Source organism: Martes martes (assembly GCF_963455335.1).
Source record: "Martes martes genome assembly, chromosome: 6".
Classification (NCBI taxonomy): Eukaryota; Metazoa; Chordata; class Mammalia; order Carnivora; family Mustelidae; genus Martes; species Martes martes.
This window is the reverse complement of record NC_137893.1, coordinates 17,187,575-17,331,753: the sequence shown is the minus strand read 5'-3', so window position 1 is coordinate 17,331,753 and position 144,179 is coordinate 17,187,575. Positions and strand designations below refer to the sequence as shown.

Below are 144,179 nucleotides of genomic sequence, written 5' to 3'. Positions count from 1 at the left end.
AAATTTTGAGTAAAATTATTATAATAAAAAAGTTAAAAAGCGTTGTAACTTGAGCTAAGTGCTTTAGAATACTGTTTAATATAGCTAGTCATATTTGTAGCTAATAAAATAATGCTGGTCACATTTCATGAGAACATGAGGAAAAATGGAAAATCTCCATTCCCTTAAAATGCTGACTTCAAGTGCATAGGTTTTTCATACTGACTCTTGCTTTTGAGTCACAATTCTCTAGATCAGAAAGAAAATTTTAAAAATTGAAATTACAGTTTTTTTTAAAAAGACTTTATTTATTTGACAGACAGAGATCACAAGTAGGCAGAGAGGCAGGCAGAGAGAGAGAGGGAGAGGAGGAAGCAGGCTCCCTGCTGAGCAGAGAGCCCCATGTGGAGCTCGATCCCAGAACTCTGGGATCATGACCCAAGCCAAAGGCAGAGGCTTTAACCCACTGAGCCACCCAGGCGCACCGAAATTACAGTTATTAACCACACTTCTAATTTCAGGCATTTGTTTCAATTTCCTCATTAGCAGAAGTTTTTACAGAAGCTGTACTACGGGAAAAGATTGATAAATTTTATATTCTGCCTTCTTTTATTTTCCCTGGAGCCAGTAACTAACAAGAAGCTTCGAGGATGTCAAGGGTATGAGAATCTCAAACTCTAGATAATCAAGCGTAGTAAAAATCCAAGCAAAACTGAGTAATTGGAATGGGGGGGGGGTGTCCAGTCAGAGAGCTGAGTGCAAATCCCTGCTCATTCTTCCATTAACTACACAACCTCAGGCAAGTGATTCAATTCATGTTAATCCCTACACATGGGGAGATTGCGGTGAGATTAAAGAGCCAGCAAATACAAAGCAGTGGATACAAGTTAAGTGCTTGGTTGGTGCTGTCTACCAATTTTCAAGTGTTAATTATTTCTAGCCTGTTTGTACTTGCCTCAGTTAATGAGAATCTTCATGTCTATCAGTCTAGACCTTTAAAAATATTGCCCATAAAGCAAATATGGCCGATGTTGCAATTTTACTTCCAAAAAGCACTTACTTCGATCTAACCAGCATAGTTTAAGAAATGAAGTTTATTGCAAAAAAATGAAAATATTATATTCACTTTGTGCAAAAATGGGGAACAAAGTGATAAAACATGACATGCCCAGGATACTAGGAATCACAGAATCAGTCCTTGAACTCCATGTAACAAAAGGAACAAGACTTTCGTAGAAGAAGGTGCTGCCCAACAAGGATGTCCTCTCAGATTGGTTCCCTTCTTGCTTGGGTTAAAACCAAGGGCACAGATGCATCATCTGTGTTCTCACAACTTGACCTTCTCCTCCTTCAGACCTCTTCCGGCCACAATCTTAAGCAACTCAACGCAGCTAACTCCACCTTCAACTAACACTTTGGTCTCAACGCAGCAAGAATTTCTTCTCTGGAATGACAAGTAATGCTCGCAAAGTTTATTCCACCAAACGGCCCCAATTCTAACCCAACTCAGCATCTTGCTTAAGGGATCACTCTTCCTGAAAGTCATACATTTTTCATCTCTGGGATGTTCCCACCCCATGCTCTGTACCTGTCCCTACGGCGAAGGAGACAGATTCCATTACGAAAAGTGGAGGCGATATAATAACACCGTGCAAAACTAGAATGCCAAAGCGGAATACATACCCATCCGGAGTAAACCTCCCCCTCAAACAAGCAAAATAGAAAATCACATTGCTTGCTCCTTTCAAGCTTTGGTTACAACCCTCCTCCACCGAGGTTTTCTAGACACTCTCCTGCAGGCTTCTTTCCCAGACGTGTCCCCCCCACCCCGCACCGACACCTCCCCACCCCCACCCCACACCCCCCACCCCCACCCCACACCCCCCACCCCCCAGCCTCCCACCCCCCTGCCACAGCAGCCTCTCGCTCCTGCAATACTTAGCACTTACTCCGGCTACATCTGTGGTTGGTGGACTGTGTGTTTGCATATGACAAGCTCTCGCAGGTGCTTTTTGGGACTGGCTTTTGGAGACTGTGTTTTCAATAGTATTCTTACAGACCTTTCTGGACGATCCCCCATAATACAGGGCAAAAAATATTTTAAATTATAGAGCTATAGATACCTCCTTTGCCTGTATCTAATACATAATAATTGCAGACTCCTAGAAAACCTGCACCTCTTATACTGGTTGTTAATGTGCCCGGATAAATGCTGGTTGCCTGCCCTAAACTGATCATCGAAGGTGGTCAGATATATTATAAACAATAGGTAGCTGTCAACGAAGTCATTACATTTCAGTCATAAGTAGCATGTTCCCTTGATCTGAAATAAATCTCTAGAAAGCAACCTCCAAGGGACAGAACAAAGGAACATAATATTTCCCCATCTCGTAGTTTTGAAAGCTGTGCGCCGTCTTTCCTTTGGAATTGCCACCCCATCGTATTTGAGAAGAGTTGGCTGTTTGGCGCTTAGCTCCATTCATTTCCCTGACATCCTTTGATTCTGGGCTGGTTCCCCAGCCACCATCCTTCCTTGTCACGGAGGTCCTGCCAGTGCAGCTCATTCAGTAGCCATCATCACAGTGAACTATGTCCCAGCAGCTCCAGATGGAAGATGGGGGTAAACAGCTCCCCTAAGAGTGTTCTCCGATGCGGTGCCATCAATCAGCTCACAGCTGGGACCAAACCGCTCGGTGACTGAGCCAGCGACTTCCTGCCAAACGCATAGCACATTTCTTAGTGCCCAGCTTCCTTCAAGAGGGAGATGTCACAACTATGTGTTTTAGCACTCGAGAAGGCCTCCGTACCTAGTATTTATGCCCCGTTGTATTTTTCTCTGAGTGCAGCCATTAATATTCTTCATCTAGGTTTAATTTTCTAAAAAGTTATAACAAGCTACTCAAATTGGTAACCGTATCCCTTCTGCTTCCCTCTGGGAAGGCAAAGCCTCTTGCTTGCCTGCCTTTAGTAAATTACAACATAGAAAATTAAACAATACGTTATTTTCCATTAGTTGAAACGTGAAATTACTTTTATGGCTCATGCCCAGTTAAAGACAGTAGTAATATCTGTGGGCTGGTGACCTGTAGCCCTGGTAAGCAGTTCTCTGTTTTCTGCAAGTGGCAGACGGGGGGGTGGTCCTTTCTTAAGCCAAGATCAAAATTGAGAGAGAACAGTTGGAACACTGCAGCACAAGAGATTTGGCGTCCACATCCTGCAAGATAAACATCCCTGCGATGACTGCCAGGGCCGCTTCCCTCTCCACCGAAACGTGAGCGGGAGGGTGGTGCAGTGAGACACCAGCGCAGACTACGTGGATGAACATTAACCATCAGTGAGATATAAGAAACTCCGCTCATAATCACATATTTCCTTATTTAAAATGTTAAACACAAGTCATGGCGCTTACATCTACTTAGTAACATTATTTAGGTTGAGCTAATCAAAGTCATTTCCTTGGAGTGAAGAATAATACTTGCATCACTTACTTCTCAGAAGGACATCCTCCCCCTGCCCCCCAGCTCCAAACTGTATATAGTTTCCCTATTCTCTGTCTATCTCTCCAAGATACTGACTGTGGGTCTCCCAGGTCTCAATTTCCTCATTTGCAGATGCTAAGGGAGTTCTCCAGAGCTCCGCAAATCACCCTTCGCTGGTTCAATAAACCCATTTCCTTTTCTTCAGTTAGATAGGAAAACTCTATCCAGTTGCACATAATGTCTGTTTTTACAAACATCTTTCTTTCCATTTCTGTACACGTACACATGCACGTGCGTGTGCGCGTGCGCACACACACACATACACACACTCCTGCTTCTGCCTAATTTCTACTTCAAAGGTGCAAGGAAATTCTAAGGAAATGAGATGTAATAGAACGAGAATGGCATAGTTTCCCTATGATGGTGTGTGGAGTAGTGCACGTGAGAGAGTCGAGGTAGGAGTGATGGCATACGAATCAGGGAGCTGGCATTGAGCTGAGTGATGAGAAAGACAGAGAGATCCACTTTCGGTACCTTGGGAACTGTCCGTGTCAGCCTCTTCACTTTACAGGTAGGAAATGGACACCTGTGGAAGTGAAATCCCTCCCCTCATGAATTCACGCTGAACAGGCTCAAGAGTTTAGATTGCTTTAAGTCATGCCATCATAGCTGCTGAAAGGAAAATATTATGAAAATCTTTTAGGAAAAAAAAATCATCCCCTCAAGACAGTACGCAGTACAGGTCCTTGTACATCTATCTATGGAGCAACTCCTATTCAAGCAGTTATGTGGCTTATGAAAACATGATTGAGTCTCTTGCATCAATGAAGAGATAAGCCTAGAACGAACCGTAACATAAGGCAGACTATAAACGCGAGATGTATGTAAGTTAAACCTCAGTACTTACCATCCCCACATCAAGGCAATAACCCATTAAGTAAGGGAGATAATAACCTGATAAGAAATAACGCTGGGAAATCTCTCAGACTCTGTTGTGTACAACCCGTTGAGGTTCGGGTCAATTAAACACGCCACAAGATTCGAGTTTTCGTGTTCAAGTTTATAGACTTGTTTCCATTATAGATACTTAGTGCCGTATATAAAAATAACCTATATGCAAAGCAAAACTCCAAGGATACATCTTCAAAGTGGAGACTATGCCCGTCTTAGTGGAGGCTAGATTTGTGTTTTATAAACTCTAAGGCTTCAGATTCTGCACAGAAGGGAACCTCCCTGGAAACTGGTCCCTAAAGAAAAGCATATGCTCCTGTTTTAAAAATCTTTCCCGAAGAGCTGTACGTTTAAGACTCTTCAAAAAGATGATGTGCCTTTTAATATCTCCGAGTGAGAGTTTAGAAAAAGGCGGCCAGGCTTTGGTGTCGGGCATTCTTTCACGGGAAGGAAAGCAGCAGAAGCGGTTTCTCTTACAGAATCCCCTTCACGCTCTCTGACAAAAAGTTGCAACAAACTGTGTTCGCCCTTGTTTGGGAGGTATTTTAACACTTCCGGAAGCCTGAAGTTGTGTTGCTTCCAACAGGCCCTGCCACTTGGACTTCTGCTCGCTCAGAGCACAAAGGCCCAGAAAGGTGGTCGATAGAGGCCCCGGATGTGTGATTCAAGAGTCATTTATGAACTTGAGAGGATCTTCTGTTTATGAAACATTTACATACAGCATCTCGTTTTATCTTCACAGCTCCTGGAAGATGTCAGGCAAGTATTAGAGTTCTTGCCTCCCAGACGAGGAAACAGAGATCCTTGACTCTGATTCCAAAAAAGGTCGGGGACGCAGCTAGAACTCGAGTTGGAGCCCCCGACCGCCAAGTTTTTCCTTCTACCGCATTATATTTAAACCAAAGGAAAATTTTGTTTGATAATTTTTTTTTGTTAATTTATTTTTTATTATGTTCAATTAGTGATGACTTTTTTTTTAAGATTTTATTTATTTACTTGAGAAAGAGAGAGAGAGCACGTGCACCCACACAAACGGGGGGGGCGGGGGTGGAGGGGGAGGCAGAGGGAGAAGGAGCAGCAGACTCGCCACTGAGAGGGAGCGGGACATGGGGCTCAATCCCGTGAACCTGAGCTCTACACCTGAGCCGAAGGCAGATGCTTAACCCACAAGCCACCCAGGTGCCCCTCGTGGTAATATTTTTAAATCTTAAAAAATACATGAGGCTTTGATGTGTCAGATTTTATATGAAACTATCAAACTGGCACAGAAGTATGCATTCTCTCTGGGCCAAGACATTTTCATCAACGCAAGAAACCAAGATATTTATGAATGGAATCCTTAATGGACAAGTTAATATAAAATATGTTGCTTATTATGAAGCACAGTGAATAAATCCAATAGGTGAACACAAGTGCGAAAGTTGAACCACAGAATCCACTTGAAGCATCGCCCCCAGTATGCAGACAGATTGATGGTTCCCACCAGCACTGGAAAACAGAAAAGGCTTGACTTTTTCATTTAAGAGGGGAAAAGTAGGATTAGAAGTGGACAAAGCTCTAGAGACAGATACACGGCCTAGAAGCCCTATTGCTGTCTGGTTTTTCACCGTGGAATCTTTACGGACACCGGGAAAAGTAGAGCAGAAAAGCAATGTAAATTATTGACATGGTCCTGCCATTTTCTGAAGCAGCCGGGGTCGTCTGTCCATAAAACATTAACACGACACTTCTGAGCTTTGGCAGATCGTTTGGAAGAGAAAGGATAAAGAATACACAATTCCTTTGGTGAGAATGGAGACATTTGTTCAGACAAAAAAACACACTGGCGCTGTGGCTGGTCTGCGGGCCAGCATCCGTGGAAAAACAGGAGGCAAACATGACAATGTAAAGTCCAACACTGACATGGATTAAACTTGATTGGTTCACTGTAATATGAACAGGCAGGATTAGGAGCATCTAAGGCTTTTCTTTCCCCCCTTTACTTTTTTCAAGAAAGAAAGATGCCCTGCCGCCTGAACTATGCTCAAGATTTAATTTATGCCTCTAGTAAATAATTGAACTGCTTGTCCTTTGTACACAGTGAATTAATGCGTTTATCCATCGTGACCAGAGGGAGATAAAGGATAAAAAGTATTCGTTTCCTCAGCTGGCAAAAGGATCATTCTTTTTCTAGTACTGATTTTTCCACGGTACTGGCTTACAAGTAGGGCTAACCTTACTCGCAGGAAGGCTATGGGGAGAGATATTGGCAGGACCACCTACCAGAGAAACGTCTGTCCTCAAACCAAATAATCATCCCTAGAAACCAGAATGTGGGCACCCAGGTGCCAAAAAATCCCCATTTTTTTTTTTTAGATTTTATTTATTGATTTGACAGAGAGAGATCATAAGTAGGCAGAGAGGCAGGCAGAGAGTGAAGGGGAGACAGGCCTCCCGCTGAGCAGAGAGCCCAATGTGGGGCTCGATCCCAGGACCCTGGAATCATGACCCGAGCAGAAGGCAGAGGCTTTAACCCACTGAGCCACCTAGGTGCCCCCCAAAAAATTCCCATTTTTAATGATAACGTATTTATTGTTGAAAACGTACCAGTGCTCTGAGTATGAATTCATTGGTCCCTAGGCCTGTATACATAATGTATGCACATACATACAAACCAGTCATGTTATGTTTTCTCAAAGGAATGTTTTATTGATGCCAAAATATCTTCCTTTAGAGTATGGCCTGTAAGAAATGCCAAGTCAGGGCATTTATAGAAACAAACTTGAGGACATGCGGTGAAATAATTTTGCAGATAAAAGTTTTGCCACATTGGCCTTAAAATGGGCACTAGGGCAATGTGATTCTTCCCATTCTTCTTATACAAATTTAAAAAGTAAGCCAAAGGAGAAGTCAAATCACAAACAAGTGCGTTAGTAGTGGCTCTGATACTAAATAACACTCTATAGGGAAAAGTTTTTGTTTTGTCTTTTTGTGGGGTTTTTTTTTTTACAAGCTCACTTAAAGACACAAATTGATAAACTCAATTAGATTCTTGGTTTCTCCACGTGGGTATACTTTTCCAAGGGGGACACCAAAATAGGTTCATGAGAGATGTGATTAATCCATAGAGCTCGGCTCCAAAAACGTCACCGATACATTCCAGATCGTCCCCGCTCCCTTAAATTACTTATTAGGAATCCCAAATGATTCAACTTATTTAGATTTTACGAGGAGTTATTTGTATTTCAAGTTTTCTCTTCTCTTTGAAATGGTAAAGAACCAGAAGTGTTCATGAATTAGAGACACAGAGGTAGGCCATGCCTTTCACTGAAGCTTGTTTTCTGCCATTTCATGCATTCTGTTCCCTGATCCAATGGCACTTCAAGAACTCGACTTGGGGCCATCCACAGCACACCTAGATGCTCAGCCTTGCTCAAGCCCTGGGAATAGTTAAAGCCCAAAGCAGGGATGATGACATGGTCCGTGCTCTAACCCGCCCTGTTCTTGGAGAGCACATCCCAGGGGCAGTAGGTACTGGCCTCGTACCTCAGTTCCAGGGTCGGCTCTCCCTGCATCCCTGCCCAGTCCTGTCCTGGTGCTGGAGCCTTGTTTCTGATCTCCAGTTCTTTGCATGCTCTCTGTCTCTCCTCTGTTGGTGGCCCCATGGAGTTGTGTTGAGCTCACCCAGCTACAGTGTCAGCCAGTACAACCTGTTGGACTTTACCTTCACCTCTGTCCTAGCCGAGAGGAACCCTCTGTGTCCAAGCTCCAACCTTCTTTCCAGATTCAGTGCTGACATACATATGCTCATCAGGGCAACAAGTTCTACATGGTCAGCACTGATATCTTTACATTGTATCCTAACATTTCTCTCTATTACCTTAAAATGGACAACCCCTGATACTTGGGATTAGAATCTGAAGAATGATTCTTCTTCATGCCCTTTAGGGTTGGCTGGTCAAACTAAACCACCCTAATTCTTTCTAAGCCGACCCCTTACACCCAGCCCTCTTTAGCCACCATTTTGTAGTCCTTATCCCGTCCTCTTAGGCTTCCTTGAGTTTTAATAACCAACATTGTCCATAAAATCCAAGGACAGGTAGCCCACGTATACATGCAAGATTATGTTCTCTATTGCTTGCAATTTATTAATAGGTGTTGCCAAGCACTTCACTGGCCTTTTTGTAGGTAACAACACATCCATTCATTCAATGAATATTTCCTAAGTAACTACTATGTGTCAGACCTTGTTCTAAGCACTCAGGATACCTCAGTGAGACAGGGATCGCTGCCCTAGCAGAGCTGATATTTTAGCAAAGAGAGACAGACAATAAACATAATAGAAAAGAAATTATAGAGCAAAGAAGGGTTAAGTGTACAGAAAACAACGAAAAGATAGAGTAGTATAATATGACTGAGAATGCAGAAGGACGGGGAAGAACTATTGACGGAATCAACTGGATTGGTTACATATAAATGATGTATGGGATACACATTTTGTATACACACACAGATGTATACGTGGGATGATGTTTCTGTTTCTGCTGTCACAGCAGATCAGGGCATCGGTATAGGGTTGGTGTGGAAGTTCGAGTGTGGAATCAATACGCGAGGCTCTCCTCTCTTTCTGCTCGCCATGTTCATGACCCCAAGTCTCAAAACGACCTCTGGGTCACAGATAGTCACTGTTCTTCATTTATCATGTCTACATTCCAAGTCAAAGTCAAAAGAAAGAAGCACAAGAAAGGCACCTACAGCTGAGTAAGCCCCTTGGGTAAAGACTTGGGTTTATATCTCACTAACACCTATATCTAAAGGGAGACTGGGGAATATTTTTTAGCTGGGTTGATAGTTACTCACTGATAGTGAGGTTCTTCTAGTGAAAAAAACAAAGGACAAGTGGATATTGGGCAGGCAACTAATAATTTCTGCCACAATAGTTTTAACACAAAGTTGTAATTCATCTTAGCTTTCCCTAAGAGAATCTTAAACTTATAGTATAAATTTTAGTGTTAAGTACTTGGGGGATTTTTCCCCCTTCTAATTATTGCCTTAAACATACACTCAAAGAACCTAAATAGTCATTTTCTCACTCACATGGCCCATTGACTTCTTGTTGAAGTTTATTCTACTCATCTGGCATTTTGTTCCTGGTGTTTCATACTTGCTTAACTATCACAAAATTTTTATATTTTCCTTTAGTAAAACACATGGGAGGACCTGTCATATTACTACCTATTGAATTTATAACAGATACTTAACCACAAATATCACTATGTATTGTGAACATTTTCCATAAATTTTGACATAAAGTTTATTAAAATGGGGGCAATGTCCCAAGTTTAGTGACTACCAGATATCCAGATTTTTATAATTAAGGATCTCCTCAGATGAATTTTGTCTAATGGCAGTCAGACATCTTTCAGCCTCCCCAGCCCAGATGTTATACTTTCTGATTTTCTTATTAAATATTAAGTTTTTTATGTCAACCTATTATTTATAAGTGCCACTACATGACTCTCGTTATACAGGTCCTTGGGAAAAATAAGAAAAAAAAATTGTTGTTTAGATATTTAAAACCAAAAGAGAACTCATAGTTTTCTTTTTTCCATTTTTGGAGGAAGGAGAGAGAAAGCGTAAACAAATGGGCAGGAGAAGGAGAGAGAGAGAGAGATGGGATACACAGATACATAGATGGAGACAGAGAAATAAAAGGAGGCTGAAGGAGACGCAGGTGCGAGCGGGCACCAGGACGGAGATAAAGAGAGAACTCTGCCTGCCTGCCCTCACTCTCGAAACAAGCTGTTGGTAAAAGGAGGAGGTACTACTACTTGTGATCACTTGACGGGGACAAGCACGCAGAACATCTCGACCACTAATCTCTTGACTTCTGAAGTGTTTGTTAAACAAAGCCCAGGATCCTTTGTTCCACCTGAGGCCAAGCACATCCTCTCTCCCAGCGGGCCTCGCACCTCGGGGACATTGACAAGAAAACAGAAAGGGCAGGAAATTCACAGACCCGGTGTAGGGAGAGAGGCGGACACTGAGGAAAAGGCAAAAGACAACGAGGAGTGGGGAAGAGAGCGCGTGGAAGGGAAGATGGGAGGAGAGATGGGAGGAGAGACCCAGGGGGTTCTGGGGGATTCCACTCCATTTAGGGGGTGGTTGCTTGATCTTTCAGCTTCTCCCGATCCTTATCATGTCTTCTAGAGCAACCAAAAAAGCCAACTCTCAGAGAAATGGTGCTTCCAACCTGCACAACAGTGAGCAGAAAATATTCCTGGGAGGTAGAAGAAGTCGGTCCAGGCCCACCCCCTCCAGACACGCCTCTGCGCCCCTCCTCCTCTGGATGCTTCATTCCTCTTCTCCCCCTTGTTTTAAAGAGCGGCACAAGAGGCAGCTGGAAATAGGGAGGAAAAGGGCCGGTGCCAGTGTTCCTAGTAACTGAGATAAATGTCTCCCCTCAGAAAAGGGAGATAGCGCCGTGAGTGAAGCTCCAGACAAAAAAAAAAAAAAAAAAATCAGAGGCCAGTTTCCATCTACCACCTGCCAACCTGCAAGGCACTCAGCTTCCTGAGCAAAGACAATAGCCATAAAATGAGACTAATTATTTTAACGAACAAATAACTTCTGTGTCAAAGCTCTTTTAAAAGTATATAATGTTATAGTCCTTTGATGATTTAAAAAGAATGAAACATTGAGTCAAATAGTGGTTTCCAAATGGGTGACATTTAATCCCTTAGCAGTTGTGACAAGGTCTTTAAGGACAGCAACACGAGAAGAGATAAAACTGAATGTTATCATAATTACAATCTCAGAAAAACTAAAATAAGATTTCTTGGAAAGTCATATCTTTTAGACTTTATTTGTAGAAGTAAGATATAGTGCAGCAACTTACAGTTATGTGGAGTGAAACCAACTTTGTGGGTTTTATGTTTGCTTTTTCTACTTATTTGTTTGAGTTCAAGAAATTCAAGAAGTTCCAGAAATGACGGCTACAGTGTGACGTCGCTGCAGAATTTGCAAGCACCATCACTCAGGTGAGTGGAGAGGACAGAACATACATCAGAGGAAAACACCAAAATTGCTTAAATTATATTCTTGGACCTTCATAAATACAGCCCCACGCGTGCAGGGTATCGCCGATTCTCTTAGGAGGTAAAAAAGCATTCACCTCAAGTGTTCGATTATAATGACACACATTCAAAAATGCTAGCAATTAGTATAATCACGTTTGCCAAAGAATGAAACACATGCGAGATCGTTTCTAGTGTATTTGTGACTCTTCACATCAAAGGAAGTGCTGGGTGAGTCCGCTCAGCGGTGTGAGAGACAGCTACCCGCTGGGAGGCGACAGGAGTTTGGATCCTGCCTTTTCAAGGATAGCTGTGCCCCAGTTGGTATCAGAAGGGTTCCTCATTGTTAGTGCTTGTCCCTGCCTCCAGGACAGCTCCTTCCACAGCCCCCCACTGTGGGGCCCTCCATCCTGCAATGAGCCATCTGGAGAGGAAAAGCTGGCCCCAGCTCCCTCTGGAAGTTGTTAGCTCTGTCCCACAGTTGGCGCCCAGGGGCTCCAGGGAGTTGACCTCTTCCCAGGCTTTCTTCTCATGTCAGGAAGCTGATTGTCCCCTTTTCACTACACTGTCAGCTTCTACCGGTCCTCCAAATTGCAGGACAAATCTCTAAAGCAGACATGGGCTTCCCATGGGAAATGTTCGTGCTACCCTGAGCGTCCTTCTTAACAAGCATGAGGACCTTGAGGTTTAATTTGAAGGGAAAGTATCCCACCTTGTTTCCTTTGTGTAGCTTTTGAAAATAATTAAAATCTGAAAGAAAAAAAAAAACATAGAAAGGGAATGAATCACAGAGCAAGCCAAATAAACCTCTCATTACTGTAGTCTATGACCATGAGCTTGGGAGTTAGAAAGGCTTGTGTGTTTCGTCCCTGACTGAGACCAGCTGTGTGATCTCAGCCAAGTTACCTCATCTCACAGCATCTCAGCTTTTGCTTCGACAAAAGGTGCGTGTGTGTTAAAAGATTCATAGAACTGTGAGACATTAGTATAAACACAGAAGACATTGATCCTTGTCTACCACATGTATTTATTAAAAGAACTTTTTTAATGTCTCTGCTAGGTTGCAAGTTCCTATGCTAAGTTCTGCGGAGCAAAGGCAAAGAAAAACCTTCCTTCCTCTCCAAGAGATTCTTTCTGTAGGAGGGATACGAGGCTGTATCGTCCTAAGGCAGACTTTAACAGCAATCCTTCACGTGACTGAACTCAGGACTATAAAGGATCATAAATGACCATCTGGCCCAACCCCTTAGAGCATACTTAGATTGTCTCTTTTCTATCCTTACTGAACAACAAAAATCAGCCCCTCTGTAATAAGACAGAACTATATGACAGTCCTTAGGGAAAATTCGAGCTTCCACAAAATAATAGCTGTTTAATGCTTTGCTGGCTACAAAGCCCTTTTCAAATGTGTGTTATTACCACCCTTTGCAAACAGCCATTTTCAGGTTCACTCGCTTCAAGCCCCACCTTCTCCCCACTGCTTGGTATCCTGGGGACACCTCTCTATCCCCTGGGTGTCATGGCGCCTCTCTTCCCCGGCTAACCAGCAGGCAATGGGGGAGGTGATCTGAAGTCTCACTTGTAGAAAAGAAAATCTCCTATTTTGCTGTGTCAGGGAATTCAGGTGTAATGGTCCCACCCTCCTTTTTTCCTGCAATCCAGTTCTTTTAAAGTCAAGGTTCTGTTTTAAATTTTGAGCCCCCGCTCTTTCACTTTCTATAGCACTAATAAGTAGTCCTGTCACCTGCCTGGGCTCGAACGTGCAAACCTTCATCAAGGCGCATTCCCTCTTGGGCTGAGGCACCTGTTAGATGCATCTTTCTTCTACTGAACTCAGGGTTGGTGGCATACCTTTCTCGTCACATATCCTGCCATTGCTGCCTGACGTCCGTGCTCCTACCAGGATGAGGAACATCCTGGTAGGAGGATGTTGATGTTCCTCACAACACATTCCACTCTTCCCTGCTCTGGCCATTCCTCTCCCTTCTCGTTATCCCTCCTTTCTTCCCTTCCCTTCCCCCCTTCATCTTAAGATTGAGCTCAGGCCTGCCCTTCTCCAGGAAGCTAACTCTGGCTTCCCTGAACCTACACATACACCGCCAGGTGGGTTCAGCACTCTCCAAACTTCCCATCTGTCCCCAGCATTGTGACCATTTGCTTATCACTGTCATGATCTTTGTACCTAACACCCTGATTCTCAACGGTGAACCTCATGAAAACTTAAGCCATTTCTTATTCCATTTGATAATCCCAGTTCCTGCTACAGAACGGCCTCTCCAAAATGCTTCTTCAAAGAACAAACTGGTCTTTCTGCCTTCCTGTGACATCATTCATTCTTTCTACTTTGATCATGTAGAACTGAAAACAGAGCTGATTCCTCTTTGACACAAGAGTCACTCATACATTTGAGGAAAGATGGGGTCTCGTGTCATATTATTCACATAGTCATTCATTTCTTTGTTTGACCAGTAAATATTTGATAGCCTTCCACATGGCAAGTATTACTGAAGATACTTGTGGAAAAGAACAGAGAGAGTAAATGTAAACCTTATTGTTAGGAAGAAGATGATTTTGGATAGTGTCCCTGAACTTCTCCATTGTAAATTTCAACCATCCTTCCATGTCATTTTTAAAAATAATTTTTAAATTGGCAATTTGTTCATATGGTCCAAATAAAATGAAATGTAAAAGGTTACATGGAGCAACCTTTTTGCTCTCCTGTCCCTGCCTACTCCATTCCCACTCTGCCTACCAGGGGTAACCACGTTCTTTAATTTCTTTTTTATTATTTTGGAATTTTGTTTTGCAACCAAAAACAAACATGATTATATATTCTTATTTCCTCTATTTCATACATAAAGGATAGTATGCAATATATACTATTATACACCTTTTTTTTTTTTTTTTGCTTAACAATACATCCTAACAGTCTTTCCCAATTAACACACAGATAGCTTCTTTATTCTTTTTCATAACTGCAAAGTATTCCATTATGAGACTGGATCATCATTTATTTAATTAGTGCCCTAGTTATGGGCTGTTCTCTCTGTCTCGGTTTAACACATTGCACATACCAAATTACTGATTCTCCTGAGCTGGACCCTATCCTCTTCCAAGTCATTAAACTAGGTTTGTATTAGCATTAAGGCAATCATGTTACCCTCCTGGCATCATTAGTATGTAAGCTTTTCATCAAGTAAAATGCTAATCCTTTCCACATGAAGTGGTATTAAGTCTTTCTCCTCCCTTCTGTACTTTAAATGATTTACTTTAGTATAAAGGGAAAATTTTGCATTTATCACCACTAAACTTCATTTTGTTTGTTTCAATTCATCACTCCCACATTCCAATATGACTTCTTGAATCTTAACTCTATTATCAATCATGTTAGTGACTCCTCGCAGATTAGTAGCATGCACGAATTTGATAAGTTTGTTTTCTATTTTTATCCAAATTATTTGTCTTCTCACTCTACCACAATAAATCTCTTCCCCAAAGGATGAGATCTTCTTCCTTATTCCCACAATTTTCTCTTCTTCCTGGGCCCTTGGCTTCATTCTTTCCAAGTTCCCTGGTTCCATTTTCCTTAGTTAGTCCTGCTCTCTACATCTTCACTGTTTCCTTTCTCCTCACACTATTCATACTCTACCCTCGAAATCCTTCCTCTCCCCCTTAAATCCACCTTAAAGAAAATCCACTGGACCTTGCAAACATCCTAATTTATTTTCTTCCTTTCCCAGGTAAATTTCTCAAATGCACAATCTGCACTCGGGGTCTTTCATTCCTCCCCTGTTGTTCCGGCCACCACATGACTGAAACTTGACCATCAATGGTACGAGTCACCTCCAAGCCACAGGACTCCCTTGCTTTCTCCACAAATTTTGAAATAGTAGTGATTTGACAGCATGGGGAGCAGAAGTGTCCCTGACAACATCTGGCTGTTGCTGAGTAGCAGCTGTCCGTTCTTGACAGGCTTGTCCTTAAACTCACCGCACTTCCTGTTTTCTACTTCCCAACCCACGTGAATGGATGAGTTAATGACCCCTGCTTTGTGGAAACAAGACTGACTTCTGAACAGATACATCAAAACCACTCCCCGGGACCCCTTCAGAGCAACCAGCTTGGCATACCACCCATTTATTCCAGTGATGTAGCTATTGCTTGAACTATTTTAGCAACCTGTCAATGGTGCATTCTTCTATGTATTATTAGTGCTAAGACATCTTTTTTTTTTTCCGCCCTTGGAGGGTATATTTGTTGGGGCAAAGGTAATTCACCTTTTAACCAAAATTTATTTGAAAAGGCAAATATTTTAATTTGGCTAATCATGCTTTTGGTCAAAAACAAAAAGCAAGTAATTAACGTTGCAGAAAATTTTCTTGTGAAATTGTTTTAGAAGGCAATTCTGAAAGAGGAAGGAAAAACTGTTATTTGAAACATGGAGGGGTGCCTGGGTGGCTCAGTCTGTTAAGTGTCTGCCTTCGGCTCAGGTCATGATCCCAGGGTTCTGGGATGGAGCCCAAATTGGGCTCCCTGCTTCAGCGGGGAGCCTGCTTCTCCCTCTCCCAATCCCCCTGCTTGTGTTCCCTCTCTCACTGTGTCTGTCTCTGTCAAATAAATAAATAAAATCTCTTAAAAATAAATAAATAAGTAAAATTTTAAAAACTGAAAGAAAAGAAAAGTAAAACAGCATCATCCTTATTAAAATACACGTAGTTTTATAAGGAGACTAGCTTGAAGATCAACCACTTTTTTAATGTATGTGGTTTGGTTTGTTTAAAATAAAATCTCTTTACTTACCTAACTGGAATAATGAAACTACCATCCCCAGCTTCTCTAACACCATATCTAATGGGGACTTTCGGATTTAACACAACATACGAAATGATGGCACTGGGCTTCAGGCACTGTCAAAAAGGACCTCACGCCATTGCTTTGTTTTATTTTGTTTTAAAACAGAACTGAGAGGGGAGGTGAGACAGAGACAGAGAGACAAAAGAGAGCTTGAGAGGGAGGAAGAGGAATTGGCTTCTCCTACAATTGTGGAGACAAGCTGGAGACCCAGAGGAACCAAGGGTGTAGTCTCAGTTCAAGTTTAAAGGCCTGAGAACCAGGAGAGCTGATGGCATAAGTTCCAGTCTGAAAGCCAGCAGGCCTGAGACCCAAGAAGAGCTCATTTCTTAGCTTGAATTCTAAAGGCTTGGAAAGATCAATGTCCCGGCTCCATCAGGCGGGAAGAATTCCCTCTAACTCTGTATTTTTGTTCTGTTCATATTAGGGAGGGAAACCTGCCTTACTCAGTCTACTGATTCAAGTGTTCATCTCGTCCCTCATAGACTCACCCAGAAAAATGTTTGACCAGAGATCTGGGCAGCCCTTGGCCCAGTCAGGTTGACACACAGTTAACCATCACAATACCTAAGATTCATTTACTTTCATTTTAAAAATATGGATTTCTGGCTCCTCAGACATAATTCCAGTGGTCTGACAACAGTGGAGACTCATTCCCAGGTAGTAACAAAAATTGTGATATTTAGAGGTCGTCACAGTCCTTATCTCTCCCTGTGACACTGTGCCCCCACACTCACTTGATTTTTCTGGCTGGCCTCAGGAATTTGAGACCCCCTACCCTCACTTAAACTGTATTATCTATGAGAACTGAGGCTGGTATTTGGGAGGGGTTGTGTGTTTTCCTATGGCTATTATTTTAGACAATGAGAAAAACCTAAGACGCATATACACAACTCACATTAATGGAGAGACGTCTGCAAAAGAGAACAAAATTGGGGTGCCTATGTCCATACCCATGACTTCTAAAAGATTTGAAATTCGAAGATCCCTTCTTCCCCTGACTATCCCGAGATGCAGACACTGACAAAAGAAAACGCAGACTGTCTTACCAGAATTCCTGGGGCATTATTCTAGACTGAATTATGCAGACACAAGAATATGTCCTGTTGGGGCAAAGAGACTCTATCTTGAGGCAGGACTATCCATCCTAGAACTTTTGCATTGACTGAAATAGGAGTGATACTCAACGTGAGTGAATGCCCAGGAAACTGGCTACTAGGCACTTTTTAGAAACATTGATTTCTCAATCCTTAATTTCAGACAAATATTGGCTGTTTCTTAATGCTAAGAGGCATAAGTGAAGATTAAGCACTGAGCCAGAGAGCAGCTCTGGACTAACAAGAAAGAAACTTAAACTCCATTACAAAGTGGTGAGTCTGAGTAAGTGAATCAATGAATGAGTGGTTTCTACCTTACCCAGGTGCCTGGCTGGGTTCCTCTAACACCTCCTTCCACTCTTCCCCAGGAATCCTCCCGCTAACCTGGGATAAACTTAATTTTGAACGCTGGTGGGGTCTAAGTTCCTTTAGGGGGAAAAGCTTATCACATTTTTATATTACCTGTGACTCTGAAAACAGGATCTTCATACAATAGTGGCTCAATAAATATATATTAAATGAATGGAATGAATGTCCTTAAATATATTCTTCATAGTTGAATATAACAATTCAACTGAGTGAAAGAGCTGCTGTAAAGAAAATGAAATTGTGACAGATAATCACACATATGCACTTGCACACGCACACACATGCACATGCACGAGACCAGTTAAAATACTCTACCTCATTATTTAATCAGCATGGTGGATGTGAGAAGAGGAAGTCAGTTCTCACATTTATAAACATGTTTCAGTCATGTATGCACAATCCCTTTATAAGATACAGTAATTGAATCTTCTAAATAGAGATTCCTGAATTAACACATTTTACCCCATAACTCACATGTTCACCTAATGGAGACTTGAGGGCCGTGGTACACATGGAATTTCTGACTCCATGATGTGCAGAAAATAGTAGAGAAATCAGAAAATCAGTTATAGAATACCCACATGGAAAAAAAAAAAAAAAACAAAACAAAACAGGAGATTAGGGATAAATAGTACAGAGCTAGACTGTAAAGCACTCTAATGATTTGTCCCTTTGGTCAGAATTATAAGGACTGCAGTGGTATTTTAAAAGGGGGAAAACACAGAGAATTGGTTTTTTAGGAAGAAGTAATCTAGCAGCTTCTTCAGACTCTCCCCTTCTAAGGCAGGGGGCAGTGGGAGGGTCCTGCGGCAAGGTACCGATCCAGGCAGGAGGAAAGGGCTTGCAAGAGAACATCGCTGAGAATGGAAAGACAGTGACACATAGAAGAGATGTATTGAAGGGATAATTGACATGGATTCCTGCCTGATAAAGGGAATGAGAGACACTGGCGGGGGGCGGGGGGGGGGGGGAATCAGTGCAAAATCAAAGTTTCTACCCCATGGGACTGACATAATGAGAATTCCACTGATATAAATAAGACTGATAGAATTCAATGTCATGGAATTGGTTCCAAATCTGCCAAGTCTGAGATGACCGTAGGACGTATCTTTTCTGTGCCACAGCTCCCTCCTCTATAAAGTGGAGAAACTGCCATCTGTTTTTAAGATCTTCATGAACATTAAATGAGATCATATAAAGCACTTACAACAGTGCCTGGTATGGGACTACGATCCCAGTCTTAGTTCAATACATGAAAATATGTATCTGTAAACAGTTTCAGATGTAAGAGGAGAATTTAAATAGGAGGCCTTCTACTTAGATGGAGATTTAAGTATCACCAACATCTTTGCCAGCCTCAGGCCCTTTGTATGTGCTGACTGTTTTCTCCTGTCCTTCAACTGGCTATTTTATTTGTCCCTCATTGGCTACCTCCACAGAAACAGATTTTCATACCTAAATTAGCACAGTCTCCAAAGCCCCACACCTGTCTGTCCTTGGAGCCACCCTCTTGCTATCATAAATTTTACCACAAACAGTAATTTTCTTTTTACTAGTTAACCAGCTTACTGGCTAGGCCCACACGCTAGGATGTAAGCTCGGCAAAGACAAAAACATTACCTGTTTTGTTCGCCACTGCATCTCTAACACTTTCCATGATTCCTGGTACCCAGTGAGAAGCTGTCTCTGTCGGGGTTCCAAGTGTGCGCAAGATGAAGGGACTCAAAAGACCAAGTGCGTCACACAAACCGGCAAGAGAAGGAAGCTGCATTAATTCCAGATACGAAGGAGCAAGAGGAGGAAGGGATGGGCTACCTGAGCCCAGTGGGAACTGCCAGGGCAGAGAAGGAGCCCACCAGCAAGCGCGGAAGCCACAGTCACCATTCAGCCGTGAGAAGGGAAGAGAAGCAATTACCCAAATTCACTTCCCTCCAAGCCTCCCATTGTCTAATTCCAACCAGAGGCCAGAGCAAGGAGTCAGGACGATGCGGTCCGTGGCCACTGGCCTCCCGTGGCACAAAGCAGGGCAGAGAAAAGCCGCCGGGCAAGCGGAGACTAACCTGCCCCGGGCCGAGCGATCAGGCACAGCTGTTCACTCTGCACAGACATGATACTTAAAGCCAAAGGACTGGACCCAGTACTCTAGCAGAAGTGCCTTTAGAGATGAGCAGAAAATCTAGGAGCATTTAGGGAGTGAGCAAAGAAAGGGAAGGGAAGTTTAAAAGAAGGAATGTGACATTTGCTGAGGCCACCCTATTCTTTCACTGCTCTTTTGAATGTGCTGATTCTATAATGTTACTAATGAATATTTTCAATAGCCAACTCTCCTCTCCCACATTTCAGTTGAGACAAATTTCTCACCCATTTTGAAGCTTATGGTGTTCACTTGACTGTATTAGAATGTAGAGTAGCTCCTGGGTGGCTCAGTGGGTCATTAAGCATCTGACTCTTGGTTTTGGCTCAGGTCATGATCTCATGGGTTGTGGGATCGACCCCTACATCGGGCTCCATGCTTAGCGGGGAGTCTGCTTGAGATTCTCTCTCTGCCTCCCCCTGCTTATGCATATGCACACATACTCTCTCTCTCTCTAAAATAAATAAATAAAATTTTTAAAATAACGTAGAGAGTTCTGCTTTTGAGACCACTGGTAAGAAAATAAATAATAGGGAAAAAAGAGGGGAAAAGTCCACTGGCTGCAATCACCATCACACTAAGCAAATCACTGTAATACTAGAGGCAAACTTGGAAAGGTGAAGTAAGTGGATATCAACATATTCTGCTTTACTGAAGAAGTCAGAAAAGCAAGGGAGTGAAAAATCATGAAAGACATAATGGACAAAATATGGATACCAATTTTAAGTCTGAAAATTTCATGGTGTTATCTTAAAAAGAAAACTGTCAGTTATTTTACCAGGAAAAATGGGTGTATTCAGGAATAGCAGAGACTTGTAATCAGTCCAGGGACCAAAAGAGAGGACCACTCTTTTATGGAGGAAAGGAGGGAGTTAAGAGGGGCTATTGGAAACTCAAAGTCTAGTTATCAAATTATCTCTCTGATATGAGGCATTTGAGAGGCAGGGTGGGGGTTGTGGCGGGTAGGGAAAGGAAAAATGAAACAAGATGGGACCGGGAGGGAGACAAACCAGAAGAGACTCTTATTCTCACAAAACAAACTGAGGGTTGCTGGGCGGAGGAGGGTCGGGAGAGGGTGGTTGGGTTATGGACACTGAGAAGGGTACATGCTACGGTGAGTGCTGTGAAGTGTGTAAGCCTGATGATTCACAGACCTGTACCCCTGGAGCAAATAATACATTATATGTTAATAAAAATAATTTTTAAAAAAAGAAGAAAAAAGAAAAGAAACTAAAAGTCCAATGGAGTAAACTAGGGATGAAATAGAGTGGCTTTTCATTGGCTGAATGTGACTGTCTCTCACGGGCTGGGCTGTGGCCCAGCCAACTTCCTTCCTCCTACTGAGATAAAAAAGTTAGTTTCTTTCATATAAAAATTTCTGATAGAATTAAATGAAATGTATCCTAAGCTGACAGAAGGATTCCCTTCATGATGGGACAATTAGGAAGAGAGAGAGAGACAGAGAGAAAGAGAAGTGTGTGTGTGTGTGTGTGTGTGTGTGTGTGTGTGTGATCTTTCGAATTTTGCCCTTTTTTCCCTCACTGTGGGCATCCTTGGTCTATAACAGTTGTAATCAGAAATGATATATGGCCATAAGAATGATTGTATTACCCAATATGAAGTAGACTTTGCACTTCTCAAAAAAAAAAAGAAGAAGAAGAAGAAGAAGAAGAAGAAGAAGAAGAAGAAGAAGAAGAAGAAGAAGAAGAAGAAGAAAAGAAAGAAAGAAAAAGTTAGTTTCCAGAGCAAGGTCCCTCTCTTCCCATTGGCGCTGCAATTGACGGGAGGTAGGGGATGAGAGCTCCCCCTACTGGCCTCCCGACTCCATTCTAAATGAGGTTTCTTTTTCTTAATTTTCTCAAAGGAGATGCTTCTCAACTTGGAGATGGAGTAAGCTATACACGGAGTCATTCTAAGGGAATCATACCTATGCAGTACAATTGCTATCTAGAGTACAATACTTACACAGAGTTAATTAGAATGTTTGCAAAGGTTTGAAGATCCACAACCCAAGGTAGGTTTGAAGTTTCTTGGCAACAAGGAGTCTCATAAGGCTCTTCGAAGCTTTGGTCTACTGATCAGATGTTTAAAAGAACACAGGGATTTTGTGGCTGTTGTCATTGTTGTTATAGCTACAGAAACGCTGCAACTGACAAAACTCAGATGGCTCTTCACAGCAGAACTGAGGGAAATGTTTGTCCAGACATCAACAGGATTTGTATTTTCAATTTATCTTTAAAAATATCTACCATTGCCAACAGTATCCTGTTGTCATTCCACTAATGTAAACTAAAATAACCTAAGCTTGAAACATTCCATGTTTTTGCAAAAATATTTAAACGTAAGCACCTAGATCATTTCATATAAATTCTACCTTAAAAGTTTTCTAGAATTTAAAAAAAAAAAAAAACCTAGGAATTATTTAACTAAGAGATGGGACTGTTAATTCTGTTTTCTAGACATGGGACAGTTGAGATTGGTTTCAAAGAATCATCAAGCCTTTGGAATTTAGTTTGAAAAAAAGCTCAACCATATGTAAGTGGACAATTGCAGTCTTCTGGAACTTTGGAGATTAACTACGTAATTAGAAATATTTTAGCTCCACTTCATCCTTATATACCCATAATATTGCCCTTCTGGTTATGGAAACTGCAGGATTCAGGCAGGAATTCTGGGTCAGAATAAGGTTAAGGGTGAAATCATACTTAGACTATGGGACAGAGACCTGTTCTGTTTTGTTTGCTCCATTATCCCCAGAGCCTAGAAAATACCTGCTACATAAGTACTCAATAAATAGTTGCTGGATGAAAATGAGTAAGTGAACGGTCACCTTAACCTGATCTAAAACATCTGTCTCCAGAATGGAGAAAAGAACTCATAGTAAATCATTCGGGACCTTAAATGAGGACTTAGCCTGAGGGTAGCTCAATTAGACTATAATATTAGAATCTGTGTGACCTGAAAATTTCCTTTATGGTTCAGGAAGCTCTTCTTCTAGAACCAGCCCTTAGTGTGGAAAATTCTTAGTTCAAGATTTGCCAAAGCATTTTCTATGCTGACATTCAAGTTTCCTCAAATTATTAAGTCACAAGCCCGACAAACTGATATCAACCACAGCAGGCTTCCCCATGGACTTAATTTTTGTCTTAGCACAGATAAAATTGAGACAATAAAAATTCGTCTTTTATCTGGTTTATATGAGATGATCCATCTTCATACTAAATTTGGTCTCTACTGATCCCAACCACAGGTGACTTCTTTGATTCTACACTGAGAGTAAGAGAATGGAGATAAAGCATTCCTAAAAATTCAGTCCTGAAGGAAAATGAATGTAATCCATTTGGTTTTGCTTATTCTGGAAGCAGGTATCCTAGTTAATCAATCAGGAACCCTATCCTGTGCTTCTCAGAAAGCTTTCATGGAAAGTTTCAGCACCATGTGAGTTTTTGTAGAAACAGAATTGTGAGGAGATGACTAGTGGAGAGTATCTTTGGACTTGGTTTCAGGCTCCTTCTTCCCACTTACTGTACGGCTCTCGCTACATGATGGAGCCAGGCGGTTGGACGTCTGCATGCCTGCCTCCTAACCTGCCCCCTTGACCACTGGGCACCAGCCGATCTGGGTATAAGCAAAACAGGCAATCTTCAGTGTGCTCTTAGGGGAATGTTTAACTTACCACCTGCTGAGAAGCCAGAAGCTGTGATTTTAGTTGTGGAGGTTCTGGGGATAACCCAGAACCCATTCGTTTATCTATTCGTGCACATGAAATATTTTAATTGCCAACTATGTACCAGCGCTATGCTAACATTAAGTATTTGTGATGTAGAAGCCCGCTCCCCCTGGGACAAGCAAATCCTTGTAAACCCCAGGGTGGGTTCTGTTCATGACCATGAACTAGATTTAGCTTAGATTGTTCAGAATACTCTGTAGGCTGTCTATTTCCATATTCATTATTCGATGGGATACCCATATTTTAGAAAGTTTTTTAAATGAGTTTGAGTAATTAATTAGGCAGTTCAAGGTCACAGAGTGAAGGAACAGGCCTCCTCCTTCACAGAGAGAGTTCGCTCTACCAAACCCCATTACGCATTGCGGTTACTATCCTGGAACCAGCTCTCCTAAAACCAGTGCTTTCTCTTCTGTAATACCTGCCAGACCTGAAGAAAAATGTGAGGCAAATAAACATATTTTATAAGGGCCAAGAAATTCCAAAATTCTCTAAAGAAAGAGATTACATTTTTAAAATAGGAATAAAATGCAAAGAGTAAGTAGTAATTTGAGAAATATGGTTAATGAATAAAAATAAGTTAAACATAAAGCTAATTTTTAAAATTTTGACAACATAAAGAGATTCCTTAGAACAAAGCCTAATCTCTGATGGACTAAAAGGGTCAAAAGCTAAAGATGTAAAACTAAGTTCTTCCATGTTTTAAGAGAAGTGTCGATCCCAGGTCGAAAACCCTAATTAGAGTTTCTTGGACAAAGATCTCCTGAGTTTGAAGCTCAGATTAGAAGCCTATACACTGTATACCCATATTTCTTTTCAGACTACAGTACAGGGCCTTGGCTTAGCATGCAATTCTCTTCAAAACCTGGTGTTGACCTCCTTTTCCAACCTGGACCAACCCTCCAGACTGATTTCTGTATGTCTCCTGGGCCCTCATAAAGGCCCATGCAGGTCTGGGTTACCATACTATGTTGTAGTGATTCATTCCTTACCCACAGTGCCCCTTAGATGACTGTCTTGGAGGACAGAGACCGGATCTTCACAGGTAACATGCACTGAGCACACAGCCATGTGCCAGTATCTGGCTCTACTTGCTCTTCTCACCTAATTGTCAAAACAAGTCTCTCACCTAGGTGACGTCCCCATTTTGCAGATAAGAAAACAGATGAGAGGGATTAAATAAATGCTCGAGGCTAGCCCCTAGTAACCCAAATCTAGAATTCAAATCCAGAAAGCCTAGCTCCAAAGCCTTATCACACGACGACACAAGCTTTCCTCTATTACTTGTATTTTTATTTGCAAACCCTACTTTGGTCTCGAGCGTGGAGCAGATGCCCAATAAGTGTGGAAATGATGATTGAATGAAAGCCCAAAGCAGTTCCTCGTCACCCCCCCACCCCACCTCCTTCCATCTCAACCTTCACGTCAGAAGATTTAGTGTCCAGACTGAAATTAAATTAGATTGCTTTCCTTAACTACACACTGACAAACTTGTAAAAGGAGACAGCTCAGAAATATATTATGTGGCAAGAGGATTTCAGTCCAGAACTAAAGTTCTCCACATGTAACCCACTAAGTGGGATTTGAGAGTTGGCTGTCTTTGGTAACCATACTTAGATCCAAATATCTCAAGATCTTCATGAAATATTCATGGCTTTATGTTTCTGAAGCCCTGGTTGCAATTCATAAACACTAACAATAATATCTTTAAAAGAGCAAAAAAGGAGGGGGGAGGGCTTCTGGAATTAAGTGATTTGATTTGGCAAAGATCTGTCAGTAAATCTCTGGCTAAGGCTAAAATAGAGACTATAAATCTGACTATGTATTCTCAGGAGGAAGAGCTAGTTTTCGCCCCCTGGCTCACCATCTTGATGCTTCACTACATTATTTCATCTTTCAGTTCCCTTTTTTTTCTCCTTTCCCTTATCTCATTTGTACCCTCCACCAAACATAGGAAGTATGAAGTAGAGAAAAAGAGGACAACCCCTGTGGAATGCATAAAGAAGAAAATCCCTTAATTTCTCAGAGAACATTCCCTCTTTTCCTTTCCGCCCTCCCTGTCTTTTCCTGAAACCAGTTAGTATTTTATAAAGGTGTTACTGAAAACTTGCTCTGTAGGTAAATCAAGTGTTCTCTTAAATGGTCCCAGAGGCAAATTTTCTCTTAGCACAGCAGTCTGTCAGAACCATCCTGGGATTCTAACATTCTATATTTTTTCTCATCCATTTTACTGCAGAAACGATAAGACCAACCAGACATGAAGTCAACCTTCCAAATGACATTCTTCCAGCAGTAATCAAGTAAGGCCTTCCTTTCTTAAAACCTTCTCATCGTGTAAGAGACTGCCAGAATTTAACCAAGTAATGCCAAAATGAAAAAGAAAATATAACTGTATCATTTACACAGAAAAAGTTCATGAATCTTTCTAAGTCTTCTTCACGGTATTAGAAATCTGATTATCATAACAGAATGAACCTGAAGGACATAATTCTTTTTTAGTCAACAAATGAACTTAAGGTCATAATATCGAGCAGATAATAAAGTACACATCAACTGGTTTTCAGATCCACCAAAAAGTATTGGTGTGATTTAGATAGCCTTAAAATGTTAACATAAAATCAATACTTGACATATTAATATATTTAAATTTTATGCTGAAAGTGCATTAAAGATTTAGTGGAAGGAAATAAAATTATTCTAAGGTTCCAAATTAAGTGGAGTTAATGTCACAAACAACATATCATTTTCACTGTTTCCTAAACTGAAAGTTCTAAAGCACAGTAGGGGAAAAAAATGTGCAATTTTTCACCGGTATAAAAATAATTTAACTCTCCTATGATTGAAAAAAATGAACTATGATTAGTTGTCAGTTTTGCAAGGTAGTACTGAAAATGTTTTACTTTTTGTATTAATAACAATCAAAATGCCTATAATTTTTTAAAATTAATTTCACAGAAGTTTATTCATACCTCTTTGTTATAAGAGTGAATAAGCGAAGAAAGCAAGCAACACTATATAAAGAGTATGTCAGTGCGTTTGGAATATAATTGTGCATGTGGGAAGATATTCAGGGCATATCATAAAAATACATATAAAAATGAGAGCTAAAATATTAAAATCTATACATCAAAAAGGGAACATTCATGAAGGCTACGTGCCGTTAACTCTACTTCGGTGAGCACTCGAAGTTACTTTGGTAATTAGAGTTTGGGGAGGAGTGAACTACGTGTAACTGTGCCATTTCTCGAAACTGTGGGGCCCTGTGTTGTCATCCACAATCAGTCTCTTCATGCAGGTCTGAGCATAGGGACTTAGGATCACGTGAGCTTACCTCCGCTATTTGTTATTACACAAACTAAATCTTAGATGAGAATTTTAGCTTATTTTCAAGGTTTTTTTCTTCTCTTCCCCCCAGTCCTCAACTGGAGCTCTTCAGCAGCGATCTGGACCCCCACCTGCTGGTGAGCTTGAGAACTTGTAGACTCCATTTATCCTGGTGCTTCGATTTCTGCCGTTACTTGATGTTGGCACCCGCTCCCATTTGCACAACGTTGCGCATCTTGCGTGCTTTCAAATACCTTTAATGTGCAGCCACAAAATCAAATCTCGAATTTTATCTTTGGTTTTCTCTAAATTAAGTACCCTAAGTTTCTCTAACACACCGGAGAAAGATAATTAACTTGAGGCAATCTTATTTACGCTGAGTCTTTTCTTGAAGATTTGCAACTAATTCTACAAGGATTTAAAGAGTCTAGGAAGCATTTTCATTTGAAGAAAACTATCTCTCAAATAACTAAATACCCCCTTGCTTTTTGTTATTTTTGCTTCTGAGTTTTCATTTCAAAAGAAGAAAAGAACCCCTGCGAGACCAACTGTATGATCTCGAAGGTGCCTACCAGCTCTCCAGTTCTGCGGTTTTATGAAAATAGGTTGATGAAGATAATGCCCAAGAAAGATTTTATTGTGAAATCACATCTGTCTGACTCAAGTCCAAAAACCTAGGGTTTGAACTAAGGCTATTTTAAAGCCACATAAGTACATTTCTGCATTATTCATAAGCTGATTAACAAGATAAATGAAGAAATATTTCTCCTAAGATTTTCATGATATGTTTTCTTAAAATAGCCTTGCCTTTCTTTGTTGAATTTTCCTTTTGTTTTCCCTTTCATTCTTTATGATTATCTTCTTTGGGTGTGGTTCAAATGCCTTCCCCCTGAAATATTAACCCTCCAGCTTTGTTATCACTTCCCTGACATTATTGTAACGTGCCCTTAAATGGATTTCATAATTCATCTGCAATGAGCCATAGTGTTTCATTTTGAACAATTAGACCAGACATTCAAGGAAAAAGACATCCAAGGAAAATGAATAGATATTTTACTTGGGATTACTTGAAATATTTTTTCCTGTTTCTCTAATCCCATTAAAAGTTGTATTTCTAAAGAAAAGTCATCTATTCATAGAATATTGGCAAAGCAAATCAATCTTGGAGAAACAGGTAAGAAAATTTCACCATGAAATTTTCATTCAAACAAAGTAAATCATTCTGGAATAGGAGACATATTCATTCAAAGATGTTTCTACTACATTCCAGACTTTATTTCCCTTAAGGCAAGGATATTTAGCTTAACTAAATATCCATATAAGTATCCATATTATAGATTCCATACAAATTCAGGGAGTAAGGCAGCAATTATTCTTTCAGATTTATTTTAGTTGCAAAATGTTTCCACACTACGTTCTCACTCTTGCTACGAAAACCTCCAGAAGCCATCCTAACAGCACTCAAACGAGATCTGGTCTCTGAATTTTAGAACCGCCTCTCAGTCCCACATTCACTGTTCGATGCTACCTGTCGTCTCCTGCGTGCACAGCGCCCTATGGAGAAAGACTGTCCAGGCCCTAAGATGGCCCTCCCCCATCTCGTGCTTGTGCCTCAGCTCCCTACAATCTCACTTTTGATCCCACTTCTCTGGTGAACTTGCACTTTCAAAGGACCGCTGTGTTTCTAAGAGCTCGAGGAAACTTCCACTTCCCAGGTCTTTGACTCTCATTAAGGTTCAGTACAACGGGCACTCCTTAATTCTTGGCTTCCTGTAATAACGCACTCTTGATTTCCCACCCATTGCTCTGGCTTTTTCTCTACCCACATCAAAAGGCTCACCTCCTCCGAACTAATCCTCTTTGTTTCTCCTTCTCTGCTCTTTCTCTGAGGGGTTTTCCTTTCCTGACATGGTTCCCTTATACCAAAGTTCTCCTAAGTTTACATTTGGCTTCATACTTCACTTCTGGGCTCCAGGTCCAAATACTCAACTCTAATAAACATCTCAAGTTGGATGATTCTTCTATTTTTTTTTTTTAAGATTTTATTTATTTGAGACAGAGCAAGTTAGAGAGAGAACAATGAGAGGGGAGAAGGTCAGAAGGAGAAGCAGACTCCCCGCTGGGCGGGAGCCCCATTCGGGACTCGGTTCTGGGACTCCAGATTGCTGAAGGCAGTCACTCAACCAGCTGCGCCACACAGGCTCCCTCAAGTTGGATGTTTCATGACAGCTGACCAGCTAACCAACTCCTCTGATTGTTGTTCTCCTGACCTGCTTCCTTTCCACTGTTTCACATCTAGTTGCTCCTAGAGGACATATAAGATCATCCTTGATACGTATTTATTCCTTGCCCACATACCCAGTTATCAAGAGCTTCTTGTTTTACCTCCAAACATCTCACCTGTTTTCAGTTTTCTAGATCCCCTGCCATCCACTCCTCTGGCCCACAATCATCTCCCTCCCAGACAAACGGACCTCCTAAACGGTCTCCTCATAGCCATTCTCCATTCGCTAGTGAAAACAGTATTTTAAAAATCCCAAATAGGTCGTGCTACCAATTTAAAGATGTCAATGTCTGCCCATTAGGATTAAAAATAAGATTACTAACCTGTGACTACACAGCCCCCATTACTGGGACAGAACTTGCCTGGCCGGTCTTAACTTGTGAACCATTCCCCTCACTCCACACACTCCAGGCCAACTAGATTTCTTTTAGTTCTTCAGTTGTCCCACACTCTTTGTCTTTGTTGTGCCTGTTTCCTTCCTGGAGTCAATAAACATCTTCTTTTCCTTCAGACCACAGTAAAACATCATGTCTCTATTTCTCCCCAACTCTCCAGACCTAGTTATAGGGATATTTATTCATTGTCACAGCACCCTACATTTCTTCATGATACTTCACGATACTCAGCACAACCACAGTCAAGTAGTTATGTATTTATGTATTTTTGTTGTTGTTGTTTAATTTCCATGTGTGGCCGGATACTATTTTGAGATATTAATTGATGTTTTTTCCCAGGTATTTTTATTATGCTTTGGTCCTCCCATATCAGGCAACTAGACCATGAGACATCTATTATGAAAAAAAAAAATTACAGTGGAAAACAAAAGTCAAATTCTTGTCTTTTAAAATTCAAGGCTTTTCAAATGCAGTCATCAGCCTTCTGGTCCACCCCACCCAACCCTACAACCCTAAAAGACTAAAGATATCAAGGACAAGGGAAGAATGGGGCCAAAGGGATGCACAGGAGGTTTGTAAGGCCCCCATTCTGATATGTGAGGAGGGAAACTGGGAGGACTTCCGGATGGCTTGGGGAATCTGAGAGCAGAATTCCCAAGTAGAGCATGCAACGGAGGAAAGCACTGGACTATTCCCAACACACGTCCTGGTGAAGGAGCGAACAGCTCCAGCTGTGAGTGAGAGGATCTGGACAGATGGGTCAAAAGTTTCTGTTGGGCCCAGGGAGAGCATAAAAATAGATGAGAAAGAGCTGAGACCAAGAGGTCCCTTCAGATGGGAGAAAAGATATCTCAGGGGTTGGGCACATGGACAGCTGATGACCTGCTATCAGCACTAAACAATTAAAACTCTTCCCAAATCTAACCATACCATGAACACCCAGTACTTAGGCAAAAATCCTAGCAATATCTGAGAAGTTATTTTCCAATACCTGGTGGAAGGGAAGTTTTAAGTAGACAATGTGCCATTCGGAAATTGTTCCAATCTCTATAGAGAGAAATTGAAAATAACATCTGCTTGCATAATGTTCTCTCTCTCTCTGTTCTCTCCCTCTCCTGTAGTAGAATTTCTGAGGTCAGCCATCCAAGGCAAGTATGACAGCTGCCCTCTTGTCAAGAACCCAGACTCGGGGCGCCTGTGTGGCTCAGTGGGTTAAAGCCTCTGCCTTCGGCTCGGGTCATGATCCCAGGGTCCTGGGATCGAGCCCCACATCGGGATCTCTGCTCAGCAGGGAGCCTGCTTCCCTCTCTCTCTCTCTGCCTGCCTCTCTGCCTACTTGTGATCTCTGTCTGTGAAATAAATAAATAAAATCTTAAAAAAAAAAAAAAAAAGAACCCAGACTCTACTGATAAGTGACTTCCATCTATAATGCTTCTTTACGATCTAAGACGGTTATTGGATTTTAGGCTTAAAATAGTACAAGAGAGGAAAAGAAAGAAAAAGCCCATTCCAGTTCTCTGTCCACCTCTTATGGAGTCTTCCTAGAAGTCCCTCGAGCAATGTTCTCTTACATCTCCTTGGTAACCCTTAGCTACAGAAAAGGCTGACAAATGCCACCTTTTAGCTGGGTTCCAAGAAAAGAGGTTCTTCTATTTTAAGAAGCAAGGAGAGAACGGACATAGGATAGTAGCTTACCACAGGCTAGTAGCTTACAGACCTTAAGTTCGTTCTTCGGGAGAATATGGAACGGATGCTGGATTTTGTCAAAAGCTTTTTCTGCATCAATGGAGAGGATCATGTGGTTCTTCTCTCTTCTCTTATTGATTTGTTCTATCACATTGATTGATTTGCGAATGTTGAACCATCCTTGTAACCCAGGGATGAATCCTACCTGGTCATGGTGGATAATCTTTTTAATGTGCTGTTGGATCCTGTTTGCTAGGATCTTGTTGAGAATCTTAGCATCCATATTCATCAGTGATATCGGTCTGAAATTCTCCTTTTTGGTAGGGTCTTTGCCTGGTTTGGGGATCAGGGTGATGGTGGCTTCATAAAAAGAGTCTGGAAGTTTTCCTTCTGCTTCAATTTTTTGAAACAGCTTCAGGAGAATAGGTATTATTTCTTCTTTGAAAGTTTGATAGAATTCCCCAGGGAATCCGTCAAGTCCTGGGCTCTTGTTTTTTGGGAGGTTTTTGATCACTGCTTCAATCTCGTTACTAGATATCGGTCTATTCAGGTTGTCAATTTCTTCCTGGTTCAATTTTGGGAGTTTATAGTTTTCCAGGAATGCATCCATTTCATCTAGGTTGCTTAGCTTATTGGCATATAACTGTTGATAATAGCTTCTGATGATTGTTTCTACTTCCTTGGTGTTAGTTGTGATCTCTCCCTTTTCATTCATAATTTTATTAATTTGGGCTTTCTCTCTTTTCTTTTGGATTAGTGTGGCCAATGGTTTATCGATCTTATTGATTCTTTCAAAAAACCAGCTTCTAGTTTCGTTGATACGTTCTACTGTATCTCTGGTTTCTACCTCGTTGATCTCTGCTCTAATCTTGATTATTTCCCTTCTTACGTGTGGAGTTGGTTTGATTTGTTGTTGATTCTCCAGTTCTTTAAGGTGTAGAGACAGCTGGTGTATTCTGGATTTTTCAATTTTTTTGAGGGAGGCTTGGATGGCTATGAATTTCCCCCTTAGGACCGCCTTTGCTGTATCCCATAGGTTTTGGAGTGAAGTGTCTTCGTTCTCATTGGTTTCCATAAATTGTTTAAGTTCTTCTTTGATCTCCTGGTTGATCCAAGCATTCTTAAGCAAGGTGGTCTTTAGCTTCCAGGTATTTGAGTTCCTTCTGAACTTTTCCTTGTGATTGAGCTCCAGTTTCAAAGCATTGTGATCTGAGAATATGCAGGGAATCATCTCAGTCTTTTGGTATCGGTTGAGCCCTGATTTGTGACCCAGTATGTGGTCTATTCTGGAGAAGGTTCCATGTGCACTTGAGAAGAATGAGTATTCTGTTGTTTTAGGGTGGAATGTTCTGTATATATCTATGAGGTCCATCTGGTCCAATGTGTCATTCAATGCTCTTATTTCTTTATTGATTTTCTGCTTCGATGATCTGTCTATTTCTGAGAGAGGCGTGTTAAGATCTCCTACTATTAATGTATTCATATCAATATGACTCTTTATCTTGATTAATAGTTTTCTTATGTAATTGGCTGCTCCCATATTGGGGGCATAGATATTTACAATTGTTAGATCATCTTGGTGGATAGTCCCTTTAAGAATGATGTAGTGTCCTTCTGTATCCCTGACTACCGTCTTTAGTTTAAAATCTAATTTATCTGATATGAGAATCGCTACCCCAGCCTTCTTTTGAGGCCCATTGGCGTGAAAGATGCTTCTCCATCCCTTCACTTTCAGTCTGGGTGTATCTTTAGGTTCAAAATGGGTCTCTTGTAGACAACATATGGATGGGTCCTGTCGTTTTATCCAATCTGCAACCCTGTGTCGTTTTATGGGTGCATTTAGGCCATTCACATTGAGAGTGATTATTGAGAGATACGTTTTTATTGACATTGTGTTATCTTTGAAGTCTTTCTTTCTGTCGATTGTCTCTATATTTCTGTTCAATGCTATTCTTAGGATTTTTCCTCTTTTATAGAACCCCCTTTAATATTTCCTGCAGTGTCGGCTTGGTGGTTGCATAGTCTTTCAAGCCTTGCCGGTCTTGGAAACTCTTTATCTCTCCATCCATTTTGAATGTCAGTCTTGCTGGATAAAGTATTCTTGGCTGCATGTTCTTCTCATTTAGTGCCCTGAATATATCTTGCCAGCCCTTTCTGGCTTGCCAGGTCTCTGTGGACAGGTCTGACGTTATTCTGATGGGCTTTCCTCTGTATGTAAGGAGGTTCTTTGTCCTAGCGGCTTTCAAGAGATTGTATCTACAATTATGATTCCTCAATTTTACTATGAGGTGCCTGGATGTTTTTTTTGAATTTATAATCTTGGGGGGGGACCTTTCTACTTCTAGTACATGAACACTTGTTCCATTCGCAAGGTTGGGAAAATTTTCATGAAAAATTTGTTCCACTATATCTTCTAGACTTCTTTCTTTCTCCTCCCCTTCGGGGATTCCAATAATTCTGACGTTGGAACGTTTCATGGCATCATTTATTTCCCTGATTCTGTTTTCGTGGCTTCTAAGCTGTTTGTTCCAGGCTTCCTCCTGATCCTTTCTCTCTATTTGTTTGTCCTCCAGATCACTAATTCTATCTTCTGTCTCAGTTACCCTAGCTTTTAGAGAATTTAGATTAGATTGGAACTCATTGAGAGCGTTGTGAACCTCATCCCTGGTGGCCTTCAGCTCTGCCCTAACATTATGAACCTCCTCTCTGGTCGCTTTCAATTCTGCCCTAATCAATTCTGTTTGGTCATCCATAGCTTTCTCCAACCTAGCTATTGCCTGGATAATTGTTAGCCTGAATTCTCTTTCTGACATATTGTCTATGTTGATAGCCGTTAGCTCTGTTGCAGAAGGCCCATCCTCTGTATTTTTCTTCTGTTGGGGATTCCTCCTCCTAGTCATTTTGGTGAGAGATGACTGGACAGATGTAGCTGGGTGTATTGACCGTGGTGCAGTCAAGGTGCACCCTGGAACGCTTCTGAGCACTCAGGATTCCCCACCCAAATGAGAGAAAAAAGAAAAGAAAAAGAAAAAAGAGGGAGAGAGAGAGACAGGAAAAAAAGGGAAGATAAAAGTGAAGGTTCAGCCCAAATGGGCCCCAGGGTAAGGTTTATGACGTATACAAACAAAAACAGACAAACAAAAAGACTGATAAAAGTATATGACGAGAGAAAATATATATATATATAAGCAAAAAAAAGGAGGAGCCTCGTCAAGAAGAACCCCAAGTATAAGATTTATATACTATCCAGACAAACATAAATACACAGAGACACTGGCTGAAGAAAAAGATGGGAGCATGGTTATAGATTCTCGGTGTGGGCGAGGAAGGTTATTTTGATTCTTCCTGGATGTATCTTGATATCTTTGTTAAAGGACTCAACTTTCCTAAGAAAAAGGGGGATTAAAAATTGGTTCACCTATAGGGGTAGCATTGCTTGGAGAAAGGGGGTTACCTTGAAGTTTAACTCTATATGACTATTAGAAAATAAAAATAAAAAAGGAATAAACTGGACTAAACTAAATTAAAAAATTTTTTAAAAATTAAGAAAATAGAAAAGCAAAAGAAAAACACATGTGTATGTATCAAAAAAATTCAGGTTAGAAGTTTATCATGGAATTTGATGTACTGGACATCTCACTGTGATGGTAAATAGGTTAAAAAATTATCTATATAAAAAAAGAAAAAAAAATGAACCAGAATAGTGGGAAAGAATTAAAAATAAAAGTTGTATCTATGAAGTAGTGGTGGTTGTTCTCTTGTAGTCTTTTTTTTTTTTTTTTTTTCCTGATTTGTTTTCTGGGGGAGGGGGCTGCCACGTGGGTTTTCAGTCAATGATGTTCCCTGAGTTAAGTCCTCCCGACCCCCTCAAGGGGGTGGGCTCTGAGAAAAACGTTTTTTTCAGGTTTTTGTTCTCTGGAGGTTTTTATGTTTGTTCACTTCTTTTCTCTCGCCTTGACAGCTTTTGATGGTTTTGGGAGGTTTAGAGGAAAGAAAACTGCACCCCAACCTCCCTCTCAGAGAGAAGCCTCAGTCTGCTCCCCTGCAGGTGCTGCAGCCGCTGGGCCGCTGGCAGAGCAGGTTCTGAGTCGCGGTCCCTGGGGACGCAGGATCTCCTGCTTGTACGCAAAACCAAGGCAGCTGTGGCTGTCTGGGCAGCTCCAGACCGCCAGAGAGGTTCCAAGCAGCAATCGCACACTGAGATTTTCCCGCTGGCTGGGGCTGAGAGCTCAGGGCTTGCGCGCACCTCTCCCAGGGGATTTTTTGGGGCGCGGCGCCTCCAGCTCTATCGGCTCTATCGCCGCGTGGGTCTATCACCGCGTGGGTCCCAGAACACCAGGCTGGGCGTTCGTGCACCTCTCTCAGGGGAGGTTGAGGCACGCACGCATCTCCAGTAAGGTGCGCGTTCTGCCGTCTGGTGTGGCTCCCAGTCCCTCACGGGAGCCGGACTCCACCCGTTCTCGGGCGCACTGGCGGCTCCGGGACAAAGACCAGGTTTCTCCGCCGCACTCTCCGGCTCAGCGCCAGGGGATGCTGCCCTGGGTCTGGGGACTTAAGCCCCTATCCCTATCCGCCCCGATTCCCACAATTTCCCCGCGCGAGTCTTTGCTCTTTTGAGTGCTTTCAACAAGACTCCAAGTTAATGCTGGTCCCCAGATGCCGGGCACTCTCGTATTGGGGTATTATTTTCCAGTCGGTCGCCTCTGGTGGCTCCCTCCCCCTTTTGTTTATCTTCCGATATCAGTCCGACGTTCCCACTCCACTTTACCTGCCCACTGGCGTCTTCTGGCCCCCGTAGAGATCCAGACGTGTATAATTCTGATCTCAGGCTGATTTCATGGGTGATCGGAGTTCTTTGGTAGGTAATCAGCTCACTTTAGGGTGCAGGTTGAAAAGGCGCCTCCTCCTACTTCCCCGCCATCTTGTCTCTCTCCTCTTCGGGAGAATATGGGAAGACAAAATTGTGCACGTAGATTTGTGAGTTACACGCTCCAATCCATCTCCCCGGATAGATTGTAACCTGAGAGAAAGCAGGGTCCATTTCTCCCTTGTTCACAACTTTATTCAATTATGTAGCCCAATGTCTGTTACTCATTAGCAATCTACATTTGTTTAATGAATAAATAAAATAATTAAGGGAAAGGAATGGGTAAGTAAGAATACGTGGCTTTCCAACACTCAGCTTCATGTAAAACTTAAGGTTCTAATGTGGTGTGATAGCGTTTAGTGCTGTTCCCTGAGTATTTCTGGTGCCCTCTCTCTGGGTACATGGTAAGATTATACACCCAGTGCTCCTTGTGTCTCAGTGAAGCCATATGATTATGGTCAATGAGTTAGTTGTGAGTAGAAGCAACATATGTATCTTCTGGGCCCAAGGATTCCGTTGTCAACATGAGACCCACTAGGGCTCTCATTCCCATCTGCTGCAGCAATGGACAATGTCTGAGCTGGGGTCTCTCCATCAGCTTGGGTCTCTGATAAAGGTGACATGAAGCAGGTGACCAGCAGTGAGTGTGTAGCAAGGTCTATTTCCTGGATTCACCAACTTACTTTGCCCATCACATAAATGTAAGCCCTTTTAATGTAGTCAACCGAGGAAACATTTTAAATGCTATAAAATACATCAAATTTATGTCATGGGTCCACAACCAACTTGACCTCTGAAACAGTGCAGTCAACTTTTAAAAGTTGAGTTAAAAGTAATTAGTTTGATATAACTGGCATAATGAAAACATCCAGCATAAATAAAGATAGAACACTTAGAGTAAAATGTATTTTCAAGAAAAGCTTTTGCCTTAGTATTTTAAAGAACCCGGAAGTAGAAATTTTTCAAATATTGGCTGCATTTAAACCAAGATAAGGCATAGCACTGTAACAAGTGGAACAATTAAAAGAAGTCTTTTCTTTTTCTTTTATTTTAAGTAGGCTCCACACCCAATGTGGGGCTTGAACTCACGACCCTGAAATACAGTCACATGCCTTATAAACTGAGCCAGCCAGGTGCCCCGGAAAGAAGTCCTTTTTATCTTTTTTTGATACATATATTAATCACGTGTAAATACATTTGCATGTAATCATACAATGTATTATTAAAGCATATAACATAGAAATACTCATTTTTTAGAGACAGATTTTTAGAGACTATGGTACCTTTAAAGTATAGAATCTGGCTAATTGGCTTTCTTTCCCACTTTCTGAATCTATAATTAAATGCAGATTCTGAAAAATGATTAAAAGCTCTAATATCCTTTACCCTGAAACTGTGTGGACCATAAACATTAAAGCAATTTGGTTAATGTCAAGCAACCTTATCTTTTACATAAAGTACAATCAAACCTCTATTCTAAAATCCGAGAGAATTATTACAAGACAATGTTTAGCTTCTTCCAAACCAAGCAATTTTAGTTGCTTTTAGCATTTTCCCCTAACATATGATTTCAGGGTTATTATGTTCTATGACTTGAATCCCCTGCACAAAAATATACATAACTAGATACTTAACACAGGTTTGAGATTTGTTACCCTTTTCTGGAAGATCTGATTATATTCCAAGAGGATGAAAAAGATGTTACATTGAAGTCTGTTACTTCAGATGACTAATGGATAAACTACTCAGGCAAGAAGAGTAAATGGAAATAATTGGGTGTTTCTGTCCTTATAACTGAAGCTTGTAACTTCGATGTAGATAGTGCCATCCGGGTGCAGATCGAAGCTTAACTTGTAACAGGCTCTGAAATTCAGGGTTTGCATGCTATTTTTATTCTCCAGTTTATGTCTAGTGTAATAAATAATTTAAGAGATTTACCATCACTTCCTTCATAAAAAAAAAAAGGAAAAATCTGAAGGAATTTAATGGTGTAGTGTAGGCAGTAAAAAGATGACACTATGAAAATTAAAATATTACTGGAGCCATGGATTTAAAAGATTTATAAGTTTTCCCTCTCCACCAAACTACCCAGCCTTTTCTCCTTTTTTTAATGTTACAACATTAAATTTTTCAATCATTTTGGAGACTATAGACCAAAACTTCCCCACAACAATGCCAAGGAAATACCAGAGAACTGAACATTTCCAGATGAGCCCACAGGCAATTCCGGTACCCAGGCATTCAACCCTCATTTACCATTTTTTTTGAGAGTAGGTGTTTTCAATGGGAGAAAATGGTAACACAAGGTGAATAATTACCCATGTTATCACCATTCTGGTTCGCAGAATGTATCATTGCAGGGTCCTTAAAAATCACCACACACACACTATCAGACAGGCTTTTTGGTCCAGAAACCATATGCTCAACTAGACTGTGAAAAACCTTATTGCACATAGGGCATGTGCTTGGCAAAGGCATGGATCACCAGCAGGGTGCTGCTTCCTCAGGAAAGCTCCAGCTGGGGGACATGATGGCATCCTTCCAAGGGCAGTGGTTCCCTTTGGGCCATCAGAGAGAGAATCAAGAGCTTTGGCCCCTTACGGTTGAGTTGACCCCTGCAGTCACCATGCAGTCATGTATTATGAGAGGACAGGAAGAGCTCAGCCTGATACTTCCCCATGCCTGGTCTGTGGTGTCCTTTGAGACACCCCCACCCACCATGGCCCAGTTAGCAGATTGCCGGTCACTTCCATTTTACTTAGTTTTCAATGATACAATATTCAGGTTCCACAGCTATTAGGAATCCACTCTGTGCCTCTTTTGACCTTAGGTAATATATACCTATTTCCTTCCTAACCTTCTTAAAAGAGGCTTAATGGGTTTTGAATTTTTCCTCTTGCAAAAATTCTTAGGTTTTTGTCAAAAGAGATTTGAAATACCACATGGAATGATGTACTCACATCCTTCACCACCACCTCCAAATAACTGAATTACATAAATAAAACATTACCTAGAAAAGAGCTTTGCTACAATTTATGGGTGGTAAATTTAACAAGAACTGGCTCATTGTAGGAAAATTCAACTTATCTTTTCCCGATCCTTTTATTCTATACAGGGAAAGAAATTTATGTCATCTTAAAAAAAATCTATTACTGCTTCTCATAACTGAATCCATTATTTTTCTCTATGATCCATCAGGCAAAAACAAGAATAATAGATTGCTTTGACAGAACTTTGAACATAAACGTCTCCAAGAATCAAACGTAGTAAGTTAAACCGGTTTCAGGTGTTATTAAAACAAGAAAGGATAGCCTTCTCTATACATTTCAAAATCAGATCTTACTAAGCAAGTTACTATTATCAGCTTCTACAAAAAAGATTATACAGTAGTTGAATTTTCACAATTAGACTCTGACTTTATAGAAATAAAGTTGTCCTATACATAGGCAACTGATTTAAAAAATTTGTGTGGACCTTATCTTGTAAGTCTTTCCTGTTTATAAAAAAAAAGTCAAGGCGCTCTATGATCAATAGCTCCACATGACCCATTTCAGTTTCAGAGAAGTCTGAGTGTATGTACACACACCGACCTACATCTGGGATTTTCTTAGATACCTACCCAGCATCTAATTTTATTCTGATAAGCCAATCTTCCAACTGTCTCCGGGAAGAATCACCACATTTCCGGCTTCAGTGGCAGAACTTATTCTAAGCCAATCGGCACATAACATTACAGTAAGTCTATTACGTGTCGGCATATGCCCCGATTTCCCTACAGAGAGAAAAGAATGATGTTCTTTAAAGATTTACTTATTTATTTACTTGAGGGGGAGAAGAGCAGACAGAGAGGGAGAGGGCGTCTTAGGCCGACTCCGCGCTGAGCACGGGAGCCCGACGCGGGGCTTGATCTCATGGCCCTGAGATCACGACATGAGTGGAAACCAAGAGTCGGAGGCTTAACTGACTGCACCACCCAGGTGCTCCCCAAAAGAATGTCTTTTATGCCAGCTGAAAATGCAGAGAGAGAGGTTTCCCATTTTCTGCTACTAGATGAGGAGAAAAGATCAGGGAGCCCCAGCTGCTACTGAGCCATCTGTGACTTTGAGAATGAGGACAATGCTGGTGACAGAGAAGACAGGTGGAAGGAACACGGGTCCCCATGACAAACCACTGAAGTGGTGATGGTATGGAACCAGCCTTCCAGGTAGAGCTCAGACACTTTCTTCTTAGCCCTTCCTCTATTTTGGATTCGGGTTTCCATAACTGTTCGAATATGTTCCTCTTCTCTTTTAAAGATGAGAGAATGTACTCAGAATCTTATGCTTCCTTGGGGCTTGTTTCATTCATATTGCTTTACAGCAGAGATCTCTGAATATATACTTGATTCTGAAACTGCCTCTGAGAACCCTCCCTAATCACCTAATGGGGCACGAAATTTGATCTACCCATTGCTTAAGAAGACAGTAGCATTCTTACAAAGGTTAACGCACATATAAGATGAGTAAAAACCCCTTTTGTCCTACCAGACAGAAAAATACAGCTTCATAACCAAAGTCAGACATTATTCCTAACCTCTAGATCTAAACTGAGCTTGACCTGTACCGTAATCAATTTAAAACTCCGGCCTATACGCCAAACGTCCATCTTCTTAAAATTATTTAGAAATCCAAGCCATAGCAATCCTACTGCTCTCCTCTCATTTTCCTAAACTATTTTATACTTATTTCTCAGATTTTGCAGGCTATTAGATGTTTCTCACATATTTCCAGAGACAATAACTCATCCGCTTTGCAATCTGATTCTTAACATTAGGAGATTAAAACTAATGTAGATGATTCTCAGATGACACATACCGAGGTACAGAAAAATCCCATCATTTCCTTCCACAAAATGAGAGAAATTTTAATTCTTTTTCTCAACAGCTGCTTCATTTTTTTATGCATAGGAAAAAAATATGTGCAATTACTCCAAGTACAATCAAGTCATTTCACATGGCTTTACCATCATTGTAGTTACAGGATATTTTAAAAGAGAAAAAAAAATCTCAAAGCACAGGTCCTGCTGTGCAGCAAAGCAATCAGATTCCTTCATAATAACAGCCTGATGGGATTCAGCAATCCGAGGAATAATGAATAACCACTTTAATCAGTAAACAGGAAAATGCTACAACAGTCACTGAGTAAAAATTGACTATCATCTGTTGATCCTCTTGATCAGTATTTCAAACAATAAATAGAAATGTAAGTTTTTTTTTTTAAAGAAAAGTAACTGTGTTTATGTGTTTGATTTTTGCCAGACAGTGATAAACTATCATCTTAGACTCTCCTACAGGGTCACCCGTCAATGAAGTGCACATACAATCTTCGCAATACACGGCCAAGTTGACCCTCTCACTTGAATATGTCGAGGTAAGCGCTTCTGGCAGTCGATTAATAAGGCTGTATTTCTGGACTGATTATTGAACTCTTTTGTTACTTCATTATTGAATGTTCTCCTTTAGTGTTCATCTTACAAAGTTGTTTGTATCCGAACATGAAAAGTCTGTTTCAAAATAGTCTTCAAGTTTCCAATGCAGTTTCTCAAATGTTGGCCGTTCCTTAGGGTCTGCGTTCCAACACTCCCACATGATGTTGTAGAACTGTGGTGGACAGTTAGGTGGTTGAGGGAGTCTATAGTTTTGACCCAATACCTGGATTACCTGAGCACCTGTCATGCCTAAATAGCATAGAACGGAACCAACAAAAAATAAGTTAAAGTTCAGGGTCTTAAATTCATAGATAATTATATTCAAGATTACAAAGCAAACTGATTTCCTTGGTGAAGATATGAGGTCTACCATACCCTTCCCAGGCTGCAGATATTAAACTAAATCTTGCAGCAAGTAATGTCTATTAGACCGCAATTCAAGAGCAAAGGAGAAAGAGGCAATAAACTACCTCATTAATGCAAATCATCATCATCAAATTTTATCTATTATGCTCCCACAGGCACATGGTTTGGTCAGCCCCATAACTCTGCCCTCTAAGTCTGGGCGAAGCAGTTAAAGTCACACCTAAGTAAGTGACCTGCAGCAGAAAGGCCCACTTCAGAATTAATTACTCACCACTATAAGGCATTTTGCCATAAGTAATGATTTCATAAAGAAGGATTCCAAATGACCACACATCGGACTTAATGCTGAATTTATTAGCACGAATGGCTTCGGGCGCAGTCCACTTCACTGGCAGCTTTATTTCATGTTTGGATTCATAGATGTCTTCATTACCTACCTGTTAATGCATTAAGGAATCAAGCCAAGTTCAAGTGAGATACAAACACACACACACATACACACACACACACACACACATATATATATATATATATATATATTTTTTTTTTTTTTTTGCTACCCTCGTTCATCTGTAACCTGCTTCACATTAAAATTTAGAGGGAAAAGTCGGGGCGCCTGGGTGGCTCAGTGGGTTAAAGCCTCTGCCTTCGGCTCAGGTCATGATCCCAGGGTCCTGGAATCGAGCCCCGCATCAGGCTCTCTGCTCAGCGGGGAGCCTGCTTTCTCCTCCCTCTTTCTCTCTCTCTCTCTGCCTGCCTCTCTACCTACTTGTGCTCTCTGTCTGTTAAATAAATAAAAAAATAAAAAAAAAAATTTAGAGGGAAAGGGTTCAAAATGATCTTAGTTCAATAGATAATTATAGTAGCAAATTCCAGATCTGGCTTATAAGACTGAGAAATCTATGAGAAAACATTAATAAAATATTATTTAAGAGCCTACTATGTGCTAAAAATAGCACATGCTACACATGGGAGGACTCACGTGTGATGGTCTTTCGCATCTGGTCTTCAGCAAATTAAAAAAAGAAAAAATGAAGGCAAAGTCTATTTCCAGACTTATTGCTGGTATTGGAGAGCCACTGACTTTAATAATTACCATGTTTCACTTTCTAACATTGAAAAGTAGGATACAAATGATTTAAATTAATATATCAAGTCACTGGGGTTCTAATTAACTTATTTAAAAAAGAGATAATGAATTCATGAAGATCAAAAGAGAATCACTTATATGTTGTGTTTCATGTTCCACACCCCTACTTGTGGGGCACGATGTAGAAATTAAAAATTAAATTCAGAGAAAAACACCTAATAGTATGTCACTTATGTCAGTGTCTTTGGGCCTGATGTCATGACACGGGTGAGGGCCAGGAATTAAAAAGTCAGTGATTGCGAAGAATTCTGGCAACGTGAATATTAATTTGACAGAAAGTGAGCAAAGGTGGATGGAGTAACTATACAAAATGTACTGCTTTTTGTAAGGAAAATCGAGACAAACCAAGAGAGGCTCCTGTACTCAAAGGCAGATCATTAATCTAACCTCAAACTTAATCACATACTTTCGCATCTGGTTAGGCATCATTTCCTCTGTTTCTCCTTGGTGAAGAAAGAGAAACAGGAGGTGGTTTATCTGCCAGGCCTTGGGCTACCGAAGTGTTCTACGGAGCACCGAACTTGGAGAAACATTATTTTGAGGAACAGCAGTAAATCTATCAGTCTGCTGGTATGTTAGACTTTTGACCCGTGACAAAACCTAATTAAAACAAAACACAATTCACCTTAAAAACTCTTGCAAGTCCAAAATCTGCAACTTTGTAGATATTATGTTCACCAACCAGGACATTTCTGGCAGCCAGATCTCTATGAATGTAGTTCTGGGACTCCAGATAAGCCATTCCAGAGGCAACCTGGGCGGCCATGTCCACCTGCTGAGTCAGATGGATTTTTGTTCCAGCATCATCTGAGCAATAAGAGAGAGTAAGACGTTGACGTTGGAAAACAAGTGAATTATTGAAGTGAATTTTGAGAATTTTGATGAATGAGCTGTCGGTGGGATTAAGTGTCACAGCACTGATCTGCTGAGCAAAGAAACATAATTAATACAGACCATTCTGTATGAAGGGTTAACGAGGCAACAGTTTTCAGAGTCCAAACACGGCTGTGGCCCTCACTCCCCTGAAGGAACATTCCACAGAGAAGGAAACAACAGCATCACATAATTCGAACACAACTCCAAAGATCTGAAGAGTGCAGGGATTACCATATTTCCACAGCACACATCCCTGACTAATCTCTTCGTGGAAATTGTTTACTTGGTTGCCTCTAGATTTCCTTCAAACATGTCATAGTTTGTTCTAGTCTTTGAGGCTATAAGATGATACCAATTTGCATGGTGGAGCTGATAAAAAGTTCTCATTCTTCCATCATATTGGTATTTTTTTCTTATCATATTGTTCTTAAAAACCAGCTCACTAACAAAAATGAAAGGTCTATCAGTAGTTATAAAATGAGTATGTCATGTTTGTACTCCATTAAGCTTGATACACATTTTTTTTTACTTCCCTTTTATGCCTGTTATTCTTAGAAATAGTTCGCACATCTCTCCAGGCATGGACATGACTTTAATAGACACAGTTTCGGGTGCCTGGGTGGCTCAGTCGTTAAATGGCTGCCTTCGGCTCACATCATGATCCCAGGGTCCTGGGATAGAGGTCCACATCGGGCTCCCTGCTTGGCAGTAACCCTGCTTCTCCCCCTCCCACTCCCCCTGCTTGTGTTCCCTCTCTCTGTGTGTCTCTCTTTGTCAAATAAATAAAATCTTTAAAAAAAAAACCTTTAATAGACATAGTTTTTACCACCACTACTCATCCTATATAACTAAGTATAGGAAAGTTAGGCAGTAGACTCAGTTTGATCATTAGTAGAGAGGTTAGTGTTATTCTGGGCTGACTCTGTGAGGCGGGGTCAGCCATCCCTGGATACTAGTTAGCTGCCATACTGTTAGTAGATGTCTTCAGATTTCTGGAGAATTAAAAAGGTCTCCTATAAATCCAAACTACCAACACCCCTGACTCAATAAGCCAAATATTACCAAAAGTGTATTGAATTCACAGTCAAGAGTCTTAGATACAACTTGACTTGAAAGAACCAAGATGCCCTTCAATGGATGAATGGATAAGGAAGATGTGGTCCATATATACAATGGAGTATTATGCTTCCATCAGAAAGGATGAATACCCAACTTTTGTATCAACATGGATGGGACCGGAGGAGATTATGCTGAGTGAAATAAGTCAAGCAGAGAGAGTCAATTATCGTATGGTTTCACTTACTTGTGGAGCATAAGGAATAACACAGAGGACATTGGGAGATGGAGAGAAGTGAGATGGAGAAATCAGAGGGGGAGATGAACCACGAGAGACTGTGGACTCTGAGAAACAAACTGAGGGTTTTAGAGGGGAGGGGGGAGGGGGATTGGGTGAGCCTGGTGGTGGGTACTATGGAGGGCACGTATTGCATGGAGCACTGGGTGTGGTGCATAAACAATGAACTTTGGAACACTGAAAAAAAATTAAATTAAATTAAATTTTAAAAAAAGAAAAGAGAAGAAAGACAGCTATTTCTCAGGGGTTAGAAAACTGGCTTGAAGCTAGAGTGCCAGGATCTGGATCAGAGCTTTGTCTCACGTTTCTTCCTGACCTCAGGCAAGCTGCTTAACACTCCCGTGCCTCTGTTTCTTCATCTATACAGTGGTCATTGTAATTTCCTTATGGTATCAGTTGTTAAAATGAGAATTAAAATGTGTTAATTCACGTAAAGCACTTAAAGCAGAGCCTGGCACCTAGAAAGAACGGAGTAAATCTGTTTTTACTTATCTGACTGCCTGTTTTTATTATCATTGCTGCTGCCGAAACAGAACTAAACGGTTTAAGAATTGTTAAGGTAGAGATGCATGTGGATTGCCTAAATGGAAATGCCTAAATGAAGACAACATACGGGTCTGGGGCTCACATGCAGCTGAAGATATCAACTTACCGGTCATAGTTTGTGGGGAGGAGTTAAACAGGAAAAGTGAGTGAGACTGTTAGGAAGTGACAGAATCATGACAAACACCAACATTTCAGGTGGACAGAGGAAGATAAACCCATAAGACTGAGAAGAGTCAACCAGAAGAATGAAACGAAAACCAGAGGACAGCGTCCTAACGAAGGTTTTGAGAAAGTCACCACCATTGTCAAATTCCGCAAGTCCAGCAAGATAAGGTCTAATAGGTATTTATTAAATATTACTAGGGAGTCACTGGTGACCTCGGTGGCGGGAAGAGCATTTTCACTGCAGATGCGGGATAGAGGGCAGAACGGGAGCTGAGGACGTGCAGACGGCAAGAGGAGATGTCAATTTCCAAACCCTGGTTGAGAAGGGAAGGCAACAGGGAGTTGGCAGAGGAGAGTATAAGTCAAGGGAAAGCAATTAGCAGGAAATTCACGATTGTGAGGGGCTGTCAGTGATATGGCACTCAGGGAGTTTCTGGAGCGCTGGCCACATTCGCATTGTTGATTTGTACGGTGGCTGTTCCGTTGTTCACTTGCTCACTCTGAATTAACGATAAATTATACTAAATGATGTATGTTATTTAGGTATGCCATCTTTTCAATAAAAAATGAAATAAATAAGGGTGCCTGGGTGGCTCAGTAGGTTAAGCATCTGCCTTTGGCTCAGGGCATGATCCCAGGGTCCTGGGATCGAGTCCTGCATCGAGCTCCCTGCTCAGTGCTTCTCCTCTGCCTGCCGATCCCCCTGCTTGTGCTCTCTGTCAAATAAATAAAAATCTTAAAAAGAAATGAAATAAATAGAGTTGAGTACATTTTTTAAAATGGTATAGATCTAAGCACTGTGTGTGTGTGTGTGTGTGTGTGTGCGCGCGCTCATGTGTGTACATACATATATATTTGGTTTTTTAACACAAGCAGCACATTTAAGTACAATGTGTGGTGAAACTAAGTACTCATTGACCTATCTGTCCTTTTCTTCCTGGGCAAACACTATGTTCCCCATCTTCCCTAGAAGTTAAATTGGGCCATGTCACTAATTCTGTGCACTGCAACGTGTGCAAGAGAGGACGTTCGTCACTTACAGGCCTGATCCTTAAAATCTGTTTTTGTAGCTAGAAGAAATACATTCTGAAATGGCAGAGCCACATGATGAAAGGAGTCTAAATCCCTATGTCACCATTTAAAAAGAGTCATGTAGACGGGCAAGTCTGATGCATATCAAAAATGCATATATTTGTTATGTCACTAAAATATTTGAATTGTATATTATAGCAGCTAACATCAATTATTCAGTCTAAAATGAGATGTAAGCAAAAAGACAAAACATAACTTTTTTTTTTTAAAGACTTTATTTATTGGGGCACGTGGGTGGCTCCGTCAGTTAAGTGTCTGCCTTCTGCTTGGGTCATGATCTCAGGGTCCTGGGATCAAGTCCCAAGTCGGGCTCCCTGCTCAGCCGGGAGTCTGTGTCTCCCTCTCCCCCGTCCCTCCTCTCTGCTTGTGCTCTCTCTCTCAAATAAATAAAAAGATTTTATTTATTTATTTACCTACTTATTTATTGAGAGAGAAAGAGAGAGAGTGCACAGGGGGAGAGGGAGACAGAAAATGTCAAGCAGACTCCACCGAAACATGGAGCCCATTACAGGCTCGATCTCATACCTGAGATCATGGCCTGAGCCGAAATCAAGAGTCAGATGCTTCACTGACTGAGCCACCCAGGCGCCCCAAAGACAAAGCATAACTTAGCGTGCAGCATAATGAGAAAGCATTGCTACTGTGTTCGCCAAAATAGCTATGCCTTTCGATACCAAATTAACTCAATATGGAAAGAAACGTAAAAGTCAACGTAAAAGAAACGTAAAAAAGTCAAGATACACTGGTGACCAGTCCTACATCAAGTGACAGTTTCTAAAATGGTTTCTCATATTCTCTGTCTCCTAGTTTCGAACACCAACTCACTTTTAACCAATAAAATACGGCAAAAGTGATGGGGTATCTCTTCCCAGTGACCAAAGACAGTGTCTGCATCTCCCAGGAACTCTCCTCTCTTGCTCTCTCAATTGCTCACTCTGATGAAGCCAACTGCCATGTTGTAAGTTGCCCTATGGAGAGGGCCATGTACCAAGGATCATAGGGCAGCTTTGGGCCAACACCCAGCAAGGAACAGGCTTCCTCGATCCAACAGCCCCGGAGAAACCAATTCCTGCCAACAATCACATGGACGAGCTTGGGAATAGATCAGCCTCCCCCAGAGCTTTCAGATAACTGAAGCACCTGCCAACACCTCACTGCAGCCTTGGGAGAAACCGGACGTAGAAGACCCAGCTCAGGGGCTCCTGGGTGGCTCAGTGGGTTAAAGCCTCTGCCTTCAGCTTGAGTCATGATCCCAGGGTCCTGGGATCGAGCCCCACATCGGGCTCTTTGCTCAGCAGGGAGCCTATTTCCCTCTCTCTCTGCCTGCCTCTCTGCCTACTTGTGATCTTTGTCTGTCAAATAAATAAATAAAATCTTTAAAAAAAAAAAAAAAGAAGAAGAAGAAGAAGAAGACCCAGCTCAGCTGTACCTGGATCCCTGACCACAGAAACTGAGGTAGTAAGTGCTGCTGTTTTAAGCCACTACATTTTGGGTAATTTGTAGCACAGCAATAGATCGTGAATACGGGTTCACAATAAGAAAATAATGCCAGCGCTATGCGTACGGTTAAAAGCATAGGGTATGAAGCCAGACTTCTGGGTTTAAATTCTGGCTCAACCACCTCAGGTAAGTTATTAACCCCTCCATCCCTCAGTTTCTTCCACCTAAGGAGGAAATGATATATGATTATAATAATAATTCTCATTTCATCAGGTTTTTAGAAGAATGAACTAAGTTAGTATTTGTACACCACTTAGAAAAATGCCTGGCAGAGGCGTCTGCGTAGTTCAACAGGCGATGAACCTTCATCAGTCAGTTAGGCATTAAGCGTCCGATTCTTGGTATCAGCTCAGGTCATGATCGCAGGGTTGTGGGATGGAGCCCCGCATCTGGCCCCGTGCTCAGTGCAGAGTCTGCTTGTGCCTCTCCCTCTCCCCGGGTTCCTCCTCTCCTTCCCCTGCCACTCACGTGCTCGCTCTCTCTCTCTCTCTCTCTCTCTGAAATCGATCAATCAATCAGTCAAGGAAGGAAGGAAGGAAGGAAGATGCGTGGCACATCGTAAATACCATATAGTGTTTTTTTTTTAAAAGAAAAAAAAATTGAATACATATGCACCTCTCTTACCACTACCCCATATGGTTGATTTTCACCACATTTCACCACCTCATTTTATATTTAGAACTATATGAAGTAGTATCATTATTATTTGCTCCCTTTCATAGCAGTTTCTGCCACTTAGAAGAACAGGTAATAAGTTGTAGAGTGGAAAGTCTAGGTTGAAATTTTGTACTCTTAAAAACTATTCCATCCTCCTCCCTAAGACCAACCTTACCCATGATTCCTGAGCACCTGAATGCTGGGGCTACGGTTATAGTCAGCTAAAGAGTATCTCAGTGAAAATACTCCTGTCTACTTCAGTCCACCTAAGTGAACTCCCCACGAGATCGATGAACAACATGTAGGACTTCATTTATTTTAAAAAATATGTATGTATATTTAAAAATGCAGATATTTATTCTCTTTAAATTTCAGCAAGAGATACCCGATATCACTTACCCTCAATGCTTAAGTTTTTTGACAAGCCTCTTCCATTTTGGAGAAATTTATTACAAAAAAGTATTTAGTCAAGCTTAGGGACTACAAAGATGGTTCTATGGAAGAATATGTATGTCATTTCCACTATCAAATACGACATCTAATCCTATTACAGTGGATATAAAAAGTTTTCACTGACAGGCACAACAGAGAAGAAAATTGAGTAATAACACATTTTCTACCCTGAAAGATGGCAGTGGCCTAGGAACTGCCTAAGTAAACCTCAGAACACACTTCTGATACAACAGCCAGTTGTCAAAACTGATATAAAGGTTCACAAGCCTGTGACAATTTATATCTGCAACAAGAAAATATTTTCAATTATGTTCCATTACTCAAGAGGCTTTCATCTTACAACAGTTACTGTGATGGGCTGTTTAAAAGCGGCAGATTCATTTTAACATCACTTTGTTGAATGTAAGCCCTCCTCATTGGGAAAGGATTGTCTGTAATGAGCATCTCTTCATTACTCCTCATGGCTACTAAGTATCTTGGCAAATGAAGGCCTTGGTAAACTTGACCCTGAACGCCCAACTCAGCATATGACAGGGTTTGTGCTCACCTCTGAATAAAACATGTCAACAAACCACAAAAACACTCAATGTCAAAAGAGTTTGTAATTAATAAGCAGATCTTGTCAAGCTGACACCAAGGGTCTCAAAACAAACTCGACCCCGAGTCTTGATATTAGGTTCAGAATAGCCCCCACTTAATTTCTCCATTAATTTTCTCATTCAGTCAGTCAACGCAGAATTAGCGCACACCTTCTAGGTGCCTGCCACTGTTCTATCACTAAAACAAAGAAAAATCTCTGTCCTCGTGGAGTTGTATTCTAGAAGATACTTAAATAGGCCACATAACAAAGTCACACATTATAGGATGACCAGCAACTAAGAAAACAAAAAAATCAGGAAAAAAGCATACAAAGAGACAGAAAAAGGAGAATAAATTTAGAATTCAGAGGGTGACCAGCGAAGGACTCACCATCGTGGTTCTGAGGAAAGACTTGGCAGACGTGAGGAAGTGAGCTACGTGGATATTAATGGGGCGGGGGGTAGGAATTCAGATAGAGGAAGGAGCAAGTGCAAAGGGCCTGAATGAAGAGCAGCAAAGGACAGTGAGGCAGACACAGAGTCAAGGGAGACAAGGGAGACGTTGGGGGAGATGTGGTCAGTGAGGTAATGGAGAGCTGCGCCACGTAGGATTTTAGAGGTCGTACACGCAGAACCCGCAGGAGTCAGTGAGGCTTTGAGCTGAGGAGAGACACATCTGACTGACATTTAAACAGGAGATCTCCAACTCCTGCATGAGGAGAGAATTTGAGGAGCAAGAACCAAAAGAGGGAGACCACTTAGGAAGCTCCTGCACCATCCAGGAGAGAGCTGATGACAGCTTGGACCAGGGTGGGCAGGCAGAGAGGGGGCAAAATCCTGGGTATACTTTGAAAAAAGTCAATTGGATTTGCTAATTGGTTAGGTGGAAGCTGTGAGAAGAAGTAGAGATGATCCAAGAGATTAGGTTGAGTGTTGACATCGTCTAAAAGGAAAGACTACAAGAGTAGCAGATTATTGAGAATAACATACGATCAGTTTTGGACACGTTGTTTTGAGATATTTTTTTAAATGGACATATGGAGTAGAAATTCTGGCTGCTCAGAAACATTTTTTTTTTCCTTTCAGCCAGGTTAGCGGATTGTACTTCGCTACTCCCTCTGACTTGATTTGACCAAACGAAAAGGCACAGGAGTTATCTCTGCATCTCCCAGTTGGAACTCTAAGAGCCAGAACGAGATTAGTCCCATCGCCTTCCCCTGCCAAGGTGATCAAAACACCTGAGGCGTCAACCAATCTATTTTGCACACATGCTTGAGCAAGAAAGAAAGGTCTCTGGGATTTGGGAGAGGGGGTGTTGCTGCATCACACCAAGGTTATCCAGAGAAGCACTGAAGTAGAGTAGTCAAGAAGGCAGTTGGATTTATGATTCTGAAGTAATGAAGGGGTGTAGTTTGAGAAATCTTTGATACATAAATGTTATTTAACCCCGAGACTGACTGAGATTAGCAAGGGAACTAGTGATGTTGCAAAATTCCAAGATATTGAGAGGTCGGAAAGATGAGAGAAATCACATTGATGGGAGAAGGGACCAACGAAAAAGACAGGAGGAAAAGCCACTGAGTGAAGTGTCTTGGAAGCCAAATGAAGGAAGTGTTTCCATTCATTCAAGTCCATTGAAATAAACGCTCTGAATAGGTCTGAGGACTGAGAATTGACTATTAGATTTACCACCATGAATATTACAAGTGACCATTTTTGTTAAACGTGACCCACGATGGCTACCGTACTTTTGTCCCTGGGAATAAGGCAAAAAGTGTCAATGGCTGAGGTCAGTCTTACTCTGATGGCTAATATATTCTGATATGGTTAAATTTGCTCTTTATGCAAAGGAGCTAAGCATATTTTTTTTAACAGCATTTAACAGGCCCACGTTCTTTTTCCCTCTTCTCCACTTTTGCCATTTAATACCATCAGCTTCAAAAGTCACCCTGAAATCAGAGAACACTCTTATCTTTCTAATATCTTTGTTCTATTATTCTCACCTCCCTTTACCTGCACACGCTCCATCAACCCCACTCTGTCATTTCAGGAAAGCCTAGAAAAAAGTCTCTTTTTTAGGCATGAATTATTCTCTCAGTACTTGATCTCCACTACTTTGAACATCTCATTTTAATACTCATTATATCGTTGCGTATTAAATTATTCATTTGCAATAAACATCAAAATTTCACAATGCCCTTAAGTCTTCTCTGACTATAGGAAGCAGATGTAGAAATAAAGCAATAGTATATTTCTGCTTTTTAGTCTAAAAATTCTAATGTTGCCTAGCAGTGGAAGTATTTTAAACACCAACAAGTACGATGTTGTCAAACACTGGCAAAGGAAAAAGAATGAGGGTACCTCCCCCTCTATTGCCCCAAAAGTATTCCATGTCCCCTAATTCTGGGCCATAGAACAAATTGGTCCATGACTGATAATGCTCCATTAGTTATTATAGGAAACAATGCATCATGTAAAACGTCTATTCCTCAGTTTCCTACATTACATTTACGTACTCCACTATGTCGTTTGTGAACAATTTGTTCTTTGCTACATAAATATTTTTCCTCCTTTTGGCACACAGTATATCTCCTATTAAAATGTAGTCGAGCCTTTCAATGTTGAGACATTCATCCTCACAGATATACACATGGTAAATATCCTTTGGGTTACAGAAGGCTTGCTAAATTGACATTTATAGGACTAGCTAAACTAAATTCCTCTTTTTCTTCCTTTTATTAAGTCTTTAGCTTACTTTGGAGATATTCTTGCAGACTTCCATGTCTCATCAACTCTGTAATAATATAAATTGGATCTTCCAAAGTGCAAACAGCATAAAGCTGGATAAGCTTTGGATGTCTTAGGTTCTTCATTATCTGTGCCTCCCTCAGGAAGTCATTTGGATCCATTGAACCTGAAACAAGAAAAGAAGGAAATCACTTTATGTTATTGAGGCATTCCTATCCTCAAAGCAGTCTGGTGGGAATCACCAAGATTGCTTCCTGCTTCTCCGTAAAGTAAGAGCGCTGGTGTCACAAATCTTCAGATTTATCAAAGAAAAGAATCGGTCCAGCCAGGGCAACCTAATAACTAATGTGTGGGTACACCAAGGGGTTGTAATTCATGGGTTATGACCTGTAGGTGAAAAGAGGTGGACGCAGGTCCATATGAAAAATGAAGGGAAAAGGAGTGACTGACAGTCTAATTGATAAGACAAGGCCAGCAAATTAAGAACACAGAGAGAAGACATTCTGTTACCATGAGTGCTGGAGGACACTGAAAGTTTAATTACCGCAGCCAGACCTTTTTGGTCCGGGATCCAGAGAAGACTGATAGCTGCCCTGTCCTTGGTACCCACTGTGGGAACAGCTGGGCAACGACCCTGAAGCAATGACATTCTGCCATATTTATGTTCTTAATTCTGTAGGGATATATGGTATCGGCCAAGCAGAAAACATTCAAGGGCTACACCCAAAACTTAGTGGTTGTTTTTTTTTTTTTCACCAGTCTTCTATGTCTAACTTCAAACTGGTCTTCAACATTTTCTCCAATATTAATATATCTGTAGTCAGACTCTTAGGAGCTTCACAGAACGATAAGGGAGACAGTATTGGGACCTATTTGGAAGAGTCACCTACAATTAAATTGTATTTTAATGGCTCAATGGTTACCATGCAAAGTGTTAAGTAATTAACAAATAAAGTCTAAGAGGAGGAAGGATACCTGGAGCTTACATTTCACTGGTAATTTTTTTAAATCTTTCGTATTTTTTTAGGATATGATGTTTCAGAGACATTACTGTAACTGAAGGAATCCTGTCATTTCACATCTCAGTATTCACCGTGGACAGTGCAAATAACATTTCCACCGATGCTCAAAGGGACAGTTCCATTCATCTATCTCATGATGAAGACTTCACAACTGATAATGGAACCCAGGCATGGGCAAGCTTGGACGTTCTAAGACAACACTGCGACTTGTTTATTAACATGATGTTAAGAAGAGTTAGATGTGACTTGCAGATCGTTTCACATAAAGCATTTAGGCAGTCTGTCCTTTGGTGTTCCCTTGAGCATATAAGTTCAGAACACAGGCTTGGTCAAACTCGGATTCTGATCAAATCTTAGCTCACTTGTGTGATCTTTAGTAAGTTACCAAATGTCTCTGAACTTCAATTTCTTCATCTGTAAAACATGGCTAATAACCCCACTGGTATCATAATATCATCACCAGAAAATAGCAATATCTGGCATAAATACACATATATGTAAATATATTTTTTCAATGACTATTGGTTATGATTTATATTATTATTAATATGCGTACTCCACCAAAAAACCAAACACATCAACTCTAAGTATTTTCTCACAGACTGAGGAGGGAAAGGGGCAAGGACTTGAAAGAGGGTGAAGAGAGAAAAATGACCTATACTCATTTCCATCATGATTTTCTCTGTTCCTCCATTCCATCCCTACCACTGGTTTGTTCCACATAATCAAATAGCGGTGAAATGGAGCTCAGAAGAAAAGAGGCACCTGAAACATAATAAAGGACTTTCTTCTTGTTACAATTAGTTTGGTCTATGGTCAAATATGGATATAGTTGGATTCTCCCCACCCCACCCCCAAAATAATCTGATTCACGAAGCTTCCAGTGATAAAAGCAATTATGATCACCGTTCAGGCAATTTATGTGTACAGTATGCTTCTACGCAAATGCTTTGGTCGCCGTCAGATCCGTGGAATGCAGGACACTCAAATCATCGCCAAATCAGACGATGCACAAGAGCTGGACTCACGGGGGACTTCAGGGGCCTCTGCAGGTGACGTCTACTCAGAACATTCCACGGCTACACTGGTTACAGCTGACCAGCTGCACAGCAGAGACCCAATTTCAACTCAGCTAGTAATGCAACATTAAATATTAATTTTTGCCTGTCATAGCTACTGTGGGAGTTGATTTCAGGCTCGTCTTTATTGCGTGGTAGTCTGCTAAGCAATAAATAGCTGTTGAGATTGATTAATGGCCCCGGTGAAGTGAAGACATTTAACCAATCACCAAAGCTGTTTGCTGCTATTACACTGTAAATCAATAATAATTATTCCTGTTGGAGAGAAAACTATCGTGGCTTTTTTTTTTTAATATAAGAAATGCAATTTTTTGTTGTTGTTGTTCTCTTTTGACCTCCAGAAGGCCTTCCTTAAAGAACAATGTTAGGATGAATAGCTAGCAGCTTCGTTTTTGGAAAAGAATGATTAGATTGGGAAATAAACCTGAGGCTCAACTGTCAACAAGATTAGAATTCAAAATAATATATATGCAGTGATTGGGAACATCTCGGGTGCTGGAATAGATCGTCCTCACCTGGGGCGCTCAACACGACATCTGGCCACTCAGAAGTGCTTCTCCATCACTTGAGAAGGGAGGTGTAGATGCCAAGACAGAAGGGCCGCACTAGCAAATCGCACGTCCGTGGACATCTGCCCGCAGCCCCACTGAAGCTAACATTTAGTAATAAGAACTCACTGCCTGTATTTTATACACATTGACTCATTTTGTCCTCATAAAACCCTGTGAAGTAGGAACTACTATAATTCCCACTTCCAGATGAGGAGATTCAAAAGATTAATAAATCGTCCGACATCACAGAAGCCAGAGCCAAGGCTGAAATCAGGTCTAACTTAGACCAAACTTTATGCTCCTACTATTACACCCGAGAGGCCCAACTTTCTTGCTTCATGGCACCTTCACTGTCTCAAGAATTTTTTTCATGTTGCCCCTAAACCAATATCTAATGGTTCTATTGATTCCTTGGTTAAATCAAAGCAACTTTAAAAGTATTTGTGTTCCAATAAGTTAAGACCCATTTTGAAAAGTAATACAGATAAATCAAAAGAAAAAATAATTTTTTTTTCATTCTTCACCACAATTACTTACTAAAGAGATACATACATTTAGGGGACACAACACAATTTTTCAAGTCATGGAAGCAGAGAGAATGTGGCTCTGCTCATTTCCTGCCCCACAGTGATTTCTGCTTGGATCTTGCTTGTGATCCCAGTCCCCACCAAAAACCCATTTTCACAAAGATATGATGTCAGCAAAAGAATGTAACATGGTCTAATGCTGAACTGTGTGGTATTCAAGCTTACCTCAAAACTTTTAAATATCTGCGACAGCCCTGTGAATTCGCTGTGGTGCCCCAATGTGCCTTGGCACACAGTTTGGGAACCATGGTGTTACACCAGACTGCTATCCAGCAGCACCCAGAGGCTCCAGTTCTGCCACCGGGTGGTTTACTAAACCCTTAAGGATTCTGGGTTAGGTAAAGAAGGAAGGTCCCCCTGAGAACCATATTCTAGCTTCTGGTTATTATTCCTGCTTATGTTATTAGAAGTAGTTGTGAGACAACTACAGTAAAGTTACACTGTCATAGAATGTCACTTCCCTGGGGTGATGCAGTAGTGATAGACATGGGTTCAAATTCCAGCTCTGCCACTGGCTGACCTCACAGTAACAATAATAATAATAATTAAAATAAGAACAGCTTTTCCTGGTCACTTACTGTGAACCAGACTTTATTCAAAGCATTTGCACTAATGACCCTCTTCTTTGTAAATGATAAAACTGAGACTTTGTTTTATATGACTAGTAAGTTTTAGGAAAGTTACTTAATCTTTCTAAATTTTCTTATCCTGCTTTGAAAATGGAGGGGATAATGCCTGGATGAATAAATATGATTTTAGTGTACTTTTCATTTTCCATGATAGGAAAAAGGAAGATGGAAGAAAAAAATAGTTCCTACATTTCCAAATATGAGGGCTTTTAGATGGACCCTTTTACCTTTTAACCATAAATAATTAGTGTTTAATAAAACTGTTTCTCCCTTCAGATACCTGAAGATCTCCAAGGTTCCACTGATTTAAGTATTTTCAGTAAAGTCAGTATTTGTAATGGAGGCTAGGAAAAAATGGGGAGAGGGATAATCCGAATTCTAGAGAAGAGATACTTTGTTGAAATCTTGCCCTGGGGATATCTTAAGCATTAGCTGATCACAGGCACCTGCTCTTGCCTTTATAATCTAAAGCATGTTATCCTTTATTGTCATCTGGTCCAGAGAAAGTGATCACAACACTTGCTTGGTGCCTTCATTGGTTGTCCTGTGACATTGGACATTGGACATTGACAGTAGCAAACTGAGCTTCTAAAAATCAACATCTGACATTTAACCTTTGACATTCTCTGCCCATACCTGGTTTTAATGTTTTCACTGCTACTGAAGTGGTGTTGTTCCACAGTCCTTCCCACACTTCACCAAACTGACCAGATCCTAATCGCTTCAGAAGCTGTATGGACTTGCGGTCTATCTCCCACTGGTCTGCGGTTTTATACGACAAATCAAAAGGCACTGGCACTTGTATCTGTTTCACAGAATAATTAGAATAAGTATAAGAAAAAGATTTGACAATTTTTTGGGTTGCAAATAATAGTCTAGGCACTTTTTTAAAAGACACCATTTTTAAAACCAAAACATTGTACATTTCATTCTCATTGCTTTAAAATGAAAATTCAATCATGGCAGAACCTGTATCCTTGCTCTTTGAGCTGATCTCCCCCCAATTCTTGCTACATCAGGCACCCTGCTGTCCATCTGACCCACCCCACATCCAATGTCACTCCTACATGGGTCTGGGTGACTTTCCTCTGACTTTTTGCCTAGCTAAATCCTCCCAAATTTAAGGCCCATTTGAAGTTCCACCTGATTTGCAACTAATTCCCAAATTCTTTGGCCTATAGCATTTACCATAGGTATTATATATTTTTGCATAATTAAAATGTCCATCTTGTTTCAAATTCACTTATTTATTTGTTCATTCACTCGTGTACTTGTTCATTTAGTAAATACATATTTTTCAAACACCCACAAGGTCCCATTCAGTAAACAAAACAGACAAGACCCCTGCCCTCCTAGAGTTCATCGTCTAGTTCATTATCTACCATCAGAAATTATCTTAGCTGCCAAAATCATCAGCACATTGAATACACAGAATATGTTTGCTTCTTTGTGAACATTTGTCCCCAGCAGAATCCAACAATATTAGTTAAATTGAGTATTTTTTAACCCACATCTTTGTATCAGGTAAGCTATTCTTAGCATGAGCTTACATATTCTTGTGGGTCATTCCTACACCATCTAAGATGCATGTACTTATACCAAAATTGCATGTTCACTTGGCAATATTTAAGTCAATGAATTCCCTGCACACTGGACAAAATTCTTCAGCTTCTACCTGTCCATACAATTTTGGTCAGGTGTTACCAGGAGCCCTTCACTCAACATCCAGACATAAACCACAGGGCTGGTTGTCCCAGTGACAGGACACGAGACCTGAACTCTGGTAAGGAGCTGAGGTTTTGTCCCACACCAGTGCCAGACCACTCTACAACTTTAAATAAGTCAAGGTTAGACATGCCACAACCGATAGATGTAGATAAATTCTATAAATGTTTGGCCCAGCCAAACTGTTAGAACAGTTAGTTAAATGACATCTCTATGCAGACCAGCTAATGAGTCTAGTATTTTCATATTAATACTCTTGAATACAGATCTAAATAAGCATTATATTCAGGCACTTTTTCCCCCTCCAGCCACATCATTAAGTGCTCCAGTGACGGGATACCAGATCAGTTTACTAGTGCAAAGAATGAATACTTTCTGTCTTGAGTGAGTGCCTTAGGTCAGGGTTGGCAAACTTTTTCTAAAAAAGAATGAGATAGTAAGTATTTCAGTCTTTGTGGGTCATGAAGGTCCTGTTGCAACTATTAAATGCTGCTAGTACAGAGAAAAGTCAAAGACAATTTGTAAATGAAGGAACATGCCTATGTTCCAATAAATATTTAGTATTTAAAAAATAAGTGTGGGACAATATGGGCTTGTAGGCCATAGTTTTTCTATCCATGCCTCAGGTAATCAAATGACCTTTTTTTTTTCCCCCTGAACAGACAGATCACATGAGAGATACTCCAATATCTGAAGGCAAAAGGTTAACTTCAAAATGAACCAGCTTGAAAGCATTTCACCTTTAAACATGGTTTTCCCAGCTGGACACACAGGCCATCACTTGTCCTGGTGTAGTAGCTCACAAATTCATTCAGTGTCGAAAAGGTTCTTCTCTGGGTAAGGAAAAACGCCCCTTCATCCAGTCTTCTAATTCTGTAGTGTTTCACAGCCCTCTCATCTAAAACTGGAACACAAAATAAGTCCTATTAATACACTTCTTGCCAAAGCCAAGCAAATTTACTCATTTTGTGGTGATAGTTTCAATACAGGAAATAAAATTTTCCTAAGTTCTATTTATTTCACAACTTGGTTTCAGGAAAGACTTCAGGAAGTTTACAAAAAATATACAGCAAAAGAAAAAGGGAAAAGAACTGGGAAATCACATTTTAAAGGAAATATAGAATAAAAATAAAGGAGTGAGGTCACCACTAAAAAAGCTAGGCTTAGAGGCCTATTGGACTTGATTAAAACAAGCCATAAAACTAACTCTATCATTCTAGGGGCACCTGGTTGGCTCTGTCAGTAGAGTATGTAAATCTTGATCTTGGGGTCATGAATTCAAGCCCCACACCAGGTGTAGAGTTCAGTTTAAAAAAAAAAAAATTGACTCTCATACTAGCAATGCAAAGAAGGAAACATCAGTTTCAGAAATACCACAATGTAAAATCATAAAAAGCTCTTTAGAAACAGTTCAACTCTTCCTGGTACAGAGGCCACGGAGAATATTCTCCCATGAAATCCTATGAACTGGAGAATAAAACAGTGTCCTCAGTACTACCTGACAGTAATATAAGGAAATCTGCAGGGCAGCTCATTACACTGTCTCTAAATGCAGGCCGAGAACAGAATGTCCAAGTACAGTTCAATAAAAGCAATTCCACGGGGCCCCAAATAATGCAATCCATGTATACAACCTTCCAGCACGATCGCTTGATCCAAGGGCAACTTCTGTATTAGCTAAAGGAATAAACAGACCGCACACCCTTTTGCAAATCATCTGACTCAGAGTGGGTGTTGATTTTGCCTGCCACCAACCATCCTCTCGTCTTCTGGTATCAGCACCCCACTTTCTCCGGAGAATCACTGCTCCTTTAAGAGCATGTGGTCCTGGGGTACAGATGCCAACCCTGAGCCAAGGAATGAACAAGAGCCAAGAAGACTCAGTTGCAGGACGTGGGTTACAGAGCTCGAGGAAAACAAGAAGTCTATCGTTATAGTTGTTGTTTTGGTTTGGTTTCTGTATAACTGCTGGGATCCTGGAGCTCCTGGCAAAATCTTGTCCCCAGGCAGGGAGAGAGCTTGCCTGAGAAGCTCTTTCCTGGATATGGAAAGCAAAGCTTAGCCCCTAGAGCACCCCAAGCTTGGATTCTCAGCCAGAAGAGTCAACCACTTTTTTCACTTAAACTAGTTTGAATCGGTGGCTTTATTAAACCACTTGCATTCAGAATACTGACTAATGCACTTCATAAACTCACCTTTCAATTAGCATAATTACTGGTAAGTACTGAGCGGCATTTACCAGAAATACAGATATTCTGAATTCCCTGCAAAATATAGAAACTTGCGCTCCAATAATCAGTCAAGCTGGAGCAACACTCTCACAAAAGGAAAGAAGACCAAGTAGAAAACAGCTCAGTCCCAGCACGGAGGTTTACTGAGGGCACGCTGCTGGCGAGGACAATGTTTTCCTCACAGAATAATCAATGCACCTCACAACGGCTAAAATAAAAAACAGATAATAGCAAGGGGTGACAAGGAAGCAGAGTAACTGGAATTCTCCTGCACAGATGATAGAGGTGTAATTTTCACAATCACTTTAGAAAACTGTCATGATCTACTAAAGTTGAACATAATCCGACCTAGAGTATAGTGATTCCACGCCAATGTATGTAATCAAGAAAAGGCACAATATATGTGCCAAAACACATGTGCAAGAATGCTTTTAGCAGCATTGCAAGAGTCTAACCCTGGAAATAATCCAAATATCCATCAACTGTAGAAAAGACTAAGAAATTATTGTATGTTTGTCCGGGGAATACTGTACAGACAGGTAAATAAACAAACCAAATACACAAATGAACATGAATGAATCTCACAAAAATTATTTAAAACTATTATTTAAAACCATTAATTAGAAACTAGCAAATCTACTGATATTTGGAGTCAGACTGGTGTATTGATAAGATTCTGTTTCTTGACTGGGTGCTGGTTTACATGGGTGTATTCACCTTCTGAATGCTCATCAAATCAAACTCTTACAAACTGTGTACTTTTGTGACATAAGTCGTACATCAATTTAAAAGAATTTTCTTAGCAGCGCCTGGGTGGCTCAGTTGGTTAAATGTCTGCCTTCGGCTCAGGTCATGATCCCAGGGTCCTAGGATCGAGTCCCACATCAGGCTCCCTGCTCAGTGAGGAGTTTGCTTCTCACTCTGCCTCCCATTCCCCTCTGCTTATGTGCACATGCTCTCTCTCTCTCAAACAAATAAATAAAATCTTTTGGGAAAAAAAAAAAAACTTCAATGTTCTTTTACCAAATAAAGGTAAATATGTGAGGTGATGAATGTATTAATTAACTCAATGGGAGTAATCCTTGCACAAAGTATACATATATCAAATCATCACATGTACACTTTAAATATTTTACAATTTTCTCAATTTTTCCTCAATAACTGAAAAAAAGGATCACATCATCTGCATACAGAAAAATATTTTAGTTTCTTATAATACAGAGGGTGGGAGCACATTTAGATACTCCAAAAGCCATATAAGTTTATTTAATTGCAATTTCTAAAGTATCTGTAACATATTCTTCTACTCTCTGATCTGTCAGGTTACCATTCCCCCTGACTGTGACCCTTGGGACAATGTTATTTGCCCTATATAATCATCACCAAATGGAAGGGTTTTACCAGGATGTAGAGCTAAGCTCATAACAATTCCTATATATGGATTAAAAGGCTAACAGAAAAATCAAGGAGAGCTGTCAACAGTATTAGCCCAATTCATTTCTCCACAGAGTAACAGAAATATTAGAAGCAGAAAGGTAGCTAAATAGAAAGCATACCAACAATTTATATAAATGATTGGCTTGAAAATTCAAGCTTTGCCATTTATCAAAAAGGAAAGTGCATAAATTATAGAGATGTCTAGCAAGCTAATAGGGTTATAATCGGAAATGATTGGAAGCAATAAAAACATTCCCCTCTTTTAAACAAGATGGACAATATCTAGTTTCAAACTGAAGTGGACTGTGTGGAAATTAAACAGAAACAGGAATTCCTTTTTTTTTTTTTAAGATTTTATTTATTTCTTTGGCAGAGAGAGAGATCACAAGTAGGCAGAAAGTCAGGGGAGAGAGAGGGGGAAGCAGGCTCCCTGCTGAGCTGAGAGCCAATGCGGGGCTCGATCCCAGGACCTGAGATCATGACCTGAGCCTAAGGCAATGGCTTAATCCACTGAGCCACCCACGCGCCCCCAGGAATTCCTTTTTGATGCACCACAAAAGAGCTAAAGATTTCCAAGCTAGAGACTAAAATCAATAAATGACTGAAGGGTTAAAGTACTCCCTGTGATTTTTTTAATAAGGGATACAAATCACAATGATTGATATGGCTTTGGCGATTGTTATTGATTATAAAGAAAGCCTAAATAAATGTTTGCCAACTCTGTAAAGGTTTCAACTCTCAACTGTAAAAACCAAATACTTTGCAATACATTTAGAGTTCTTAAGCACAATAAATGTAGTTTCTCTTAATAGAAAAAACGATAGATCTGGAAATGGGAGACCTGGGTGACAATTTAACTTGTATATGACCAAAAACACATCAATCTCACCTGGCCTCTGTTTCCCCATCATTAAAATAAAAGAGCAGGCTTTAAGAAATCTCCAAATTTCCAATTGTTTCCCCCTTAGTAATCAAACATTTCTGATGGCTGTTGCTTTCTCCCCCCGAATTCCCATTTTTTTGTTGTAGTCCTTTTAAAAACAAGTAATGGGATGCCTGGGTGGCTCAGTTGGTTAAGGATCTGCCTTTGGCTCAGGTCACGATGCCACTGTCCTGGGATGGAGTCCCACCTCTGGCTCCTTGCTTGGCAGAGAGCCTGCTTCTCCCTCTGTCTGCTGTTCCCCCTTTTTGTACTCTTTCTCTCTCTCTCACAAATAAATAAATAAAATCTCAAAAAAAAAAGAAAACAAAAACAAAAACAAAAAAGCCAACTTAAATAATTCTCACCTCAGAGCCTTGAACACCACTTGGATGCTTTTCCTAGGAATCTGAATCTTCTCCTCGCAGCTGGTCCCTTGCTTCCGATCTCAGTTTAAATCCTCTGAACCACCCTTCTCCGCCCACCCTATCAAATGCTCCTCTTCCTATCTCCCTCCTATCACCCAGTTTAACTCTGAAATTATTTATCTCCATAGAGGTAGCTCCCTGATGGCACCGGCTCTGCTGTTTCCACCCCGTATTGACCCAGAGCTTGGCACAGAGTAACGACTAACATAAACATCTGCTCTATGAACAGACGGTGATGCACTAACTCTTGAATCTGAAGTGAAATCCAAGCTTCTGAAATGTCTGCTGCAAAATTAAATAGGTAAGTATACAAATATTTCAAGACACACGTCCCTGGAACTTTATTTTTAAAGGGAGGAAAACACACTTAGCCCCAGAATATAGATACTTTTAGAGGACAGTCATTCAAATTTATACATTTTTTTTTAATTTCTGAAGCATGACACAGAAATAACTACTCTATCTCTAACTGACAGCATGGATATTTCTATTTGGTTAATTCAAGTTTTCAACCTAAATAAGACTGAAAGACTATCTATCTATCCATCTCTCTCTATATATATATATGATGTACAAATTAGACCACAGAAGCTACATCAGGGAAATTCAATACATTGTAGTCAGGATGAAGGCACTTTCAGTATTGAGTAATCAATACTGAATAATCAAATCCAAAATATATGATTGTTTTTTAAAAGTGGTTTTAATTTGTTAGTAGTGAGCCCAGACGTTTGCATGTTGTCATTCCTAATGAAGATTGAACTGGGGGAGGGGTGGGGGATGGGCGGTCTCAGAACTAGGGAGAAATGAATTTTCTATTCCTTTTCTGGCTCATTGTGATCTTTATTATTGGATCAAACCTATCCCAAACTCTACAGACAATAAGTGAATGATAATGTTTGTGCCGTTCTTATTGTGAATGACTGAGTTCAGACTAATTAAGCATTCTAGTAGTTCATCAGCAAAAACCATAAGGCTAACTATAAAATATAATGGAACCATCCATCAACAAACTCAGCAGCATCATGATTGAATGAATTTAGCTAAAAGGCCAGGCATCCTGAGTTTATATCTTGACTCTCATTTATGCTATTTGACCTACGGGAAAATGTTTCACCTGTCAACAGATTAATCTACTAGAACATGCCCAAGAATTAGGATATATTTCAGAGATGTAGGTAAGCATGTAGGAGGAGTACAATAAAAGTTTGTGGAATGTTGAAAGAATTCAACTATTTCTCCCCCATGAACTTCTGTAAGGGCTGTGACATGGGTCACGTGATTATCTGGTCCCCTTCACTTCCAGAGTCACTAATTCTGGGGGGAAACTGCATGATCGTGATGGAATCTTAGGACTGCAGTCCTATTTGCCAGACTCAAATGCTTTTCTAAGTGGTCAATAGCAGATACAGAAGTCCAGCTTTCTCCTAAAGGTGAGATCTTACTTTATATCGTCTCTGTTGGTAGGAGTGTTTGTGCAGGAAGTAGTGCTGTGAGCTTCCAAGGGGTCCCTTCCCCATTCTACCACCTCACTAATACAGTATTCAGTACATATTAAAGCATTATGAATTCCAAAATATTCCCAAGTCAGATTTTTAAAAGACAGAACCTCCAGAAATGAGCTTTAGAATACAATATGAACATAAAGTTAGAGACTACGTCTACAAGACAAGAAGGCAAGCTAGTAGCTCAGTGAAAAATATCAGTGAAATGAGTAGCTTGGCATTTTACAGATAAACAAATGGTTGATTGAGCAGATTTCCATTTTTCAGCCGATCTCCTGGCATCATCTGGGCACAGCCTTATTCCTCTTGACTGGTAATAATCTGTTCCCATACTGAGTAAAACACTAAGACTTAGATGATTGAACAAAGGACTGAAAATCAAGAACTCACAGCCCTAATCTTATTCCGCCAGTGATTTGTTCTTTGACCTTAGGCAAGGAATTTCATTTCAGTTTCCTTATCTAGAAAATGAGAATAATGATCTTATCTATATATCCCCCCAGGGATAGTTTGAGTGTCATTATTCACAAAGGATGATAGATATATCTAAATGTGCAATGTGTGAGTACTATATTAGAATATCAGCAGTATCATCAAAAAGCTTTGTCAACAAGAGAGAGCCACTTTCAAAGTAAAATTTTCCACTCTTTGCACAATAATGGCTACACAACATAGTGGTCATCAAATGTATTAAATGAGGAAATTGCCATTAATTCTGTGTGACAGAGCTCCTGCACTTGTAAATTCCCATTTATCTGTACTTTTCAAAATTATTACAAAGATAGCCATGATAACTCCTCCAAAAGGCAATTACTCCGCCATTGCCTCAGAAATCATGCTGAGATGGGTCTACACCAGTAAGTAAGTAACACTTAATTGAATTATTGTACTGTATCCCCATTAAAACAGAATTCAAGATACACACTCATTTTACACTCTATTTTGTTCTATAGTAGATAGAGTAGGATCCCAGTATGAATGGTTTCGAAAGGATAAAGTACAGCCTTCTTAAAATATTAAAGCAGTATCATGTAGAAGAGTTGTTAACTCCTTTTCAGGAGAAAGAACACACACAATACAACCAAAGGGAACAAACAGAACTACTTTTCTGCGTACATCTCAGCTAGTGGACCCCCAAGGACGTCTGCCTTCCAGCCAGGCATATTTGAGAGTGCTGTGGACCTTGGTCAGTAACTATTAAACTGGTGGGCTAAGTGAAGCCCGATTAAAAGAAGGTTTTCATTAGTTGACTCAAAAAAACATACTGAAAATACCATTTGAGGACACATCCAATTACTAGGTACCTTTTTAAGTCAAAGATGACATAATCAGTTTACACATAAGTTGACTCTCCCGTATTATATAGCAAGAAATCATGAGCCTGACGCATATACTGTACAAATACTTATGACATTTTTGAGAAAAATGTCAGTCTTATCCTCAAGACCCCTACGGTCTGACTCTCTCTATAAGTAAGTCAACTCCTTATCAAAGCTGGCTCTTAAATTTTCAGAACAGAATGTCAATTTTACTGTTTAGACGTATGTTATCTTAAGAAGATGAAATATCTCAGGGCACCTAACTGGCTCCGTGGGTGGAGCACGCGACTCTCAATCTCAGGGTTGTGAGTTCAAGCCCTACGTTGGGTAGAGAGCCTACTTTAAGACACACACACGCTGAAATTTAAAAAAAAAAAAGAAAAGAAAATGAGTATCTCTTTAATTAATAGTACATAATTGTAACGTTGACTATTTTGCTAGATAACCGGGAGTTTCTCCCACAGTTTCATATGAAAACGGCATTTGCAGCGTCGAATATTGCAGAGAAAGTCTCCAGGAAACAACTTGACTCTTTATTCCTCTCGGGACTCTAACAACTCACTCAATATTATATCTGCGATAAATCACCCGGAATTTACATGCTTGGATTATATTATCTCAGTTTCCTACAGAAAATCTTTCACTGGGCTAAGATTTAATGTGACATGAGAGCCAGTGCTTCCACTTTTCAAAATTTACCCTAAGGAAATAATCCTAATATTGACATGCATTTATTTAGCTCTATCCCTGCTTTGTTCCAGAAAGACTCAAAGGCTTGCATAAATTATCAAAATAAAAGAAAACTTAGAGTAAGTAGCTAAAGGAAAGAGGTCAGAAGGTAAAGGGGAGGAGGACACTCTGGGAACAAGTCTGGTATCCTTTATGTAAGTTGTTCTTTACAGTCCGGTCCAGGTTTGCTAGAAGCAAGCCAAAGATTTGACTCCCTGCATTTCTGGCAGCTCATAGCCCTAAAGGAAACACATCCAGTTACCGGATTCCCTGAAGAACACAGCAGCATTAACTGAACATAGTAACATTAACATTACTCAAAAACAAAACGAAACAAAACAAAACAAAACAAAACAAAAAAAAACCCAAAACCAAAACAAAAAAACAACTATTCCTGGAATTGAAATGAGAGGAATTTCGCAGGTGGGTCTTCATAAAGAAAACACAGAACACGAGAAAGAAAGAAAGAAAGAAAGAAAGAAAGAAAGAAAGAAAGAAAGAAATGAAGACGAAAGAAAGAGAGAGAGAGAGAAAAGAAAACACAGAAAATGTAATAAGTAACATAAGCAGCAGCATTCTTGATATAAATACACTGACACATTGCAAAGGGGTGGCTCTTATCATGTCCATTAATGTGGGTCCACTTCCAACATGAAATTCAATAAAAGCATTTATATGGGAAGCTAAATGCAGTTCATCATCCAGAACAGGAAAAGCAATATGTATAAGGATGTTCACTGTAGCATTTTTATAGCGCTAAATGACTGTTAAATTGCAGTAAATCTGAAAATTGAGAGTTAAAAATATAATCATAAAAATTATGAAAAAACATAATGTGTTAAGGAAATAAGTGGGACACAAAATTAAGAGAATAGTATAATTGCAAACACGAGGCTGCATCTGGCGGTTCCCATATCCCCGGGGCCCTTTACCGCTAAGGGAACCCAGCTGAGGTTCCCTGTGAAAACCATAATTGCATAAGGGCAAAGATGATTACATTTGCCAACATGAAAAGATGGGCAGTTTTGTATTTTACTCCCTCTGTTTTCCTAACCAACAGTAATAAAGGTACAGTGACTTTAAAATAAGAACAAATACATAATGCTTCCAGTTTTTTTAGAGAAGCCATATAAAAATTGACTCTGTAAGACAAGCTGCACACATTCAGCTCAAGACTGCCCAATCTGATACTTGATATTCTTTATTTTTTTTTAACATTTTATTTATTCATTTGACAGACAGAGATCACAAGTAGGCAGAGAGGCAGGAAGGGAAGCAGGCTCCCTGCTGAGCAGAGAGCCCAATTCGGGGCTCCATCCCAGGACCCTGGGATCATGACCTGTGCTGAAGGCAGAGGCTTTAACCCACTGAGCCACCTAGGCGCCCCTACTTGATATTCTTTATATAAAGACCCCCATGAACTCATTTCTCTTCGAACTTAACACTTAAAATCAGAACGCATCTCCTCCTACAGAAGCCAGTGCGCAACACAACGTGCTTTCCTTTTTGCCTTATCTGCCAGGGAATCCTTAGCTAAACTGACTTCTAAACTGTGATAATTATCTCCCATTAGAGGCTCAGCAAAATCTATTTCTCTGTTCTTTTTCATTGATTTTTGCCTTTTTTATGTTTAGCTGTATTTTCCGCTGTTTCCGCACTGTAAGCCAACTTAAAAGCCTTTTGTACAAGTAAGCAAACACATGCACATATGAAATGGTAATCAAAGAAAGGTGCATCTACTGAACATAAGAAGGAATTCCTAAGGGAGTGAGCTGGCCAACAATGGAAGAGGCTAGTTCTCTGGGGTTTCTGTCCACGGGAGGTTTGCAGTTCCCTTTCAAATTATAAAAGAGTCCTCAGAAAGAGCAATATTAGACTAGACAGTCTTGGCAAATTCTACTAGTCTTATCAACAAAGAGAATGTGATATGTGAACAAGAAGAAATTTTAAAGGTGCTTTAGTCCCAATCCCTCCTTTACAGATGGGAAAAACAAAGGCCCGAGTTCTGAAATAAACTGCTAGTTGGGTGCAGGGCTGGAAGCCAAGTCCAGTCATCTGGGGTGCCAGCAAATGACAGTAGGAACAGCAAAACTTTCAACCTCTTATTTCCCAATTCTTGGTTTTGTTTGTTTTAACCAAGTAATAATTTATTAAGTCCTCAGGAGACTGTTTTAGATCTCAACGCTTTCTGAATGGCACCTTGCTGTCACCTCCTTGTCAAAACTCTCAGAAAACTTTCCCCGTGCTGGAGAACTTGGGTCCTGAAGTCCTCTTGTTCCCACCCACTTTCAGTAACTACCAGACCTATTAAACACAGTGACCATGAAAGTCACTGAGGAATATAATGAATGATAATCAAAATACTTTGAAATCAATTTTTACCTTCTTGCGAAAATACAAAGGACCTCCTTGTGTACTAGCTAATTTATTTTCACAGCAGAATACTGTCTCCTTCCACTTTTTTCCACTGTTTTTACATACGCATGACAACTATTGATAATTTGCTCTTTATTCATTGACATTTCCAAGAGGTAATAGCTCTCATTCTTGGAAATGTCTTTGTATTGAATGAGGACCCCTGATATATAAGATAGGTTCCCGCTATTTATTTCAGATAAGGATTTGATGATGGTTACACAAGGCTCTGTCTGGCTGGTTACATTTCCTTTGTCATCGCTTGGTGCTCACATAGTTCAGGTCACATTCGGGTAAAACCTTCACATAAAGACATACCATCCCCTAGTGACAGGCTGCACTGGGAAGGCTGGCCAACCATCCTCCTGATGACTCACGAGCTCAGGGGTGACACAGGTGAACAACTGTGAATACTCAGCATGACTCATCACTACTCCCAGAAAAAGTTCAAAGCACATGTTCCAGTGCAAGGTGGACTGACACCTCCATTCTTCTGTGCAAAAGGCAGCGCTCTTTATGCATAAGAACAAAATGCAATTGGCTTACTATGGAGCAGATGCCTCAAGCACGCAGTGTGCTCTGCGCTTTTTTATGTAATATTTTATTTAATCCTGATAGCAACCCTGTGGGATATGGATATTATTTTCATCACATTACAGAGGAGAAACTGAAGTGTATAGAGAGATTAAGTAATTTGCCCCTGGATACAAAGCAGATAAGTATTAGTGCTATGTTTCAAAAGCAGGTGATAAAACTCTGAATCCCACACTCTTAGACCAACTGATCCCTACTCCAGCTGTCTCCCTCGACTGCCAAACAGTTAAGTATTTTCAGGCAGCTCCCAAACGGCAGTGCTCACAGCTCTGGAAGCCAGTAAATGTAGTGCTACTCTTGAATCATGAGATGATGGTAATGCCGCAGATAAGGCCTGTTTCTGCAACTGACATCTTTTAAAGGGAAACAGAGGTTGAACGTTTCCTCCTTGAAACATTGTACTCCTTTCATTACCACGATTCTACTCTCTCTCTCTCATTGTGTCTCAGGCTTCTCCACCTGCATCTATCTGCTCCTTCAACATTGGTTCTGACCCGGGACATCACATAATCTGCCCCACCCAGTTTTTTGAGCTACCGCAGACGTCCAGCTTCTGATGACTATAATGCACATCGGCGACTCCCTCTGTAATGCTGCCCTCACTCTTGCCTTCTAGATCCCTCAGGCAGCTCAAATGTACCAAATCGAAACTCACTCCTCAAGTTTCCTCCCAGCTGGAATATTCTCTCAGTGAACGGCACCGCCGTCCTGAAACCCAGAGAGTTAAACTAGAGATCTGGGGGTCACCTTGGCTTCCTCTCTCCTCCAGACTTCTCATCCCTGACAGAGCACAACGCCTGATCCCTACTCCCCACCACCATCACCTTGTGAAGGCCCTCCCCAGTTTCTCTCTCCTTGACTATTACAGTCAGCTCAGATGCTGGTTTCCCTGCCTTCAGCATCACTGTCCTTCTGCCACAGTCACCCAAGCAGTCTTCTAAAACCTAAGTCTGAACCTGTCATTTTCCTTTTGAAAGATTTGCAAGTGTTTTCTGTTGCCTAAGTTCAGATGCCCAGAGACAATTCTCTACTGTACCCTATCTTCAAGGTTTAAACACTTATCTGCAGTTTCGCAAATGCACTATGCTGTTTCCTGTTTTTGTGCATTTGTACAAACCACTAACTCCAATTAGAATGCCGTTCTATTCATGTATTAGAAACAGATTCATTTTTCAAGGCCCAGCCCAGGCATCTCATCTCCTCCTCTATTAAGCCTCTTGGTCTAAGCAAGCAGACTGGCTCACTTGGTCCTTCAGATCTCACTCTATATTGACTCCTGCTATTGAATTTATTCCAAAGTGTTGCTCCAATATATTGTTGGGGATCAAGAATTCCTATACCCTCAAAGGTCCTTCCAGCTGGGCTAAGAATCAAATTGACATGAGACAGATTCACAGGAGAAAAACAGATTTAATATAAGCATACATATGGGGAATTCACACGGACATGGAAATTCCAAAGACAGCCGAGCTAACTGAGGTATATACGTCATTCTGAAGTAAAGAGAAGGGGGTAGGGGTCTGAGATTTCAGAGGAAAGAAATGTACTTCACAGAGTGATAAAAAGAGCAGATGCTTCGTAATGAGTTTGCCCTGTCATACAGAGGAGTCACCCAGATAAAATGTATCTTTGTTAATGACCTGTATTCTGGAAAGGCCCAAATTTAGATTCTTCTGTGTGCTCAAGGGAGGGACAAAAGTTTCTCTTGAACCCACAGGGTCTCAAGTACCTTCAGCTCAAAATAATCCACATGCCAAAGTGGCACATTGTAGGGGTGGGAGAAGGGCAGGACCTGTCCTGAACCCCTTCAATACAGTTGCATTTGTTTACATAAGACATGTCAATGAAGTATTCTTTCGTGGCCTTTGCCGTGGCTTCCAATGGGTGTGACATCTTTTCCCATCTCACTGACTTAGGATGTGGCTGTGTGATTCCTTTGGTGTATGGGCAAACAATATATGGCACATCCTCGCAGAAGCTTTAAGTAATCTGAATAGTTTGCCCTCCTCCTCTTTGCTCTGCCCCCATCTTCTGTTCTCTACCCCGAGACTGCTGCACCCCACACAGCCGCGGCTGCTCCTCTGGCCGGAGTCCCAGCATGAAAGCTGCATGGACTTGAACCCAGGGCTTACCACGGACAGAGCCTCGCCAAGCACAACCAACCCACAGTGCTCATGCAAATGAGTAAACCACCGAATTTTAGGGGCCAAAACTAGGTAACAAAGGGCATTTTAAAGAAAGCTGCATGATTTCTGAGTAATGTTTAAAAGAGGTCAAAAGATCCCATTTTGAAGGTAGCTACACCTTGCTCACACCAACTTGTGTTACGCTGGCCAAGTAACTTACACTATCTGACCTCCAATTCCTTCGATTATAAAATGAGTGTTGTGACTAGATGATCTGAAAGTCCTTTTCTGTTCAAATTCTCTAATTCTACTGTTCTAGCAAGAAGTTTTACAGTAATAAATATAGTCATTGCAACATCTGAATGTGGTGGAGAAAAATTATAATTTTTACTTTCTGGAGGGTAAAACTAAGACACAAACTTAAACAGTTAGATAAAACATGAAAATCCTGGGGGTTTGGCGTTGTGACAAAGGCCCATTCAGGAAAACGTGGTGGGTTATACATATTTATATATGATGACAAACATGCTTGATACTTGAGATTCTACCCCATTTGCTGGGCATCCCTCCCACTCCCGATAACTCCATTATTGTACCTAATCCTTGTTTTTTATAACCTAAATTACCAAAACTAAAAAAACAAAATGCTGAATCTACATCACAAATTTCAAAGAGAAAAGAACAAAACCAGTATCTTCTTAGGTCCATCTTACACAGCAATTAACATAGTTTCACGGTCCCTTTGTTATGTCTTGACAGCAGGCTGCCAGGATGGGTCAAATGGTCTGAGAGCTCATTATTGCTCCGGCTTGACTGCCAATGACAATGGCAAATATATTGCTTGCTCTGTGCCAGGCAATGTCCTAAGTACCTTTCCTGTACTATATTAACTCATCTAATCCAAAGAACAGCACCAAGAGGTAAATACTATATATTTTTCAAAGATTTTATTTATTTATTTAAGAGAGAGAACATGAGCCATGGGGCTGGGGGGTGGGGCAGGAAGCAGACTCCCCACTCCCCCACTGCCTACTGAGTGGGGAGCCAGATTCAGGGCTGGATCCCAGGGCTCCAAGATCATGGCCTGAGCCAAAGGCCAACGCTTAACTGACTGAGCCACTCAGGTGCCCTGGTAGATACTATTTTTAATCCTCATTTTGCTGAAGAGGGAACTGAGGCACAGGGAAGCTGAGTGATTTGCCAAAAGCCACCCCGTATAAAAGGAAGAATCCAAACCCAAACAACCAGGCTATAGAGCTCATAATCACAAACTGTAAAACCTTGAATGGGAGACTCCAACTAAAGCTCTGACTGACCTCATCTTCCCTAGCCTAGATATCCCTTCCCTAGCCTAAATATCCTTAGCATAAAATTCTGCTTCCAGATTTCTTTCCAATTGCCAATGTAAGGAAGCAATTCTCATTTCCATGCCAACCCATCATAATTCTGTATAGTAAAACAAAGTGTTTTCCTTGATTTCAAAGATTTGCTTACTCTTGTAGAAACCAGAGTAACACAGCAAATATATAGATATCTTTTCTATATGAGCGTGTCTTTTGTATTTAGTTGGCACTTATCTCCCACTGTCAACTACAGTGTACACTTCATGAGAGCAGAGACTATTGGCCATTGTAGCTCAGCCCTCTGAACACTAACTACACAGAGTGGGCATTAAATAAGGATTGATTGAATGAATGAATGAATGAATGAATCACAAGTTCCTGAAGGCCTGGGTTATCAGGATTATATACATAATAGAGAAACAGAAAATGATGCTTACTAAAATTATATAAAAATATGAATATAACTTTTGTTTTTCTCCTTTTATGCTTTTGCCTCCTCCATGTTTTACTTCTAGCAAAACATTTTTTAAAGCATCTGAAGGTGATAAGGAGCTAACTCTGCAGAGAGAAGGGATTTAAAGAAAGTTCCTGTCCTGCTAACACAAGTAGGAAAATAAATTTAGTATCTGCCACGTAAGGCTTTTAAGACAACAGAATACTTTCTCAGATTGTAGATTCTGTGCCAAAATTTCTAATAACTTAATGCAAAGCACGTTTCTAAAATGCATTAGAAATGACTTTGTGATTGATGCAATGCTGATAGTTCTAAAGCAGCTAATATGCATATTTCATTTTAAATACATAGTTTAAAATTAGAGCTACTAATTTATTAAATTGGATTGTACTTATTTCATTCACTTATTACATCATGAACACATTTTGGGTAACTATCACCACAGAGTAACTAGGTATCTGAATCATTAAGAAAATTGAAAACTTGGTCAATTTTTTGACATGATTAAAGTAAGATTACTGCCAGTCAGATGTGTTTCCATTTATAGCACAGGCTGCTGAATATATTTAAAAATTGTAAACTTGTTTTGAACTGGAATCAGATATTCTTCTCCTTCCTATAAATTAATGGGTCACAAAACCTAAAAACAAAAACAAAAATTTCCTGTACTGTTTCTGTAATGGGACGTTATCTCATGACATGCCACAAGAGGGAGCAAATCCCCAAAGCAAGGGTCTGATTGAAAGCCCTCCAATAGCTCATGGTTGTAAAGAGTGCAAGCAGAAAATAGACAGCATAGTGTTTTGGTTTTAAAACAAAGATAGACATAAAGCATTCGGCACTGTAGACAGTGTCTCTGTATAAACACCATACGAAATATGCTGGTTACGCTTCTACAGGATTCTTCCTACAGGATTTTTCAAATTTTTTTTTACCACTTTGGAATAACTAAAAGAAATTGATTAGATGCTTAATATAAGAATCAGGCCGCCTTGAAATGCAAACATTTAGTTATTCCCTGAAGTATACACTGGACGAGAATGCTCAAGACCAGTGGAAAAGAGGAAGAATTAGAAGGCCTGTGGGCCACTGACTCATTTCCAGAGCCAAGATTAATTTCCTATTCGATCCGAAACTCAACATCATGCCTTCTCAAATGTTCTTCTCTCTGCCTCCTGCTGTCTTTCACTGCTCAGCTTTTCTTTTACTCTTTCCCCTTTTTCCCAGTTTGTGATCATTAAATTTATATGTTATTTGGGCCCAAGATCCAGAGAGACCCGGGTTCAAATCTCAGTTCTGGCATTGTCTTGCTATTCAAAAACAAAACTCGGGGCACCTGGGTGGCTCAGGGGGTTAAAGCCTCTGCCTTCAACTCAGGTCATGATCCCAGGGTCCTGGGATCGAGCCCGGCATCGGGCTCTCTGCTCAAGAGAGAGCCTGCTTCCCCCTCTCTCTCTGCCTGCCTCTCTGCCTACTTGTGATCTCTCCCTCTGTCAAATAAAGAAATAAAATCTTAAAAAAATAAATAAATAAATAATAAAAAAAATAAAACTCATGTCTAATTGATCATGATCACATTTATAATATATATAGTTTACTACCTTGATAGTTACTTAAGCATACAGGTAGTAATGGATGAATTATTTATAGATCTCTACTTTGTCAAAGTGTTCAAAATAATTCCCATTTTCATCTAAGGAGCATCATTTGATTTTTTTCAAAGTAAGAAAGATTCTGAATAATGGCCATCATCTGAACAAAAAACTAATTTTGTGTGCACTATTTTCCATTTACTTCTACTCACTATTAGGTAGTGTTGACTGTTGTCTGATTCCCCCATAATGCCCTTCCTTCTTAATCCAGGAAATAATTGTTCTCTTCTCTGGGTTCTAAACACAATTTGCATATAAGTGCTTTATATGCATAATAATCAAATGCTTGTTATAGTCTGAGCTGGTTGTTTATACAGTTATGCCACACAACATACACAAAAGAAAGGTTCATGATGAATGGGTTAATGAATGAATCAAAGAATAAATGATTTAAAATAGTTCAAAATAAATATTCCTCCCAATATTTTCTATAAAGATTTTATTTATTTATTTGACATACAGAGATCACAAGTAGGCAGAGAGGCAGGCAGAGAGGGGGGGGGGAAGCAGGCTCCCCGCTGAGCAGAGAGCCCGATGCGGGGCTCAATCCCAGGACCCTGAGACCATGACCTGAGCTGAAGGCAGAGGCTTAACCCACTGAGCCACCCAGGTGCTCCCCTCCCAATATTTTTTAAAATTGCTTTTCTATATAAGGAAAAGCGAAGGGCGCTAGAATGGCTCAGTAGGTTGAGTGTCCAACTCTTGATTTTGGCTCAGGTCATGATCTCAGGGTCCTGGGATCAAGACTCTCAGCAGGGAAGCTTCTTGTCTTCCTCTCCCTTTGCTCCACGCCCCCCCACCCCAGGCTCTTTCTCTTTCACTCTCTTTCTCAAATAACTAAAAAATTTTTTTTAAGCAAGGCAAAAAAATTAGTAGCAAACTATTAAATGATTCAACCTTTAGTAAACAAACATTTATCAAAAAGATTTTCTCCATACAACACACTGCTAAGTCTTAAAGTACCTTGCTCATTTCAGAAAGTTAAAAAAAAAAATAGGAAGAGGGGAAGGGAAGTGCAAGGGATAGTCATGTAATAGCTGGTGTTCACCTTGCAGGAAGCACTGTTTGACTACAGAGACTAGGAAGGAGATGGCTTTGAGCAGTTCTATGAAGGGCTGAAATGTCGAGGTAGATAAAAATGTATGGGGTATGCAAAGGAGAGTTATCAAAGGCTTTGACTCTTCTAGATAAAAGAGACTAATGAGATACAATAACCAAATGCAACGCATGATCATTTATTGCATCAAAACACAAATAAATAAACAAAGGGCTAGCAAGGACACTAGGAGAGATTTGAGTACATACTCTGTAATAGATAATATTGTTCTATCAGTGTGAAATTTCTTGAGTTTAATAACGGTACTGTGGTAATATAAAAGTGTGTTCTTATTCCTAGGACATGCATACTAATACTAAAGGATTTAAAGGTGAAATAACATGATATCTGCAACTTCTATATAAATGTCTATATAAAGAGACATATATCAATATATGAATGATGGCGAGAAAGTAAATGTCACAAAGTATTACAACTGGTGGATTAGAGCAAAGGTACACAGTTAGAAGTTTTTAACTTCATCAACAAGATTGGGGGAAAAGACTTTATATTGTGGGTCTTTATTTGTCTCTGATCAGTGGTAAATTTTTTTTCTTTGTTTCAAATGTTTATATTGAGTTTTGGTGTGGAAAAGAATTCTGAAACCAAGTCGATCTTCATTCCTTTGAAATTATTTTTTTCCTAGATGCTCACAGAATTCTTGGTTTACACGGATACTAAATTATTTTGAAAAGATACATTAGTTAAGGATCTTTTACATGCAACAATGTAAGTTCTTTTCATTGACAAGCACAGATTTTTTTTTAATTCAGGAAAGTTTTCTTCTACTATTTCTTCTACTATTTAACTGTTGCTTGCATTTAATTATTCTTATAAATTTTCAAGGAAAGTCTCCTGTTTGTGCATTATTTGCCCTCACAAATTTTCACGTGTTTCTTCTGTCTCTGAGAGCATCTCAAGTATCCCTTTACATCCTGAAAGTGACAGTTTTGCTGTTTGGTATCTCCATCTTTTGCCTTTTTGTGCTGCTTCTGATGCCTAATTTCTTGGAATTTATATTTTCTTGAATTTTATAATTGCAAATCAAATGCTTTCAAGAATTTTCTTCTGTTCCTTTTAGTGAATATGTCTCCAAAGGATGCCTTTCCTCTACATCTTCAGATTATCTTTATCATCTCTTATACTACTATTTTTTCCCAAACCACATTTTACAGAAAAAGAAATGGTTCTCTATAATCAAGTGGTTTGGGAAACTCTGGGTTGAAAAGTTAGGTTTTTTTGCTGTAGGGCGTCTAAGACTTGAATGTGCTTTGTCGAATCAGGGTACAGACAATGTAATATGAGGTGTTCTTCAAATGCATTTTAACCCCTAAGCCTGTTCTATGGGCCACTTTCAGCTTATCAAAGACCTCATGTGCTGGTATAGAAGTTGGGAAAGTTTGTTACTGAGTATACAGAATCTCATTTCTTCTATTCTTCCCCCATTATACTCAATGAAAAGAAACTTGGCATTTCAAAAAAAAAAAAAATTGTGCACTGGTCCTTCTCTCCATCCTGTTGAAGGTGTGTACGTTTCCTTCTCAGGGCACACGCGTCAGGGCTGCTAATGCACCAAGCCTCAGAGCAGTTTGCCAATGTTCAGTAGTTGTTCAGCCCTTGTGGCTTTGCTGGAAGAAAGGTGGATCCTCTGTACCCCCAGCATACCTGCTGACTGTAAGGAACGGAATGCAGTCCTTGATGGATGTTTGTCTGCCCCTCGAATTCACCTGCTGAAGCCCTAATCCCCAGTGTGATGGTATTAGGAAGTGGGTTTGGGAAGGTGCTTAGATACAGAAGAGGCCGTGAAGGTGGAATCATCATGAAGGGACAGGGCCTTCAGAAGGAGGGGACGAGACCAGAGCTCACAAGCCATCTCTCTCTGCCACGCGAGGATACAGGGAGAAGGCAGCCGGCTACAAACCAGGAACACTCCTCATCAGACGTTCAATCTACTGGCACCTTGATCTTGGACTTCCCAGACTCCAGAACTGTGCGAAACAAACGCTTGCTCTTTTAAACCACCCAGTCTATGGTGATCTGTTTAACCAGAAGAATGCGTGACATACACCATCACAGGAGGGAAGAGTTCTCATTTCTTTCTTACTGTAAGGTTAAATTCACCGAATCTGCAACACACCGTCATTGCCTGTCAACTTCCATCTTTATGACATTTACTGTGTGGCAGGTGGCTGTCCCATGTGGATGCAGAAAAGGCAGGGGGCGACCAATGGATGCCAAGGGAAGACCCAAACCGGTAAGTCGTTCCACTCCGGAGAGCAGTGGCTGCCTGGTTTCCTGGTCGCCGCATGTCCTGCCTCTCGAAGACAGAAACACACCCTGAGCACAGGTCAGAGCCTCCCCACTCCTTCTTCGTGACGAGCCCTGACCTGCTGTGAAAGTCGGAATCTGCTCCAGCCACTTCTATGGCATTTCAGCGACATTCACACTGAAGGCAGGAGAGGATCCACCCGGAGTCTAACAAGACAGACTCAGTTTACAGAGCTGCTCTGATCTGTACCTCGTATGTGTGTTCTTTTTTTTTTTTTTTAAGATTTACTTATTTGAGAGACAGAGACAGAGGGAGTGTACGAGCACGAGTCGGGGAGGGGCAGAGGGAGAGGGAGAAGCAGTCTCCCTGCTGGGCAGGGAGCACAAAGCAGGGCTCCATTCCAGGACCCTGAGGTCATGACCTGAGCCAAAGTCAGCAGCTTAACCAGCTGAGCCACCCAGGTGCCTCTTACGTATATTCTTAAATAGAAAACAAGAGGATGCTAACTCAAATCATTCTTAGCTAGCTACTCTGTCCATCTAGGAGTACAAAATGGGACAAAATGTAAATAAAGAATCAGTTTAATTTGGCAACTAATAAAATGAAAAAAAATAACAGAATGTAATACACCTTGAATTACAAAAAGGTAGCAATTTCACCAACCTCCACATGACTTAGCAACTTCCCACTGATTTATTTAATATCTGGAATTCATTATTATAACATTACATTCAAAAAGCAGTAATAATATGCATTATTTTTGTGTTTTCCTCTATATAGCTCAAAATATTCACAGAGAAAGGGCTTTCTTTTAAGCAAAACCAGAAACTAAAATTTAGATGAATTAGTATGTGGTGTTCAGAGACAAGTGAAAGAAGAAGAAGAAAAAAATAGAATGCAAGTGCCCTAAAGAATACTGTGGCTTCTAGAAATGTTAGTCATAGATTTTCAATAAGACAGAAGATTTCTCCATGAGCCAGGGCCCTAGAGAAAAGGTTCTCTGCCTGTGCATCTGTGCGTGTATGTATACATACAGACATAAACACAGATATATGTACTAGATAATAAAATGTTAATTTAACTTTATAGAGTATTTAAAACATTTGAAATATAATTTATCAGTAGTAATGTAAAGAAAAGGAAATGTTAAGAAATGCCATAACTCACAAAAAAAAAGCCACTTGCTATCATAGGCAATGATATTTGCAATTAAGCTGAATACAACTAAATTATGACTTTAATTAAAAGGCATTTTCTAAGATAGCACCAACATGTTTAAAATTTAATACATTTTATATGAGATACTGGAGTTATTAACATAAAAATTTCTTTCTGCAGCATGTGCACTTTTTGAAAAGCAAAACATCGTTAACCAATATCAAAATGCTCCCAGAATCCATAGAAGTTTCATTGCATAATAAATTCGAGGAGCAATTTTTTCCAACCTTTAATCCTGACTCCTACTTGGGATATACAATTGTATTTACATTCATGGCTAATAGTAAAAGGGCTGTTGACACACTCTTGTGGCCGCTATGTCCACATTAATTTTAAATGAAGAATGAATGGATGGCTCAGGGGACCAGCATGAAACACATGACTTCTTGCCACTGGGCCAGCAACAGATGAGCAGAGCCAGCAGACCTCATGATGTCTGGGCGTAATAACAGCTCTTCCGTCAGTGGAAGTGAGTTTGGGTCTGAACCCTGGGCCAGGCAGAGACAGAGGCCACACTACAAGTGTTGTCCTTTTCCAATTTTGTCTCTGTCTACAAAAGTCTTATTACTGGAAACAACTAACCTGTCAAGGTGAGAAATAGTCTGTCGAAAATAAGCCTGAAGCACAGCAAATAGGATTATTTGTGATCGTGCATGGTCCAGCCTTCAGAGGTGGAAGAAAGTGACAATGGCCTTGCTTATCTCTGCTCCTGGTGGGCTATAGGGTAAAGAGGGGAGTGTTTGAGCATCTGCTGGCTTTGCAAATGATACAGCAACTGTGGAGATAGGAAGAACATAACAGAAGCAAAAAATGTGTGTGTCTTCTGCTCAAGGGGTTTACAATCTGGTTTGAGAAGCACATTTCTATCTACAGTGAAAGAGGTGCTCATAAACACAAATGAATCTTGGAATATGAAAGTTCAATGTGAAGGACAGACACAAGGTCAACACAAAAGGGTGAGCCTCTTTCCCTGGCGAAGCTGCTTTTGAGTTACCGACTCATTATTAGCCTTTGAGTTACCCTCAGAATTAATTTATAAGACATGCAGAAATATTTACAAAGTTGTATCACTTTGTACCCACGGTATCAGTCAGGCTAACCGTCCATGTTATTCAGAAAGTAGCAACAGATAACTCCAGCCATTTTCTAGCGTCAAAGCTACTTTCAATGCGCAAACACACAGTCGCCCCGGCTAAGGGCGTCTAACAAAAGTGATATCCCTTCTATAAGACACTTCTACCCTTTGTGCAGTACTTTAGTCAAGGTCAGTCTATTACTTTGAAGGGCAAAAACATTGATTTGGTTCCAATTATATCAGTACATTTACTTTAAAATTAAAATATGTCCTCAAGTCAGAGACCCAAGAGTCAGCCTAGATTCTGCGTCCGATGGTACCCTAATTCGGACCGGCCACTCACTCCTGTCAGTTCCATCTTCTAAATATTGCTCACCTCTCTTTCCTACTCTCTATTTGCCATACCTCTGCTCTGCTTCAGGCTGTCATCTGTGGAGATAAGCAGGATTCTCTAGTGAAGAACCCCAGGAGCTTATTCTTAATTGTGTGGCAAGGACCCACTGGGTCTGTTTCACTGTCACCCTCCACTTCCAAGAGATCCCATGGTTTCCTTGGATGAAAAAGGAGCTGCAGATTCCCACCGTGCCCAAAGCCCATAGGGGCTGAGATTTCCAAATAACCTGGGAAATGGTTGATAAAAAGCCAGACTACTCAACACCAAGGCAAAGACTGCTGCCTGGGTCCTCAGGTGATTCCCACACTTGCCCCATAAGAAAAGCGCAGCAATAGACAGGCCGTGTGGCTTCTGGGCACGCCCTGTGCCAGAGCACAGCCTCAGTGGAATGACCTGAGCTTGGGTCCCATGGCCCCTCTGTGTGGGATGATGAGGAACTCTGACACCTTGCACGCACCTAGGATTTCAAACAGGGATGAGAGATGCCACTGTTGTTTGCCCTGTCACTCTTCCAAAGACTATCATCGTCAACCTTGTCCCTTCTCCACATGCTCTCGAAGGTCAGACCAGGTCACTTTCTGCCTAAAACTTCCCCTGTAGAACAAGGTCCAAATTCCTCCCATCGTATGCAAGGTCCTGAATAGTGTAGCTCCAACTTTCTTTTCCAGGCTCATTTTCTACCATTCCTCTTCTCCTCTACTCCATTCCTACTACACACACACACACACACACACACATAAAACCCTGTGCACTTGCCTTCCTACACTGCTACCCAGCAACAGAAATTGGCCCAGAACACAAATGCTTCCTCCTCTGTGAAACCTCCTTGCCCCGCTCCTTAGAGACGGGCCCCTGTCCCCACCGCTCTCACTAGACAGCTCTGTTATAATCTTCCCGAAGACTGGGTCCTGGGACTGTGGCTTGCTGTCTTTGTTACCATTCACCGAGCAAAGGCCTGGCCCATGGTAAGCACTCGGATGTTTGTTGGAGAAATAAGCAAATGTATAAATAAACGAGGTCAACTCCTGAAGGCATCTCCCTGAATACCACCGATGGGCTTTTTTGCTTTGTGTCCTCGATGTCGTCATTTTTCAACTATTTCAATCTGTCATCGCTTGCTCTTGAAAGGGTTTTGCTGACGATGAATCTGGAATCCCCTCTACTACTCTGGAGGTTTCCATATGCAGCGTTGCCCAAAGTAAAATGACAATATGTAACGCAGAGTCTCTTCTGAAAAACCTACCTGCAGCTCAGTTTCAGCCCTCTAAGTGTATTTTCTTCAAACTGCATTTTAAACAATAATATAAATGTGTATAGAACTCCAGACATCAACTTAATATTAATGGTGATAACAATAACGATTGCCTTTAAAGGACTCGACTGAAGTGAAAAAATAACCAAGCAACTTGATGTGCAATTGAAATTTTATATTTTTCATCAGAAAAACAATTCACTCTCAGTGACAAACAACAGTAAGGCTACTAAAACTACCTGTCATGCATCTAATGAAGACAGATTCTCTGGCGACCACATATAATATGTAATATCCAAAAGGGCTGCTGTAATTCACAGCTAATTAGTGTCTTGCCATTATGAGAAGTGTCACGGCCCTAACTCTCTTTCCAGATCTACTCAGACCTCATAAGAGCCGACAGCCATGCAAGGATCACAACAAGCCAATTAGCTCCCACCCCAGCCCTGGGCTGCCGCCTCTCCAGCCCACCCCAGCACCCATAAATCACGCTCTGCCGTGAAGCTCTTCTGACAGCCGCAAGCCACTGCTGCCCAAGGAACAAAGACAATACTTCTAAGGAAAACGCGCGTGGGAAAGACAGAGCTAGAAAGGGGGTATTATTTGCCTTCCTTTGTCAGCAGAGCAGTCAGCAAGATGGAAGACCATCAATTCAGGCTGATTAAGGGGACAACTGCATGAAGAAATCAATCCATGGTCTATCTGAAGATCCTCAGTGGTAATCAACGGTCAGCAGTGGGGTCGGTTGTTTGTGTGTTTGTTTTAATGTAGACATATTGAAGACCGTTTTCGTTCCATTTTTCTCTTGGATAGCCCTCCTTCTGGCTAATAAGAAAATTTTCCTTTCAGTAGACTATAATGGTCTGCATTTACTTTGTCCCCCAGTGAATACACAGCAATCAGATAATTTGTTTGAAAGACTCTAAATTGTTTGACTTCATTCAAAAAGAATCTATAATGATATCCTGGTTTCCAAGCAAGGCCTACAAAGCTTCCTAAATCCATAAGCAAGCGCTAGAGTATTCTCAGCACATAAAAGCCAATATCCTTGTAATTTTGTTCTAAGCCTGTAAAGCTGTTTTGTTCCATAATATTCTACTTAGAAAGTGTTCAGAATAGTCACTGCAGCCTGGGCATTATTCAAAGATATGACTCAAGTCGTTCCACTTTTAGTTTGTTTTCCTCATGGAAATCTTCTTCTATATGTTTAATGCTAATCTAAAACATTTAATCTAGCTTTTAGCTAAATAATGATTACCTAAATTTGCATATAAATATTGGGAAAGCCAAATAAACAAATGGATACATTTAAATTGGGAATTCTCTTCTATCTCTTATCATGAAGCATAGAGATTTCCAAAAGACTTGTTTTTTCTTCCTCGGAGTATAACATTCTCAATGAAATCTTCCAATATTTATCTGTAAGGATGTTCATGGCATCATACTTTATAACAGTAAAATAGCTAAAAAATACACAGGGGCGCCTGGGTGGCTCAGTGGGTTAAGCCTCTGCCTTCGGCTCAGGTCATGATCTTAGGGTCCTGGGATCGAGCCCCACATGGGGCTCTCTGCTCAGTGGGGAGCCTGCTTCCCCCCCTCTCTCTGCCTGCCTCTCTGCCTACTTGTGATCTCTCTCTGTCAAATAAATAAAATCTTTAAAAAAAAAATTTAAAAATAAATTAAAAAAATAAAAAGTACATAAAACATGAAATAGGTTAAATGATGAAATTCCCATACAATGGAAGGTTATGTGGCTTCTAAACATAATGATGTAGAAGGATATGAAAGGACGTGCAAAATCATTCATAGGACACTGAGAGATAAATAAGAAAAATGCAGCTTAGGTCCACTGTGTGTGTGTATATACAAATATGTGTGTATGTATATATAAATACAGATAGGCATATATACACACTCATATCTATATTTATATTTTTTTCTTTACAAGATGATCTCCATTTATTTTCTGAATACAAGTGTGTATTTGTTTAAATATACTTACAGGTGAAGTACAGAAAAAAGCTTGCCAGGAAAGGTATTTAGATATGAAAAATATATCTTCAGATGGTGATATTTTTTATTCTTCTTTGAGCTTCTCTATTTATATAACAATGCTGACATTGCTTTCATGATCAGAAAAAAGTTATTAGATCTAATAAAATATTCACATATGTCACCCAGGTGTGGATAGGTGTGCCCTGGTATGAAGTCACAGGCTAATGGGGCATCACTGTCAGTCATGATACTGTTTCATTATCACCTTGGGCATAAGCAAGATTAGGAAGGTCAATGGTACATTTCAAAAATGGTAATCAGAACAGCATCCCCTACTCACGGGTGGACATGAAGCCAAACAATCTGAGAACACCATATTATCTTGGTGCAGGAAGAGGCAGGGGCTGCCCGAATATTTGGGACTGCCTGGTGTGAGTAAGAAAAATGGGTCCCGAGCACACACAGTCTGGCCTGAGTTCAGATCCAATCAAAGTTCCTAGGACATGTTGAGCTCAGGGCCTGCTTCCCCGGTGCACCGTGAAGGCTGTCCTGACCTCAGCTCAGTGAGGTAGGCGGACACAATAAGGTATATAGGCATTGTGTTTAATAAACATTTACTGCAGGGCAATAAGGATAAAGGAAGGCAAAATCCTTTCCCCCAAAAGGTTTAAATCTAGACATAGTGCACACTTTAAAGCGGATAATAGCACAAGATGGGCCCAGGCACAACAGAAGTCCGAGCAGAGCAAGGACAGAAAGAGTGTCACATGACAGATGGTCTGAGTGGTCTTTAAGAAAGGATGTTCTGTAGCCTTGCAACATACACCAAGAAACAAATTCTTCAAAGATGTATTCATTTATTTTAGAGAGAAAGCATGAGCGGGAGGAGGGGCAGAGGGAGAGAGACAGAATCTCAAGCAGACTCCCCGGTGAGTATGGAGTCTGACCCAGGAAGGGGATTGAGGGGCTCCATCGCATGAACCCCAAGATCAAGACTCGAGCCAAAACCAAGAGTCAGACATTTAACCAACTGAGCCACCCAGGTGCCCCAAGAAACATAGATTCTTGAAGGCAGAGACGTGCATGTAAGCACCTGTAACTATTAAAGGCCATTCCCAGGTCTTTCTTCCTTCCTAAGAAAACATAAAGTAAACATGTACTTTACTCTTAGTTAGAAAACTATATTCAGCTAAATTTTACATGTCATGGAGTTAACGAAATGCAACTGCATCCAGCATTTCAATTCTTTTTTTTTCTTTTTTTTTTTTTTTTTTTTTTTTTTTTATTTACTGGGCAAAGACAAATGAAACACAAAAAGTCAAACTGGGGGCACCTGGGTGACTCATGGGGTTAAAGCCTCTGTGTTTGGCTCAGGTCATGATCCCAGGGTCCTGGGATTGAGCCCCGCATCAGGCTCTCTGCTCAGCAGGGAGCCTGCTTCCCCCCCCTACCCCCGCCTGCCTCTCTGCCTACTTGTGATCCCTCTCTGTCAAATAAATAAATAAAATCTTTAAAAAAAAAAAAAGTCAAACTGAATTGGGGAAAGATCAATTTTTGACAACAGCATAGTTTTCGCTTTTGGCTTATCATTTCCCTAGAAGGACAAGATCCCTAGATAAAGTGAGAAAATGCAGCCTGATCTGTATGATTGTCATTTCATATCCAGAGCACACATATTTGCTTACAGAGACTCCTATCCACAGACAGAAACTGTTTGCTAATTTCTGCATTACTCTTGGGCAGTTCAAATTTAATTTGGCACTTATTATGAACATAATATGAACATAAGAAATAAGGCAAATTTCAAATTAACCTGTCCATGCTCACACAGCAGGTTCATTACTACAGACTCTCAAACCCACACTTAAATCACACAAAACAATGCCCATACCTGAAAGGGCGAAATCTCCTTTCTGGCTTTCACTCTCTCTGATTAGAAAGGCACCAGTCTGGTTTTCTGAATATAATAGTTGTTTTTCTGCATCTGTTCTCTTGATTGCTCCAAAGAACCACCTAAAAAAGAGACAGATGTAAACTTTAATTAACCAATCAACAGTCATTTTTTAAAGAGCAGGAAGTTTGGCAAGAAAGTATTCCAACATCAGAAATGTTTGTCATTCTTTAGTGAAACTATTACAGGTATAAATGGCACCTTTTGATACTTGAGATGATTTTTCTGGATGTCTATAATCCTTACCAGGAGTCTTTTAAAAATTACAGAATAGGGATTTGGCTGATGCCTGCTACTACGTCTCTTCTCACATCTGCATTCTATTCCGTCTGAGAGGTAATGTGTCCTCCTTCTGTCAAGTTCAAAGCCTCCGGGGTGGGCCCACCACATTAGCCTGCTGGGTTCCATGCTCTATAATTATTCACCATCACCATCAAACTTTCACCACCTCACCTAACGCCTTCTAGGTGCTAGGAGGCAAACACTTCAATCAAAGGAGTCATACATTTCACATTAAAGTGTGAACAATTAAAAATGTAGTTCTCTGGGCATTAATTTCCCCCCCACCACCACCCCACTCCATCCATTACTGCCCAATGGCACCATAATATGAGATGATTTTTGCATGCTTAGGAGGAACTTATCAAATATAAAGGAAATTGTCCTTGGTGGAGAGATGATGTGAAAAAGATTTTTCCACTTGGGAAGTATCTTCCTAGTGCTTCCCCCAACTTCTTATCTTTACCCTTCCAACCTGAACATTCCAGATATATAAAAGTCAGATATTGAACACATATTTGTGAATGTGTTTAATCCCTACAAAGAATTATGGATGTTATTTTATTTTTGAGATTTTATTTATTTATTTGACAGAAAGAGAGAGAGCACAAGCAAGGGGAGTGGCAGGTAGAGGGAGAAGCAGGCTCTCTGCTGAGCAGGGAGCCCGATGCGAGGCTCGATCCCAGGACCCTGAGATCATGATCTGAGCTGACATCAAGATCAGTTGGGTGCTTCACTGACTGAGCCACCCAGGTGCCCCAAGAATTATGGATCTTAACATTGGAGCCAGCCTAAGATGTAGATAAAGTCTGTAGACACTAATGCGATCATATGAGGAAGTTGAGAAAACCTGCTTTTCACTGATGACCCTCACTCTAGAGTCATGAAGTTGATTTTTATCATTTAAGATTTTAGGTAAAACTTTTTATCTTTCAGGTATCATCTTTAAAAATGCAGACACTCAAAGAGGGGAAATGTGGGCTTGGGGGAAGACATATAGGCCGTGTGCGGAGCTGCAGGCTGAGGGGAGGAAATACAGGCCATCAAAAATTGGTTCCAATTGGCGTGACAGGTCATGGACTGGCTTGACGGGTCGTGGATACTGGGGAGTATAAGTCTACTGAGGGTGATACAATCGGAAGGAAGAGGAGAAAGGAAGTGAAAAGAGAGGCACTAAAACATAATCATTACCGTCTAACAAAGGCAAGGTGCTTGTTTACCATTTTGCCAATCATCAAGTTGGAAATTACACAATATTAACTATATCAGTGAGGATATGCCAGGTTATATTAATGAACAATGTTAAAAATCTCCATGGTTTAAGACAACAGAGATCTGTTTTTCCCTTAGCCGCATGTCCGTGGAAGGTCGCGTGGGCTCTGCTCTAGGTCTGCCTCCAGCTCCACCAGGGCATTTGCGTCTCCATGCTTCCACGTTTGCTGGGGCAGGAGTGACATATGTGGCCAATCACAGGCTGGTTCCTGTAGCTTCTAGTTAAATCTTCTATGCAAGAATGAAACCATTGCAAATAAGTCATATGTTTGTGCTTAAATGCAAAGAGAGCAGGAAACACAATCACACCGTTCTCCAGAAGGCAGAGAGCTGGCATCGTTTGGTAGACTGCGCTAAAGACCAGCCCGCTGATTCAGTATCAGGGGCCAAATTGATGTCCACAGACTATTGTTTATCTGACGGAAACTATGGCAGGCATGGTGACATTCCAAGGGGCTATGTAATGAATTCACAGTAAAAGAGAAAAGCATGTTTTCTATGAGTACAGAAATAAGTCAATAGAACAATGGGGGGAAAAAAAAACCCTCAAACAGACCCAAACACACAAATTAGAGACGAAAGTATAGATTATTCAATAACCAATGTCAGTGCCACTAAAAGTCCATATGGAAAAAATTAATTGATGCTACTTATAATATACAACATAGTTCTACGTAGATTAATGACCTAAAGCAAGCTTTAAAACTTTCTGAGGATACCAGACTAGGGAGGGTTTCTTAGATAAGACAAAAAGAAAAGGACATAAAAACCTTAAGGGAAAAGATTAATAATACTTCTTACACCACAATTAAAAGATTATCATGAAATAAAATTAAAATACAAGCCAGAGGGGCACCTGGGTGGCTCAGTCGTTAAGGATCTGCCTTTCGCTCAGGTCATGAGCTCAGGGTCCTGGGATGGAGCCACACATCGGGCTCCTTGCTCAGCGGGGAGCCTGCTTCTCCCTCTCCACCTCCCCCAGCTTGTGTCCTGTCTCTCACTGCATCTTTCTCTGTCAAATAAATAAAAATAAAATCGTAAAAAAAAAAAATTCAAGCCACAGACCTGGAGAAAATATTTACAAAGTATATAACCAAGAATAGTGTTCAGATTACATAGAGACCTGTAATCAATTAAAAAAAAAAAAAGACAGGTGCGCCTGAGTGGCTCCATTAGTTAGGTGCCCTACTCTTGATTTCGGCTCAGGTCATGAATGGTCTCAGGGGTCATGGGGTCAAGCCCTGCCTTGGGCTCGGCGCTCAGAGGGGGACTCTGCTTGGAATTCGGTCCCTTTCCTTCTACTCCACCCCTGCACCGGCGCGCTCCTCCTCTCTCTCTAAATAAATAGATAAATCTTTACATACTTCTTAAAGGTTTTATTTATTTCTTTGACAGAGAGAGAGAGAAAGAGAGCACAGGCAAGGGGGAGCAGTAGAGGGAGAAGCAGGCTCCCTGATGAGCAGGGCACCCAGTGCGGGGCTCAATCCCAGAACCCTGGGATCAGGCCCTGAGCTAGAGGCAGACGCTTAACCAACTGAGCCACCCAGGCACTCCTAAAAGAATTTTTAAAAACGAAACAACACAGTAGAAAAACTGGCGTAGGATATAACTGTACAGTTCATAGAAAAGGAAAATCCAATAACTAAGAAAAATAAGAGAAGAAGCACAATCTTTGTCTGTAGCAATACTATGATCTACACCAATAAATATTAACACAATGACATTTCACACTTTTCAGGCTAGACAAAATTTAAAACTTTCACATTTGGCCATTGGGAAAATCGTGAAACAAGAATTTTCATACAATACTAGAGGGAATACCATGTGGTACAACTACTTCAGAGAGCAATCTAGCAATATCTAATAATGGTATTTGTATACCATTCAACTTCGCTTCTAGATTATATGCCACATGTGCTCAAGGACATGAATCACAAGAACATTCACTGAAGAATTCTAGCACTGAAAAATTGGAAACAAACTAAAAGTCCATTATAGAGAAATAGATAAGTTTAGTTATAGATATAAGATAGAATAATACACAGCAGATAAAACAAACTGTTGAGGGACTAAAGGGAGTTGAAGAGTGATACATACTACTCTAACGTCATTTAAGTGAACACATAAAAAACACTATATATTTTTATGGACAGTTGTATGCTTAATGAAAGCCAATAGTTAATAGCTAATGGTATTTTTTTACTCCATTTCCAGAAATGGCAAAATTTCTTTGCACAAACATTTCAAGCACATTAGCAGCACGGATCAGATATACTGATCAACCCCATGCATTTTCTTGATTCTGAGTGCACTGATTATGCATCAGCATTAAAATGTTTGCTCAAAATATAAATATTTAAACCTTTACAAGAATTACAATTTATCTATCAGATTAAATTCTTAGAAGTATGACTATATCTCATATATCTTACCATTCTCAAGAATAAATTCCATTATATATTTTACATACATACATTACATTTGTATTTTGTATAATCAAATCTGTAAATGATGTATTTTCTCTGCCCAACATATGTATAAGCAAGCAGTTTCTGTAAGTCGAAGACATAGTAATTTTACAACATCTGTAGAGAGGAACTCCATGGTAATTTTTTTAAACCCTTTTTTGTCTCACCAATTTCAGATTTTTGTACACACTCACTTTACAAGGCAAATCACACCAGTATTGACTCCAGAGTAACAATGAAATGGATATAAATATTTGACTGGATGCATCAGCTCGCTTAATGCCTGGAATTTTACTTGGCTGAGCTACACCAGGAAGTGAATATAAATAAAAAGTTGTTTTCTGGATGTAGTGTCATTACAATGCCGTCTTTCATACTCAGTGATGACGCAACCATGGAGAACGGTAGTTCTTTTCACCCTTCACATATGGGAAAAACGTGCCTTAATCCGTGGTCTGAGCCTGTGGCAAAACTGTCATTCTTTTCCATTCTGCCTGTTAGAGCCCCTGTCGGCCCCATTCCAGAGGGTCACGCACACCCCAGGCCCGCTTGCCTACCACAGCCACTTTCAAGGCCCTCTTTCGGCTGTACTTCTCGTGTGCAGTAAACAGTAAGTGCTGAGAAGTAATCACAGAATCCCAGGACGGATCCAGGGAGAGTCTTACAGGGAAACACCCAAGAAGAGTCTTACAGATCAGTGACCCTCCAAGTGTGGCCCCTGGACCAGAAGCATCCGCATCACAAGCAAACTTGTTAGAAAAGGAAATTGGCAGGTATCTCTCATACCTCCTAAATCAGAGACTGTGCGGTGGTGCCCAACAATCTGGGTTTCACTAAGTCACCAGGTGCATCTGATCCACAGTAAAATCTGAGAACTACTGAGTTATAGGAATAATTAAAAAAAAATAAAAAATTTTATGAGACAGCTGAGAATAATAAGAGTTTGGTGTTTACATGTGAAAATTATCCAATACAATGACCCTACACACATATTTTACTGATCTTTAATGAAACTAATCTTTATTGCTATGCCAGACTTGTCATGAATGAGATCTTGATTAAGAATAACCAAAAAGGAGAGGAGACTCATAACAACCTAGGAGAAGGAAATGCTTCAAATAGATGAAAATGGAGCAAAAAGCATAATGTTGGTTTTGAACGAAAGGAGTATGTGATTGAAGTCTAAGGCTTATTTTGCAAACATTTATCCACTGTCTACTGTGTGTACATTCCGACCCAGACCCAGAAAGATCTGCGAGACATACTCCTGAACAAAAAAGAATAAACTTCGGAGTAATCAAAATATTAGTTTTATTTATATTTTAAAAACCAACAAACCAAAACTTACATGTGCTTACTTCTCTGGAGATTAGAAAGATAACAAAAACATGGCAAATAAAAACAAAAACAAAGCCTTTCACTTTTTACTCTGCATTTTTCCCCATAATGTGGAAATTTATAGTAAGAGGTAGTTTTATATTACTTTGCAATCTACTTAAACAGAAAAAACATCTAAGGAAGCCGATCAGAAATATGCTATAAAAATCCGCATGCTATATGAGAGCTGAAGTAGAAACTTTGGCAGTTAGAGTTGATAGAGACAAGGAAAATCTCAAAGGAGCACGGGACAGGTGCTGATGGATGAGGAGGGAAACAGACAGGAGAGCAAACATAACCCCAGGGTTTCAAGTCTAGACGAATGAAGAACAACAGACTCAGCAACATATTAAAGGCAGAGCACCATAATGATTATGAGCTACAGCATCTCCCTGGGAAAATCAACCTCTCTTGCCTGCACTGGACTTCGTCATCTGTTAGTGAAAATAATAATAACTGCCCAGTAGGTTTGTTTTGAAAGTTAAAAAAAAAAAAATGATGTGTATCAAGGGCTGGATGCCTGGCCACATTCATGCTCCATAAATAGCACCTACTTTCAGAAAACTAATTTAAGGGAGAAATTATATATTTGGTTTTAGATGTGTTAGGTGGGAGGTCATGATGAAACGTGAATGAGTATGTGGATGTGATCTCACTTCTCTAGACGTGTTTGTATGGCAAGTTTCCTCCCCAGTGGGTCCTGCCTGCTCATTCTTGACTAGGACATGCTGCCACCAGGTGGCAGTAGGCCATTTTACTAATTCAGAAAGGCTGAAGCTGTAGTGTGGTAACTGGAAGTACTTTATTTGACAAAAAGGACAAATTAGTCCTTAAAAAAAAAAAACAACAGAACTTATGCATTGTTACTGAATATCAACATTTAAATAATATAGATATCAATCAAGATGTAGGGAAATCAACAAGTAAATAGATGTGGTACCTCCAGGGGCACCTGGCTCACTCAGTTGGTAGAGCATAGAATTCTCAAGCTCAGCATCCCAAGTTCAAGCCCCACATGGGGCGTGGAGTCTACTTAATTAAAAGAAAATTGTTTTTAAATAAATATGTGGTACCTCCACAAATATGTCCTCATTTCCTCCTAATACTTTTATTCTGTCCACTCTGCTGACTGTCACAAAGTAGATGTCTAGTACTCTCATAATTCTGATCTAATGGTGTTAGCTTCCTCCTACATTTTTTTTTAAAGTAAGCTCTGTGTCCAGTGTGGGGCTTGAACTCAGAACCCCAAGATCATGTGGCATGCCCTACTGACTCGGCCAGCCAGGTGCCACCTACATTTTTAAAAAGAGAAAACCTATTCCTAATAACTTAACTGCTGGCTAACATTTACAAAGTTTAACATACAATTTCTTTTCCCCATGCCTCCCTAACAACCAAGACAGCTGGCCTTAAGCCACAGGAGACAGACCCTGAAGAAAAATAAGTTTCTAAAACCAGCCCCAGAAGAATGCTGGTATCCATCCTCCCAGAAACTGCAGAAAGGAAAAATGAGAAGATCAGCTTGGCACAGCCACCCATGAGGGAAGTAACCTGGGGTGCCTGCCCAGGTGGGAACTCGGGGTCAGCTCTGTCTTTATTGTTGTTATCACAGACACAAGTTACAGTGGATAAAACGACCCATCATCATCACCAGCGTGGCTTGCGGGCATCAGACACTAACATTTGCAAAACACCTATAGTCTGCAGGGTACGCTCACCATCGCATTTAGTCCCTTATCATAACTAAATCATTCTCATGGTCCCTGGAGCCGTGGCAGTCCCACGTGACTGCCCTGCATCTATCTGCATCTGGGCAACACTGCCAGGACAGCCCCTGCGGTAGAGTCCCTTCCTGTCCAGGTCGCACGGCCCTGCCCTCTACTAAGTGTCCCGAGGCTCAGTGGCCCCTTTAGCTCACAGAAAGTGAACCCTTTTCCCACTCACAGAACATAAGGACAAAGAAAAGGCAAATAATGCTCACATGTATTTTGTTATTCATTCCCTCCTTTTCATTTTCCTCATCGCGAACTTTGTCCGCTTCATCATCACCACTTCGATTATGGCAAAGTTCTCCTTTCCGTTCTCCTTAATATCAACAGCTTCTGCTGTTACTGATCACGTACAAGGAGGCAGGGACTGCTGTTAACAGCGCCACACGCATTCCCGTAGACTCCCCGGCCTTGCTCACGCCACCGCCACTAGATGAATCATTTGATCATACGACCGGATACATCTCACCGATGCACACACATTAGTAAGTTTTAAGGGTTCCCCTTGCTTAGGGAATAAAATCCTTACTGACCTGGAATTTCGGGCCCTCTGCATTTCTGGACACCAGCCATTTCCCGAGCAGTGTCTTTCCTACCATCAACTCTTCGGCTCTAGCTAAACTCATTCTCTTATGGCTGTTTGCCCTGGCATCGCTTAAATCCGCCTCCCCAGAATTCCCAGTACAGTGACCATCCTTCCAGCTTCTCATGTAGCATACGAAAGTTAGAGCTGCCTTTTGTTTTTTTCCCTAGTTATTCCATGTTCACTTGAGGCTGCAGACCTCCCGGGTACAAAGCCTAACTTTGCCTAATATGACTTTTTTTTTTAATTTTATTTATTTATTTGGCAGACAGATTTCACAAGTAGGCAGAGAGAGAGGAGGAAGCAGGCTCCCTGCTGAGCAGAGAGCCCGATGAAGGGCTCGATCCCAAGGCCCTGAGATCATGACCTGAGCCGAAGGCAGAGGCTTTAACCCACTGAGCCACCCAGGCACCCCGTCCCCCAATATGCCTTTTGGAACAGTTAAATAAATATTTGTTGATGAAACAATACATTGTACCTCAGTATGGGCATTTATATGTGTTTCAGTTTATCCTGAATATTGAACTGGATAAAGCCTGTGTTTTCATGTAATCTTTTATTTGCTCTTGCCACATACTTTGGAGTGTTAAGCGCTTTGGGGAGAAGCCTTATCTGCTCTGGGCCAGTTGCAACACAGATTCACATGTTAATTGGCCGCAGACCACTGATTCCAATCTGACCATTCTCTTCCCCCAAAGAGAACATTTGCCTATGAACGTAAAGATCAAAAATGAAGCTGATTTTCCTGTCCTCCCAAACACAAGCGTATCAGGGCTGCACACATGTAAAAAATGTGTGATAACGTGACAATGTCGCCTTCGATATCTGAGGTATGACTTGCAGTCACAAAGAAACCAGGAAGCTCCTTGCTGGGTTCATTTGATAAAGCTTTTTTTGTAGTGGTTCACTTCTACAGTCATCATAAAAGGGGAATTTGGAAGGAACTTCTGTAGAAAGGAAGTAAGATGAACTAATTGGTATTTTCACCACTGGGGAAGGTGTGGTGCTATATGTTTGTAAAGATATGATTGTAACCTGAACCCACCTGTCAGTGACCGGTAATCAAAAGCTTTCAAGGGGCGCCTGGGTGGCTCAGTGGGTTAAAGCCTCTGCTTTCGGCTCAGGTCATGATCCCAGGGTCCTGGGATCGAGCCCCGCATCGGGCTCTCTGCTCAGCGGGGAGCCTGCTTCCCTTCCTCCCATCTCTCTCTGCCTGCCTCTCTGCCTGCTTGTGATCTCTGTCTGTCAAATAAATAAATAAAATCTTTTTTTAAAAAAAAAGCTTTCAATACCTCACAAAAAGCTGAAGAGCAGAACGAAGTTCAGACAGGGATCCAATCTCAAGGCACTGCTTTGGTCTCACAACCATCTCCTATTTGTATAAAAGGAAATGGAAGCTAATATTGATTTCTCTCATTCTTTTTTTTTTAAGTTTTTTTTTTTTTTTATTTATTTGACAGAGATCACAAGCAGGCAGAGAGGAAGGCAGAGAGAGAGAGAGGAAGGGAAGCAGGCTCCCCGCTGAGCAGAGAGTCCAATGCGGGGCTCGATCCCAGGACCCTGGGATCATGACCTGAGCCAAAGGCAGAGGCTTAACCCACTGAGCCACTCAGGGGCCCGTGATTTCTCTTTTAAGATAAAAAACAAGAGTGCCTTCTGGCACAGTCGATGGAGCATGTGACTCTTGATCTCAGGGTCATGAGTTCAAGCCCCACAATGGGCTTGGAGCCTACTTAAAACAAACAAACATACAAACAAGGTGTGTGAATATATAATGGCATTTCCAATCATCAAGCCTGAAATATAAGTGTAAATTCTGACCTGTCTGCTCTGTTTTTATACGTTTTTGATAATGTTTGTCCTAGAAACAAGAGAAATGTGGATAAGAGTTGAAAGCATTAATCATTAAGGAGTTTCCATCTTTGTCACATCCAAAGAAAGTAAATGCAATTGATTTTTATAATGTCTAGGAAAATGCCCTATTTCACAGAACACCACAAATGTTCACTCCAATTCTTTATTTGACTAAGCTGTTGGATACTAGTATAGCTTTTTAATAGTTATAGGGAGCACTAATTTAAGAGGTGACAGCCCCACTTAGTTTCCTATCCAAAAACAAACAAACAAACAAACAAAAACCCCACAAGAGTTATCTTCTCTCATGAATCATTTCCTTGCTCACTTCCAAGAAGGAAAAAAAATGAAAGGAACTTTTTAATTCACTTAATTTTAAAGAATCTTAATTCCTAGTATCATGAATGATACTTTATTTAAAGCACTGAGTATTCTTCTTGAAAGATCTTTAAATATGGGGCACCTGGCTGGCTCAGTCACTAGAGAATGCAACTCTTGATCTTGAGGTAGTGAGTTCAAGTCCCACACTGGGCACAGAATTTATTTAAAAAAATAAAGATCTACAAAATAACTTGTTCTTTGGGAATGTTCACTGAATCAACATGACCAAATGTTGAGTCTAGTGAGCCAGTAGTCCTTGTGTGTACCCTCTTCGAGATGGGTTAATAATGTAACACTCTGTATCATTTATTTCCATTAAATCTTTTATCCCAAATCAAATAGTACACAGCTTGAAGGTATCTTAACCTTCTTATTACCCTACATGGTCATATTGATAAAACAGTTTTCTGTGTGCTTCATTTGCTAAAATATATCAGTAACATTCATTTCATACTAACTATATAGAAAACAGATGAAGAAGCTTAGGAGCAAAAGAAGGGTCTAGTTCTTGTCCTTTGAGAATTTTAGATTATCAAGGGAGGGATAATAGATCATTTTAACTGAATAATCAAAAAGAAAGTAACAAAAACAAGAGGTGTATTTAATTTCTAAGGGAATTGCAATCCAAGAAATAAATAACCCAACAGTGTGTCAACAATGGAAGGCATCTTAGAGAAAAGACCCTTGGAATAAGGATTTGGAAGAGATAAGAAATCCAAAGAAATGAAGGACAAGGGCATGTCACAGGTGAAGAACCAGCAGCATGTCTGGGAGCAGACTGGTTTGATGGGCAATGGTGGGGGAGGAGGGTCGATTAAATGAAGAAGAAACAGAACCAGTTCTTTGATGTTTTTGGTACTCCCATGTAGGAACAACTAACTCTGCAGTAGAAGTAGATCTTCGACGAACAGTCAAAAAGTACATCCAGGAGGAGGATAAGATAGTTCATTTAAGATTTAACACGGTAAAGAATTTTGAGTTCTGGGCACACTTGCAAAAATGATGGGAAAATCTGACTTTTTTTTAAAAAATCAGTGAACAAATTTAAGAAGTCAAAGTGTGGAAGGCAGGAGCAAGGGAGAATTATTCTATGCGAGGCACACAGGAGAGGAGATCAGAATTTTAGAAAGAGAAAGAAATTTTTATGAGGATTCATGGGTACAGCTCTGAAACTTACTGTAAATGCATTTTAATGAGTCCATGCATTCTCTGGGAAGAGAGTCCAGTGTTTCATTAAATTCTCAATGACGCCTGTGACAGAAACTACACATCTTCAATAAGGCTAAGTGGCTTTTTTTTTCAGGTTCATGCAAGAGCTGGTACCAAGACTATAACCACAGCCTACCACCATAAAATTCCTTCACTCATTCATTTTTCATTCAACAATTATTTATTGAGTGCTTACTATGTGTCAGGCTCAGTTCCAGTTGGTAGAAATAGAGCAATGAATGGAACAAACAGGAAGTCCTGACTTTCTAGAACTCCCATACCAATGGGGAAAGATAGACAATAAATAAAATAGATGAATATACAGTGTGTTTGAAGATGATAAGTGCAAAAGAGAAAAAAAATGAAGTAACATAAGAAGGAGAGTAGGCAGCAACAGGTGGCATTGGAATTCCAGAGGGTTTGCCTGTGTGTTCCTGAAGTGAAAGGAATCAAAATAAATTCAGCCATGGAGAAAAATTGGATAGAATCTTTGGAAGGAGTAGACGAATAAGGACCCTAATCCACTCTAGGATTGAGACAATATCCAGATTTCTCAACTGTAGCTTGGCTAATATCTATTAGCATTTTTTTTAGATAAGAAATAAATGATACCCATCAATTTCATTGTTATCACCAATATTTATGGAAATGCAAAACACCAGAAGCTTTAAGTATCTTCCAAGGGTCTCCTTGGGAGCTATGGCTCTTTAGCCAAAGAAAATTGAGCCATCTGTTGAGCAGGAAGAGTACCCTTTTATTTAAAAAAAAAAAAAAAATCAAACAACAACTATATATAGAATAGAAATAATATTTCTGATTATATAGGAATTGTGGAGGTAAGATTTCTTTCCAGATAGCTCTTAAATCCATATAAAAATCAAAATGTTTAAGTGAAATCTTAAAATCTTTCCATTTGGCAAACATACAATGAAAAACAAAATCTCTATTCTCTTAACCTACACACGGCACAAAGACACAGGCATATATGTGGATGTGGTTGTGGATATATGGGGGTGTATGTGTGTGTGTGTGTGTGTGTGTAGGTGTGTACCTACTGCTACCAACACAGATGTGTACTAGATTCACTGACTTTTAGAGGCTGAAAGGAAGCAGGTGTCCCACGCCAGACAAGAGGTGAGACAGAGTCCACAAAGGTCCCAATGGACACACACATTCTCTTTTTCTTTTCCTTTCATTTTAATAATCTGATCCTGCTCACCCAGCTACCAACCAAACATTGCTATCATTAACACTTACCAATAATCACACCAGTATTAATAACTGAAGGATTTATAACCTACATAAATGCCCCCACTGGACTCGGAAATGGAAGACGCTGAACCTCTCCACAAAGCAGCTGGTTCTTGTCAAAAGGAAAGCCAGAAACAGTGCCAGAAAATACACCTTTTGTTTTCAGTGTCAACAAGCTGTTTGTCAGGAAACAAAAGGAAGGTCTGCCAGTGCGCTGGTGGATTTTTCTAAAACCTGAAAATTAGCTCTCGGCTTGTTTTTGCTGAGAGTTACAGGAAAGGGCAGCCGCACAAGAGTATCAGGGCCCCCCTCCTCGGAACTGCTATGGGGAAAGCCTGCCTCACCTGAGAGAAGGAGAAGTGTCCCTCCGCACCCACCCCGCCACACTTCTTAACCTCCTCGAGGGCCTCAGTTCTCAAACTCCAGTTTGCTAAGAGAGCCCAGGAAGAGTGTGGACGAGGCAAGTGCCCCCCGCTCGGAGGTGGGGCTCCCAGTGCCACAGCTTCCCAGGTGCCCCAGAGAATTAATTCTGAGGCTGGGAACCCAGGAGTGAGTTTGGAAAAGCACAACTGTTCTCTGAAGGGAAAGAATTTCTCTCATGTCTGCCATCACCCACACCAAACCCCGGTTCTCTCTGGTCCCCTCTGCCCCACCCCAGACCCCACTCTCTTATTTTCATCCCAACCAAAAGATATAAATTCAGCCCAAACTTCGTGTAAAATTGGTGGAGAGCCAAGTGCAATCTAGAGTAACAAGTTCAAATACATTAGAAATCTCGTTCCTTGAAACTTAGTATCAAGTGCCCTGAAGAAGGAATTTCCCAAATGCTCTTTTCCCTCAGGCCCTTAGCCCCCTGCCAGGTTGCTAAGGCCCCTCTCCTCTTCCCCTCTCCTCTGGATCACATTTTTACAACAAAATACCCCAGATTTTATATGCAAAGCAATTTAGTTCTGAATCCCACCCGCACTCCAAAGGAGCATTCTGGGCCTCCTTCTGTATTCTCCAACAGACATTCCATTGTTCTGCTCCATAAACGCCCATCCACTCTAGGTCTTGAATCTCAACAGCACAAACAACCAGAGCTTTGAAAATAGAATTTTTTTTAGCAAGATAAATCCTTAGGCAGAGCACCTCTCACACCATTCTCCACAGCACAGGGTAGCGAAAGAATTACAAATACTCTTGCTGTCAAAAACTAGTCCACGTCTGAAGATAAGGGTGAACAGGCAGAGTTGGTTTTTTTTTTTCCAGTTATATTTATGTTTTAAAGAATGTAGTTTATTAAAATTATGAACTTCTTGAACTAGTTTAAAATATTTGCTCTCTCAAAGTATCTTCCGAAGAGGATAAACTAAGGGGCACCTGGGTGGCTTAGCTGCTTAAGTGTCTACCTTTGGCTCAGGTCATGATCCTGGGGTCTTGGGCTGGGGGGGGGGGGGGCAGCGGGGAATCTGCTTCTCCCTCTGCCCATCCCCCAGCTCCTGCTCTCTATCTTTCTCTCAAATAAATAAATAAAATCTTTTCTTCTTAAAAAAAAGAGGACAAACTCTAATGATACACAAAGTAAATATTAATTGTAAGTAGCACACGAACTATTTGCGTGCAAGTCTGTGTTCAGAGAAACTGAGCTATATCCTGCCTCAATGGCCACCTTACTAATCACCAAATTGCAACTACGTAAGGTTTGTTCCATAATTTAGGTGATACAAAAAATGATCTAGGTACGAAAAGGCTACCTTCTTCGTCTGCTGAAGAAAGAACTCAGTGAAACACACAGAGTATAGTAAATTCTGACTTGTCAAGTTGCGACCCAGAGAAGAGCTTTTTTAAAATCTTACAGATTTGAAAAGACTGCTGCTGGGATGAAAGCACAGGACAGGAACACCCTAAAGCCTTGGAATTGCACCCCCCCCCAAGTAAGCCTGAGAAGCAGGTATTCCTAAAACTGAGGGAAGAGAGATTCATTACACACCAGAGCTTTCCTTCCCTTAACTTCTCAACCTTTGCATTATCTGCAAAGTGGGTGAGACAGAACATCCCGTTCCTTTCCTTCACACCCCTTTCCTTGGATTCCTCTTTCTGGTATTATTTGCTTAATTCTTACTTTCCAACTATTCTTATAAGCTCCAAGAGCAAAACCCTATCTTTTTGCTCATTACTGCAATTCTCAGAGTCTAGCACAGCACCAGATATTAAAAATGCCCTCAACAAATATCTTTGAATGAATACATGAATGAATGAACAAATGATTGCTTGGGGGCGTGAGTCTCACTGTTGAACATTAAAGCTGACCGAACAACTCTAAACAAAATAAGACAAGAATATAGAATCATCCGAAAATATGGAACAGAGGGCAAAAGAAGAAGTCAGATTTTATCCATCGTGAATATCCTCCGAGCTAATCAAATGATCACAGTCCGAAAAGACAGGTGACAATAATAGCAATCACAGTAAGACTAACATTCGGATTCCACGTTACAACTCCCAGTGACATCACTGACATTACGGAGCTCATTCTCAAGGCAAACCTTGGGGCCATCAGAGCGGGCGCTTCAGGAGCTCCACTTTGTGGAGTTAGGAACTAGAGCTGAGCGGAGAGCTTAACCAAGGCCAGTGTGTTGGCGGATATGCCACGACTGTGCCCAATGTGCACAGCGGGGACATATGGAGTTGTCCTCACCTCATAATTCCACTCTACAGAGCGGGTCAGAAATATAAAGAAACCATGGCAGAAGGAGGAACACCAGGTTGAAAACATTATAATTGGCATCAACATAGTTTCACCTAAATTCATAGAAAACTACCCCACAATGTGACCATAATAAAAAAAAAAGGGGGGGCACACCCCTTCACTGGGAGTTGATAAGCTCTTTTATAATATCTCTCAGATGGAATGCTGAACAGAGTAAACCACTGGGTTTGCACAAGTGTAACAAGTCCCATATTTTCATTTCTCATTTTTTAAATTTCTCTTTAACTTCACTGATTTTCCAAGAAAAAAAAGAAAACCATGAGATTTACCCTTTATTCTCTTTAATATTTTGTCTGAAAATATATGTACAACACAAAGGATGGATCACTTTCAATAGGCAGTAAGCGCCAAATTTGTTTCTAAAAATGTTCCCATAGAATAACAAAATATACTTTCATGAAGTTAAACACTAATTCCTGTTTGTTATTTAGAGGTAGGCTTGGTTGCACAAGGATCAAAATTTGAAAATGAAAAGCACAAACTAAGCTTCAAATAAATATTTAAATAAGCAAAGCAATCCCCAAATTTAGATGATATTACAAATAATGAATTATGAAGCTCAATACTTTAAGCTTTTCCTGAACTGTCAACAAAAAAATGTGATCAAACATTTCAAAAGTAAGATCAAATTATCATTTATTCTTTCAATAGAAAATGGTATTACAAAATCATTATCATATCAAGAGTCAATCAAAGAAAATGAGTCAAAAATAAAGGGGAGGGGTGCCTGGGTGGCTCAGTGGGTTAAAGCTTCTGCCTTTGGCTCAGGTCATGATCCCAGGGTCCTGGGATCGAGCCCCGGATGGAGCCCCGCATCGGGCTCTCTGCTTGGCAGGGAGCCTGCTTCCTCCTCTCTCTCTGCCTGCCTCTCTGCCTACTTGCGATCTCTCTGTGTCAAATAAATAAATAAATAATCTAAAAAAATAATAAAATAAAGGGGAAAATTTATATAGGAGGCAGTTCATTAATATTTCACTACGGTTAGGTTTATTATTTGTCAGCTTCTTTAAATAGTTTGTAGTGATTTCTGTTCTAAATAGTCCCCTTTTTAAAAAAATATTTTATTTATTTATTTGTCAGAAAGAGACAGGGCACAAGCAGGGGGAGGGGCAGGCAGAGGGAGAAGCAGGCTCCTCTCGGAACAAGGAGCCCAGTGCAGGACTCGATCCCAGGACACAGAATCATGAGCTGAGCATAAGGAAGACGCTTACTGACTGAGCCACCCGGGCATACCTAAATATTCCCTTTCTTACCAAATTCTGTTCACACAGTTTTGTACTTATTTTCTTAAAGAGAACCTTCCCCTCCAAACCATATTAGCTGTAGGCCCATGAAACCAAGATCCATCCATGTTTGAAAATACTCTTAGATAGGAAATCTCAATGACAAGACACTATTTTCCCATCTCCATAATTTTCCATACATGCATTAATCATAGACGTACTTAAACTTTCCATTCATATCCCAAAGTGGAGATAACAGTATAATGACCCACTTTTATTCAACAATTCAATCCAACTTCAATAATTATCAACATTTTTCTGATCTTATTTCTTCCTATATATTCAATGGATCTACATTCACATGGTTTCCAAATCTTAGTTGGAAAATTGGAGTGAAAAAAAGAACTACTAAATGGTTTCATGTTCATTTTTGAAAATGGTATCTTACGCTCAATTAATTTTTAAAATCAGATTCTCATTCTTTTGAAACTAAAAGGATAGTTTTTAAAATGTTTCAAATGCTGAGAAACTTCGCATCTAAAAGAAAAAAACACTACAATAAACATTTATTGAATCTACAATAAGCTACAGGAATAATAAAAAAAGACAATATGTCTCCTTACAAGTTTACATTGCAACTGGAAAAATACACATGTAGACCAGTATAAAAAGAAAACACAAAAGTCAAAAAAATATAAGCTACCTAACCACACCATACATCATTTTGATGTCAGATAATTGAAGAAATGTATTTTAAAAGAAATGCATTGTGAGGAAATGTTTCATAATTGACATGAATGTGATCAATACGTCAATGGTGCAGACAAAATTTCATATATAATAGCTAATAAGGCAGAGACTATGAAAAAAAGACCTATGCAGTGTAATTGCCTGAAAAATATAACTATACTTCTACCGCCACATTAAAGTGCTATTTTTAGGAGTTTGGTTTGACAAGGATTTTCCACCTCACCATTTCTCTATGTGCCTCAAATACCCTTTACATGCAATTAATTGAGATTAAATTTACAACAACATTTAATTTTTTTTTTTTAAATCCCTTGATTGGGGCACCGTGGTGGCTCAGTCGTCAAGTGTCTGCCTTTGGCTCAGGACAGGATTCCAGGGTCCTGGGATGGAGCCCTGCATCGGGCCCCCTGTTTGGTGGGAAGCCTGCGTCTCCCTCTCCCACTCCCCCTGCTTGTGTTCCCTCCCTCACTGTCTCTATCTCTCTGTGTCAAAGAAATAAATAAAATCCTTTAAAGAAAGAAAAAATAGAAAAAATCCACAAGGACAAAAATTGATTTTTCAAAAGATTAATAAGAGGTGTAAGTAAGCCTCTAGCAACATCATTCAAGAAAAAAATCAAAAACACATTGTCAATATCTACAGTTGAAGAGGGGACCATCACAGATTCGCACAGATATTAACATAACAATAAAGGAATATTGTTAACAACTATATGCCAATAATTTTGACAACTTGGATGAAATAGACATGTCCCTTGATAAATACATCTTACGCAAACTACCACAAGGAGAAAGAGAAAATCTTAATAACTATGAAGAAGGTTTGTTGAAGAAATTGTATTCATAATTTAAAACCTTCCCACACAGGAACCTCCATGTCTCTAGTGCTTCACAGGAGAATGCTACCAAAATTTAAGGAAGAAATGGTATCAATCTTATACCCAAGCTCCCTCAGGAAATTCAAGAAAAAGAATATATTCCAATTTACTTTATGAGGCCAGAATTACCCTGATATCAAAAATCAAAGACATTTCAAGAAGATCACAGATAAATATCTCTCGTGAACACAGAGGCAAAAATCCTTAAAATATACTAATAAATCAAATCCAAGAATCTATAAAATAAAAAATGTATATCATAACCAAATGGGGTTTGTCCCAGGAAGAAGTTGATTGATATTTAAATATCAATGTAATTGACCACGTTAACAGACAAAAAATAAAAACTACAGAATCAAATCAAAAGACACAGAATACTTTTGAAAAATGCAACACCTATTCATGATTAAAAGCAAAAACACTTAGCAAATTGGCAACAGAAGAAAACTTCCTCCATCTTAAAAAGGGCAACAATGACAGACCTTCACCCAATGTCACACTTAGAGGCAAGATAAAAATAAAACCAAGATAGGAGCAGTTACATATCTTAAAGGAAATAAAGTTTGCACATAGATTCCAGGCTACTATCTTCTAAACTATCTACAAAAACAGAAAGCCAGTGATTCTCAGAAGAATGTGATAGAATCTAGAGTCGCTCCAATAATGTCCTGCATGCAACCAAAAATCAGCAGTATTGCAAAGAAAAAGGGAAGTGTGATCCATGCCCAGGGAAAAATGCAGTCAAAAGAAAGTAACTCCAAGTAGGCCCAGATGTTGGATTTTAAAAATGGGCAAAAGACTTGAGCAAACACTTCACAAAAGGAAACACAAAATTGGCCAGTATGCATGGGGAAAAGGTGCTGAATATCATTAGCCATTAAGGAAATGCAAATTAAGGGGTGCCTGGGTGGCTCAGTGGGTTTAGCCTCTGCCCTCAGCTCAGGTCATGATCTCAAGGTCCTAGGATCAAGTCCCACTTCCGGCTCTCTGCTAAGCAGGGAGCCTGCTTCTCCCTCTCATTCTGCCTGCTGCTCTGCCTACTTGTGATCTCACTCTGTCAAATAAATAAAATCTTAAAAAAATAAGGAAATGAAAATTAAAATAAAGTAAGATGAAATCAGAGAGGGAGACAAATCATAAGAGACTCTTAACTCTAGGAAACAAACTGAGAGTTGCTGGAGGGGAGAGGGTAGAGAGGGATGGGGTAACTGGGTTATGGGCATGAAGGAGGGCATTGATGGAATGAGCACTGGGTGTTATGTGCAACTGATAAGTCACTGACCTCTACCTCTGAAACTCATAATATACTACATGTTAATTACTTGGATTTAAATAAAATAAAATTTTAAAAATGAAATAAATTCACGGTGAGATATATCATACCTAGGAGAATGGCTAAAATTAAAAAAAAAAGACTACGATTATCCAGCACTGGAAAGCTATGAAGCCTCTCTCATATGTTGTTGCAAGAGTGTGAAATAGTGCAAACCCTTTGGAGAACTATGTGACAATTCTTTATACACTTAAACACACATTAATCCTAAGGCACAGGAGTTCCACTCTCAGGCATTTACTTAAGAAAAATGAAAACATATGTCCACAAATAGACTATCACAAAAATGTTGAGAGTCGTTTTACTCATCATGGGCAAAAACAGGAAACGACCCAAATGCCTATCAAGAGGATGAAAAACAAATTGTGGTATAGTCACACAATAAACTAGTACGCAGCACTGAAAGTCAACCTAATGACACACCCAACAACATGGCTGAATCCCAACACCACTACGATGAGCAAAAGTAGTAAGACACAGCGAAGTAAATGTTGTAAGATTGCATTTATATGAAGTACCAGATTAGGCACAACTATTGCCCAGGGGCAGGGACAGGGAGGGGGGGTTGTCTGGAAAGGGACGATGAGGAAATTCTGAGGTGTTGGAATGTTCTACATCTTAACTGCTACGTTCTTCATATGGCCATACATATTTATCAAACTTTATCAAAACGTAAGCTCAAGATCGGTGCATTTTACTGCAAATAAACTGTGCTTGATAAAATTAATTTTTAAAAAACTATACTATGTGGCTGTTATAAACCCACTATTTCCCTAGTTAGATTGGCAAATAACTAGGTTGACATTTGCAAAAACAATTCAACTGGAAGGGTGGACCTCAGAAATCTTCCTTTCATAAAGTCTGTGTCTGTGCTGCCACGGGCACCTGAAAATGTCCCCCATTCCTTCCCCACCTTATTAGACTGCCTCACTTGAATATAACTGTTCCGGCGTCTGCTTCCTTAGGGTCCTACTCTCACCTAAGGGTGGGTGTAGAAATGTGAGTCACTTGAAAATATTCTGCTTCCTTCATTAAGATACTTACCTCTTTAAAATAGATCTTCTGGATGGAGGACTTGAACTTGAAGGACAGCAAAAGTTTTAGGTTTCATGAACAGGAGAAATCGGGATTAGTGAGGCCCTGAAACATCTGCCAAATGATACCACATAGACTACCACTGCTTCTTTTTTTTCTAAAGGTATAGACTGACACAATTTTCAGAGGACTAGCTAAGGCTCCAAGGCTGGAGTAAAGAATGTAAATATCTAATCTCCAATTGTTACGCAAACCTATGCTTCTGACTAGCTAGCTTCTTGAGAAAAGAAGTATGAAGACAGGAACATAAGAAAAATGCATTTTTTTACATTTTAGTACAGAAGAAATGACTATAAACATCTTAAAATATACATATAGAATCTACATTATATTTAGCTATAAAAAGTTATCTTAAATTTCAGGGGTTTTAAAAAGATTTCATTTATTTATTTATTTATTTATTTATTTTTTTAATGCAATATAGCTTCTGCCTGGTTCTTTTGGGGAGTTGTTGTTTTTTTTTTTTTTTTCTAACTTTTTTTTTTTTTTAAGATTTTATTTATTTATTTGACAGAGAGACAGAGATCACAAGTAGGCGGAAGGCAGGCAGAGAGAGGGGGGAAGCAGGCTCCCTGCCAAGCAGAGAGCCCGATGCGGGGCTCGATCCCAGGACCCTGAGATCATGTCCTGAGCTGAAGACAGAGGCTTTAACCCACTGAGCCACCCAGGCGCCCCTTCATTTATTTATTTATTTGAGAGAGCGCGTGTGCACAAGCTGGGGGGTAGGGGGGTGGGGAAGGGAAAGGAGCAGCGGGAGGGAGAGAGAGAGACTCTCAAGGAGAATCCACACTGAACATGGAGCCTGATGGGGGACTTAATCTCTTAATGACCCTGAGATCTTGACCCAATCCAAAATCAAGAGTCAGATGCTTAACCGACTAAGCCACCCAGGTGCCCCTAAATCTCATTTCTAAAAAGAAACTCCTACCACTACTTGTGAAATCACCATGAACTTATGCATGGGTCATAAACTTTCAAAGTAAGCAAGGCTCTTCTAGAAATAATAAAGCTTGAAGCCACACCCTTAAAATTTGACCTTTATTTTAATTTTGACCTTTAAAAAGACCAGACTTATTAGAACACCCAAATACCCAAGGTATGTGGTTATATCTTTCTTAGTTATTGCCTATTTCTCAACAATGTCCTTACCTATGACTGGCATTTTGTGTGTTATAATCCTTTGTTAATATTATGAGTCATCTACCATTGGTTCTGTAATCCAGGACGGTAAATAAGGAGAACAACCTACAGTTCTCTATCCTTAACTCCAAAGTAGGCCATGTATTCACTGTATGAGTACATTTCACATGTTGCATGACCTCTGGCCTCAGTTTCCTCCTGACATTTCTACTGGATGCCCCTCATTCTAGGAATCGGCTAGTAACTCTATAAGGCACCTAGAACAGGAGTCCTATATTTCCATGCTCTCCTTATTTCATGACAGTACCTACAGAAGTGTTTCTTTATAATGCTGGAGCCATCAAAAATACTTTTTAAAGATCAGCTATATGTTCTATGGCTAACTCAGCCATGTATTCATTTATATAGTTTTAAACTTTGGCATCGAGACTTTTGATTTCAGCTGAGAAGAGCGCAGCAAGCAATTCTCTAAGTAAAATGTAAAATGCACGGTTGTAAAAAAAAAAAAAAAAAAAGGAGCAAATCTTCAGGATCTAGAGCTAGGCAAAGAGATCTAAACTTTTCACCAAACGTATGATTCATTATAGGAAAACATGATAAATTGAACATCCGCAAAATTAAAAACTTGTGCTCTGTGAAAGATCCTATTAAGAGGATAAAAAAGCAATCTCTGGGCTGCGGGAAAATATGTGAAGTATCTGGAAATCACATATGTGGGACTGGTGTCTAGAATAAGTAAAGAACTCTCTGGGGTGCCTGGGTGGCTCAGTCGTTAAGTATCTGCCTTCGGCTCAGGTCATGATCCTAGGGTCCTGGGATTGAGCCCCGCATCGGGCTTCTTGCTTGGCGGGAGTCCTGCTTCTCCCTCTCCCCCTGCTTGTGTTCCCTCTCTCACTGTGTCTCTCTCTGTCAAATGAATAAATAAAATCTTAAAAAAAAAAAAAGAAAGTTCATAGAAGCCTATTTGTAATAGCAAAAATATGGAAATCACTCAGATGCCCTTCAATGGGTAAATGGTTAAACAAATTGTGTACTCCATACCATGGAACACTATTCCATGCAATAAATACATAGCAGTAGCAATAAAAAGAAAAAAACTGATCCACACACAACTTGAATGAATTGCCAGGGAATTATACTGAGTGGGGGAAAAAGCCAATCTCAAAATGTCTGATTCCATTTATACAACATTCTTGAAAAATAAAGAAATGGAGATCAGCAGTTGTCAAGGTTCAGGACCAGGACTGGAGGGAGGGTCAGGGTGCTGGGGTGGTGGGAAGCAGGGTGCTGGTTGACGATTTATTAAAGAGTAAGGAGAAAAAAAAAGTAAAAAGGGAGAGCCTCATGGTAATAGAACTACCTGTATCTCAACTATCAATACCTCGGTTCCATATTGCAGTACAGTTTTAAAAGATGTTATCATTAGGCAAAAGGGGGCAAAGGGCATACCAAATCTTCATATATTATTTCTATCAAAATGCACATGAATCTTCCATTATCTCATAATTAAAAGTTTAATTTTTAAAAAGGCACTAATGTCTACAAATCACTCATTCTTCTAAGACTCAGAGCAGAATCAGTTATTCCACTTGATGATGTTTCAGTGTGCTTTCTTGTTGGAGAAATAAAAGAGCTAGAAAGAAGAAATTAGGTCTATTTTATCTATGCTGCAGGCGTTAATGGTTGTAGCAATTACAAATTACCATGGCACCAGATGTCAAAATGTCAATTGTGTCGTATTTAAAAGTAATCAAATTATTAGTTGTAACTGAGTTCCTGCTAACCTCAAGGAACAGAATTTGAATAGCAAGCAAAAATAACACATGGTAGAGTAAAAAAAGAAAAAGAACAGGGAGGACATAAATATCCACTTCTAGAAAGATGGTAGAGAAAAAGTCACAGGGCACCAATCCCTGTGCTCCGGTTTTCCAGTAAAAGATTTAAATTCAATGAGATGATAAACAAGACATACTAATTATAAGGAAATTCTTAGTGACCAAAGAAGAAATGAACCTAGAGTAATTCTTGAGTTATAGTGCTCAGAAATTTGTTGTTGTTGTTTTTTTTAAGATTTATTTATTTGATAGACAGAGATCTCCAGTAGTCAGAGAGGCAGGCAGAGAGAAAGGAGGAAGCAGGTTCCCCGCTGAGCAGAGAGCCGGATGTGGAGCTCGATCCCAGGACCCCGAGACCATGACCTGAGCCGAAAGCAGAGGCTTTAACCCACTGAGCCACCCAGGTGCCCCAGTTGTTGTTGTTGTTTTTAAATAGTCCCTACACTCATGGCTGAAACATAACAGGAACAATTAGGAGGGCCAAAGTAGATCAAACAACAGGTACTATAAGAATGCGATAGATAGACAGAAGATAGATACAGTAGACAGACAGACAGACTGATTATCAGATTTGTTATTATTGATGAAAAACTGTCAGGAATATAAATAAGGTGTCCTTCAAGAAGCTAAGTTCTTGGGGCGCCTGGGTGGCTCAGTGGGTTAGGGCCTCTGCCTTCAGCTCAGGTCATGATCCCAGGGTCCTGGGATCGAGCCCCGCATTGGGCTCTCTGCTCAGCGGGGAGCCTGCTTCCCTTCCTCTCTCTCTGCCTGCCTCTCTGCCTGCTTGTGATCTCTGTCAAGTAAATAAATGGAATCTTAAAAAAAAAAAAAAAAAAAAAAGAAGCTAAGTTCTTTGGGATTCAAGTTAAAGAGAACTGGCTGCTCTTCCTACAAGAGTAACCAGGAAAGAAAAGCTTTTGCGAAGGTATTATTAGAGAGGTAACTGTCACAAATGATTTGCCAGAAGGAAGGAAATGCTGCATAAAAGTGAAGGATGATGACATGACTTGGGACCTAGAGAAACCAGAGAAAAATGTGTCAAAATGGAGCACGAAATAGAGTATGGAGCAGGAAAGAGATGGTAAGAAGTTTGCAATAAATGGCAGAAAGTGTTGAACATTGTCCATGATGTTTGCATTAGGCAGAATCATGTGCTCCTACAGGAATAGAATCAGGCCTTCGAAAAGTTAACCATGGACCATCCAGACTGTTAGATGTGCTGAAGGTTAACTACTTCTCATGGTGACTGTGACCAAAGAGGGAACATACTGAAGTTCATCTAGCAGTGTTCAAACACACTTACACTTTAAGATGAAAGAGTATCCTTCCAACATACTAGTAAAGGGAAAAACAAAAAGAGTCCCAAATAAAGACCCTCAATAGAAAAGAGACAAGGAGGTATAATTTTTAACATGTCATATAGGATGATAGATAATAATACTTAAATAATAAAGATTATATAAGCAAATGAATATTATATAATGACTATAAGCAGCCTAAATGGCCCATCAAGTCATAAAATTTAAGACTGGTTTAAAAAATAAATCTGTCTGTTTACTATTTGAGGCACCAAAGGTAGAAAGACATAAAAATGAAAACAGTAAAATGTTAGATAAAAACATATCAATTTAATTTGTTTAATCTAGAAAAAAATATTAACTTAGAAAAGAAAAAGGTCATTCTAATTGAGAAATCATAATTAAACCTCAAAAAATGTTAATATATAAAAATAGGATAAATCAGAGTAACATAAAGAAAGAACTATTTAAAATGAGAAGGGAAACTGGAAGGTTTTTAATCCAGTACTGTAGGTCTACAATAGATTCAGTTATAAAGATTTTCAACGGCTTAAAGAAGAAAAAAATATGATTAAAAAGATTCAGGTTAAAGATAGTAGGAGAAAACTTGACGATGGAGCTAGAACCTGGAAGATTTTTTAAATGCTAACATACAGGAATGCTGGAACAAGATTGTAACAAACACTGGCAAAAAGGGCTGTTGAGAGAGAGGATCAGGGCTCAAGGGAGGAGCCAGCCAGCCCAGAAAGGGAACATTGAAAATCATTATGATATTCATAAGAAGTGTTGAAGGCAGGAATGGTGCAACATATCCCAAGAAGATGGTCGGCTAAGGCACAGAGACATTCCAGCTACCAGTTGCTTGAAGGGAAATGAATGACACAGGTATTCTGAATGAACAGAATCCACAGACAGCACCACCTGGGAAAGTCAGCAGTCCCAGAGAAGCTGGGCTTACCACACCAAAAGAAACAGCATTTTGTGGGACACCTGAGGGATCATGCTTCCATCTGTCCTTCCCCACTTTGGCACTTAAGAGAAATTCTTTGAGAGGGGCTGTACTGTGGAGTGGCTGGCTCATTATTGTCTCATACTCTGCACCACGATGAGGCAGGGAGAACCAATTCTATATCCCACACATCTGTATTAAATCTTCTTAGGGAAGGTGTGTGGCTCACAGGTAAAAACAGATCATGGTAAGCCACTAAGAAATTCAATAAAGGAAAGAGTGGGAATTGACATACTACTTTTTGAGATGGTCAGAAATTATGGCCTGAAATTAATGAGTTAAGCTAAAACAAACAACAAAAATTAGAAATAACTGGGAAATAAAGTTTTCCTAAGAAAAGTCAGGTTAAAGAAGACATTAAGAATATAACAGCAGAGGATTATTTCTAGGAGAATCAGGCCTAATAGAAGACTCCACATAGATTGAAAGAGGTGACTAACACATCTGGATTTGCCTTCCAGTCCTTAGATTTGCTACTTCTCAGCTTCCTTGTCTACAAAGTGAGGGTAAGAGAGCCTCCCTCATACAGTTGTTCTGCAGAACTGCTGAATAATTAATGTAAATAACTCAGGCAGTGCCTGAATCTTCCCTAATGCAATAGAACATTGGGTACTTTCCCAGATCCCTAAAAGCAACACTCAGAGGCAAATTCATGACTTAGGAGAATTATTCCTAAGAGAAAGAGAGAATTAAAAAAAAAAAAAAAAAAGCCAAACAACTGAAGTAGGTATTGGAAATGACTACATACGTACTATCTGAATAGGTGTTCAATAAACAGCTATAAAATAAGTAGTCAACTGAAAATGTTAACTATGATACTATCACTTTCATTAGTGCTCCGAAAAATGAAATACCTAGGTATAAATCTAACAAAATATGTATAAGATCTACATAAAGAAAACTACACAACTCTGATGAGTGAAATCAAAGAACCAAATAGACGGAGAAATAGTCCATGTTAACGGAAAGACGTAACATTGTCAAGATGTCACTTCTTCCCAACTTAACCCATAGATGCAATGCAGACCCAATCAAAGTCCCAGAATGTTTGTTATTTTTTACACAGCAACAGCTGCATTCTAAAGTTCATGTAGAGAGGCAAAAAGCTCAGGGAGCTGACACAATACTGAAGAAGAACAAAGTTGTGGGACTGACACGGTCCAACTTCAAGGCTTACTATAAAGCTAAAGTGTAGTACTGGACAAAGAACAGACAAATAGATCAATGCAACAGAACAGAGACCCAGAAATAAACCCTCACAAATACAGTCAAGTGATCTTTGGCAAAGGAGCAAAAACAATACAATGGAGCAAGGGTAGTTTTTTCAACAAATGGTTCTGGAACAACTTGACATCCACATTCATAAAAGTGAATATACACACAGACCTTGTACCCTTCACAAAATAACTCAAAATTGATCCGACTTAAACTTAAAACACAAAACTGTAAAACAGCTAGAAGATAACATGGTGGGGGGGGGGGGACCTATATGACTTTGGATTTGGTGATGACTTTTAGGATGTAATACTAAATACACGTACCATGAAAAAAACAACAACTGATAAACTGAAGTTCATTAAAATTAAAAATTTCCCTGTGAAAGACAACGTGAAGAGAATGAGAAGATAAACCACACACGGGGAGAAAAAAATCGCTCAAGATACATCTGCTAAAGGACTGCTACGTAAAATGTATTTAAAAATACTCTTGAAACTCAAAAATAAGAAAACAAAAAGTGGTGCCAAGATCTTAGCAGATACCTCACCAAAGATTATGTACATAATCATATGAAAAGAACTCTTCACATCAAATGTCATCAGGGAAATGCAATCTAAATAATGAGATACCACTACACACCTATTAGAATGGCCAAAATCTGGAACACTGGTGATACTAAAATGCTGACAAGGACTTGGAGCAGTGAGAACTCTCACTCTCTGATGGTGGGAATGCACAACGGTACAGCCTCTTTGGGAGACAGCTTGGCAGTATGTTACCAAACTAAACAAACTCTTATCATACAATCCAGCAATCACACTATTTGAGGTTGAAAATTTACGTCTAAAACCTGCACATGAATGCTTATAGCAGCTTTGTTCGTAACTATCAAAACTTGTAAGCAACCAAAGGATCCTTCAGTGGCTGGATAACCAGTGCTGTATCTAGACGATGGAATATTATTCAGTGCTGGAAAGAAAGAAGGGGGTGGGGGGAGTAAGGGGAGGGAGGGAGGGAGGAAGGAAGGAGCCATAAAGCTATAAAGAGACATGGAAGAAACTTAAATGCATATTGCTTAGTAAACATGCCAATCTGAAAAGGCTTGATACCATATGATTCCAATTCTATGACATTCTGGAAAAGGCAAACATACACAGAAAATGAAAAGATCAGGGTTTGACTGACGGGGTGGGAAGGTGGAGAAAGGGATAAACAGGTGGAGAACAGAGATGTAATAGGCAATGAAAACACTCAGCATATCATAATGATGAGCACGTGCCATTATACATTCATCCATACCCTTAAAACGTGCAACACAAGAACTAAACATTAACGTGAACTACGGACTTTGGGTGATCACGATGTGTTGATATAGGTTCATCAGTTCTAACAAATGTAGCACCGTAGTGGGGAATGTTGCTAACAGAAAAGGCTATGCATGTTGTGGGGACAGGGAATATACGTGAATCCCTGTACCTACCCCTTAATTTTGCTGTGAATCTAAAACTGCTCTAAAAAGTGAAGTCTTAATAATAATAAAAATGCAATCAAATAGTAAAAGCTTAACACTGTAGGATCTCCTAATCCACTGGATCATAATTCTCTCTTCATTCATTCATTGCATATTGACTGAACATGGCCCTTAGAATACAGTAGTGAATAAAACAGACAAAAATCCGCCTTTAAGCCATTTGTTTTCCAGTGGAAAGGCAAACAATAAACTAAATAAATAAGTAAATCAAAGACCACAATCTTAGAAGGTGATGAGAAATTTTGAGAAGGTAAATGCAGGAAAGAGAAATAGGCCGTGCGAGATGCACGGTGTCACCACTTTAAACTGGACAGCCAGAGAAGGCCCCACACAGCTGATGACATTCGAGCAGAGAATTGAAGGAGGGAAAAAAGCAGGCCCCACAACATCCCGTGGAAGACTATTTCAGGCAGAGAACAGAGAAAATGCAAAGTCCCTGAGGAAGGCACGTGCCCAATGTGTCCTGAAACGCGGAGACCACTGTCCTGGAGCAGGGTCAGTAACACAGAGAGGCAGGGTCCACATCGAAACTTCCAGCGGTTCCACGAGGACAGGAACTGTGTCTTTCATCTTATTTCCAGTAATTACATGAGGCTTAACATTGCAGGAATCACTATACAAACGTTCTTGCCTAAGTTACCAATAAATACATCGGTAAGTGAATTGCTGAATGTTATGAGTTGAATTATGCCCCCCTCAATTTCATATGTTGAAGTCCTCACTGCCTGTACCGCACAGCATATGACCTACTTGCAAATAGGGTCGTTTCAGATGTAGTTTGTTAAGATGAGGTCATATGGAGCAGAATGGGCTCATAATCCAATATGACTCTTGTTTTTACAAAAAGCGACAATTTGGAGACTCAGATACACACACATGCTATGTGACTATGAAGGCAGAGATGGAGGGGAGGATTCTCCAGGTCAAGCCAAGGATCGCCAGCAAGCCAGCAGAAGCTAGGAGAGGGGCATAAAACATGGTTCTCAGAAGGAACCAACCTGCCAACATCTTGATCTCAGACTTACAGCCTCGAGAACTGGGAGACAGTACACTTCTGTTGTCTAAGCCACCCGCCTGGAGGCACTTTGTTCCAGCAGCTCTAGTTGAATATACTGAACCAAAGTTTCCTTCTGACAGAGCCCATACACGACACTAAGGAAAACAAGAGATCCGATTTTTAAGTGGTCATAGGGCTAAAAATTCATGAGGAAAACAGAATTAGTAAAAGAACACACAGAAAAAGTTCAAAAGTCACTCTGCCTATTGGGTTGAGCATAGACTGTATTTAGGGCAACAGTTAGTGTAGAAAAAAATTTTTTTAAAAATTGTGATTTCCGGTCACTAGAAAAAATAATGATGATACTGTGCAATGACTGTGGTTCTTTGAGAACGTAAGCATTTCCTTCTGTGTCAGTGAATCCTTTTGAATCCTTTTGAAAGAAATTTGGCAGTAAGCATTAAGAGCCACAGAACTGTTCATTACCTTTGGCTCTGTAATTTAGATTCTGGGAATCTGTCCTAAAGAAATGATACAAAACATGGTAATAACTTTATGTAGAAAAATATTCATTGCTATGCTATTCAAAACACTATAAAACCTAAAAATGGGGGTCACCTGGGTGACTCAGTAAGTTAGGCATCTGTCTTTGGCTCAGGTCATCATTACAGGGTCCTGGGATCCAGCCCGGGCATCGGGCTCCCCGCTGAGCAGAGAGCTTGCTTCTCCCTCTCTGTCTGCCCTTCCCGCCCCCACCCACTCTCATTTGTTCTCTCTCTCAAATAGATAAATAAAATCTTAAAAAAAAAAAATTAAAACTCGAAGAAGACCAAAGTGCTAACTATTAAGAGAAGGGTTAAACAAATTATGGTACATTCACTGACAAGAATATCATGGAAATTTGAAAAATTAATGTGAAGACTCTATAGTACCTTAAAATGCAGAGAAGTAAAAAATCAGAATACATACAGATTACTTTTATACAGAACATATATGCATAAAAAACTTAGAAAACATTTTTTATATTTTTGTATTTGTTATATATATGTATCACTTGGCAAATGTTTTTAATAATATTCAAGATTAGTAGCATAAGACAACATATGAGTAAGTGCCAAAAATACTTAAGAGAATTTCTGAGAAGAGGAAAATTGCGTTTAGCTGTAGTGGTTAAGGGGACATGTAATGTAGCAAGTGGGTTTATTTAGAGATACACAGATATATATAGATATAGATATAGATATAGATATAGATATAGATACAGATAAGGAGAAAGGAAGGGAGAGAGAATTCCTAAAAGACTGATATGGAACAAAGGAAGAATTTCTAAAAGATGATACACATCAAATGTGGGCAGTTACTATGTCTGGATGTTCAGATGAGAGGAAATTTTTCTTCACGTTTTCCAGTGTTGTCTGAAACATTTTATAGTAAGCCTTTATTAGTTTCCACAATCAGAAAAAAAGTAAACTTCTGTCCATTTTGGAAAAAAGAAAAAACAAAAAACTAACATAACCAAACCAAAGCCAGATGGCAGCTTTACTTCTCCCAGAACTACACCTACAATCAGCCTCTCCCCCTATAGCCGTATCTGTCTCAATCCAGCTGACTAAGACTACGGAACTTGTCCCTAACACCACCATTTCTTAGGGAAGAAGTAATATCTGCAGATGAGTAAAAGAGAAAACTCAAAATTCATGATGACAGACATAATAAACTTGTTTAATAAAAGAAATCATTAATAGGCATGAGGTTTATTGATGAATATACCTAATCTACTCAGCATTGTTATTATGTTCCCTGTTTAAGCATGTTACATTGTTAATTAATGTTGGTTAATATTAGAAATCCTGTTAATTACAACTTAAATTCCAAGTAGCATTACAGCAAACATATATTCATTTATACTTAATGTCTTTGTTTAATTTCTTAGGGGAGGGGAAAACATATTTGAGGTGCAGAGTGTAATTTTCAACAGAAAACTGACTCATAATTTTTTGTGTTTAGAGTTATTTTTAGATGTACATATACTGCACTGAGTTCATTAAGAAAAATTCTTCATTGAAGATATAAATAAGAGAAAAATAAAATCATTGTCCAGGATTTTTGAAATGCCTAGAATTGAAATCTAGATATATGTCCATTAATAATACAGACTTTTGTTGATGTCTTTAGAGGTACAAGAGACTACTTTGGTTTAACTCCCAGATTTTTCTTTCTTATACTTAATATTCTTGAGCAAGAAAGACTGTGTTCTCAAGGCCACGCAATGGAACACGGGCTACCACTTACTAATAAGAATGAGCTTGAAATGCCTAACACAGATGAGATATCAGCACTAGCTAATAAAAGCCTACTTTTCAATTCCAAGGTCTAAGTGAAAATACTAAAAAAGTTCTGTGGCAGAAATAGAAGAAGCCAGGGAGGGATTGATGAGGAATGGAGTCAGAAAAAAAGGTTAATAGTGGAAACAGGGGATCCCTCTCCACGATATAGGAAGCTGCTGGAGAATTTTGAGCAGAGAAGTAATTTTAATATTTTGTCATTTAAACAGAGTCACTCTTCCTGTTGGGTTGAGCATAGACTACATTAGGGCAACAGTCACAAACGACAGAAATGATCCCTGAAAGTATAGTCTTTTAGGGCAACAGTCAAATCAGAAAGGCTAGTTAGGAGAGTATCCCACAAAGCCAGGTTGAAAGATTAAGGTGGGTTGGATTACATGGTAGCCAGACCTGTCAGAGATGGTTGACTTGTGGACATATAACCCAAGTAGAGGCAAAGGATGTGTTGATTGACCGGAAGTAAAGTATGAAGAAAAAATGGGAGTCAGGGTGAGTACAAGATATTTGGCCTAAGCAAATGGAGGCCTAGTTGCTATTGACAGAGCAGGGGAAGGCTTTACGCGGTAGCTTCAGGACTCAGTCTTAGAAGAGTTAGAAATAGCTGGAATCTGGAGAGTTCCATGTAGCTACAGAGATGTCAAGTAGATCATTGAGCACATGTGTCTCAAATTGAAGGAGATCACCAAGAAAGTGAGGGGACTCTGGGCACTCTGACATTAGTGGTCAGGGAGAAGAGAAGGAACCAAGCAAAAATGTCTCAGTTGGAGGTATAGGAGGAAACCAGATGAGTGGCTGCCCTGGAGATCGATTAAAGGAAGTTTATTAAGGCTAGCAGAGTTATCATGTATGTTAAATAGTGTTAATAAAATAATTAAAAAGAAGATTAAGAACTGACCAATGGATTTTACAATGTGGAGTTTTCTTGGTGACCTTTGATCACCAAAGTCAAACCAGCAGGTTCCCAGAGCGATAAGAGTAAAAGTCTAACAGCAAGCAGCTCAAGAGATAATCAGCCAGCAAAATTCAGATTGTGGGGAAGTCTACAGGCAAAGGGAATAAATTTCAAGGAAATAAACCTAGAGGAGGGATCCATGCTAAAAGAGATTTAAACGAGACAAATTAACCAATTGTAATGTATGGACATCATTTGGATTCACAAACAAACCATAAAATAAATCCACCAAAATCTACATTCAAACAAAGTATCAAAAAAGGTTTATAAAAGGTTTTATAAACCTATAAACTATGGGAAGTTTCTCAGTGACTGAATATTTGATGATATTAGGAATTTTAAAAAAAATTTTAGGAGTAATCATTATAATTATTTTTAAGAGTACTTCAGTTTGGGGCGCCTGGGTGGCTCAGTGGGTTAAAGCCTCTGCCTTGGGCTCAGGTCATGATCCCAGGGTCCTGGGATCGAGCCCTGCATCGGGCTCTCTACTCAGCAGGGAGCCTGCTTCCTCCTTTCTCTCTGCCTGCCTCTCTGCCTACTAGTGATCTCTGTCTGTCAAATACATAAATAAAATCTTTAAAAAAAAAAAAAAGAGTACTTCAGTTTGTTTGCAGATGCCTACAAAAAGAATTTACAGGAAGAATTATAGGATGTCTAGGATTTGCTTCAAAACAACCCAGTGGTGGAGTGGGAGTAAGGGTTGGAAGAAGGAATATGAGGATGAGATAAAATTGCCATGTGTTGGTAACTGTTAAAGCTAAGCGAAGAGACATGGGGGTGGGAGGGGGTGGACACTGTTTTCTACTTTAGGTAAAAAAATTAAAAATGAGAGAGAGACAAGAGAAAGAAAGAAACCCAAGTATAGGCAACTTTTTCAAAGGTGTGCTGTACAGGAGAGATTAAGTGCAACAGCCCAAGGGGAAGAGGAGTTAAGAGTGGTTTTTAAGAGTTAGGAATGTTCAAATTAAAACCACATTGAGATACCACCTTACACCAGTTAGAATGGCCAAAATTAGCAAGCCAGGAAACAACGTGTGTTGGAGAGGATGTGGAGAAAGGGGAACCCTCTTGCACTGTTGGTGGGAATGCAAGTTGGTGCAGCCACTTTGGAGAACAGTGTGGAGATTCCTTAAGAAATTAAACATAGAGTTTCCCGGGGCACCTGGGTGGCTCAGTGGGTTAAGGCCTCTGCCTTCAGCTCGGGTCATGATCTCAGGGTCCTGGGATGGAGCCCCGCATCGCATCGGGCTCTCTGCTCAGCAGGGAGCCTGCTTCCTCCTCTCTCTCTTTGCCTGCCTCTTTGCCTACTTGTGATCTGTCTGTCAAATAAATAAATAAAATCTTTAAAAAAAAAAAAATAGAGCTTCCCTATGACCCTGCAATTGCACTACTGGGTATTTACCCCAAAGATACAGATGTAGTGAAAAGAAGGGCCATTGTACCCCAATGTTTATAGCAGCAATGGCCACGGTCGCCAAACTGTGGAAAGAACCAAGATGCCCTCCAATGGACAAATGGATAGGGAAGATGTGGTCCGTATACACTATGGAGTATTATGCCTCCATCATTTAATTCTTTACTAACTAGGATTTAAATTGTAGTGATGAATTTAAATAATTTTTATAAGAAATCGATATCCGTTATTCAATTTCAGTTGAACCCCCAGCAAGCTTAAGAATCAGGGCCATTCTAAACCTGCTAAAGCTTTGATTCTTCTCCAATATGACCACAGTTATTACTCACTCTTACACATCCATCAAAAACATACTTTCAGAAACCGTTTCCTAATAATACTGATTGAAAAACCTGCTTCAAAGTTATTATCCAGTAGCATGTTTGATTAGCAAACTACTGTGCATGATAGCTAATAAATTTGGATTAAATGTAACAAACGCCTGAACCAAAGAAAGGGAAGAAACAAGGAAAATTATCATACAATTTATGTAACTACTCCTTAAAATCAAACTTTCCGACTCATTAACCTTATAGTAGAATTATTATTAAATGTCTTCCTTAATTCTCCACTATACTGACTATTGTTTCCAATACCGATGGCCAAGCTAACAAGTACTGAGTTTTTGTGTTGCAACAACTACTCATGAATAAATAGTGAGCAGGTGAGTGTCTGTTTCTATGGTTTCTATTTACAGTAGAGAAGAACATTCACAGTGATCTTTGGCATTTGTTACTGTCCTTTGTAATAGAAATTTAAGTATTGTTTTCTCCTCCCTCATTCCTATCCTTAGTCTCCTTCATCTTGTCCTTATTTTGTCAACAATTTTCTTTCCTTTCTTCTGGCTTTCTTTCTCAAGGATCATTACTTCTAAGTTTCACTAAACATGATTCCATTTCAATTTTCCATTCTTGGAAAAGTGTCTGGATAGAAAAGGGACATGCAGTAGATTTATCTGCTCTTTTTTAATAAGTTTGTCTGAACAAATACTTGGTTTCTGAAAATAGATCAGAGAGTTAAGAAGAAATAACAAAGTTTCCTTCTGTGCTTGGACAAAGCCTCCTTCCATGACAAATCCTCCAGTAACAGGGATAGTTTCCCCCCCCCTTTCAGCACTGGCTGAGATCCCATTAGATAAGGTGAGCTCCAGGAATGCACTGAACCTTGCCAATTCCTTGGGTTGCCCTCAGCAAATAGACTTAACCTTCTGCTGGATCAAACTATTATTCATTACTTATACTCTTATTTCTTTACAATGGTACAAAATTATAGCAACCAAAAGTTGCTAAAATATGTTTAAATGCATAAAACCATAGGTTTGAAAAACAAGTTGGGATCATTTTTCTCATAATACCTACTGTACTAAACTAAATCACTCGGTGTGCATAATAATTTCCATCAGGTATGACAATGCACTTAGAATGCAAAACCAAAATGCTTGTTGACATATTTTATATCCCCAGAATTGCTGGGCAAAGATGCCTGGGAGATATTCCTTCTTTGAATTATAAGAAGATCAACTTTGTTAAATTACTCAAAATTCAAATAAACTGAAAATACTCCCTTGAAAAAGATTTTTTTTCATTGCATTTTGTCCATTCAATAAATGAAATAGCTGTACAAGATAACTATCAGTCTACTTAACTGTAAATATAAATGTATGAATAAGATGAGCAAAATAATTGTGCTCTGTCTTAGGAAAAGTCACCACTGGAATCATGCAGAAGCTTATGGAAGGTTTCCTCAGCATCCATTCACCCATTTTTTTCTTTTAACTCCTCAAAAAGGAATTTCATATTCTGTATGTGAACATGTCATCAGAAAAAAAAAAGTTGTCACTATTATTATTAACATGGAATTTTTTTAAACTATACACCAACAAAGAACAAAGTCTTCAGGTTTCCCTAAGGGAGAATGTAACACACCCAAACGTGTCAGTACTTTGTGAGACTTCCTTAATCACCGGGAGCTAAGCAAGGCTATTAACTTCCTCTAATTCCCCGTCTTTTATTTTACCACCTTGCCTGTACAGTCCATTTCCCATTGGCTAATGTTAAAGACTTCTTACATCACTATTAAATTGCTTTAACCCAATTTGCACACAGTATAGGAGGTCAATTTATTTTCAGGTCCCCGAAGTCACTTATTTGGTTTCACTTTCTGTATGATGTGTGTATTTTTGTGGGTTGTTTTCTTTTTACTCTGTGAAAGACAATGTACACTAAAGTGTTATACATCACTGGATGGTAAAAGAAGGTAGAAAGAAGAAGAAAAAGATTTAATTCACTTTCGTCTATAATAATGAGCATTTTCTTTTTTTCAGTGTAGCCCCAAAAGGAAAGCCTGAGATAAAGAACCTGATCTTGTGATAGTCTCCTTAGTATAAATGTTATGTAACATAAATGTAAAAGCCCCTGGGCTTAATTTTTTAAAGAGTTAACATAAGCCTAGAATTACGAATTTCCCTATATGCTCGTATTTGTCCAACTTATGTCGTTCCTAGCAAGACATCCTTATCTAGTCTTCCCTCAACTGCAAACCAAGCCTTGCTATTATCTACCTGCTCAAACTCTTTCTTATCCCACTTTCTCACACAGTTTCACTTCCTTTAATTTCCTTAAACACCATTATATTCTTTTACTTTTGCTTATGGGATCTTCTGTTTGTTCCTTACATCTTCTTTTCTGATGCTTATTAAAGACTCATCTGCCCTTTTACCCACATTTTATTTTATTTTTTTTAAGATATTATTTATTTATTTGACAGAGAGAGACACAGCGAGAGAGGGAACACAAGCAGAGGGAGTGGGAGAGGGAGAGGCAGGCTTCCCGCTGACCAGGGAACCCGATGAGGGGCTCGATCCCAGAGTCCTGGGATCATGACCTGAGCCAAAGGCAGATGCTTAACAACTGAGCCACCCAGGAGGCCCTTACCCACATTTTAAACCTCTGACTTCTCTCCTTCCCTTTGTTTTAATCCTTCTCTTCATGCCTTGTGCGTTTCTCCTCAAATGCACGTGGGTCTCACACGGGGCTGAAGACCCTCCTGGCGGCACCTTCCTGCCTCACTCTGCAGAATGAATCTGACTCCAGTACAAACACACGCTGCCTGCAAGCCCAGGAGCAAGGAGAAAGGCCAGGGAGGTTGTGTCCAATTCTCCAGCAAACAAAGATATATGCCTGATTGGAACTTAGAAGGGAACAGATGAGGTAAGAGGCAGGGGAGACAGCACCAACCAATGTTGGAACCTCAAAAAAAAAAAAAAGGGGGGGTAGAAATGAAATGGAGTGGTGAGGATGGGTTTTGGCCAACAATCACTAATTGTCTTCCATCCAACAACGTGTCATGTTTGCCTTAGAATTAGTCTCTCAATCAAGCTCACAAGGCTGATTTAAAAATGTATTCTTTATGGGACGCCTGGGTGGTTCAGTTGGTTAAGCAGCTGCCTTCGGCTCGGGTCATGATCCCGGCGTCCTGGGATCGAGTCCCACATCGGGCTCCTTGCTCGGCGGGGAGCCTGCTTCTCCCTCTGCCTCTGCCTGCCACTCTGTCTACTTGTGCTCACTCTCGCTCCTCTCTCTCTCTGACAAAGAAATAAAAAAAAAAAAATGTATTCTTTAATTCGTATATAGATTAAGACATAAAATTACTTTTTTCTCTCTAATTTAAGGTTTTAAAAGGCAAAAGATGTCTAGAATGATAATTATTATTTACGTATTAGAGTAGGTTATATAACAGACCCCTATAAAACTCAGTATTTGTTCTATAAAATAAGAACAAAAAAAGGATTCAAAAAAAAGAAGAGAGAAGGTAGAAAATAAGCCAGACTTAAGGTCAAAAATGGTTATTACGAACAAGCATTCAACAGGACTCTGGGCTTTCCAGTACCTAAGAATTAAAAAAAAAAAAAAAAAAAAGCAATGTGTAATAAAATTCTTATTAACTGCTATAAGGAAATAGATAATTTTTCAGGAGAAACAAGCACATTTTGCCTTTGCTAATTTTGTAACACAGGTTCCTACACTTTTTTTTTTTTTTTAGCATGGTTCCCTTAGAATATCATAAAACCTATAACCCCTTATCCTAAAAAATGCACAAATCTACATCACACAAACTTGACATGCAGTTTCAGAGGATTCGTGGACTGTCTCAAGCCTATCTCTGGAGCCTCTAGGAGTCCATGGTCTACAGGTTTAAGGATTCTTGTCACTGAAATTTGAGGGAAAGGACATCTTAAAAGTCATAGTGGATAATGACAACAAAAATTGCAAAAGCTGTATGTTTTTATATCTTTCGTATGTAAGTTAGGAGGGTAATATTAAAGGATAATTCTGTGAAAGTAATTTTATAAGGAAGGTAAAATCATGAACTACGTATGTTCAATCACAGTATTTGTATGTGACCTTTTGGCCAGTACATTGGCTACCCTTTATTTCTCATGACGCAGGTAACTTCTAATCATTTCTTTAAGTGTTCTACAGAAGTACAGAATTTACAATATTCAGATGAGTAAATCAGATAGCTACTGTTTATCATTCCCTTACTTTATTTTATAGTTTATTAACATCTGCGCCTACCCAAACAATATGTTATTTGGTTTCCCTTACTTGTGGACTTTATCAGATAAAATCATATTATATGCAATCTCTTGAAATTACTTCACATTATGCTTCCAAAATTCATCCATGCTGTTGCATACCACTCAATTCATCATTTTTGCTATTGTATAATATTCCATTGAGTAAGCAAACCACAAATTGTCCCTTCTTATTAATCGACATTTGGAGTAATCCTAGTCTTTTGCTATTAGAAACTGAGTTGCAATTAACATTTTCTAGGAAAAAGATTTTACTCTGGGGATGGGGCAGGGGAGGAATTCATAGGCCCAACAGTAGTTGTCTAGATCATGGGCTAGCTGGTTATATGGATGTTTATTAATCATTATACTTTAAAATTTACCATAAACTTGCACATGTTATTTTGTAGTTCTGAAACATGTTTTCAAAAAAATAAGGTTTTTTTTTAAGCCACTGACAAACTAGAACATATTATAATATTAAAATGTTGGGGAAATGGGCAATTATGCTTTAAAAACTATCAGGAATTTCATTAAGCACCAAAATGATCATATGTGAAAAATCACCCTGTTAGGATTCTTCAATCCTCACTAATTACCATGAAGCTATTTTGCTTTCTACCACTTTACCAGGACCTAATAAGTCAACAGCATGACTTTCTATTTTGTTAAACTATTACTTCCTTATGTTAAGCTCTTGATAAGAGCACAGAGCTCAAAGTGATTCAGCAGCAAAACCAGTATCTGCCTGTTTCCTATAAACTATTGCATAATACAGATACAAGATACTGAGTCACTTTTGTATTGCTTTTTTCTGAAATATCACTGTACTCACTGTATTATGACAGCTTAAAGTTACACAGAGGAATATTCTATAACTGTAGTTTATGACAGAAGACAGACAAGGCTTTCCTGACCCACGACTCCTCATCTGTCTTCTAAGAGAATACAGAAAGGACCATATATTGTGTTTTGTATATAAAACATTACTGGAGGAGATGGATCTGAGTGCATTCTTTTTTATTTTATAAAACAGTACTATTACTATACCACAGAAAATAAGTACTAAATGTGTAGATAGAAAAAAAATTAAAATAAATAAAAATAAAAATGTAGATGCAAGGTATATAATTAAGTATTGAAGTATTCTTAAGGAGCTGTTAAATGACTGAGTTCAATCTTCCCACATGACCCCAAAACTTGGAAGTATAGCACCAAAGAGAAAAATTCATTAATTTTCCTGAGAATTTTTGGGAAGGCCAAAGGGACCATGCTAAAAATGAACCCTCAACCCACTCTCGCTCTACCCTTACTACTAAACGCTAAATATCCCAACCCACAAGAGGATGTTGAAAAGCTACCAACTTTGACACCCTACAGAGGGTGAAAGCTGAAACCAAATAAACATAGTCCTTAGGACAATGCACACTCTGTTCAGCTGGGTTCCAACTCTCTCTTTTGATTTTGCTTTCCCTTAGCTGAGTGTCAGGATGGACCCAAGTCCCATGTGTAGAGCCCTATCATACATTATCCTTTCCTATGGCTCAGCCCAACCTAACCTTCCCAGTGCAAAGTCCTGGATGAAGCATGAAGTTCCTCATTAAACTCTCTTCACCTAATGACATCACCCATAATTACTTTATGAAACTTCTTTTTAGTGTTGTCAGTAATCTCCAAGAAATTTGAATCGTTTTTACCTCTTTTTCATTACTCTGATCATTCTTTAGCATCTCTTTCTCGACATTCTATTTTCTTATTTTGAAAAATATGCTATTTGTTTTTGCTCTACTTTCATGAATTCTTCACTGTTCCTTTCAGTGGCTCTTCTTCTTCCTTGTATTAGTTTTGCTTCAAAACAACTATTCAGTTAACTCACGAATCTAGAGGTGAATGATTTGGGAGGGGCTCTGTTGATCTTAGCTGGGCTTGAACATGAGTCTCCAGTCAGCTGGAAAGTCGGCTGGGACAAATAAGGCCTCTCTTCACACAGTCTCTCATCCTTTGCTTGGGTTATTCTCACAATACTTGCAGAACTCCAAGAACAATAAGAAAGCAAGTTCCAAGGTGGAAGTGCTTTTCGATCTCTGTTTTCATAATATGTACCATTGTTCCATTGACCAAAACAAGTCAGTTGATCAAACTGAGGGTTTGTGTGGGAGGAAACTTCCAAAGTGTGTGGATGCAAGGAGGTGTGAACCAATGGGGGTCATTACCATGATCTACACACTGCCCTTACTCACCCAAAATACGGTCATTTCTAAAGAGTTGATCTTTGGCCGCTTCTACTTCTTAGACTCACACTGTATGATTCTTATAATCCTTCTGAAGTCTACAATATTCTGCAATTCTTATTCTTGTGACATCTATAACACCTCTGTGTGAATGCCTTCAAAATTCAAAACTCCATCTTTATATCCATCACTCTATTAACAAGAAATACAAAATCATAAGAAGAACTTATGAATTCTTCCTATGAAGGTTAGACAAACCTTCTTAGAAAAGGTTCTTATGAGCCTGAACCCTGAAAGGAAGGTGTGATTTTTCCCAAACCAGAACTGATCAATGTGTTTGTTTCTTCATTCATTCACTAAATAGCAATTTTTTTAAGTGCATGCCACATGACAATTTGTGCTACTCTTATTGTATTTATCAGCATCTGTCTTATGCTAGTTGAGAAAACCAGCCCCTGACATCCGAGGGCTGGCCTTTCACTATAAGTAGGCTTTGGTGTTCTTCTGTTGAACATAAACAACCTCACAGAACATCAACATCAGATGAGGCCACTCTGTGACTACGATGAGGAAGTCCAACACAAGATCAGATCACTGTTAATTACACCTGAATACCAACAAAGACACGGACATGGTCTAACCACAAAAATGACCAAACACCCACTTATCTTGGCTACCCCAAGTGACTGTTGTTTCTTTACCAATCACAACCTTAATCTTGAACTAGTCTTCCCTCCTTCTCAACAAAATTTATTAAAATACCAAATCATACAGTTATCCCCACTTCCTGACAGGAGTCAATCCTTGAAGTGTGAAGCCAGAGTGAAGCCTTGCTTCTTTCAACCCTCCCTAAAATTATACCCCCAAATTCTATAGTGCATCCTTTCTCACATGTTCTTACTGAGATGGCCCATTGTGGTCCATGCTATGTTCTCCTCCCCCTTCATTGACTAATAAGCCAGCACAGAAGTATTCCTGATGGTCTTTGGCTGACAAGCACTGACATATCTTCTTGGTTTATTTGTCTTATCTCCAGAGATTGTTAAAATTCCCTGAGAAGAAGCACTGTCTTGTTCATTTTGGTATCTGGTATCTCCCACTACCCAAAAACAGTGCCTTTAATCACATAAATATACACCAAATGCTTACTGAATGGCTACATGAATCCCATAGACACTATCTTTCTCAATGACTAGAAATGTTGAGGAGATTTTGGAGAAAGTGTCCTGAATCCTACTTTATAGGAATAACACAGGCATCCTCCAGAGATGACTTCCTAGAAAGGACTTTGCCAGCAGCAAAATTCTGGGACTTACATGATGATGCCCCTCCTGTAATGAGAAGCTTGGTATGTCATAATTGATTAATACTCAGATGTAGAAGAAAAGATATATATGAGATTGGGATAGCATCAGAGGGATTTTAAATCTACCAGCAACACTGGCCTTTCACAGGAACCATACGGCATTCTTCTGAATCACGCAGCCAATGGGGTATGCAATATTTCTGTTAATAGAAATATTTATTTTGATTTAAGATTCTAAATGCCTTTCGAAACAGATAACTAATATAAATTTTAAAATTTCTCAGTAATAGTATTTCTTGAGTTACAAATGTTCTTAGTTACAGCAGTTCTTGAATTGCATCCTCATTTCACCCTTCAAAAGGTACAAAATTCATCAAAAAACCTCTGAGAAATTAGTCTGAATTTAAAGGCACTACAAAATATGCATAGCAATAAAAAAGAAGACAAGTAAAAACATAAAAGAATCTAACACTAAAATTAATTCAATTTTTATTTTTATTTTTATTTTTTTAAGATTTTATTTATTTATTTGACAGATCACAAGCAGCAGAGAGGCAGGCAGAGAGAGAGGGGAGGAAGCAGGCTCCCTGCTGAGCAGAGAGCCCGATGCAGGGCTCGATCCCAGGACCCTGGGATTATGACCTGGGCCGAAGGCAGAGGCTTAACCCACTGAGCCACCCAGGCGCCCCTAATTCAATTTTTAAATAGGAAGAAATCTAATTGAAAAGCTTTGTGGAAAAAAATGACATCAGGACAAAAAGATCATATACAAGGGACAGTCTATATGGCATCTCAGATTAGTTAAATAAGTACAAAGATGTATAATACAGATCACATGATCTACATCTGCATCTATATGGTTTAGCAAAATTCTTGTTTCGTTAATCTTCAAAAAGATCCACATAAACCAATACTAAAGTTGCAGGCTTCAGGAAAACAGCCGTAAGGAGGTCTAAAATACCATCGATCTGCTTAACTGCCTTCCCCCAGAAACACTGGTCCAATCTTTCCAGTGACAGGAAGTATTAAGAATTCCCATTAGAAATGGGAGTCAGCAAATGCTGCTGAGAAATTAGCAGCTCATTAGTAAGAAAACTAGTAAAAAGGACACATAATTATTGTGTTTGGTAATGTTTTAGGATGTGACAGTGAAAATCTATTAATATTCGGTAAAAGCATCAAACTTTGAGCTTGCACAATCTGAAAACTATTTCATATACATAATAATTTGAAATTATGTCTGTTAAGCATAAAAACTGAAATTACAAGTCTGGCCCCATGACATTAATTTTGTAAATTGGGTTTTGGTTTTCTGTCCATTTAAAAGCTCAGGCTAATAATTCCTTTACTCTAAATATAACCACAATATAGTTCAATTTGTATGTATGTGATTTTTAAATACCATTTCAATAAGATTCATAATCTGTTTCTGGCTTGATATTTATTCTACATTATAGATAATATTCAAATCGATCTGTGACCCCTCAGTATTTTGTCCCAAGGAGTGGATTAGAGCCACTAATTTCTGGGACCTGGAAGTTATGCCATTCTGACTATGAGTCTAACCAAAAATTAAGACATGAACAATTCATTGAGAAAAGAATGCAAAATGCCCTATGCCTCTAGAAACTCATTAGCTTTTTCTCGTAGGTAAAACAACAAGAAAGAGTTACTTTGAATGGCATACTGCAATTGAAACTTTCAACGTATTGGGGCGCCTGGGTGGCTCAGTCGTTAAGTGTCCGCCTTCTGCTCAGGTCATGATCCCAGGGTCCCTCATGGAGTCCCACATGGAGCCCTGCCTCAGGCTCCCTGCTCAGCGAGAAGCCTGCTTCTCCCTCTCCCACACCCCCTGCTTGTGTTCCCTCTCTTGCTGTGTCTCTGTCTGATAAACAAATAAAATCTTTAAAAGAAAAGAAACTTCCAAAGTATTATCAATTTAATCAATTTTCTTAGAAAAGATTAAGAATTACTCCTAACTCATTTTAATGACTCTGTACCATGTCACTTTACTGCTTCTCAAAGATATCATGTCACTTCATGGCTTCTCAAAGATATCACATCATTTCATTGCTTCTCAAAGATATCTGGAGATACATGTAATCAAATTCTACTATTCAGCAAATACATTTAACTGCTATTAATTACACTTACACTTTAACTGTGATTTTTTTTCTTTTTTTTTTTTTTTTGTTTTTTTAGAGAGGGGGAGGGTAGGGAAGGGGCCAAGGGAGTGGGAGAGAGAGAATCTTAAGAAGGCTCCACACCCAGCAAGAGCACAACAGGACCCTAAGCTTATGACCTGAGCCAAAATGAAGAGTCAGGTGCTGAACCAACAGAGCCACTCAGGAGCCCCTCAACTGTGATTTTAGTTCAGTTCAGTTGGTTCCTCTTTTCCTCACTTCTATGACTTTGCCATTATTCTCATAAAATTTATTTTAATTTAGCAGTTAATTATCATTTTTCTTGAAAATAGTGACAATTTACATAAAATTCATTATATAACAAATTAAGAGAAACACAATTGTGCTGACATAGGCATAACAGTTATATTAATATGACCAACCAACCATATAATATTATATCTGAGATGTAATGTTTTATAAATTAATTATTTTAGCACCGTATTTGTTATTTTACATCAAAGGATTAGGAGAAAATACATCATAATTCTAAAGGTAATACAGTCATTCAATAATACATTTTTCTAATTAAATTATTTGTCCTAAAATTCTTATATTGGATTTATCTGAAACATTTATTTTAATAACAGTTATGTTATTCTTACAATATACTTTTCTTATATATGGAAATCTCTTTTTTTTTTGTAAAGATTTTATTCATTTATTGTCAGAGAGAGAGAGAGAGAGAGCACAGGCAGACAGAGTGGCAGGCAGAGGCAGAGGGCGAAGCAGGCTCCCTGCCGAGCAAGGGGCCCGATGTGGGACTCGATCCCAGGACGCTGGGATCATGACCTGAGCCGAAGGCAGCCGCTTAACCAACTGAGCCACCCAGGCGTCCCATGGAAATCTCTTTTTTACTTAGTTTCTAAAACAATGATATTTACACTTTGTCTTAGGAGGAGAAACTAAAAATGCATTATTTTCACTTTCCACATATATACACTTAGTCTCCTTAAAAACTATGACAAAGGGAAAGAAATAAATGATTTGGAAAAAGAACAATTATAGGATGACTTGCCTACAGGTGATTTTCTAGTGATTTAAACTACTCAAAGTAGATATGTCAGATTGGTTTGTGATATATACTGATGCCTTTGGTACAGCCACTGTGGAAAATAGTATGAAAGTTCCTCAAAAAATTGAAAATAGAAATATTGTATGATCAAAAAATTCTACTAATAGGTATTTACCCCAAAAAATGAAAACCCTAATTTAAAAAGACATATGTTATTCCTATATTTATTACAGTGTAATTTACAATAACCAAAATATGGAAGCAACCTAAGTGTCCATCAACAGATGAACAGATAAGGAAGATGTGAGGTATCTGAAATATTATCAACTCATCAAAAAGATGAGATCATGTCATTTGAGACAACATAGATGGACCTTGAGGGTATTATGCTAAGTGAAGTAAGTCAGGTTAAGAAAGACAAATAGTATATGATTTCACTCACAAAAAATAAAACAAAATGAAAAATAAATGAATAAACTAAAAGCAGAATCAGACCTATAAATACAGAGAACAAACTGATGACTGCCAGAGGGGAGGTGGATGGGGGTTGGGCAAAATGTGCGCAGGAGAGCGGGAGAAACAGGCTTCTAGTTACGGAATGAATACCTTATAGGGATAAAGGGCAAGTCATCAGAAATATAGTCAATGGTATTGTAATAGCAATATATGCGGAGAGAGGGTAGCTATACTCGTGGTCAACAGAGCATAATGTATAAACTTTGTCGAATTACTATGTTGTACACCTGCAACTAATGTTACACTGTATGTCAATTATACTCAAATAATACACATATATTCTGATGCCTTCATTTATTTATGTATTAATAATCATTTTAATTTTTAAACTATATCATTCACTAAAAAGACTCAAAATTGGCTTCATTTCCCAATTGAGAAAGAAGTTTACTGACATCCAGTTTGAAAATAACTAGGAACACTACATACAGCTTGTATTGGACAGTTATAAAATTCAGCAGTATTCAAATCACCAAATAGTGAAGCTCCAACTGTATTTTAAATGGTGGGGCAGGCAAAAGAATTCTCTTCCTGAGACTATACCACTTTATTTTTCAATGCTACTTTCTTCAAGCCAGACAATGGCAACGGCCTTAAATTAGATAAAACTTTGATGGGACTCTAGTTTGACACATTAAAGAGGAGCACAATTAAGAAAATATGCCCTAAACAGATGGGGAGAAATTCCATTACCTTTATACTTCATAAAATTCTAACACTTTTATTTCATAGCATAAACTACCAACAAAGTTACAAGGTACAATTTTTTTTTTTTTTTCAAAGCAGTTCTTAAAATGGTGACTAGGAGAGGAACTGGAAAAAATCTGCCTTTATGTAGTAATTGAAAGGAGGAGAAAAAGCTTTCCACTGAATGCTTTCATAGTTTAATTTGGTATAAAGTATGTGAGTACCACCTAAAGCACACTTAGACAATTAGGCAAAGAAATTTTTAAGCCCTTTGTAGATAAATGACTTGCTATGTGTAAATTGTACAGCCACTGACCATTTTGCTTTCCATCACTATATTGCATTAGTTCAAATTTTTTATGGTTAAAAGATGGGATTTAAAGCCATTGTTCTTGGCTCCAAGATTTATATGTAATTCCCATGCCATTACTTTCTGGGTGAACTTTATCTCTAAAAACACTATGAATAAAAATTGTAAATGAATGGAATACTACTCAGCCATCAAAAAAATGAAATCTTACCATTTGCAACAACGTGGATGGAACTAGAGGGTGTTATGCTAAATGAAATACGTCAATCAGAGAAAGACAATTATCATATGATCTCGCTGATTTGTGGAATTTAAGAAACAAAACAGAGGATCATAGAGGAAGAGAGGGGAAAAAGTAAAACAAGATGAAATCAGAGAGGGAGACAAACCATAAAATAAGAGATCCTTAATCACAGGAAACAAACTGAGGGTTGCTAGAGGGGAGGGGGGCAGAGGTATGGGTTAACTGGGTGATGGACGTGAAGGAGGGCACGTGATGTAATGAGCACTGGGTACTATACGCGACTGATAAATCACTGACCTCTACCTCTGAAACCAGTAACATATTATATGTTAATTGAATTTAAATAAATACATTTTTTCAAAAAAAGAAAAAAATGTAAACAGAGTTCTAAGTAATCAGACTCTAAAAGCAAGGGTTTTGAGAAATTCCATGTTGAAAATGTTGAAGAGGGGCGCCTGGGTGGCTCAGTGGGTTTAGCCACTGCCTTCGGCTCAAGTCATGATCTCGGGGTCCTGGGATCGAGTCCCGCATCGGGCTCTCTGCTCAGGAGGGAGCTTGCTTCCCTCTCTCTCTCTCTCTGCCTGCCTCTCTGCCTGCTTGTGATCTCTCTCTGTCAGACAAATAAATAAAATCTTTAAAAAAAAAAAAAAAGAAAAAAGAAAATGTTGAAGAGCTCTCATCTATGAAAGGACCTAGGAGTTCAAACTGAACTTAGGAGTGTCAAACTGAAGTTAAGCTAAATATAATAATTTTTCCTAGAGGCAAAATAAATCATTAAGAATGGTTTTATTATATTACTTAATGCAAGATATTCAGAAAAGGTATTTCAGGTAGGAATACCAATCAAGTATTAAATTGGTTTATCTTTTAACAATAGTATAGTTCTTTTTTTTTTTTTTTAATTTATTTATTTGACAGCGAGAGACACTGAGAGAGGGAACACAGCAGCAGGGGGAGTGGGTGAGGGAGACGCAGGCTTCCCATGGAGCAGAGAGCCTGATGCAGGGCTCGATCTCAGAACCCTGGGGTCATGACCTGAGCCAAAGGCAGACATTTAACCACTGAGGCACCCAGGTGCCCCAGTATAGTTCTTTTTTTAACATCTCTACTTCTCAGTATTAAAAAAACAAACAAAAATGCTAAAACCTTCAACAGATTTGCCCTGACCCTGATTAAACTCCATAAGTATTTGCATTTGTTTTCTTATTTCTGCAAGTCAAGAAATAAAGACGCAAACAGATAAATACTAGCATGAATGAGTTAAGCTAATCTATTTAGGAATGAGATGACCCAGCCTTCACTGGTTTCCCCTTGCCTCCCATCTCACACATGTAAATAACAACAATCTTTACTTAGTACTCTATACTGAGCTCCCTATAAAATAAACTACATTAACGTCCACAGTATTTGAAAGGAAAAAATGAGTCAATGAAGAAAGATATTAAAAGACATCTTTGTGTAATTCTCTGGGTACTAAGGCACTGTGAGAGCCACTTGGACACCCGCACTCGGAAGACTGTTAACTGCTTCACTGTTAAGTTTCAATCACTACCAGTTGAAATGGACTGTAAGTCTAGAGGCTGCAGCTACCCACACTGAAAGTATTGAAGGAGTTTAGCCATTCGGTGGCAAGAGCCCTCATTACTAATCTGTGTTCATAGATGAAGGCCATGGTGTACACTTAAAAGAAATGGCCCACGCTGACTGAGATGCACTGTGGCAACATCTTTTGGCCATCAAGCTTTTATTCCAGTGAATGTGAAGATCCCAAGGGGAGCCCACTATAGGTCAGTAGTGACACACGGGAATACTGCTGAGAACCAATTCCAAGAGGAAAAATGTCGCGCAGAAAAGAAAAAGTATTCTTGGTTACAGATAGCCCATGAGAATAAAAAAAAATAGCCACGATATTTTAGTCATCTTATTTTGTGTTTGTTAGGCAAATATAACCTAAATAAGCAACAGGCACTCTACTTGAGCCTGTTACCCAGAAAGTTATCACTTTTGAATTGTCTTATTTCAGTTTACTTGTTTTCTTCAGCATTTATGGTTTTGTCAAGTAGGAATGCAGCTAAACCACTACATATGAAACAATAAGAGTTCATTTTCCCAGACCATCAGGGAACCCAGAGATCTATGTGACCCCAGGGACTCTAGAGATGAGCAAAGGTCCTAAACAATTATATGTATTGAATACATTTAAAATTAGTGGATTATGGTTTTCAGAGTACAGGTCTTTCACCTCTTTGGTTAAGTTTATTCCTAGATATTTTATTGTTTTGGGTGCAATTATAAATGGGATTATTTTCTTAATTTCATTTTCTGCTGCTTCATTATTAGTATATAGGAATTCAACAGATTTCTGTACATTGATTTTGTATCCTGAGACTTACTGAATTCATTTATCAGTTCTAGTAGTTTTTGGGGGTTTTTTTGTTTTTTGTTTTTGGTTCTTTGGGTTTTTTGGTGGAGACTTTAGGGTTTTCTATATATAGTATCATGTCATCTGCAAATATAAAATTATAAAACACTGATGATAGAAATTCAAGATGACATAAAGAAATGGAAAGACATTCCATGCTCATGGGTTAGAAGAACAAATATTGTTAAAATGTCTATACTATCCAAAGCAATCTACACATTCAATGCAATCTGTATCAAAATACCAACAGCATTTTCACAGAGCTAGAACAAGGAATCCTAAAATTTGTATGGAACCAAAAAAGATCTCAAATAGCCAAAGCAATCTTGAAAAAGAAAAACAAAACTAGAGGTATCACAATTCCAGATTTCAAATCTAGTACAAAGAAATTAAAACAGTATGGTACTGATGTAAAAATAGACACATAAATCAATGGAATAGAACAGAAAACCCAAAATAAACCGACATTTATATGGTCAGTTAATCTTCAAAAACAGAGGAATGAATATACAGTGGTAAAAGATAGTCTCTTCAACAAACGGTGTTGGGAAAACTGGACAGCAACATGCAAAAGAATGAAACTGGACTACTTTCTTTCACCATACACAAAAATTAACTCAAAATGGATTAAAGACCTAAATGTGAGACCTGAAACCATAAAAATCGTAGAAGAGAGTATAGGCAGTAATCTCTCTGACATTTGCTCTAGCAACATTTTTCTAGCTATGTCTCCTGAAGCAAAGGAACTAAAAGCAAAACCTATGGGGACTACATCAAAATAACAAGTTTCTGGGGGCGCCTGGGTGGCTCAGTTGGTTAAAGCCTCTGCCTTCAGCTCAAGTCATGATCTCAGGGTCCTGGGATCGAGCCCCACATTGGGCTCTCTGCTCAGCAGGGAACCTGCTTCCTCCTCTCTCTCTCTGCCTGCCTCTCTGTCTACTTGTGATCTCTGGCAAGTAAATAAATAAAATCTTTAAAAAAAAAAAAATAACAAGTTTCTGCACAGTGAAGGAAATAATCAACAAAATTAAAAGACAACTGACAAAATGGGAGAAGATATTTGCAAATGACACATCAGATAAAGGGCTAGTGTCCAAAATCTACAAAGAACTTATCAAACTCAACACCCAAAGAACAAATAATCCAGTCAAGAAATGGGCAGAAGATATGAACAGGCATTTCTACAAAGAAGACAGACAGCCAACAGACACATGAAAAGATGCTCAACATCACTTATCATCAGGAAAATGTATATCAAAACTACAATGAGATACCACTGCACACCTGTCAGAATGGCTAAAACCAAAAAAACAAGAAACAACAAGTGTTGGTGAGAATGTGGAGAAAAGGGAACCCTCCTGCACTGTTGGTGAAAATGCAGACTAGTGAAAAACCACTGTGGAAAACTGTATGGAGCTTCCTCAATTAAAAATAAAACTATTTTATAATCCAGTAATCATACTACTGTGTATTTACCAAACAAATATACAAAAACACTAATTCATTACATCCCTATATTTGTTGCAGCATTATTTATAAGAGCCAAACTATGGAAGCAGCCCAAGTGTCCACTGGTAGATGAATAAATAAAGATGAGATAGACAGATAGATACAGATATTTACATAGATATCTAGAGAGAGAGAGAGAGAGATGATAGATAGAATATTATATACCTATAAAAAGACTGAAATCTTGCCATTTGCAACATGGATACAGCAAAAGAATACAAAGCTAAGGGAAATCAGAAAGTCAGAGAAAGACAAATACCGTATCATCTCGCTCATAGGTGAAATTTAAGAAACAAAACAAATGAGCAAAGGGGAAAAGAGAGACAAAGCAAAATCAACAAAGAGATTCTTAAATAGAGAGAACAAACCGGTGGTTACTAGAGGGGATGTGGATGGGTGGATGGGGGAAATATGGGGTGCGGGGTTAGAGAGTACACTTATCATGATGAATAAAAAATAGAATGATAAAAATATTAGATTATGAGTTCAAGACTAGTATAAATATTCTAGTATTCATTCATACAGTATGCATATCTTACACTGAATATAAAATATAATGGCATACAATCACATCATACCATAATACCATATCATGTCTGTAAATCATATACTAGTGAAAACATAAATACACATAAGTAAGCATCCAATGAATAAGGTATTTCCTATAGATTAACACAGAAAACAAATGTTTATGCAGATGACTTTCTCATTTGAGAACAATTCCATTCATCAAAAGTCTAGGTTTCAGTTCATTTCTTAGGCATAAAATTTAGGCATAAATAAGAGCCTTCTTAACATACCAGCAACCTAATATTGGAAAGAATCTCAAAAATAACCAAATCGCCTTCTGTATTTGTATTTGAGTTTAGCAAGCAGCAGTACTACCCCAAGAGCACTTCCTTGCCATTTCATTCCCTGGGCTAGTAAAGGATGCTGCGGCTCTCGTAGAAAAGGAGAACCATATCAGAGACTGAGTGAATCCCCAGTGGTTCATTCCTCTACTAAGGATCCATTCTATAAAATGAGTCCTGAGACACATTCCCAGTCTTGGGTTTCACGGAAACCAGGCAGGAACAAAGTTGGGGCCAGTAACAGTCCCCACTTGCTTCTCAACCCACCAAACCTCAAATATCCTCTGTCAAGACTGTGTTTTACCTACTTTATATTCAACCACCACTAGCATAACCTCCCTCCTCCCCCACTCACCATGCCACTACTGTGCCTGGCACTTGCCTGGATGGATGGATGCATGCATGCATGGATGCACAGATGCATGGACGGGTAGATGGAGGGATGGATGCATGGATGCATGGATGCATGCGTGGGTGGATGGACGGATGAATGGAAAAGTATATAAAATTGTCCTCTGTGGGTTCATCATAATTCATAGGAACTTTTTCAAATATCAGAGTAGTCTTTATCACCTCCTCTCTACCATTACTAAATATCTGTAGCTGGCCAGTTTCTAATCATAACAAAAGCTCCAAACTATCACAATTTGGGTAGCATAAGCCCGTATCTGGTACTCAAAGAAAAAAGTCTAGTCATGATTTCAGTGGGAAAAAGTAGTGGAAAAATTAGCATCTTCTAAATGTTACCCTGTGTGTGCCTAACAGAATGAAAAAGGATTAAAATTAGAGTTAGGGTTGGGGGTTGATCCTTCGAAAGTTTTAAAAGCAAGAAGGCTGGACTTCAGATTTGAAAGGGCGATGTAAGGAAGATCTTTGACCTACCTACCTGCCAATGAAATGCAGTTCTGTTACTCAAGTGAGGCATGATTTATTTTACAGCCAAAGAAAAGGTAGGGCCTTAAATGCACCATTTGTTTACATTGAAGATGCACCCAGGGCCCCTGGGTTTACATATTGTAATAGAAGTCATTTCCACAACAATTACCCACCAGTTTCGCTCTCACTGAGCAGGAGAGGTGTTTTCAATGAGGAGGTTCCTGCCAGGACTTCCTCATACTTTCTGGGTAGCTCTTTGGAAATTAGGGGGTTGCAGACAGGTAAGAAGGAAAGCTCATCCGCCCCCAGAGAGTTGAGAAACAAAGTGTGGGTTTGTACTACTCACGGCTCTGCCTGCAGGCTCCTGTCCTCAGCCACATAGTTAGAAGGAATATAGCCCTGCAGCGGCTGGCCAGAGCCATCTCCCCTTTTCTCCAAGTGCCTGGCGAACCACCAGCCCTCCCGGGAAGTGTCCAGGACTTGGAGCTTGTCGCCCGTGCGGAAGCTAAGGTCCTCTGCGGTCCGAGCCTGGTAGTCAAACAGAGCCACAAAGTAGTGGCCGTGGCTTCTCCCGGGCTCCTGACTCTGCTGGGGAGGACTGGGGGAGCAGCGGGCCATGGGGTTCTCAATCACCACTCCCGGCTTGTCGGCCTCCTGGAACAAGCAGGGGAGGCAGGGCCGCAAGTATGCCCAGAACCTCAGACAAACGTTGCCCATGGTGCTGTGGTAGGGGCGAGGGGAGAGGGGCTTCTCCCTCTCCCCTCAGGGTCTGCAGATCAACTTTCTCTTCTTCCACCAGGCAGCTTGGAAGTCAGCACCAATTCCCCGGGCTTCGGAAAAGTGTGCAAAGCCCCGTTTCACCACGAGGGGCAGATCTGCCTGCAGTGACCCCCGCTTGGGGACACTCACCGGGTTCCTTTCTGTGGCTGGAGCTGCTGCCCCAGTACCAAACTGAATGGGAGCTGGGAGGCTGCTCAGGGGAAGATGTCTTTTCCTCTTCTCTGCTTAGGAATCCCAGAGCAAAAATGAAATCAAGAGGGCTTCATGTAGACAAACGTCTAAGAACAGAAGAGTCATCTTGCTTTATGTCCCGAGGTAAAGTCAGTAAAAGAAAGAGGTCAACTGCAGGTGAGATCCCTTCTTGCCTCTGCCAGGAGCTCTCTCCGGGATTGAGTCGGTCTCCGTGGTCTGGCCGGTCCTGACCCCCACAGAGCTTTCCTTTTTGCTAATGATTAACCAACCAGGGGAGCCTATTGCCTCTAACATCCTGAGCTATGAGCAGTAATTTCTCCTGACTTCCTGGTTTCCTTTTGTCTGTGATTTAAAAGGGATTCCGGTCCTCTCTACCTCTCCCTTCCCACACCCGAGAGAGACCAGCGCCCTCGCCAGGGAGCTGCCAACGTCCATACCACTGGATAAACAGGCTATAGCCCACGGAGATTTTTGTCTTGCTATGTTCCCAGCACAGACTTCCCCACCCCCGGCTCATGAAGATGAGTAGGATTATTCTGCCACCACTAAGGGAAATTAAAAGGATAATTACAGTGTTTAGATATTTGTTACTGGACAAATGGCAACTGGGAAAGAACTATCAAGTTGCTACCTTTTTTCATCACGATGAATAGATTTTTAATAGCTTCAAAATATATTTACAGTCTGGAAAAATACGAGAGCAGCTGACTAAAATGCTGAGAACCTGAAACACTGCTTTTTCCCACAGAGACATTTAATTTCCCATCTCTCATGTACTATTTCTGAAATGCACGCGCGCGCGCACACACACACACACACACACACACACTAGGGGACCAGTAGAGAGGAGGAGTAGAAGGGCCGCGTGTGAGCTGCTGTGGGTCTACAGGAATTCTAACTTCATTGGTGGGACCTCAGGAGCTAATGAGATCGGACAGCCACCCTGAGGGGTGGGGAGGTTTTCTCTACGTCCTCCTGTTTGCGACAGCTGACTCCCAGCAACAATCAGGCAGAGACTGTGGACAGATCTACACACTGCCACTTTCACTAGTGGAGACCAACTCTCAACTCGTTTACCATGTGTCACTTGTTTTCGTATAAGATATTTATTAAAATTTTCCACCCTAAAACACAATCTCTATATATGTTACTGGAGGCTTGACCTGGCTAACCGAGCCTCAACACTCTCAAAATTCCTGTTCTTTGACAAACAGCAGGGCATTTTTAGTTTGAATAATCAAACTCAAGGGAAAAAAAAGAAAACCCAGAGAACGATGGCCATGGCTTCAGCCTCATCTGCTCTTACCTGGTACTAAAATCAGTCATTCATGGTGGACAGATGACCTGGCTAGAACAAGACCTCATGTCAAATTCCCAGGTTTTTCCAAATGTCTTCTGAGTTAGAATGGAAGCACCAACTAGCCGGAAAAGAAAAGCCAAAAGGTGAGCCAGTTTTGGTTGTCTGTTTGTTTGTGACATGGAACCAAAAATACAATTCCATATATGAGCGAAAATGGCAATTATATAATATTGAGAAGCCGTAAGAATATTTTGTTTCAGACACATTAATTGTAAAAGTATGGGATCCTATTAATCCCCCCACGTAGAGGCACAGGATGCTAGTCTTTCCAGAGACATCTATAGGATCTAAAAATGAAATGAGATTCGGAAGCCGTTAGAGAGAGGTATTCAAAACCAATTTGTAAGTGGAGTCTGAGACTTCAAAAAGTCGAAGTTTTTAAATTCAGATATGCCTCCATTATGGTTATGACAAGGCATTCTGGAAGGAGACAAAGTGGCAGACACGCACAGCACAGTCACTGAGCGAATAAATGAAATTGAAAAAGCAGGTGACCATCAGAAGGTGTCAGGCAAACAATGGTCTGAGAAAGCTGAGCCATGGGATGGGGAGAGAAAGGGCTTCTTTGGGTTAACAGCACCAGAACTCTGCAGTCTCCCAACCTTAAAGCCTTAAAGTCATCTTTTACTCTCCCCCTGGTTTCTCTGAGCTAATCAATCAGTAAATTCTGCTCAGTCTTCCTTTTAATTTAGTCCACAAACTTTTTTTATTCCTTCTGAACAACAGCTGTGTACTGGAAAGAAGGAAGGAAGGAAGGAAGGAAAGAAAGAAAAGTAAGAAAGTTAATTAGTTCTTCCCTGGATTCTTCCAGAAGCATCCTAAGCAGTCTCGCTTCCTCCAGCTTATTCCCTACCTCTGCCACACCTTGCATACCACTCCCAGATCAATTTTTACTATCATAATAATGATATGAGTGCTGGTAGAGAGTAGCCATCAGAATTGGAGGGCTTTCTATGTGCCAGGCCCTGTGCTAAGAATGTTACAAATGGTATTCATTTAATCCTCTCTGCAAATAAAAACAATAGTACCTATGAGGAAGTTGTGTTTGTTTGTTTTCAATTTTAAAGCAGAAATCTAGGCTTCGCGCGATTAAGTAAATTGTCCAAGCTCACACAGCCACCAAGTGGCTGAACCAAGAGTAACACTCTGGTCTCAATCTGTCTTCAAAGCCTGAGTTTTGATGACTCTAAAAAGAAGTTAATGTCATTCTTCTGTGTAAAATCCACCAGGACTACCCAGCGTGTTTGGAATAAAACCTAAATTCTTTATCAGGACACATAAAGCCCTCTCTGACCTCATGGCCCTTTCCTATCTCTCGCTCTCTCTCTCTTTCTCTCTCTCTCTCACACACACACACACACACACACACACACTGGGATGCAGTTTCCCTAGGCAACTAAGGCTCCTAAAGCCCTCCCCACTACCCTACCCCACCCTATGACCTCCTCCTGGTTTTTCCAGGCTGAGTTTGATTGATACTTTCTCTGGATTAGAGGCCCCTACTCTGTGTACCCTTAAAACCTGACACACACTTTTTTACTTGGTCACCTGCTAAATGTCACTTGGTTCTCTTATTTGCTAAGGAATCAGATTTCCCTCTCTGAGTCTTTAATGCCTTATACAACATCCAGTATGTAGCAGTAAATACTCTGTAAGTATTAAGGAAAGAGGGAAGGAAGGAAGGAAGTGGGGGGGAGGAAGGAAGAGGGGCTCCTGGGTGGCTCAG

At 39.9% G+C, this 144,179-nt stretch overlaps 1 protein-coding gene across 1 annotated transcript; it reads right to left on the bottom strand.

Moving 5' to 3' along the window:
- Positions 1-41,077: 41,077 nt before the first annotated feature.
- On the bottom strand, positions 41,078-141,421 carry FRK (fyn related Src family tyrosine kinase). The gene is made up of 8 exons (XM_080806997.1): positions 140,468-141,421; positions 87,085-87,206; positions 59,483-59,646; positions 57,654-57,822; positions 53,157-53,315; positions 43,806-43,987; positions 42,302-42,467; positions 41,078-41,913 (listed from the first exon to the last, which is right to left on the bottom strand). Exons 1-8 carry the CDS (start codon positions 140,836-140,838, stop codon positions 41,702-41,704), a joined length of 1,545 nt encoding a protein of 514 aa, XP_080663123.1. The 5' UTR covers positions 140,839-141,421; the 3' UTR covers positions 41,078-41,701.
- Between the last annotated feature and the right edge of the window lie 2,758 nt (positions 141,422-144,179).

Bases quoted from the DNA above. Each gene is read 5' to 3' on its own strand.
- FRK (XM_080806997.1), bottom strand. From the start codon at position 140,838: ATGGGCAACGTTTGTCTGAGGTTCTGGGCATACTTGCGGCCCTGCCTC. The intron at 59,647-87,084 runs GTATGGGCATTG...TTTGTGTTCCAG, and splicing joins AGGAGATTTCGCCCTTTCAG to TTTTAGATGAGAGGGCTGTG. The intron at 57,823-59,482 runs GTGAAATGCTTT...TCTGTGAAACAG, and splicing joins TGGGAAAACCATGTTTAAAG to ATACAAGTGCCAGTGCCTTT.